The following is a 112,987-nucleotide window of genomic DNA, read 5'->3' on the forward strand; positions in this document are numbered from 1 at the left end:
CCTGACATTAAGTCAAGTGTGCTAAAATATGTTGCTCTACCTAACTGGTCCAATATTGTATCTATTCTAGGGAGAGGAAATTTATCCGGCAGGATTTTTTTATTTAGTTGTCTGAAGTCAACTACTAATCGCCACTTTTTTACTTCCGTCAATCGATTTTTTCGGGACTAAGAGAATGGGCGAATTATAAGCTGAAACTGAATGTTCAATTATATCATTTTTCAGCATTTTGTCGACCTGTTGATTAATTTCATCTGCTTGGGAATGGATTTGTTTGTAATTAGGTATGTATGATGGAATGTTGTCCATTAGTTCTATTGGTTGTTTGTAGAAATTATTTGTTGTGATAGGCTCATTTTCGAGACAAAATATATCTGAAAATTCAGCAATAAGGTTTGTTAAATTTCTTTTTGCTATTTCTGGTACTTGTTCTATATGAACTTTATCTTGAATTATTCTAGTTCTTTCTGGGGTATTATGATTATTTGCCAAGAAAATTTCATAACTTTTTAAAGGTTCTATTTGTGGTCTGATTGTGCCTGTATTAATAAAGGCTGTTGACTCAGTTGTGTTGATAAGCTTGATGTTTGGATCAGTTTTGCTAATTATTGTGTTACCGATAAACACTCCTGGTTTTATTTCTTTAGAAAAAATGACTGAATCTTCTGTTATTGGTTTTAAAGTGAGTTTGCGAATTACCTCACTTCTTGGTGGTATTTCAATAATTCCATTGATGCTGTCATCAACGGGGTGTTCAATTATATCATTTCCGTTACGGAACTGTAACATCCAAGTCGAAAAAAAGGATGTCGCATTGGAATTTACTGATAAAGTCCATTCCTAATACTCCGTCTGCTTGAGTTGGTAGGTCTTTTATAATAAAAAATGTATGCTCGACATTTTTGTCACCAAAATGAATGGTTGCTTGAGTGTATCCCTTTGTTTTCATTGTATCTGTTGTGATACCTATGAGTGTGAGTTCCTTGTTTTTCTTTAACTGGATTTGTTTCTTTAAACTTGAAGCTTTAAAAAAGTGATACCTCAGCTCCGGAGTCAATGACCAATGTTGTGTTTTTCCCGTTAGCTATGTTCAATTTAACCTTTATGAAGTTGTTTGTTTTTATCCCTGTCATCAAAACTACTGTGGGTATTGGTTTTGGTCGTCGTCCAAAAAACGATCCCCTTCCTCTTCTTTTTTCTTGTCGGGTGTGTTGGTTTGAATTTGTGTATGCATAACCCTGCTGTGTGCCGCTTTGAATGCATTTGCGTTTCTGTTTGTCCCGTTGGTCTGGGGGCCAAATCGGGGTTTCGCTTGTGTCGAACGATTTGCGTTCGGTGTAAAGTTTGTGGTGCGACTATTCTGTTCATGTGGCGGGTTTTTTCTTTCATAACTTTTCACTGTATCCAGCATGTCGGTGATACTTGATTTTTTTGTGGAGTTGTAGAAAGGCTGATATGGTCTGTGCTAAGAGTTTGAACGATAACTTATTGGTTGTCAATAATGTTAAGTTGGTATTTTTGTCCTCTAAGCTATTTGTTGAGCAATCAGATGTCTTGTTATGTGAGTCGTCGTTGGTTTTTGATGTGCTCATAACAATGATATTATGAATTAGTGCGTTAGAAATTTTACTAAATTCTAATAGTTTGTTAAAGGTGTATTTGAATTTATTTTTTTCTATCTCTTTTTTGAATCTCTTTAATTGTTTCCTCGGCTTGTATTCTGAGTTGTGTTTTCGTACAGGTCCTTTGATTGGGGTCCTGAATTTTTTTAAAGATATGTTTCAAATTTTCAATTCTATCGCTTATAGTAATCATTCCTGTGTTGTATTGTTTTCATATAATCTTTTTATAGAACTCATTTCCTAGCTTGAAAACTTATTTGATTATGTTCTAAAGTTACAATACCTTAATGGGATATGTCGTGCATTTTGTTGCTACTCATGATGATGATGCTACGCTGAATCTATACCGGTGCTGGGTTTTTAATCGGTATTTGGTAGATAATCGATGTTTGATGTGAAGTTCTACGATGACGTCGTCGATCAGTCGTCGCTCGATGTCTTGTCGGGACACTTGTCTATTCTTGCCTGCCAATCCGGATTGGGCAGTGGGCTCGTCTTGTATTTTCGTCTTCCACGTTGGGAAAGGTTGTTCCATTCAATCGCTGCTTGTGAACCGTAGTTTCGCTTTGCACTTTATTGTCCCATATCAATTGCTCCACGAATCGTATAGATTACCAAAATGAGTTACATTACATAGGCAGTTGTATGTTATTGATTGTATCACGTTTTGCTAGAGTTTTCAATATTTTGAAAATGGTTTTAATTACTTTTTGCATGAGTATAATAGCAAGAAGTATCAGCACAATGTTTAGTTTTAACTCAAGGGGTTATGCTGCTTTGAGTGAACATTTTGTGTTTGAATAATGGTAAGATCATTATCACCATTAACATTAGCTTTAGGGTTTGATGCGTCGTTACCCATTTTAAGGTTACTCTACTTGGTAAATCGATCGCATAAGCGTTACGTTTTTACACATTGGGGTAGGTTCTCACAACACTGTGATGCTCATCAATTTGACATTCCTTTTGCACTACACTAAATGTTGTTTTTTTTTTTTTATTCTGCACTGCACTTGCTTCTGGCTGTTCTTTTATTTATAACATATGGATCATTTGTGCCAGCAGCGTTGTTGAATGTTTCGTTTAAAAAATGCACATTTGACACTTTTGTCTCACGTTCCGTCGAATGCCGGTTATGGTCACAATACTTTTGGTTCGTCACACGACACTTACGTTTTACGTTACCGTTGTACTTATCACATTTTACTTGAAAATAATTTGCTTATACTTCTGCCTGTCGATTGCAGATTAAGGTCACGGTCGCCATGTAATGTGATCGAACGTACGCGGGGCCGTCGTGCACCGTTTTTGCGGGGAGTCAGTCTTTACTGACATGATCTGAGGTGGAACGAACTATTCGAAGCGGACTGATTTGATCGTCCAGGCGATCATGGAAACCCGGAAGGAGTTTCCCTTACTGGAAATGTTGGAGTTTAGAAGCCTTACCTTGGGTAGGGGGACATAACTAAACTCTTGAAATAAGTTGGTACACGAAGTTTTTAGGAAGCGTAACGTCCTATCTTGGCAGTCCGAACGAATCTGACTTGCCACGGTCGGAATTGGTTTTATTTATACTCAATAAGTTTCGTACATTTGGTTTTGGAATGTGTTTTTGTCCTAATTAAAGGTTATTGATATGAGGTGCAATTTATACATTATATTGGAGTGAGGTGTCTGTCAATTTTGTGCTTATGCTGCGCTTTTAGTGTTTTTACAAAGGTTCTGGAAAGTTTCAACTGTTCTAGCCAAATAACGAGTGCGTTCGTCGATCATTGCCTACACTGCGCTTTTAGCAATAAGTTGCTATGCGTTCTCTGTTTGTCCACTTTGCTGCAGTAACGCTTGAATTGCTTATGTTGCGCGTTTCGGTTGTTTTCGATAAATGTCTCAATGGTTTTTTCTATGGATGGTATGGTCTACGTATGTTGCTATGGTGTGGATTGATTTGCTGATGTAATATAATGAATGTGTTGCAATAATGTGATTTGGCTTTCCGAAGTGTGTTACAATGTGTCTATAGCTAATAGTGTGTATTATATTAAGTTCTGTATAGCAGATATGCTACAATGTCATGTTTCTGCGGACCTAATGGTTTAGTCATTATATCTGCAACCATGACAGTCGTAGGGCAATATTCCAAAACAATTTCCTTCTTCTCACAAAGTTCTCTTATAAACCACTCTCGGGTATCGATGTGCTTCGATATCCGACTTATTCTGTCTGTTTTTACAAAGGCAATACAACCTTGGTTATCTTCTTTGATTGTAGTCGCGTTCAATTGATCTTCTCCAAAATATTTAATCAGCTGCCTTACCCACATTGCTTCTTGGCATGCTTCCGAAAGTGAAACATATTCAGCTTCCATAGTTGATAATGTCACACACGATTGACGACGGCTATACCATGATATTGTACCACCTTCAAACGTGAATACAAATCCAGATGTTGAACGTCTACTTTCTGAATCGCCTGCCCAATCGGCATCGGAATATCCGATCAGGCCTTGGTTTTTGAATCCACCGAGATGCAAGAAATACTCTTTTGTTCCATTTAGATAACGAAGTATTCGTTTGGCAGCTATCCAATCTTGTTACGATGGCGATGAAAACTTTCTGCCCAGTATAGCTACTGTCGCCGCAATATCTGGTCTGGTCATAACGGACAGATATAGCAATCCACCCACTAGACTTCGATACATTGTAGCATCTTCGAAATTCTCTGCATTGGCACTTTGTTTCCAGGTATCCAGGGTCCATTGGTGATCTAGCAACTTTAGCTTCTTGCATTCCGTGATCCGTTAGTAATTTTTCTATGAATTGTTTAAGCCGAATTCCATAAACTCCATCGGTACATATCACTTCCATACCTAAAAAGTGACGTATTTCGCCCAAGCAAATTATTTCAAATTTCTTGCTTAAATGATCGTATATCTTCTTGGCCTTTACTTCGTCTGCTGCTGCGATCAGTATGTCGTCCACATAGACTTTTAGGGGCGCCACAAAAGTGGTCCCTAATTTTTTAAAGAGATACGCAACACGCCTTGCGAACTACGTTTTAGTAGAATTCAATTTATTTTTTTCTTTTAAGCCGCGGAACGGTGAGTTCGGGAGAGACGCGAAAATTAGTGTTGTTCGTTCGAGAGTTGCCGGAGAAGAAGTGTGTGTAGCAAGCCACCGGATAATCGAGGCGGTGAAGCGTGCTGTCACTGGTTGTCTCGCTCTAGTTCGCCCGTCGAACATTTTTGGTCGTGGTTCTAGGTGTATGCACCAGATGGAACTCTGGTCGCTACAGGATTCCCCTCCTAGATCGGTGTTATCGGTATCGCAGAGGAATTACTACTCTTCGTTGAGATCTGGTAACACCGGTCGATACGTTTTGATCCTTGCGTAAGATAGGCGGTGGTGGGGCGAAGCTGGTGGTTGCTCTGGCTGGTTGTAGCGACGGCATGGGTGATGTTCGTGTGGCGCGGTTCCGGGCTATCGGCGGTTGGTTTGTTGACGGCAGCTGTATGGTCGAAGGCGACTGTGTGGCCGTTGGCTGCTGATCTGGCAGCGATGACTGGTCGGACGATGGCAGCTGGTCGAGCGTCGACGGTCCGGGCATCGGAGTTGTGAGACGCTGGCTCATCGTCGATTGTTGCGTCGACGGTGGTTGGGCCACCGGAGTAGCGTGTCGTTGGCTCGTCAGCAGTTGGTCGGGTGACGGTTGTTGCGGGGCTGACGAGATTATTCCTTCGGTTGTATATGCTGGCTTTAGGCGGTCGACGGACACAAGCGAGGGGTGTCCGTTTAGTAGGATCTGAAAAGACTTTGAATTTCGAGTAAGTACTTGGTATGGGCCGTAATAAGGTGTGGTTAACGCGGGACGGACGGTGTCATTGCGCACAAACACACGCGAGCATTTGTTCAAGTCGGAGTGCACAAACGATGTTCGGTTGGTGTGCCAGGCGGTGTTTGAAGGTCGAATTTTGCTCATCGCTTCTCGGAGTGTCTTGGCAAAGTCGGACTGGTTGACCAGTGCTGGTTGCGGTTTTTCGACGATAAATTCGGCGGGAATGGTGAGGGTCGTACCGTACACGAGTTCTGCAGGCGACGCATTAATGTCGTTCTTGAATGTAGTGCGTAATCCGAGCAGTATGAGTGGGAGATGTTCGCTCCACTTCGATGTATCTTTACAGCAAATTGCAGCTTTGAGAGTGCGATGCCATCTCTCGATCAACCCGTTTGCCTGCAGGTGATACGCGGTCGTTCGAATGTGTTTTGTTCCAAGGGCTCGCGTCAACTCCTTGAACAGCGTGGACTCGAATTGTCGTCCCTGATCGGTTGTCACGTGAGACGGAACTCCGAATCGTGCAATCCAATGGTACAGCAGTGCTGATACAACCGTAGTCGCGGTGATGTCTGGAATCGGTATAGCTTCCGGCCAGCGAGTATATCGGTCTATGATCGTGAGGCAGTATCGGTTGCCGTTGCTAATTGGAAATGGCCCGATGATATCGATGTTTATATGGCTGAACCTGTCTTGCGTTGCCGGGTACGGTACGAGCGGGCTTTTCGTGTGTCTGCCTATCTTAGCGCGTTGGCATGCCAAGCAGTTTCTGGCGAATTCCTGAGCGTCCCTTTTGATATCCAGCCAAACAAATCGCTCTGTCATTAATTTGGCAGTGGCTCTCGCTCCAGGATGGCTAAGGTCGTGTACGGCGTGTAGAAGCTGATTTCGGAATGATCTTGTGATGTACGGTCGAATTATTCCACCAGGGCAGTCGGCGTATAGCGATTGGGTGCTTCCTGGTATCGGCGTTTTTTGAAGGAAAAGGTCGGTTCGTGTTTTACCGCTGAGTATATTGGCGAGCTCAGGGTCGTTTGTTTGCTCTTCGGCGAGCCGTTCAAAATCGATTGCAGGTGACGCGTTTACAATTTCAACTCGTGAGAGTAGGTCGGCGGTGATGTTTTCTTCTCCCGAGCCTAAAAGATCGTGGCGAATGTCGGTGAAGAATTGCCCAATGAAGTCGAGTTGTCTGGCTCGACGCGGCGAGGAGCTATCAAGAGTCTGGCGAAAAGCGAAAGTTAGAGGTTTGTGGTCCGTGTAGATGCAGAATTCACGACCCTCTAACTGATACCGAAAGTGTCGTACAGCCATATAAATAGCGGTCAACTCGCGGTCGTATGTTGAGTAGTTGAGCTGTGCCTTCTCAAACTTTTTGGAGAAAAATCCTAAGGGCTGGAGTTGGCCGTCGATACGTTGGTGGAGAACGGCTCCAGCGGCGAAGTCGGAAGCTTCTGTCCAGAGTGACAACTCTGCGTTTAAGGCAGGGTGAGCTAAAAGCGCGGCTTGTTGTAGCTGTTCTTTACATCGGTCGAATGCTTCGCTAGATTCGGGCGTCCACTTTAGCGGTGTCTTGTCCTTCTTCTTGTTCCCCGGTGTCATCTCAAGTAGGATGATTTGTGTCGTCAGGGCATGTGGCAAGAAGCGTCGATAATAATTGATCATCGCGAGGAATTTCTTCAGCTCCATTATCGTCGCTGGTTTACTCAACTCGCTGATTGCTCGTACCCGTTCCGGGAGAGGACGTATCCCTTCTGCGTTGACCAAGTGGCCAAGAAAGGCAATTTTTCTTCGGTTGAATTCGCATTTGGCCGGATTGATGGCCAGGTGGTGTTGTTCGAAACGCTGAAATAGCTGGCGCAGGTGTTCGTGGTGTTCTTCTTCTGTCGACGAGGCGACAATCATATCGTCTATGTATGGGAACACGAAGTCGAGACCTCGGAGGACATCGTGAATGAGTCGCTGAAAAGTCTGCGCAGCGTTTCGTAGGCCGAAGGGCATCGTGGTGAACTCGAACAATCCGAAAGGAGTTGTGATCGCCGTCTTCGGTATATCTTCGGGATGTATCGGGATTTGGTGATATGCCTTGTGCAGGTCAACCTTAGAAAATATGGTTTTTCCCTGCAAATGCATAGTAAAATCCTGCAAGAAAGGTAGTGGGTAACGGTCGGGAATTGTTTTCGCGTTGAGGGCCCTGTAGTCGCCACAGGGTCGCCACGACCCGTCTGCTTTTTTCGTCATGTGCAGAGGACTGGCCCAGCTGCTGTTAGATGGTCGGCACACTCCTAGCTGTACGAGAGACTCGAACTCGGCGCGAGCTGCAGCGTATTTTTCGGGGGACAACCTACGCGGACGGGCGAAGGTCGGTTGTCCAGTAGTCTCTATGCGGTGCATGACGTCGGATTGCAGGAGCGTTCCGGGCGCAGTCCGTGCAGTCAACCCAGGGAATTCCCTCAACAGGGTGGCGATTGGCGAGGTCGAATCGCACACCTTTACGGTTGGCTCCCCAGGATGTAGATCAGGAACACCCGGCGTTCGTAAGTTGGTTAAGGCGTCTACTAGGCATTTGTCGCGCAGATCCACTAAAAGGTGAAAATGCTGGAGGAAATCGGCTCCTATTATTGCGGTACCCACATCTGCGATCACGAAGTTCCACAGAAAGGCGCGTCGAAGATCAAGATCCAACGTGTAGAGTGACTCTCCATACACTTGGATAGGCGTGCTGTTAGCGGCAAATAGTTTCATGGTCGATGGTTTGCAAGGAACAGAGCTGTGCTGTCGAGGTATTACGGAGACGTCGGCGCCGGTGTCGATAAGGAAGGGTTGGTTAGTTTTATAGTCTTTGATAATAAGGCGATGACTGGCCGATGATATCGAATCGATTAGAAGCTGGACGTCTCCCGCGTTCCGTCATGCAGAAGTAGTAGGAGTACCGTTATTTTGAGGACGGCTGTTAAACGAGCACGGAGCGCGGCAGTTACGCGCTTGCTGTCCGTATCGGTCGTGGTAGAAACAATAGCCGTTAGTGTTAGGATTAGTAGCCTGGTTCGTGTTGCGATTGCGAGAGCGTGAGCGGGCCCGTGAGCGTTCACGAGCTTGGTTCTGGTTCATTAGAGTTTCTAAGCGTTGACTCAGCTCGGCTACCTGTCGTGAAAGGCGGTTGACCTCCTCATTCCGCACCTCGGCGATGGTTTGGTACGGACCGGAGCGATTGTACAAGGCGAAAGAGTCGACCACTGAATCGGCTACCTTAACTTTCTCGTCGGCGTTTTGAGAGGACGCGATCACGGCGGACTGAACGTAGGGCGGCAGCCGACCGATCCAAAGATCGATCAACATGGAGTCGGTCATTGCACCGTTTGCTGTTCGCCGCATCTCGGCTAGCAGTTGTGAAGGCTTACGGTCGCCGAGGCTCATTTCGGATAGCAAACGGTGTAGGCGGCTTCGCTGAGACTCCTCGAAATGTTGTATGATGGCCTTCTTCGCGGATTCGTAGCGGTCGGTATTTGGTACGCTGTCGAGAATGGGACGCAACTCGGGAAGAATTCGCGTAGGGATCTGTGTCTTCAGGATGTTAAAACGCCTCACATGATGATGCGGAGGAATATTCCAGGCGTCGAACCAGTTCTCCAAGGCGTAGAAGAACGTATGGATGTCAGCAGTATCCAATTCGGGCGGCTTGAGACGCATGGCGTTCACGGTCTCGACTTGGAACTCCGGAAGGTCGGTAGAGGCGTCACGAGCGAGAGGGGTTATATCGATTAAGTATGGACTCCGTGTGGGGATTCCAGCTGCGGGGCTGGCGACCACCGCAGGACTGTCGGCCACTGCAGGGCTGATGGCAACTGCAGGGCTGGCGACCGGCGCTGCACCTTGTTGCGGGCTGCGCTGCATCTTTCCGCGTCGGGGTTAGTAGTGAATAAAAGGGTGGATCTTACCTTAATTGTTCACGTAACCAGGGTGTTGTCGTTGCGGTCGATCGGTATGAAAACGCTTCAGAAGCAGCGTGCGTCGTCTTCCTTCTCGGGTGGAGAAAATGGTGTTTCCTCACTTGCGATGAAATGGTGCACAGCAAATGGCGGCGTCGTTCTTCTTGTCAGCTGGATCCAAGCGGGTTCGCCTTCGAGCAAAAAAATCGTGATGGCGGCGATGTGTCACTACGGCTACAACTGGATAATTTGCGTGCGCAACTCGACGTTGGTGTCTTCCTTCTTAATCGCACCCGTAGATGGAAGCACACACAAACGGAAAATTCCCAGTAGCACGAGGTGTAGAAACAGCTTGCGAGGCGGTGACCGGCGTCAAGGAGACCAGCGGAGGTTGTCGTCGATCCGCTTCCAAGAATTGCGTCGATTGCGTCAGCCGTCGAAAGAAGGATGGAATTTTTTCTGCTGCGCCGATGATGGTGTGTGTGCGCTGGTCGCGCTTCGAGGCGGCGCGCGTGTGTGCGGGTGGTTCTTTTGTTTCGCTGAATGCAGGAACCAGTGTTGTTAACTGTTGACATTTTTCATGACAGTCACCGTAAACAGCCGGTCAAAATAATTTTTGGCTGATGACATTCAATGCTTCCACGACACGACTGTCATTAAACGAAATTCATTCGTGTCGCTACCGTCAGGGCTGATGCAATGACATGAAATGTAAACAATGTAGTCTGAATGTCATTTGACATTTTTTGAACAATACAAATCGATACGATCGGAGGATTATGAAGTATATCGTCGCTGAATATGGGGATTCTAGTGAAATAGCAAAAACTAGTGAAACGAAAGCCTTTGCACCGCACGCTCTGTTGTAGTTTGACATGAATACGGCCGTTTCCAATACGACACAGTTCACGATTCATACAGGTTGGCGAATGTCAAATGAATGTATCTTGAAAATGTCTTCATTTCAAATGACATTTTTTTGACGGGAATGTCAAATGACAGCGAGAGATGGGAATGGGAAGCTTCAAATCGAATGAATGTTTACAATTTTATGTCGATGAACGTCACCGTTCGCAACACTGGCAGGAACGCTCCGTGTAGCTACGGGCGCACTAACACGGCGTTGCTGCGTTTTTTCGTCGGCCCTCACTCAACGTCCTGTGAATGATTAAAGGGCGCTCGTTGCACACTTTACAGGGAAAGGGGGGAGGAGGCCAGCTGCGTCGCCGGTACCTCTAACGCTGGTAGCACTCCCGGTCGTAGGCACACACACACGCGTTGTCTTCTCTGCGTCGATCTCTGCTGCCGGTGGCACGTTTTTACACGTTCAACGCGGTACAAGTTTGCGATGCGTAGTACACACACACACTCACGTACGAATTCGCGGCGTCGGTTGCGGATCACGTCGGGGTCACCAGTTTTAGGGGCGCCACAAAAGTGGTCCCAAATTTTTTAAAGAGATACGCAACACGCCTTGCGAACTACGTTTTGGTAGAATTCAATTTATTTTTTCTTTTAAGCCGCGGAACGGTGAGTTCGGGAGAGACGCGAAAATTAGTGTTGTTCGTTCGAGAGTTGCCGGAGAAGAAGTGTGTGTAGCAAGCCACCGGATAATCGAGGCGGTGAAGCGTGCTGTCACTGGTTGTCTCGCTCTAGTTCGCCCGTCGAACATTTTTGGTCGTGGTTCTAGGTGTATGCACCAGATGGAATTCTGGTCGCTACAGACTAATAAGAAGATATGTTGGCCACCATGAATCGACTTGACAAATAAACATTGATCTGCGAAATAGGATTTGAAACCTAAATTTGTAAGTACTTCATTTAGCGTCTTATGCCAACAACGAGCTGATTGATGTAGTCCATATGTACTACGTTTCAATCGACACACTAGCTCCTCCTGTCCTTGAGCTTCAAATCCAGGTGGTTGATGCATATATGCTTCATCTTCTAATATTCCATTAAGGTATGCTGTTTTGACATCATAATGACGTACTGTTAGCTTTTGCTTCCAAGCAATTACGAGAAAAGTTCGCAAGGTAGTGTGACGGGTAACGGGTGCATACACTTCTTCATAATCCAGTCCATATTGTTGTTTATAGCCTTGCGCGACCAGTCTGGCTTTATGTTTAACTATTTCATCATCTTGATTCTTTTTGATTTTGAAAACCCATTTCGAACCTATTACCGTTTTACCCTTTGGAAATGGTACGAGTTCCCAAGTATTGTTTTGTTTGTGAGAGTTAATTTCTTCCTCCATCGCAATTTTCCAATTTGGTTCTTTCATTGCTTCGCGGTAATTAACTGGTTCTTCTTTCGCGCAAGCTGCTACTCCCATGGCTAAATCAAGGATATAATCGTTTAAATGTTTAGGTAGTTTTACTTTTCTCTTTTCTGGTGGTAACGTTCTTTAGTTGTTTGAATATCAGTTTCAGCATCCGTGAATTCATCATTAGAATCATCCTTAACCGTTTGATCATTACTGGTTTCTGATGGCTCCTCCAACAATGATTCGATATAAACTTCTTCCGAAGTTTCTTCATTATCTTCAATAAAACGAACATCTCGGCTTATAGTGATTTCATCAGTTTCTAAATCAACAAAACGATATCTTTTATGTTCTAAGGAATATCCAACGAACGTTAGTTTTCGGGCTTTATGATCGAGCTTGCTTCGTTTTACATCGGGTATATGTACATACGCTTGACTTCCAAAAAGGCGAATATGGCTCAAATCTGGCTTTCGACCCCACCACAATTCATAAGGTGTTTTAGGAACAGTTCTCGACGGAAGCCGATTTATAAGATAGGTAGCTGTTTGAACGGCTTCTCCCCAGAAACGCTTGTCTATGTTTGCATCCAGCAACATACAGGTAGCCATTTCAGTGATAGTTCTATTTTTACGTTCAGCCACACCATTGGACTGAGGTGAATATGGTGTGGTGTACTGTGGCTTTATACCCTCTTCTTTATAAAATTTACGTAGCTCTGTATTATTAAATTCTCCACCACCATCTGAACGAATAACCCGAGGCTTACGTCCAAAATTGTTTTCTACCCATCGTACATATTCTTTAATATTTTCTACTGCATCAGATTTGTTTTTCATTAAGTATGTAACTGTATATCTACTGCAATCATCAGTAATGTGCATCATGTAACGGTTACCGCTGGGTGTTTCAGTTTTCGATAGCCCCCATACGTCGGTGTGCACTAAATCAAGAATTTTGTTTGATTTTATATCAGAGACGGTTGGAAAAGGAGATCTACATGATTTACCTTTCATGCAACATTCACATGTTATTCTTAAACCACAATCACTCACCCTTATTCCGGTTCCTAGATCTTTTCTATACATTCTCTCAATCGCTGACCAGTCACGATGCCCAAGCCGTCTATGCCATTGATGTTGACAATCTGCTTTGTGTTTTACCAGTAATGCAGTCATCGAGGTTTCTACCTCGTCTAGAAAATATAACCCACCGTTTATAGATCCTGTAGCGACCACTGCACCACCGGCACTCACAATTTGACATCCCTTTTCATTGAATGTCACTTCCAGGTTCTTTAGAGCTAATTTCCCGACAGAAAGAAGATTAGTAGAGAGCCCGGGTATGAATCTAACATCATTCATTTCGATTTGCATTATTTTGCCGGAACCGTCAATGCCCTGTATAATGCCTTTTCCTTCGCCACGAATTTGTGATTTGTTACCGTCGGCCATGGTGATGAATCCACCTTCGTATTCATCTAATGATGTAAAAAATGATCGATTATTGGTCATATGCGCACTAGCGCCACTGTCGATAACCCAGCTATGCGACTTTTCTATTCTGCCCACCGTGAACGCTATTGTTCGCGAGTCGCTTTGTGCTGATTTTGCTCTTCCGGAATTATTACCGGCACTAGTAGATTGCTCTTCATTTTTCTTGATAGCCAAAAACTTCCTACAATTCTGCTTGAAATGGCCTGGTTTCTTGCAGAAATGGCATGTGCGTACCCCACCACCTAATTGATTATTGAATGGCTTACCCTCAGCAGACCGCATAGCCTTTTCAGTTTTAGAAGATTCACCTTCTCGTCTTTCCATTTGACGATTATATTCATCGATAAGTTTAGATATTACTCCTTCAAGAGATATGTCTTCGTCTGAACGACTATCTAACGCTGTAACTAAACCATCATACGAAGCTGGTAAACTGCGCAATAACATGCACACTTTTGTATCTTTATCTAATGCTGTACCTGCAGCTTCGAGGCGGTCGAATAAATCGTCAAAAATGCGCAGGTGATCTTCCACGTTACCTTGTGTTGCCAGGTTTGTCGCACATAATTTCTTCAAAAGAGATACTCGAACAGATCGTGTCGTTTTCTGGTGGTATGTTTTCAATTTGTCATAAACGTCGTGTGCAAACACGGAATTCTTCACCAGTGGTAATTGGCTATCGTCGATTAGTAATATTATTGTGGCCTTTGCTTTTCGGTCTGATGTCTTCCAAAACGGGGTGCGCTCGCTTTCTGGGGGGAATGGGTGATTCTACAACATCCCACAAATTTTCTCGACTCAGAAGCATTTCTATCCGAATACTCCATGTTTGCCAGTTGCTCCCATTTAGCTTATCGATTGTGAATTTTGTCTCACTCATTTTTCACGTCGTAGCAGCACTGATTTTACAATGTGAAAAGAAATCACTATCCGGCTCTTCTCGGCCGAATCTTTCAGCTGAATGTAATACTTTTGTTTTGAGTCAACTTGCTGGGCCCATAACCTGTTGAACGCAGTCAATGTTAACCATTCGCTGAGTAAAATAAAAGAGGACAAACCAATTTGTTCTGCTGCGCAAATCCACGTTTTATTCTTGTCTATTTTATCCACACACGGAAGCTATCAGCGCGGCTCGATGACAGCTAAAACACAGTTCAATGTCTTAGCCATATTATGGCGTGGAAACACCGTTCAGAGGAACAGGGTTTATAAGAACAGGGTTCTTCGGCATAACTTCCAACAAAAACGACATACGTCTCGTTGTAGATCTGAGGGGAGTAAACAAAACCATCATTAGAACACCCTTTAAAATGCCGACTCTTGAGGCAATTCTTTCCCGGCTTAACGAAGCGTCATGGTTTTCAACGATTGACCTCAGTAGCGCTTTTTTCACGTAGAACTTCATGAAAAATCTAAATTACTTGGATGATATCCTAGTTTATGGATCCTCAAAAGAAGAACACGACATGAATCTGAAAATGACTCTTGAAAAGCTACGTTACCATAACGTTCGCTTGAACTCTAATAAGTGTATTTTTGGAACAAGGACCGTAAAGTTTCTAGGATTTAGCTTATCTGGAGACGATTGGAGAGTGGAGGAGGATAAAAAGAAAGCAATTGAGAACTTTCGTAGGCCGGAAACGATAGCTGAGGTTAAGAGCTTCCTGGGTTTAATGAATTTCACGGAAAGATTTATTTTACACAGGGCAGAGAATACCGAGCGCCTTAGGGCACTAGCGAAATCTACCAATTTTTATTGGAGAAGAGAAGAAGAAGAAGAGTTTAACTTTTTAAAATTGGAGGCACTTAAATCAATTACCAAACTAGGTTACTTCGACCAAGAGGACAGAACAGAGCTTTTTGTAGACGCTTCACCTGTGGGACTTGGTGCAGTCCTTGTTCAATTTAATGAAAAAGGGAGCCCTCGTATAATTACTTGTGCTTCAAAATCATTAACGAATACGGAAATGAAATATCCTCAAACTCAAAAAGAAGCGTTAGCAATAGTTTGGGGGGTTGAAAGATTTTCTTACTATCTAATCAACAAATTGTTTACCATAAGAACAGATTCTGAGGCAAATGAATTCATATTCCGAGGCTCTCACCGTTGCGGAAAAAGATCCATTACGCGCGCAGAGACTTGGGCGTTGCGATTACTTCCATATAGGTTTTAGATAAAGAGAATACCAGGAAAATTGAATGTTGCTGATGCACTATCCAGGTTAATTAGTAAATCCCAGAGCGATGAAGCCTTCGATGAAGAAAACGAAAAGCATTTACTGTTTTCTTTGGATACGGGTACTATGACCATTTCATGGGCAGAAATACAAAAGACTTCAGAAATAGATCAGGAGCTAGAGGAAGTTAGGCAATGCATTAATATAAAACAATAAAACAATCTGCTACGAATCAGAAGCAAAACATTTAAGAACGCTTGGTCCAATCGTTTTTAAAAAAGATCAAGTAATTCTTCCTTCATCTCTTCGCAGCAGAGCCTTAGAAGCAGCTCACTGTGGTCATGTGGGAATCGGCGCCTTAAAACGAATTCTTCGAGATTTTTTTTGGTGGCCTAACATTGCTAAAGATGCAACCGATTACGTTAATGCTTGCGAAACGTGCTTATTAATTTCAAGGAGAAATCCACCAATTCCACTTTCTAGTAGAGAGCTGCAAATGGGCCATGGGAAATCTTACAAATAGATTTTTTGAGTTTACCAAAATGTGGGTCTGGAGAATTTCTTATTTGTGTAGATACATACTCTCGGTATCTGCACGTTACGGAAATGAAACACACAGACGCACGAAGCACAAATCAAGCGTTATGTAAATTTTTTTCAGTATGGGGCCTGCCCCTTATTATTCAGAGCGATAATGGACCACCGTTCCAGAGTTCAGAATTTAAAAACTTTTGGGAAGAAAAAGGGGTAAAGGTTAGAAAATCTATCCCTTTAAGCGCGCAATCGAACGGTGTGGTGGAAAGGCAAAATCAGGGTATAATAAAAGCAGTGGCTGCGGCTAGGCAGGAAAACAAGCCTTGGAGTGTGGATTTGTAGGAATTTGTCCATACCCACAATACTCGTAAACACCACTCTCGTTTAGGTGTGACTCCATTCGAGCTGCTCGTTGGCTGGCGCTATCGGGGTACATTTCCATGTCTTTGGGAAGCAAAAGAGCCTCTAGATCGAGTAGCACTACGAGAAAGCGATGCCTTAGCCAAGCTACAAAGCAAGCAGTTCGCAGACAAACACCACGGGGCTAAAGAGAGCGACATTGTAGTAGGAGACACGGTAGTGACAACGATTACGGAGAATAACAAAATAGACCCAACTTTCTCAAGCAAAAGGTTCAAAGTACTTGTAAGAGAAGGAGCAAAAGTAGTAATAATAAGCGAGAATGGAATTAAACTAAATCGGAATGTAAAGGAAGTGAAACGTGCACCTGCTCAAAGCATAAGAGACCAGAGCGATGCAGATGAAACAAATTCAAACGAGGAAGTAATAATGACAGCGCCTTACGAAGTAGAACATAACAAAAGACCAAAACGAGAGATACGGAAGCCTAATAGATATAAGGACGCCATTATATACCAGATAGAATAAATAAGAGTAGATTAGAGGGAAGATGTAGGGATTAGTACTAGGGATTAAATATAAGACAAAACAAATATTAAGGAAAACTAAAACTGAGCGTCCGAAAGAATGAACGGTAGAGAAAGAAATTTATTAAAATGAGATTCGAATAATCCTGCGATATGAAAGTACAAGCTGCGCAATAACGTTCAATTTAAAAAACAAGGGAGCACCCGAAAAGCTGAGAGATGACAGAAGCGAAACCGGAGAGCAAGGCGAAAACATACGGCGACTGAGGAAGCAGAACGACGAAAAACTTCAGTCTTGTGAATGATCTCGAAGAGAGCTGTTGGCTGTGCAAGACGGATTGTAATAAACAATACGGAAACGTAATAAAGAATCACCGTATTAATACACGATAGCGCATATATCCGTTTTATCAAAACATATGTCATTTCGCGTAGCCAACCCTGAGCTATAAACGTCATTTCCATACAATTTCAGATTGCGCCAAGATTGCGCATAAATTTTCAAGATTATATGTCCGAGATATATAAATATTTTTCGACAGATAAATATATCAAACCGATCCGTTTACAGATAAATATATGCGCAATCTGAGATTGCGCATCGTCTATTGCTACAGTCACAAAAATTGAGTGAAAATGAGCGGAATTCACCACAGTTTTAAAAGAAAATTCAGCCAAATCCAAGGTGTATTATTGTTTGAGTTTCGGCAGGAGCCCACAACATTAAGCTGTCAAAATGAACATTTACTGTGTACCTATTTTCGGCAGCATTTAAAGTGAAAAATAACTTGTTTATCGTGATATTAAAGTTCCGAACAAGTTAGAATAAGTTAAATAAGCATAAAATCTTTAATATACACCACTTTTTCATTGTTTTACTCACAAAATCACAAAACCTGCCGAACGATTGGCAGTGGATCAGCCTTCCGGCTGATGCTGCTGAGATTTTGGGTCCCCGATGTTGTCGCGCTATGCAGCGCTTGCTGCTGCTCTCGATCCTCACCGCGATGGCGATAACGCGGCGGTGATGCTGCTGCTGTGCGGCTCCCTGGGACGGCGGCGATGGTGTGACGGCGATGGTATGACGGCGATGATGATGACGATGGTGATGACGATGATGATGATGCCGCGATGATGATGACGATGATGATGATGCCGCGATGATGATAACGATGATGATCCTTGCCCCAGGGCAGCAGCGATGTATTTTTTTCGATGACGGGCGGCAGAGATGAAAATAATCAGGCGGCATGGTTCCTCGCCCTCCTATGATGCTTTGGCTCATCGTGCTTCTTTTATGCTGTGGCTGCAGTCGGGGGCAATTGGCGACGCCCGTTCGACTGCAGCCGGGACGGCATGCTACCTCGTCCCTCTGGACACTGTGGCTGTAGCCGAGGCGCAATTGGCAACGCCTGTTCAACTGCAGCTAGGGCGAAAGCGTTCGCGCCGATGTGGACTGCTGTGTTACAGTCGATGCAACTTGTGCGTTGCCGATCCTGTTGTGCTACCGAGGCGGAATGTTACGTCGCCGTGGTGAGAGGCAGGGCTCGAGCCGCGGCGGAATTTGTGCCTCGCCGATAATGTGCTGAGCTCGAGCCGGGCGGTATTGCTCGTCGCCGATGGATCCTTGCCGTGCTGCTGCTGCAGCTGGGCGGAATGCGTCCTCGCCCGATGAAGCTGGGGCTGCAGCATGGGCGGATGTGACGCCCATCCGAAAATCCAGCAGCAAGGCGGAAAGCAGCCTCGCCTGTGTTGCTGCTGGCGTTGCTGGGGCTGCAGCCCGACGACCTTATTTGTCGCCGAGAGTGTGTGTTCGGCTGCCCCTGTGGTCGCCAATGATGGGACGGCAGCCGGAGGCCTCGGTGTTGGCGGCGGTTGCAACCCAAGCCGTACGCGGTGTCCTGCAAGCACGGGGACCGGTGCCAACGCGATGGCCGCCGCGATGATGCAGAAAAAGTGAGATGGGCCCGATCGCGATGGCGTCCGCGGGTTCTTGTTGGGATCCCCCTTACGCAGGAGGATCCCATCCTCGTAGCCACTGTTATGAACTGCTCTTTGCACTTATTATTTTATTAACAGATATTAAAACTTTACATAATAAATAATAATAAAAACGTACAACACTTAAAATCGCACAATTGCGGTGGGCGCCCAACCGTGCATGGCTCAGGCGCCCAACGGAAGACATGATTGGGCGTGGGGGTACGGATGAAACGGACCTCCCGTTCTTTCGTGTATTGTTTACATTCGTTTATCCGTGTATTTCTTTCATTCGGGTTGTTTATCAACACAGTGTATTTCAAATTTACCGTTACTTTATTGAAAAATAAAATATTCTAAAAATACACTATTTTTCATACAAACCTTATTCAGCGCACGAAAACGGGTATCACGGAGTTCCAGCATTCACCTGTAATTAAATTAAAACATAAAACATAAAATAAGTAAAGAAAGTTATTTGCATTTCGTACAAATAAAGCGTTGAGAATGCAATACATTACCATTATCAACATGTTTGTTGTATTCAACATGTTCAAACAACATGTTGTAGCCGCCTAAAACAAACATGCCTCCAGTTGAAATGATAGTATGACGACGAACGTGCAGGAGTTGCGTCGTCATCGAGGGCTAAGCCAGCTTCATCGTTTTGGCAGCATTCCGTTAACCAGATGTGATTGTCCTTCGTTATGAAGTGTAACTAACCGACCGTACATGATGAGAACGGCTTATCTGAAACTAAAGAAAATGAATAATATCAGTCAAGTGCATTTCATGCTGATCATTCGTGATCGTTTCTTGGATGTGCAAAGGAATAATGGGGACATTTTTACATATTTTTTCATTTGCACGCTTCCTACTCGCACCAGTGTAACTAACACCCAATACTATGCCGTAGATTTGGGCGCGTTTGTTACGTACCTGTGGGCCCGGCAAGTTTTTACACTCTCGGAACGTCACCTCTGTGGCTCAAACATCTGTGCTAGCATTTTCAGAGCGCAAATATCGCCTTGCAATCATAACGCGTCTACCACGTCCATTCGTTCGGCGTACGTTTGCTGCAGGTGGTTGCTGTCCGCTTGGGCTTGCTTCAATATGCTGCGCTTCGTGCGGTGGTGATGATCTTTATGTTACCAAATTACTGCGACTTCCGGACGGTTGTGAGAGCCAGCTGTAATCTTCACAGCACAACTGAAATAGACAATATAAGAGAAAAGATTCAGATTGCGCCAAGATTGCGCATAAATTTTCAAGATTATATGTCCGAGATATATAAATATTTTTCGACAGATAAATATATCAAACCGATCCGTTTACAGATAAATATATGCGCAATCTGAGATTGCGCATCGTCTATTGCTACGGTCACAAAAATTGAGTGAAAATGAGCGGAATTCACCACAGTTTTAAAAGAAAATTCAGCCAAATCCAAGGTGTATTATTGTTTGAGTTTCGGCAGGAGCCCACAACATTAAGCTGTCAAAATGAACATTTACTGTGTACCTATTTTCGGCAGCATTTAAAGTGAAAAATAACTTGTTTATCGTGATATTAAAGTTCCGAACAAGTTAGAATAAGTTAAATAAGCATAAAATCTTTAATATACACCACTTTTTCATTGTTTTACTCACAAAATCACAAAACCTGCCGAACGATTGGCAGTGGATCAGCCTTCCGGCTGATGCTGCTGAGATTTTGGGTCCCCGATGTTGTCGCGCTATGCAGCGCTTGCTGCTGCTCTCGATCCTCACCGCGATGGCGATAACGCGGCGGTGATGCTGCTGCTGTGCGGCTCCCTGGGACGGCGGCGATGGTGTGACGGCGATGGTATGACGGCGATGATGATGACGATGGTGATGACGATGATGATGATGCCGCGATGATGATGACGATGATGATGATGCCGCGATGATGATAACGATGATGATCCTTGCCCCAGGGCAGCAGCGATGTATTTTTTTCGATGACGGGCGGCAGAGATGAAAATAATCAGGCGGCATGGTTCCTCGCCCTCCTATGATGCTTTGGCTCATCGTGCTTCTTTTATGCTGTGGCTGCAGTCGGGGGCAATTGGCGACGCCCGTTCGACTGCAGCCGGGACGGCATGCTACCTCGTCCCTCTGGACACTGTGGCTGTAGCTGAGGCGCAATTGGCAACGCCTGTTCAACTGCAGCCAGGGCGAAAGCGTTCGCGCCGATGTGGACTGCTGTGTTACAGTCGATGCAACTTGTGCGTTGCCGATCCTGTTGTGCTACCGAGGCGGAATGTTACGTCGCCGTGGTGAGAGGCAGGGCTCGAGCCGCGGCGGAATTTGTGCCTCGCCGATAATGTGCTGAGCTCGAGCCGGGCGGTATTGCTCGTCGCCGATGGATCCTTGCCGTGCTGCTGCTGCAGCTGGGCGGAATGCGTCCTCGCCCGATGAAGCTGGGGCTGCAGCATGGGCGGATGTGACGCCCATCCGAAAATCCAGCAGCAAGGCGGAAAGCAGCCTCGCCTGTGTTGCTGCTGGCGTTGCTGGGGCTGCAGCCCGACGACCTTATTTGTCGCCGAGAGTGTGTGTTCGGCTGCCCCTGTGGTCGCCAATGATGGGACGGCAGCCGGAGGCCTCGGTGTTGGCGGCGGTTGCGACCCAAGCCGTACGCGGTGTCCTGCAAGCACGGGGACCGGTGCCAACGCGATGGCCGCCGCGATGATGCAGAAAAAGTGAGATGGGCCCGATCGCGATGGCGTCCGCGGAGTTCTTGTTGGGATCCCCCTTACGCAGGAGGATCCCATCCTCGTAGCCACTGTTATGAACTGCTCTTTGCACTTATTATTTTATTAACAGATATTAAAACTTTACATAATAAATAATAATAAAAACGTACAACACTTAAAATCGCACAATTGCGGTGGGCGCCCAACCGTGCATGGCTCAGGCGCCCAACGGAAGACATGATTGGGCGTGGGGGGGTACGGATGAAACGGACCTCCCGTTCTTTCGTGTATTGTTTACATTCGTTTATCCGTGTATTTCTTTCATTCGGGTTGTTTATCAACACAGTGTATTTCAAATTTACCGTTACTTTATTGAAAAATAAAATATTCTAAAAATACACTATTTTTCATACAAACCTTATTCAGCGCACGAAAACGGGTATCACGGAGTTCCAGCATTCACCTGTAATTAAATTAAAACATAAAACATAAAATAAGTAAAGAAAGTTATTTGCATTTCGTACAAATAAAGCGTTGAGAATGCAATACATTACCATTATCAACATGTTTGTTGTATTCAACATGTTCAAACAACATGTTGTAGCCGCCTAAAACAAACATGCCTCCAGTTGAAATGATAGTATGACGACGAACGTGCAGGAGTTGCGTCGTCATCGAGGGCTAAGCCAGCTTCATCGTTTTGGCAGCATTCCGTTAACCAGATGTGATTGTCCTTCGTTATGAAGTGTAACTAACCGACCGTACATGATGAGAACGGCTTATCTGAAACTAAAGAAAATGAATAATATCAGTCAAGTGCATTTCATGCTGATCATTCGTGATCGTTTCTTGGATGTGCAAAGGAATAATGGGGACATTTTTACATATTTTTTCATTTGCACGCTTCCTACTCGCACCAGTGTAACTAACACCCAATACTATGCCGTAGATTTGGGCGCGTTTGTTACGTACCTGTGGGCCCGGCAAGTTTTACACTCTCGGAACGTCACCTCTGTGGCTCAAACATCTGTGCTAGCATTTTCAGAGCGCAAATATCGCCTTGCAATCATAACGCGTCTACCACGTCCATTCGTTCGGCGTACGTTTGCTGCAGGTGGTTGCTGTCCGCTTGGGCTTGCTTCAATATGCTGCGCTTCGTGCGGTGGTGATGATCTTTATGTTACCAAATTACTGCGACTTCCGGACGGTTGTGAGAGCCAGCTGTAATCTTCACAGCACAACTGAAATAGACAATATAAGAGAAAAATACTGTTAGTGGAGCGCAATCCATGTTAAACATTAATTTAATTAATTAGGTAAGCTAACAGTACGACGATGATCTGGATACCGCCAATCACCGGCTCGTAGATTCGTGAACGCATTCATCATCACTGAAGATTTGGTACCTCCATAACAGTCCGCCTCAGACGACTAAATTATTAGCAGTTGCGATCTGATACACGACGCCTAAACGCGATGAGAAAAAAACACATAAAAAACGTTTTAGATGAAAAAAATAATGTCGGTTTGGCTTAATAAACATTAAAATTAAATGTTTATTTTGCTTTTTCGCACGGCATATTAGCTGAAATGAAAAAATTAACATTACTAACCAGTTTATCATACTGTCTTTATATTACTTTAGCTACTGACTTACTCGGACTGACTTAGGTCAGACATACTTTAACTTTGCTTCAATTTAGCATGGGTCCAAGTTCCAGCCGATATGCATGTTGGTGGCGAGTAACTCGAAAACACCAAGAAAAGGTACATAAAACGCGGGTACGTGAGCTTGGCGACATTCGGTAGCACAAGCAACAGGCACAATATTCGACATCACACCATATCCTATTCCTTCTTCCACAAGTCCTTTAACTCCTCCCACTCATTCATAAGTCTGCTCGAAATGCAGTATAAAAGGGCTAACACTTTGCTAAACAATTTTAGTTCAACTTCAGACTCCAAAGTTAATACATCGTGTCAGTGCCTCGTGAAAAAATGTCTAAAAGTGTCTTTTGTGTAAATTTGAAAATATTAGTGCAATTTCGTACATTTTGCAAAAGTTACACCATGTCGACGCAAGATAAACTAACGTGTCTTTGTTTGGAGGAAGAAGTTGTGGAAGAGTCTCAAGTACCACTTTCTCTACAAGTGATGCCTTCGGCCATTGCGGGTGTGCATTCGTTTCGTCATTCAGATGTGCCAGTCCGTGTTGTTGGACAACTTCCGACGACAAGTGCAGTGCCATCGGTGGTTCCGGTTGCCGTTCCTCGTGCCATCCGTCCTCCCGGCTTGCCGGTCCGTGTTGTTGGACAACTTCCGACGACAAGTGCAGTGCCGACGGTGATTTCGGTTGCCGTTCCTAGTGCCATTCGTCCTCCCGGCATGCCGGTCCGTGTTGTTGGACAACTCACGACAACAAGTGCAGTGCCTTCGGTGGTTTCAGTGGCCGGTCAGCGCGCACGGCTCAGTCAACAAAGAATGCCAGTTCGTGTTGTTGAACAGGTGAAGGTAACGGATGCAGTGTCAGCGCTGGTCTCGAATGCCGGTGATGGTAATCATCATCGGTCAACATTACCTGGTGTTGCTGCACCATTCCGTCCGTTAGGCCAGCAACATCGACAGCAACCGTCAACTAATACTGCTGCGCCATCATTGGTACCGGTTGCTGATGCTCTACCGCAGCAATCAGGCATGAAGATCGGTAGACAACAGGCATTGACGGGATCTGCAGTACCATCGATTGGATCGTTTGCCGAAGTTCATGCTCCGAAGAACCAGCGTGGTATGAAGACCACTGTTGTAAGACAACAATTACCCACCAGTGCTTCTGCATCGGTGATAGCGGCTGCAGGAGGATCTGTTTGTGTTGTGAGCCGTACACCAGCCAAAATGATCAGCGTTAATGTTCAAAAACCATCAACGAGTACTGCTATATCTGAGCAATCTTTTACCGGTGTTCCTAGCCAGATCCGACCGCCAGGCAAGATAGTTGATGGTGGAAACCAAGAGCCATCGACAAGCACCGGTACATCGAACATAAAGACTGAACGAGCAACTGGTAGTGTTGTGATAAATTTGCCTGAAAATATAACCAGGAAAAGTTATCAGAAACCGTCAACGAGTTCTGCTACGTTTTCGGTGTACGAACCTGTGCTGCCTTCGTCGCCAATAATGATGATCACCGACGATGAACACCAGACTGCAGCAGGAGCAAAGCAAACAGTCCTTTCAATTACTTCAACAGAGCATTCTGGAAGCTACTGCCCTCTTTGTCGGATGATGTTAATGAAAATAGATGCACGCAGCGCTCAGATATTGGTGATTTTAAATGAGCAGTCCACAATACTGAATCCTATGAAGGGTATAAGAAGAAATGCGCAGAGTTTGGCCATGGAAAAAATCGGAAATGAACAACAGTTTGATGCTTTTGAAGCAAAAATAGCTGAAGATGATTTTGCATTTTGCAGTTATACTCAAAGGATAGATGCAGATATCAGCAGCCAGGATGCCAACAACAGGATGCATGAGGCTTTAGACGTGTTGTTTGATAGGAATTTTCTTGCACGGTGTAGCTGGGAAGGATCGTCAGGAAAAAAAATAGCTTTTAGTAAATACCGAAATAAAGTGCGCTTATTTAAGTCTATCGCCACAAACCACGTAGGAATAGAAGTAGATATAGAATATGTTAAAGAATATTTAAAAAGAAAACTGACGCATGCACCGGCAAGAGTAAACATGCAGGGAAATGTTAAAACAAGCTGCCATAGAAGGAAGAAATAAAAATATATTTATTTAATTAAATTGCTCTACCTATTCATAGTTGCCGTTACCGCATCGCCGTTTATATATTACATATTATTTATTGATAAAAATATTGCTTTTCCATTTTTATCTATTGTAATGTACTATTGCTACTATATTACAGCTTTTATCTATTCTTTAATAAACTTCGAAGCAGTCCTTGCGTCTGATAGAAAAACAATTTCTAAATCCTGAAATGGTGAAACACCAACGTAATATCTTGAAAATGAAATGAAAGATTGTAAAACACTTTACCAATTCATAATTAACCAAGAACTCAAACCAAATATACAAAAATACATACATTACATTAACATACATTTACATTTAAACATTACATTTAAATTCTTATAAACAATATAACGGCCAACCTTATAAGAGGTAAAGGTAAACATCCTTTTAGGTTAAGTCAAATTTTATTATTTATTTTCACTTCATTAATGTGTCTATAAGAGGTACAAATACATAATTACTATCATCAGTTTTAAATGCAACTAATTTACACTTTATATCTTCTATCAAAAATACCATCTCTTGTGTAGAAAGATCGTTCACTTCAGCTTCATCAATGTCTTCCATCAATGGCGAAGAACAGTATTTATCTGGACTAATTATTTTATCAAATGCCTTCCCGTAAATGTTAATAACAGATCCTTCTTTTGTTGCCCTACAATATTGAACAATGTAATTATCTTTTGTTAGAAACCAATTTGCCTGAGATGTTGGATAAAATGTGGTATTTTAATTTACATACAGTACTACTCCTTTTTTACGTGTTCCAAATAAGGGTATGAGTTATTTCTTGCCGTTCGAGATTTCGAAGATTGTTCCGATATTCTATTTGCAGCCTGAACCAAAACCTGATGACCGTTTCGAAGTGAATTTTTAACATGAAATAATGTACCTTCAAAACGATAAGATGACATATTTTTAAGAACTCCAAATTTGTCCACATCTTCGAAAACATGTACCAAACTATGTACATTGCTAGTCAAACGGTGTTCACCGTAAATGACACCATACTCTACAACAAACTGTTTGAGAAGCCGGTCCGCTTCTGGCCAAAAATGTTTGTAAATTTCCGAAGAAAATGCTCTTATTGCACAAAAATACAACATATAATGTTTGTATTCCATTTCAGTTAATACATTTTTCAACACTATAAAACTGGCGTAATGTAAAAACATGTGATATTCAATGGCTTTCCATAAACCAGTGTCTTCAATTCGACGGAATTTGCGATGATATTCAGGCGGAATTTCCACCTTTTGAAGTAGCGAATTTATGTAATTCAGCGTTTCCGATGACCAACTGCGCCCTATTAGCTTTCCTGATTTCCATCCGACGATTAATGTTCGTGATATTCCAAAGTCTATCAAATGCAATACATCCGCGATAATAATATTTCGAATGATATCGATTGTCTTTAGATGCAGTAGAGGTGTTCTTTCTCGGTGGTGGTCACCATACTTTTCTCCACGAAACTCTTCATCCGTTCTTCTTGGTGCGTCTATCTTCGAAAAATACATCACTCGAGCTTTTTTATTAAATTGTCCTTCGACTGTACATCTCTGGCATCCCAGTTTATGATTGAAATAGGCAACACCTTTTATGTACGCTCGTGCAGGTGCGTCTGCGATAAATGCTCTAATAATTATTTTGATGGTCTTTTGGCTATTTTTATACCATTATCTATCAACTCATTGAGCTCCTCCACGAGTGGACGAAGGTATTCATCTAAACTCTTCGGTTTAGATTGCCCATAAAAATTGCCAACCATCAACACAGGAACTTCTGGCATTTCGTGAATGCTCATCAGTATTAGCCAAAACTGTTTTCGGGTGCTCTTGTGCAACGGTAGTCCATCAATAAAGAAATTTAAAGAAAACTCATTTACTGTTGGTTGTACATCACTGCAAATAGAAAAAATGCATTAGATTTTGTCATTTTTAACAGCCTTGTTAAACAATACGGCCTTTCCGATCTGCTCCTGAATAAAACAATATTATTGTTTACTCACCGGAAATAGTTGTGGAGAACCGATCGTACTCCCGGATACCAAAACTCTCCTCCAGCTATCGGTTCTATTTCCTTTCCACACTGCTTTGTTCTAAGTAGCGTACGCGCATCTTTTGGTAGGTTAAATTCGGTTCGTGCATACAAAATAGCCAATAAACTGTTGAGTGCTTGGTGCGTCTGATATGTTTTTAGAGCCCAGTTTCTAATAACTTCCTCAATTGGCTCATCTTCCTTTGGGGAATCTGGTGCATTTTTCAACATTATCTCGGATACGTCATCGTTGATAATTTCGCAGTCTTCATTGTTGTCAATCTCTTCGATATTTATCCAATCATAGTTGTGTTCTTCTTGATCAATATCTTGAGGACCACATACGAGAAGATCATGCACACAAATGTCCTCTTCATTAATTGCTGATGGGTTGCTGCTCATCCCAAAAGAACTACTTTCGCCAAATAACTCGGCCTCAAGCTTTTTGTTACCGGCTTGAGCAATTTTATAAGAGGAGCCTGTTTCACGCTTTCTTTTCATCATTTTCACACTTAATTTTCACAACACCAATTTCACAAACACAGCACAAGCCACACAAACGTTTCAAACTTTGGATCAATCAATCGGTCGACTGTTTTAATGGAACTGTACCTTTTATTCTATCACAAATCAGGAGGTACGAAATACACATTTGCTTTAGTAGCTTTCAGGTGCAATGCTTGTTTAAGATAAAAAATGTAAAATGGCTGTTGGTTTCATTTTGCAAATCAGTAACAGCCATCGCGTTTTTGCTCCTACCATTTATTGTACTTTAGTGCCCACTGTCAACCGTTTGACGATTGACACAGGTGCTAATTTCAAACGTCTTCCGTCTTATTAGCAGGAACAACGCTAACGATATTCCGGAAAATAAATAATGCTGTTGCATCTTAATAGATATAAATAAAGTACGTTAACAGCAATAACACGATTACACGACGACAATACGACCATAACAAACTCTGGTGTCAATCGTCGCGGTCAAGCAACAGCAACTAAACCCGAGAAAGGCCGGGATAAGCTGTTCCGTAACTAAACTAATGCTCTAATTAATAAATAAACGAATTAATGAATAATTCGATCGACACATGCATTCATATATATATATATATATATATATATATATATATATATATATATATATATATATATATGTCCTCTTCATTAATTGCTGATGGGTTGCTGCTCATCCCAAAAGAACTACTTTCGCCAAATAACTCGGCCTCAAGCTTTTTGTTACCGGCTTGAGCAATTTTATAAGAGGAGCCTGTTTCACGCTTTCTTTTCATCATTTTCACACTTAATTTTCACAACACCAATTTCACAAACACAGCACAAGCCACACAAACGTTTCAAACTTTGGATCAATCAATCGGTCGACTGTTTTAATGGAACTGTACCTTTTATTCTATCACAAATCAGGAGGTACGAAATACACATTTGCTTTAGTAGCTTTCAGGTGCAATGCTTGTTTAAGATAAAAAATGTAAAATGGCTGTTGGTTTCATTTTGCAAATCAGTAACAGCCATCGCGTTTTTGCTCCTACCATTTATTGTACTTTAGTGCCCACTGTCAACCGTTTGACGATTGACACAGGTGCTAATTTCAAACGTCTTCCGTCTTATTAGCAGGAACAACGCTAACGATATTCCGGAAAATAAATAATGCTGTTGCATCTTAATAGATATAAATAAAGTACGTTAACAGCAATAACACGATTACACGACGACAATACGACCATAACAAACTCTGGTGTCAATCGTCGCGGTCAAGCAACAGCAACTAAACCCGAGAAAGGCCGGGATAAGCTGTTCCGTAACTAAACTAATGCTCTAATTAATAAATAAACGAATTAATGAATAATTCGATCGACACATGCATTCATATATATATATATATATAAATATATATATAAATATATATATATATATATATATATATATATAAATATATCTATATATATAAATAAATATATATATATATATATATATATATATATATATATATAGATATATATATATATATATATATATATATATATATATATATATATATATATATATATATATATATATGAATGCATGTGTCGATCGAATTATTCATTAATCTGTTTATTTATTAATTAGAGCATTAGTATACGGTAGCTTATCCCGGCCTTCTTCAGAGTTTGTTATGGTCGTATTGTCGTCGTGTAATCGTGTTATTGCTGTTAACGTACTTTATTTATATCTATTAAGATGCAACAGCATTATTTATTTTCCGGAATATCGTTAGCGTTGTTCCTGCTAATAAGACGGAAGACGTTTGAAATTAGCACCTGTGTCAATCGTCAAACGGTTGACAGTGGGCACTAAAGTACAATAAATGAAACGCGATGGCTGTTACTGATTTGCAAAATGAAACCAACAGCCATTTTACATTTTATCTTAAACAAGCATTGCACCTGAAAGCTACTAAAGCAAATGTGTATTTGCACCTCCTGATTTGTGATAGAATAAAAGGTACAGTTCCATTAAAACAGTCGACCGATTGATTGATCCAAAGTTTGAAACGTTTGGCTTGTGCTGTGTTTGTGAAATTGTGTTGTGAAAATTAAGTGTGAAAATGATGAAAAGAAAGCGTGAAACAGGCTCCTCTTATAAAATTGCTCACAAAAGCTTGAGGCCGAGTTATTTGGCGAAAGTAGTTCTTTGGGATGAGCAGCAACCCATCAGCAATTAATGAAGAGGACATTTGTGTGCATGATCTTCTCGTATGTGGTCCTCAAGATATTGATCAAGAAGAACACAACTATGATTGGATAAATATCGAAGAGATTGACAACAATGAAGACTGCGAAATTATCAACGATGACGTATCCGAGATAATGTTGAAAAATACACCAGATTCCCCAAAGGAAGATGAGCCAATTGAGGAAGTTATTAGAAACTGGGCTCTAAAAACATATCAGACGCACCAAGCACTCAACAGTTTATTGGCTATTTTGTATGCACGAACCGAATTTAACCTACCAAAAGATGCGCGTACGCTACTTAGAACAAAGCAGTGTGGAAAGGAAATAGAACCGATAGCTGGAGGAGAGTTTTGGTATCCGGGAGTACGATCGGTTCTCCACAACTATTTCCGGTGAGTAAACAATAATATTGTTTTATTCAGGAGCAGATCGGAAAGGCCGTATTGTTTAACAAGGCTGTTAAAAATGACAAAATCTAATGCATTTTTTTCTATTTGCAGTGATGTACAACCAACAGTAAATGAGTTTTCTTTAAATTTCTTTATTGATGGACTACCGTTGCACAAGAGCACCCGAAAACAGTTTTGGCTAATACTGATGAGCATTCACGAAATGCCAGAAGTTCCTGTGTTGATGGTTGGCAATTTTTATGGGCAATCTAAACCGAAGAGTTTAGATGAATACCTTCGTCCACTCGTGGAGGAGCTCAATGAGTTGATAGATAATGGTATAAAAATAGCCAAAAAGACCATCAAAATAATTATTAGAGCATTTATCGCAGACGCACCTGCACGAGCGTACATAAAAGGTGTTGCCTATTTCAATCATAAACTGGGATGCCAGAGATGTACAGTCGAAGGACAATTTAATAAAAAAGCTCGAGTGATGTATTTTTCGAAGATAGACGCACCAAGAAGAACGGATGAAGAGTTTCGTGGAGAAAAGTATGGTGACCACCACCGAGAAAGAACACCTCTACTGCATCTAAAGACAATCGATATCATTCGAAATATTATTATCGCGGATGTATTGCATTTGATAGACTTTGGAATATCACGAACATTAATCGTCGGATGGAAATCAGGAAAGCTAATAGGGCGCAGTTGGTCATCGGAAACGCTGAATTACATAAATTCGCTACTTCAAAAGGTGGAAATTCCGCCTGAATATCATCGCAAATTCCGTCGAATTGAAGACACTGGTTTATGGAAAGCCATTGAATATCACATGTTTTTACATTACGCCAGTTTTATAGTGTTGAAAAATGTATTAACTGAAATGGAATACAAACATTATATGTTGTATTTTTGTGCAATAAGAGCATTTTCTTCGGAAATTTACAAACATTTTTGGCCAGAAGCGGACCGGCTTCTCAAACAGTTTGTTGTAGAGTATGGTGTCATTTACGGTGAACACCGTTTGACTAGCAATGTACATAGTTTGGTACATGTTTTCGAAGATGTGGACAAATTTGGAGTTCTTAAAAATATGTCATCTTATCGTTTTGAAGGTACATTATTTCATGTTAAAAATTCACTTCGAAACGGTCATCAGGTTTTGGTTCAGGCTGCAAATAGAATATCGGAACAATCTTCGAAATCTCGAACGGCAAGAAATAACTCATACCCTTATTTGGAACACGTAAAAAAAGGAGTAGTACTGTATGTAAATTAAAATACCACATTTTATCCAACATCTCAGGCAAATTGGTTTCTAACAAAAGATAATTACATTGTTCAATATTGTAGGGCAACAAAAGAAGGATCTGTTATTAACATTTACGGGAAGGCATTTGATAAAATAATTAGTCCAGATAAATACTGTTCTTCGCCATTGATGGAAGACATTGATGAAGCTGAAGTGAACGATCTTTCTACACAAGAGATGGTATTTTGATAGAAGATATAAAGTGTAAATTAGTTGCATTTAAAACTGATGATAGTAATTATGTATTTGTACCTCTTATAGACACATTAATGAAGTGAAAATAAATAATAAAATTTGACTTAACCTAAAAGGATGTTTACCTTTACCTCTTATAAGGTTGGCCGTTATATTGTTTATAAGAATTTAAATGTAATGTTTAAATGTAAATGTATGTTAATGTAATGTAAGCAACAGCAACTAAACCCGAGAAAGGCCGGGATAAGCTGTTCCGTAACTAAACTAATGCTCTAATTAATAAATAAACGAATTAATGAATAATTCGATCGACACATGCATTCATATATATATATATATATATATATATATATATATATATATATATATATATATATATATATATATATATAAATATATCTATATATATATAAATAAATATATATATATATATATATATATATATATATATATATATATATATATATATATATATATATATATATATATATATATATATATATATATATACATATATATATATAATTAAGCGGTGTACATTTATTATTCGGCTTTTTATTCAAAAAGATTAAATGTTACTCCAATGAGTTCTAAACTAAAACTAAAACTCTCACATTAATTCTACCTCGGTTGGCGGTGTATGTTTGTGGGAGCTGTCTGCGTCCGGCTGGTGTCCGATGTCGCGCGACCGTGCTGTCTGCGTTGTCGGCCCGGCTGGTGTCCGATGATGCGCGCCCGTGAAAAATAGAAGAGATGGAATGTGCCGCGCTGCAACATGGTAAAGCATTGTGTCGTGCCACGTGATGGTGTCCAATGCCACATAACTCCTCCAGGGGGTGAAAAAAAAGCGTGTCATGCGTTCAAACTGTCTTCGAGATTATTTTCTCTACGATGGTTTCGTGACGACTTATGTGAGCGAGATTTCCTCTTTTCTATCTGATTTGATATGGCTGAGATGAAACGACTAAAGTAAAAATAGGCAAATATGATAATGGCAATAGATACTGTAGTGGTCACTCCCAGTCCAGTTAAAAAGCTCCAATTCCAAGTAATATTTTTATATTGTTGCAAGTAGATGTGTTCGATGTGTTTGCGATTCGTCAATGTTCTATCATCCAGGGAGGCTAAAGGAGTTTCGACAACTTTTCGATGAATTGCGATGTTGAATACTGTCCCATATACAGCTGGACTCTTGACATGGATTTCTTCTGATGTGAAGCTTTTGTTTCTGAATTGTATGGTGCAATTAGAAAAAGTTAATAAGAAGTTTCCATTCAAATGTCGATCGTTCGGTCCACAATCGGATGTTACCAAATGATCTTTTGCGTTTTCAATAAGAAGTTGATTATCACCTATCATTTTAGCTGTTGTTTCGTTTTCCGGAACTACTACACAATGGCTCTCTTTCCCCATTACTAATGGAGCGATGCAGTTATCAAAAAATCCATGATATCAGAATACTTTTGTACGTATTTCTCTGGATTCTTTGTTGTATATAGCTTCTTTTTCTGTTTCACGAGTTGCCTTGGATAGTCTTTGATTAACGAGTTATTGTGATTCAGTGCTAGTAGTTCTATTACTTTTGACTCCTCCTTTTGCAACTCTGGCCCTTTAAGTATGTAGAGCAGTTTGTTGTTGTTGACTGCTATTTTAGGAGTGACATAAGAAATGATCTCGTCAGGAATATCGCTTTTAACTCCTTGGTCTTCTAATAGCTGTTGTATAATAGCAATTTCGCGTGGTGATAGAAGTTTGCTGCTTGTAATAGACATTTTGGATAACGATATCGCTTCTTGTATATCTTCTAATATCTTGTTAATTGTATCTATATTGATAATTGCCGTCAGCATGTCTAATTCATTAAGAAGAATGTCGTTTCTATTTTCAATCATCTGCTTCATTTCGTTGGTGAGGTTTTTAATTTTCATTCCAAGATTTTCATTTACTAGGAATTGCTGATTATTACTCTCTATCAAATCGGTCATTGTACTGTTGATGATTTGCAGGTCATGTGCATCCGGGCTTCCTCCAATCCATTTCCAAACCGAGCCTATAGCTTCTACGCTTCTTATCAAACGCTTCCTTGGTCTTATGAGATTAAAATTAGAATATAAGTTTCTAACCTTATGCTTTGCAATTATTGATAGAGGACTATTGGTTGGGCGAAAAGCTACTTGAGTTAATAGGTGCATTGTATTTTCAATTTCTGTTATGTTTACCTCATGTATTATATTGATATTACCGATTTGAATTTTGCAATTATGTTTCTCTAGAATTAAAATTGGTTGATCAATCAAACTAGTTATTTTTAATTCTTGGGCTTTAATATGAGCTATCATTAGAATGACCATCAACATAACTATTCTGACGACGTCTTGTCGTGCAGCAGAAAAAAATTTAAATTCAAAATTATTCATTTTTCAATTAATGATTTAATTTGCTATTTCCTGTGATTCCTTCGATTTCCTAACCCTTTTTTTATCAAGTTTCTTTTCCTAATTTAAATGCTTTAAATTTAAATGAGCGACAATGAGTCGTACCACTGCGATCCTTTTTTTTCTTCTTTAGTTTTTTTTTTTGCTAAAAAGAGAATGGAAAAAATAAAAAATTGTGCTCAGCCAGTCGTCTGTTCTTTTTTTTTCTTTTTTTTCTTTTTTTGAGACGTCAAATCCTGTAAATATATAAAAAATATTAGTTTCATGTACAATTATGTTCTTATGCGTTTTATTTTATTTTTATTGCGTTTGACATTTCTTGGTCCAATTTGAATGGTTTTTCATTATTAACCAAACATTTTGATTTTGAAAAGCGTGGATCTAGCTTTTTTCTAGTGTTTTTCTTTATATAAACATCATGTCCTTCATTTACAGCAGGTGCAATTTCTTTTTGTCGTTATTTTTCTTCATTCTATTTGCAGCTAGCTGAAGGTTCTTTTTACATTTTTGAAAATTTTGTCGGCGTTATCGGCTATTTCTGGTGGGTTTATCGTATACCCTGGATTAAAAATAATTTCATTAGGGGTATAAGTGGTGACTGAATGAACAGTATCGTTGTACATTGAGTTCGCTATTTGCACTATTTCAGGAGATGAGTTATTGATGAATTTGTGTTTGTTAGTATTATAAATTTCAATGATAGTACTATGAGTTTTTTTCTATTTGGCCATTTGACTCTGATGAGGAAGCGAATTCTATTACGGTTCCGAAATTAGCTAAAAAGTCTTGGAACTGATGATTTTTCTTGGTGGTCTAAATGTTCTGAAATACTGTGAAAGGGCATTCCGTATATCTGTCATGTTTCTAGATTTAATTTCTATAAGTTGAAGGTGCTTCGAAAATGCACAAATTAAAGAAAGGTAGTAGTGTCTATCCATGCCGAAAATATCCATATGGACTCTGTAAAAGGGACCATTTTCTATTGGCCTTGGTGAAATTTTTTATATTATATGGTTTTCGTTCGTATTTGTGTTGAGTACAAATTGTACATGAATTAATTAATTGCCTGATTCGTTTGATCATGTTTGGGAAAAAGTAAGATCGTTTAATCTGACTTTCGACTTCGGTTATGCCTCTATGGGCTCTATCATGTTCTTTTCTTATGATAATGTCTTGCATTGTTTCGGAAGTTACGTCTTCAACCATATTTTGTGTAATAATGAAATGGCAGTTTGTGTTGCAGAAGCATTCTCTGCAAACTTCTTGAATTAAATTAAGTAAGCATTCTGGAGCTAACACAGCATTTTGCTTTCCATTCGAATGATCTTTCAAAAATGTTGTAACTTTTCTATTATCAAACGAAGTGGAGCATATAGTTGTTCGCTTATAGTTTTGAAAAATTTGTTCCGTGATAACGGAGTCGGAGTCCGTTACTTTAAAAATGATTTGATTTCTGTAACTATTAATAGCTCTTTCTGTAAAATGCATATAATAGTCATCGGATGTGTTTGCTGAATGTGCTGTTTCGGAAGAAGATGAACTGATATTATTTTCCACAGATACTTGATCAACAGAAACAACATTTTCTAGTTGATTGTTGTTAACTTCGACTTTTCTACTAAGTGCGTCTGCCACAACATTTGTCTCTCCTGTCTTATAGATTACGTCGTAGTCGTAATTTTCTAAGTCTAATCGCCAACGTATCAATTTAGCGTTCTTATTTGAGTTTTTAATGTAAATAAGGGGTTTATGATCGGTAACCAAAGTGAATTTGTTACCATACAGGTACGGCTTAAACTTGGTTACTGCCCATATGATGGCTAGTGCCTCTTTTTCTGTTGTGGAGTAATTTGACTCTGTTTTGTTTAGAGTACGGCTTGCGAAAGCTATGGGGTTTTCTGTTTTATCGATTACTTGTGATAAAACTTCGCCTAGGGCATAATTGCTGGCGTCAGTTGTTAATATAAAAGGAAGTTCAAAGTCAGGATAAGATAAGATTTGATCTGAAACTATTATATTTTTTAAATGTTTAAAGGCTTCCTGATATTCTTGATCATTAAGGTTTACTTTTTCATCCTTCTGTAACAATTTGGTGAGGGGTTTTGTTAATTTTGAGTAATCTTTAATAAAACGTCTATAGTACCCTACGAGTCCTAAGAACTGTTTTATTTCTTTTTTGATTGGATGGAAGTTTCCATTCTTGAATTTTTTCTTATTTTTTCTGGATCAGGTTTGATTCCGTCAGGGGCAATAATGTGTCCAAGAAATTCCGTTTCTCTGCGAAGAAATTCACATTTGTCTAATTGTATTTTAAGATTGAAATCACTTAACCTCTTAAGGATTTTTGAAACATTGTTGAGGTGATCTTGAAGATTTTTACCAATTATGATTATATCATCAAGATACACATAGCAGATTGATCCAATATAGTTTGATAAAACATTATTCATCGCACGCTGGAATGTCGCTGGGGCATTTTTCAGGCCAACCGGCATTCTCGTAAATTCAAAATGCCCTAAAGCTGTTGAAAACGCTGTCTTTTTTTGATCGTCGGGGTCCATTTCGATTTGAAGAAAACCTGATTTTAAATCTAAGGTGGTAAAATATGCTGATTTGCCAAGATTATCTAATATTTCTTCTATTTGTGGGATGGGAAATTTATCGTTAATGGTTTTGTCATTGATCTTACGATAGTCAATAACAACGCGCACTTTGCGTTTTCCTGATGCGTCTATCTTTTTTGGAACAACCCAAACTGGCGATGAGTAAGGGCTAATTGAATGTTGTATGATTCCGTTGTCGAACAGTTCCTTGATTTGCTCTTCCACATCTTTTTTAAAAACGTGTGGATACCTATATAATTTTGTGTAAACAGGGTTCTCGTCTGTTGTTAAGATTTTATGTTTTATTAAAGATGTAGATGTAAGTTTCTCTCCAGCCCTCAGTAAAACTGTTTTATTTGCAAGTATTGTTTTGAATAGTTCATCCCTCTCTAGTATTGACAAATGATCTGTGCGGATTATTTCACTAAGCACTTCATTTGTAACGCTACGCTCTGGATGTGATGGGATTGGGGAAATCGTTTCAAAATTATTTACTATTATGTTTAATTTTCCTTTGACATCAGGTATTGTTTTTTCTGTGCTTAAAATTTTTGCTGTCGTTTTATTGTTATTAGCTCTATATAAACCTGGCTCAATAACAACTCCTTTAAGTAAAAATCCAAAGTTTTTGAAACGTTGGTACGAACCAATCGCCATTAACGGATGTTTCCATTTCTAAGTTGTGCGAATATAATTGTTTATCGGGAAAAGATTTTTCATATTTGAGTTTCATGTTTCCGATTTCAAATGTTTCTTCTTTAAAATTTATTATTGCTTGGTTTTTAGCCATTAGTTCGGAACCAATGAGTGCGTCGAAAAAATTATGAAATTTTAACTCATAATAGGTTTGATTTGGAAAATTATCGCCGAGTAAATTAATACGTCCTTTCTCCGTAACGTGCTTACATCCAGCGGTGTTTTTTATTTTGGTTTCCTTTACCTTTCTTGTTTGTGGGAGAATGCCCGGCCGTATTATATTTTTATTTGCTCCAGTATCGATCAAAATGTTTGTGGGATAAGTTTGAGTATTTGATATAATGTAAGGCAAGTAATTTACGTGTTTTTGTTTTCTGGATGAATTAAGCAAAAATTTATGTCTAATTCATCCTCAGACTCAGATTCTTCGTTATCGGAGGGTTTTGTTATTTCAGTATTAAACAGCTGTTTCTTATTTAAAGTAAGTCGACTTTTGGTAGAACCTATTTCCATCGGTTCGGGTGGCAGATTCGTGTCAACTGGTTTACGAGGTTTGTAATCCTGTTGCTGAGGCTGTGTGATTTTTGTATTGTTAAATTTCCTTTCTGTTTGTTTTTTATTATTTCCTTGCCCTGCGGTATGTGAGTTGCCTAAGTATTGTTTTGATTGTGTTAATTGAATATGGGTAAGGTTTCTGTTAGATTCATTTGATGTAAATTTACATATAAATGCATACGCATTTTCGATTGATTTGGGTTCAGCAGCTTGTTCATACCCAAAATAGGGTTTCTGCAGCCCACTGACGTATGAAGCTAGACTATATTCGTCTATAAAGTCGTTTATGGCATCCCAATGAAGATTGTACTTAGGATTTTGTTTTGCCAACGATTTTATATTGTAAACCAGTTCCTTAGTTTTCTGATAATGCGTGTTTGCGTTACCATCCATTTTGTTATGCCAGAGTTGGCAGTTATACGTGGAAAGATCTTGTTTATCTCCTAGAGATGTTATCAAAATTTCTTTCACTTCACTGAACGTTTTTGGGTTACCGTTTGTACAAATTACATCTTTAGCATGCCCCTCTATTTTGTTTATAACAGCTGTCACATAAATTTCAAATATTTGTGGTGACACGAGGTTTTCGAATAAACGAAGAGTTTTTTCTGTTTCTATCCAACTTGCGAGTTGCTTTTTATTGCCATTAAATATGGGCAACATTTTTATGGGATCAGGGATACGGAACGGATCACCTGATATTGTCACTTCACGAGGAATAGGATCACTTCGTTGGTGTGCTATTCCCTGGTTTCCATTTGTACTTTGCCATTGCAACTCCTGCTGCGTTAATCTTGCACTTATGTTTTCGATGGCTTGTATCATACGAGCCATCTGATCATTACCACTCTCTTGAGTAGTTTGAGCTTGAGGTTCCATGTTTAGGTGCTCAAGTGATAACTGCAAATTTGCAATTGGTATGTGCGAATATTCCTCAGATACCGTACTTTCTTCTGATTCGGAACTTGTTTCAGATGTAAAAATTCTTTCCTGAATCAGCTGTTGGGCCTTTTTGAAAGCGTTGTTCTTGATTTTTGGCATAAAGAAAGCCAATTCTAAAGCTCTATCTGGTAGTGGCTCTAGGTACGTGAATGAAAAGAAATTTATAAAACTAGTGTGATGCGTCTATCTGATAGTGCGCACTCACATTAATTTTAAATTCTTTCACCCCCGATTTCTTGTGTTATTATTTAGGTAGTTTTACTGAACACGATTTCACGCACAGAAACTCAACACTAAATACTCACACGGTTTATGTTGAAGTCGTGTTTGGGCGAAGGCCAAGAAAACAATGACGGTGCTCCGTGTGCGTCTTAGCGGGGGGATCCTCAACTCCTCAGCGACGTTGCCGTCCTTGGTGCTTGTGGATGCTCGATGCTCGTAGATCACGATGCACTTTGCGGGATCACTGTTGTACTGTGTTATTAGTTCAGTACTTTCCACTGTTTCTCACTATGACGTCACTTTTCTTTAGTGCCTACCCGGCTGCGCCAATTATGCGGTGTACATTTATTATTCGGCTTTTTATTCAAAAGATTAAATGTTACTCCAATGAGTTCTAAACTAAAACTAAAACTCTCACATTAATTCTACCTCGGTTGGCGGTGTATGTTTGTGGGAGCTGTCTGCGTCCGGCTGGTGTCCGATGTCGCGCGACCGTGCTGTCTGCGTTGTCGGCCCGGCTGGTGTCCGATGATGCGCGCCCGTGAAAAATAGAAGAGATGGAATGTGCCGCGCTGCAACATGGTAAAGCATTGTGTCGTGCCACGTGATGGTGTCCAATGCCACATAACTCCTCCAGGGGGTGAAAAAAAAGCGTGTCCTCATGCGTTTAAACTGTCTTCGAGATTATTTTCTCTACGATGGTTTCGTGACGACTTCTGTGAGCGAGATTTCCTCTTTTCTATCTGATTTGATATGGCTGAGATGAAACGACTAAAGTAAAAATAGGCAAATATGATAATGGCAATAGATACTGTAGTGGACACTCCCAGTCCAGTTAATAAGCTCCAATTCCAAGTAATATTTTTATATTGTTGCAAGTAGATGTGTTCGATGTGTTTGCGATTCGTCAATGTTCTATCATCCAGGGAGGCTAAAGGAGTTTCGACAACTTTTCGATGAATTGCGATGTTGAATACTGTCCCATATACAGCTGGACTCTTGACATGGATTTCTTCTGATGTGAAGCTTTTGTTTCTGAATTGTATGGTGCAATTAGAAAAAGTTAATAAGAAGTTTCCATTCAAATGTCGATCGTTCGGTCCACAATCGGATGTTACCAAATGATCTTTTGCGTTTTCAATAAGAAGTTGATTATCACCTATCATTTTAGCTGTTGTTTCGTTTTCCGGAACTACTACACAATGGCTCTCTTTCCCCATTACTAATGGAGCGATGCAGTTATCAAAAAATCCATGATATCAGAATACTTTTGTACGTATTTCTCTGGATTCTTTGTTGTATATAGTTTCTTTTTCTGTTTCACGAGTTGCCTTGGATAGTCTTTGATTAACGAGTTATTGTGATTCAGTGCTAGTAGTTCTATTACTTTTGACTCCTCCTTTTGCAACTCTGGCACTTTAAGTATGTAGAGCAGTTTGTTGTTGTTGACTGCTATTTTAGGAGTGACATAAGAAATGATCTCGTCAGGAATATCGCTTTTAACTCCTTGGTCTTCTAATAGCTGTTGTATAATAGCAATTTCGCGTGGTGATAGAAGTTTGCTGCTTGTAATAGACATTTTGGATAACGATATCGCTTCTTGTATATCTTCTAATATCTTGTTAATTGTATCTATATTGATAATTGCCGTCAGCATGTCTAATTCATTAAGAAGAATGTCGTTTCTATTTTCAATCATCTGCTTCATTTCGTTGGTGAGGTTTTTAATTTTCATTCCAAGATTTTCATTTACTAGGAATTGCTGATTATTACTCTCTATCAAATCGGTCATTGTACTGTTGATGATTTGCAGGTCATGTGCATCCGGGCTTCCTCCAATCCATTTCCAAACCGAGCCTATAGCTTCTACGCTTCTTATAATATAATATAAGTTTCTAACCTTATGCTTTGCAATTATTGATAGAGGACTATTGGTTGGGCGAAAAGCTACTTGAGTTAATAGGTGCATTGTATTTTCAATTTCTGTTATGTTTACCTCATGTATTATATTGATATTACCGATTTGAATTTTGCAATTATGTTTCTCTAGAATTAAAATTGGTTGATCAATCAAACTAGTTATTTTTAATTCTTGGGCTTTAATATGAGCTATCATTAGAATGACCATCAACATAACTATTCTGACGACGTCTTGTCGTGCAGCAGAAAAAAATTTAAATTCAAAATTATTCATTTTTCAATTAATGATTTAATTTGCTATTTCCTGTGATTCCTTCGATTTCCTAACCCTTTTTTTTATCAAGTTTCTTTTCCTAATTTAAATGCTTTAAATTTAAATGAGCGACAATGAGTCGTACCACTGCGATCCTTTTTTTCTTCTTTAGTTTTTTTTTGCTAAAAGAGAATGGAAAAAATAAAAAATTGTGCTCAGCCAGTCGTCTGTTCTTTTTTTTTTTTCTTTTTTTTCTTTTTTGTGAGACGTCAAATCCTGTAAATATATAAAAAATATTAGTTTCATGTACAATTATGTTCTTATGCGTTTTATTTTATTTTTATTGCGTTTGACATTTCTTGGTCCAATTTGAATGGTTTTTTCATTATTAACCAAACATTTTGATTTTGAAAAGCGTGGATCTAGCTTTTTTCTAGTGTTTTTCTTTATATAAACATCATGTCCTTCATTTACAGCAGGTGCAATTTCTTTTTGTCGTTATTTTTCTTCATTCTATTTGCAGCTAGCTGAAGGTTCTTTTTACATTTTTGAAAATTTTGTCGGCGTTATCGGCTATTTCTGGTGGGTTTATCGTATACCCTGGATTAAAAATAATTTCATTAGGGGTATAAGTGGTGACTGAATGAACAGTATCGTTGTACATTGAGTTCGCTATTTGCACTATTTCAGGAGATGAGTTATTGATGAATTTGTGTTTGTTAGTACAGGCGTCCCCCGAGTTACGACCCCCTCGTGTTACGACGATTCGCAGATACAACGATTTTGATTTTGACAGTTAAAAGTTGTCATTGACAAGAAATTGATGTATTTTTTTTTAATTTCTGGGCTGATAACCGTTATACATACATTTTCAAAGATTCCACAACTACCCTATCTTGAATATCTATATTGTGTACGGTTTTTAAAATATAATTATTACATTATCGAACATTATTTTAAATAAAATACACGATACCATAAAATCCAACTCTTCAACTTCGGTTATAAATGTTATGTTCATAGATATTCGACATACGACTTTTGCGACTTACGCCTTGCTTTGGGACATTTTTTCGGTCCCAAATACAGTCGTATCTCGGGGGACACCTGTATTATAAATTTCAATGATAGTACTATGAGTTTTTTTCTATTTGGCCATTTGACTCTGATGAGGAAGCGAATTCTATTACGGTTCCGAAATTAGCTAAAAAGTCTTGGAACTGAATGCTAGTAAAAGCTGCTTCATGGTCGCAAATGATTTTTCTTGGTGGTCTAAATGTTCTGAAATACTGTGAAAGGGCATTCCGTATATCTGTCATGTTTCTAGATTTAATTTCTTGAAGTTGAAGGTGCTTCGAAAATGCACAAATTAAAGAAAGGTAGTAGTGTCTATCCATGCCGAAAATATCCATATGGACTCTGTAAAAGGGACCATTTTCTATTGGCCTTGGTGAAATTTTTATATTATATGTTTTTATGGTGAAATTTTTATATTATATGGTTTTCGTTCGTATTTGTGTTGAGTACAAATTGTACATGAATTAATTAATTGCCTGATTCGTTTGATCATGTTTGGGAAAAAGTAAGATCGTTTAATCTGACTTTCGACTTCGGTTATGCCTCTATGGGCTCTATCATGTTCTTTTCTTATGATAATGTCTTGCATTGTTTCGGAAGTTACGTCTTCAACCATATTTTGTGTAATAATGAAATGGCAGTTTGTGTTGCAGAAGCATTCTCTGTAAACTTCTTGAATTAAATTAAGTAAGCATTCTGGAGCTAACACAGCATTTTGCTTTCCATTCGAATGATCTTTCAAAAATGTTGTAACTTTTCTATTATCAAACGAAGTGGAGCATATAGTTGTTCGCTTATAGTTTTGAAAAATTTGTTCCGTGATAACGGAGTCGGAGTCCGTTACTTTAAAAATGATTTGATTTCTGTAACTATTAATAGCTCTTTCTGTAAAATGCATATAATAGTCATCGGATGTGTTTGCTGAATGTGCTGTTTCGGAAGAAGATGAACTGATATTATTTTCCACAGATACTTGATCAACAGAAACAACATTTTCTAGTTGATTGTTGTTAACTTCGACTTTTCTACTAAGTGCGTCTGCCACAACATTTGTCTTTCCTGTCTTATAGATTACGTCGTAGTCGTAATTTTCTAAGTCTAATCGCCAACGTATCAATTTAGCGTTCTTATTTGAGTTTTTAATGTAAATAAGGGGTTTATGATCGGTAACCAAAGTGAATTTGTTACCATACAGGTACGGCTTAAACTTGGTTACTGCCCATATGATGGCTAGTGCCTCTTTTTCTGTTGTGGAGTAATTTGATTCTGTTTTGTTTAGAGTACGGCTTGCGAAAGCTATGAGGTTTTCTGTTTTATCGATTACTTGTGATAAAACTTCGCCTAGGGCATAATTGCTGGCGTCAGTTGTTAATATAAAAGGAAGTTCAAAGTCAGGATAAGATAAGATTTGATCTGAAACTATTATATTTTTTAAATGTTTAAAGGCTTCCTGATATTCTTGATCATTAAGGTTTACTTTTTCATCCTTCTGTAACAATTTGGTGAGGGGTTTTGTTAATTTTGAGTAATCTTTAATAAAACGTCTATAATACCCTACGAGTCCTAAGAACTGTTTTATTTCATTTTGATTGGATGGAAGTTTCCATTCTTGAATTTTTTCTTATTTTTTCTGGATCAGGTTTGATTCCGTCAGGGGCAATAATGTGTCCAAGAAATTCCGTTTCTCTGCGAAGAAATTCACATTTGTCTAATTGTATTTTAAGATTGAAATCACTTAACCTCTTAAGGATTTTTGAAACATTGTTGAGGTGATCTTGAAGATTTTTACCAATTATGATTATATCATCAAGATACACATAGCAGATTGATCCAATATAGTTTGATAAAACATTATTCATCGCACGCTGGAATGTCGCTGGGGCATTTTTCAGGCCAAACGGCATTCTCGTAAATTCAAAATGCCCTAAAGCTGTTGAAAAAGCTGTCTTTTTTTGATCGTCGGGGTCCATTTCGATTTGATGAAAACCTGATTTTAAATCTAAGGTGGTAAAATATGCTGATTTGCCAAGATTATCTAATATTTCTTCTATTTGTGGGATGGGAAATTTATCGTTAATGGTTTTGTCATTGATCTTACGATAGTCAATAACAACGCGCACTTTGCGTTTTCCTGATGCCTCTATCTTTTTTGGAACAACCCAAACTGGCGATGAGTAAGGGCTAATTGAATGTTGTATGATTCCGTTGTCGAACAGTTCCTTGATTTGCTCTTCCACATCTTTTTTAAAAACGTGTGGATACCTATATAATTTTGTGTAAACAGGGTTCTCGTCTGTTGTTAAGATTTTATGTTTTATTAAAGATGTAGATGTAAGTTTCTCTCCAGCCCTAAGTAAAACTGTTTTATTTGCAAGTATTGTTTTGAATAGTTCATCCCTCTCTAGTATTGACAAATGATCTGTGCGGATTATTTCACTAAGCACTTCATTTGTAACGCTACGCTCTGGATGTGATGGGATTGGGGAAATCGTTTCAAAATTATTTACTATTATGTTTAATTTTCCTTTGACATCAGGTATTGTTTTTTCTGTGCTTAAAATTTTTGCTGTCGTTTTATTGTTATTAGCTCTATATAAACCTGGCTCAATAACAACTCCTTTAAGCAAAAATCCAAAGTTTTTGAAACGTTGGTACGAACCAATCGCCATTAACGGATGTTTCCATTTCTAAGTTGTGCGAATATAATTGTTTATCGGGAAAATATTTTTCATATTTGAGTTTCATGTTTCCGATTTCAAATGTTTCTTCTTTAAAATTTATTATTGCTTGGTTTTTAGCCATTAGTTCGGAACCAATGAATGCGTCGAAAAAATTATGAAATTTTAACTCATAATAGGTTTGATTTGGAAAATTATCGCCGAGTAAATTAATACGTCCTTTCTCCGTAACGTGCTTACATCCAGCGGTGTTTTTTTATTTTGGTTTCCTTTACCTTTCTTGTTTGTGGGAGAATGCCCGGCCGTATTATATTTTTATTTGCTCCAGTATCGATCAAAATGTTTGTGGGATAAGTTTGAGTATTTGATATAATGTAAGGCAAGTAATTTACGTGTTTTTGTTTTCTGGATGAATTAAGCAAAATTTATGTCTAATTCATCCTCAGACTCAGATTCTTCGTTATCGGAGGGTTTTGTTATTTCAGCATTAAACAGCTGTTTCTTATTTAAAGTAAGTCGACTTTTGGTAGAACCTATTTCCATCGGTTCGGGTGGCAGATGCGTGTCAACTGGTTTACGAGGTTTGTAATCCTGTTGCTGAGGCTGTGTGATTTTTGTATTGTTAAATTTCCTTTCTGTTTGTTTTTTATTATTTCCTTGCCCTGCGGTATGTGAGTTGCCTAAGTATTGTTTTGATTGTGTTAATTGAATATGGGTAAAGTTTCTGTTAGATTCATTTGATGTAAATTTACATATAAATGCATACGCATTTTCGATTGATTTGGGTTCAGCAGCTTGTTCATACCCAAAATAGGGTTTCTGCAGCCCACTGACGTATGCAGCTAGACTATATTCGTCTATAAAGTCGTTTATGGCATCCCAATGAAGATTGTACTTAGGATTTTGTTTTGCCAACGATTTTATATTGTAAACCAGTTCCTTAGTTTTCTGATAATGCGTGTTTGCGTTACCATCCATTTTGTTATGCCAGAGTTGGCAGTTATACGTGGAAAGATCTTGTTTATCTCCTAGAGATGTTATCAAAATTTCTTTCACTTCACTGAACGTTTTTGGGTTACCGTTTGTACAAATTACATCTTTAGCATGCCCCTCTATTTTGTTTATAACAGCTGTCACATAAATTTCAAATATTTGTGGTGACACGAGGTTTTCGAATAAACGAAGAGTTTTTTCTGTTTCTATCCAACTTGCGAGTTGCTTTTTATTGCCATTAAATATGGGCAACATTTTTATGGGATCAGGGATACGGAACGGATCACCTGATATTGTCACTTCACGAGGAATAGGATCACTTCGTTGGTGTGCTATTCCCTGGTTTCCATTTGTACTTTGCCATTGCAACTCCTGCTGCGTTAATCTTGCACTTATGTTTTCGATGGCTTGTATCATACGAGCCATCTGATCATTACCACTCTCTTGAGTAGTTTGAGCTTGAGGTTCCATGTTTAGGTGCTCAAGTGATAACTGCAAATTTGCAATTGGTATGTGCGAATATTCCTCAGATACCGTACTTTCTTCTGTAAAAATTCTTTCCTGAATCAGCTGTTGGGCCTTTTTGAAAGCGTTGTTCTTGATTTTTGGCATAAAGAAAGCCAATCCTAAAGCTCTATCTGGTAGTGGCTCTAGGTACGTGAATGAAAAGAAATTTATAAAACTAGTGTGATGCGTCTATCTGATAGTGCGCACTCACATTAATTTTAAATTCTTTCACCCCCGATTTCTTGTGTTATTATTTAGGTAGTTTTACTGAACACGATTTCACGCACAGAAACTCAACACTAAATACTCACACGGTTTATGTTGAAGTCGTGTTTGGGCGAAGGCCAAGAAAACAATGACGGTGCTCCGTGTGCGTCTTAGCGGGGGGATCCTCAACTCCTCAGCGACGTTGCCGTCCTTGGTGCTTGTGGATGCTCGATGCTCGTAGATCACGATGCACTTTGCGGGATCACTGTTGTACTGTGTTATTAGTTCAGTACTTTCCACTGTTTCTCACTATGACGTCACTTTTCTTTAGTGCCTACCCGGCTGCGCCAATTATGCGGTGTACATTTATTATTCGGCTTTTTATTCAAAAAGATTAAATGTTACTCCAATGAGTTCTAAACTAAAACTAAAACTCTCACATTAATTCTACCTCGGTTGGCGGTGTATGTTTGTGGGAGCTGTCTGCGTCCGGCTGGTGTCCGATGTCGCGCGACCGTGCTGTCTGCGTTGTCGGCCCGGCTGGTGTCCGATGATGCGCGCCCGTGAAAAATAGAAGAGATGGAATGTGCCGCGCTGCAACATGGTAAAGCATTGTGTCGTGCCACGTGATGGTGTCCAATGCCACATAACTCCTCCAGGGGGTGAAAAAAAAGCGTGTCCTCATGCGTTTAAACTGTCTTCGAGATTATTTTCTCTACGATGGTTTCGTGACGACTTCTGTGAGCGAGATTTCCTCTTTTCTATCTGATTTGATATGGCTGAGATGAAACGACTAAAGTAAAAATAGGCAAATATGATAATGGCAATAGATACTGTAGTGGACACTCCCAGTCCAGTTAATAAGCTCCAATTCCAAGTAATATTTTTATATTGTTGCAAGTAGATGTGTTCGATGTGTTTGCGATTCGTCAATGTTCTATCATCCAGGGAGGCTAAAGGAGTTTCGACAACTTTTCGATGAATTGCGATGTTGAAAACTGTCCCATATACAGCTGGACTCTTGACATGGATTTCTTCTGATGTGAAGCTTTTGTTTCTGAATTGTATGGTGCAATTAGAAAAAGTTAATAAGAAGTTTCCATTCAAATGTCGATCGTTCGGTCCACAATCGGATGTTACCAAATGATCTTTTGCGTTTTCAATAAGAAGTTGATTATCACCTATCATTTTAGCTGTTGTTTCGTTTTCCGGAACTACTACACAATGGCTCTCTTTCCCCATTACTAATGGAGCGATGCAGTTATCAAAAAAATCCATGATATCAGAATACTTTTGTACGTATTTCTCTGGATTCTTTGTTGTATATAGTTTCTTTTTCTGTTTCACGAGTTGCCTTGGATAGTCTTTGATTAACGAGTTATTGTGATTCAGTGCTAGTAGTTCTATTACTTTTGACTCCTCCTTTTGCAACTCTGGCACTTTAAGTATGTAGAGCAGTTTGTTGTTGTTGACTGCTATTTTAGGAGTGACATAAGAAATGATCTCGTCAGGAATATCGCTTTTAACTCCTTGGTCTTCTAATAGCTGTTGTATAATAGCAATTTCGCGTGGTGATAGAAGTTTGCTGCTTGTAATAGACATTTTGGATAACGATATCGCTTCTTGTATATCTTCTAATATCTTGTTAATTGTATCTATATTGATAATTGCCGTCAGCATGTCTAATTCATTAAGAAGAATGTCGTTTCTATTTTCAATCATCTGCTTCATTTCGTTGGTGAGGTTTTTAATTTTCATTCCAAGATTTTCATTTACTAGGAATTGCTGATTATTACTCTCTATCAAATCGTTCATTGTACTGTTGATGATTTGCAGGTCATGTGCATCCGGGCTTCCTCCAATCCATTTCCAAACCGAGCCTATAGCTTCTACGCTTCTTATCAAACGCGTCCTTGGTCTTATGAGATTAAAATTAGAATATAAGTTTCTAACCTTATGCTTTGCAATTATTGATAGAGGACTATTGGTTGGGCGAAAAGCTACTTGAGTTAATAGGTGCATTGTATTTTCAATTTCTGTTATGTTTACCTCATGTATTATATTGATATTACCGATTTGAATTTTGCAATTATGTTTCTCTAGAATTAAAATTGGTTGATCAATCAAACTAGTTATTTTTAATTCTTGGGCTTTAATATGAGCTATCATTAGAATGACCATCAACATAACTATTCTGACGACGTCTTGTCGTGCAGCAGAAAAAATTTAAATTCAAAATTATTCATTTTTCAATTAATGATTTAATTTGCTATTTCCTGTGATTCCTTCGATTTCCTAACCCTTTTTTATCAAGTTTCTTTTCCTAATTTAAATGCTTTAAATTTAAATGAGCGACAATGAGTCGTACCACTGCGATCCTTTTTTTTCTTCTTTAGTTTTTTTTTGCTAAAAAGAGAATGGAAAAAATAAAAAATTGTGCTCAGCCAGTCGTCTGTTCTTTTTTTTTTCTTTTTTTTCTTTTTTTGAGACGTCAAATCCTGTAAATATATAAAAAATATTAGTTTCATGTACAATTATGTTCTTATGCGTTTTATTTTATTTTTATTGCGTTTGACATTTCTTGGTCCAATTTGAATGGTTTTTTCATTATTAACCAAACATTTTGATTTTGAAAAGCGTGGATCTAGCTTTTTTCTAGTGTTTTTCTTTACATAAACATCATGTCCTTCATTTACAGCAGGTGCAATTTCTTTTTGTCGTTATTTTTCTTCATTCTATTTGCAGCTAGCTGAAGGTTCTTTTTTACATTTTTGAAAATTTTGTCGGCGTTATCGGCTATTTCTGGTGGGTTTATCGTATACCCTGGATTAAAAATAATTTCATTAGGGGTATAAGTGGTGACTGAATGAACAGTATCGTTGTACATTGAGTTCGCTATTTGCACTATTTCAGGAGATGAGTTATTGATGAATTTGTGTTTGTTAGTATTATAAATTTCAATGATAGTACTATGAGTTTTTTTCTATTTGGCCATTTGACTCTGATGAGGAAGCGAATTCTATTACGGTTCCGAAATTAGCTAAAAAGTCTTGGAACTGAATGCTAGTAAAAGCTGCTTCATGGTCGCAAATGATTTTTCTTGGTGGTCTAAATGTTCTGAAATACTGTGAAAGGGCATTCCGTATATCTGTCATGTTTCTAGATTTAATTTCTATAAGTTGAAGGTGCTTCGAAAATGCACAAATTAAAGAAAGGTAGTAGTGTCTATCCATGCCGAAAATATCCATATGGACTCTGTAAAAGGGACCATTTTCTATTGGCCTTGGTGAAATTTTTATATTATATGGTTTTCGTTCGTATTTGTGTTGAGTACAAATTGTACATGAATTAATTAATTGCCTGATTCGTTTGATCATGTTTGGGAAAAAGTAAGATCGTTTAATCTGACTTTCGACTTCGGTTATGCCTCTATGGGCTCTATCATGTTCTTTTCTTATGATAATGTCTTGCATTGTTTCGGAAGTTACGTCTTCAACCATATTTTGTGTAATAATGAAATGGCAGTTTGTGTTGCAGAAGCATTCTCTGTAAACTTCTTGAATTAAATTAAGTAAGCATTCTGGAGCTAACACAGCATTTTGCTTTCCATTCGAATGATCTTTCAAAAATGTTGTAACTTTTCTATTATCAAACGAAGTGGAGCATATAGTTGTTCGCTTATAGTTTTGAAAAATTTGTTCCGTGATAACGGAGTCGGAGTCCGTTACTTTAAAAATGATTTGATTTCTGTAACTATTAATAGCTCTTTCTGTAAAATGCATATAATAGTCATCGGATGTGTTTGCTGAATGTGCTGTTTCGGAAGAAGATGAACTGATATTATTTTCCACAGATACTTGATCAACAGAAACAACATTTTCTAGTTGATTGTTGTTAACTTCGACTTTTCTACTAAGTGCGTCTGCCACAACATTTGTCTTTCCTGTCTTATAGATTACGTCGTAGTCGTAATTTTCTAAGTCTAATCGCCAACGTATCAATTTAGCGTTCTTATTTGAGTTTTTAATGTAAATAAGGGGTTTATGATCGGTAACTGTTGCGTTAGCAACGTCCGGTGATATTTATATATATTTTTTATCCCGAAATGATTCACTCGCGGCGTTAGTTAGGTTCTCTTAACTTCACTTTATTGAATTCTATTAACGCAGTACGTAACGGTGGTACTGTAAATTTACTATAACAAAGTGGTTAAAAAAATTCCACTGCTTCTGGTTCCGCGGTGATGACGAGAAAAGAGAAAGTGCTTTCCCAAATTTCCCTTTTATGGCTTTTCCACCATTGCAAATTAGCGGGCTTGCGATTTGCTCGATCCTCATCGTTAGTCGAGCAGTCCCACAGTCGAGCAGTAACGTGGGTCAAATGTCACTGCTTGACACTTGCGCTGACATTCGATGTTTTCCTGTGTTAAACAATAACATTCTCCCGCCCAGTCAATTGCCCGGAAGCTCTTGACTCTTCAGTTCGTTATTGTTGTTGTGTCGTGACCATGTGTTTTCGCTTACCATTTCGTGGGTTATTCTTAGTGCTGTCGACTATTGATCTCCAGCGGGTAAGTATTATTTTCCTGTTGTACATCCAACACGGCTATCTTCGTGGCCGGCCGTTCGTAGATTCCGGTGCTTGTAGCTACGGTTGCGCGCCGGACTTGCCCGTCCTTCGACTGGATGACCGCCACTACCCGTCCCTTGGGCCAAGTGTTTCGGGGAAGGTTTGGATCCACGATCACTACAATGTCGCCCTCCTTAATCGGACGAACCTGATGATGCCACTTAACTCTGCGCGTTAAGGTCGGTAAGTAGTATGCTACCCACTTCTTCCAGAAGAGATTAGCCATAACCTCTGATACCTTCCATGTGGTTTTTAGGGTAGCGACGTCTTCACTGAATACTGCTTTGGGTGCCTCTCCGTTAGCTGTCCCTAGCAGAAAGTGGTTCGGGGTTAAAGGAAGCTCGGATTCGCTGTCAAGTGGTACCTGTGTAAGAGGGCGAGAATTAAGCATCGCTTCGATCTCCGTTAATGCAGTCGTTAACACTTCGTCGGTTGGTAGCCGAGACATCCGTATTTCGCTCATCGCCTTCTTGACGGATCGCACTAGTCGTTCCCAGCAGCCTCCAAAGTGTGGTCCACCAGGTGGGATAAATTTCCACGCGAGACGCGGTGTTGTAAACTCCTCCGCTAAACGCTGTTTGTCTATCGCTTCCCAGGCCTCAGCAAGCTCTCGCGATGCACCGACAAAGTTCGTACCGTTGTCGCTGATGAATTCCAAAGGTTGCCCACGCCTAGCGATGAAACGACGTATAGCTAAGATGCATGATGATGTGGTCAGGGAGTGCGCAGCCTCTAGATGGATGCCCCTGGTGGTGAGGCAGGTGAAGAGAACGCCCCAACGTTTTTCGACTCGTCGACCAACTGCTACGGTTACCGGGCCAAAATAGTCGACGCCCGTGAATGAGAACGGCTTCTGATAAGCAGCAAGACGCTCGGAGGGAAGGTTCCCCATCTCTGGAGGCTCTGGCTTGGCATCACGGTTTTTGCAGTGCTGACATGTCCTACGGATACGATTGAATTCGGCTTGCAGTCTCGGTATGTATAGCTTGCTTCGTATCGCATTTATTGCCGCGTGATGGTTTATATGCTGGAACCTACGATGAAAATCTGCTAAAATTAGTGCTGTCACCTAGTGTTGTCGTGGCAGGATCACGGGCCGCTTGGTAGATTCGCTAACCCAAGGACAATTGGTCAGGCGTCCGCGCATTCTCAGTACTCCGTTGTCATCGACCTCGGGGGACAGCTTTGCAAGTATGCTCGTCTTCGGCAACACGGATTTCCATGTGCAACGTTGTTCGCTTGCGTCACGTGCGTCGGTTAATCGTCGTATCTCCTGTGAAAAGGCATCCCTCTGTGCCAATCGAAGAATGGCATATTCTGCTTTTTCAAGCTCGCCTTGTGTTAGCGGTCCTGTTGTTCTAGCCGTTCTCTTAGAAACGATAAAGGAGACAAATCGTAAGACGTACACTACTGACCTTAACAAGCGATTCCAGGATGAAAAACGCTCGAGCTGAATCCATGGCTTCGTGTTTGTGTTATGATGCATCATGTGTAGCCGTAACTCTTCCTTCGTGTCGGTGGGATATTGTTCGGGAACTGGCCACTCACACTCGGGCTTCCACAAGAAGTCCGGTCCGCGAAACCAGCGACTATCGGGATCTGCAGTTGGTACCTTCTGCCACTTCGTTCCATCATCATCTACGTTTAACTTTGTTGATAGCCAGCGCCACTCATGCACAGAAGTCGTCTCCAGGAGTTCGCCTACTCGGAAAGCAACGAACTGACTAAATCGGCGATGATCAGACCGCATCCAGCATATCACGTCACGTGAATCGGTCCAGTAGAAAATGCGTTCGATGGCTATTCGGTGTTGGGCGATAATCGCTGCAGCAAAGCGGGCTCCTATGACTGCGGCCTGCAGTTCTAGGCGCGGGATGGATACAAACTTAATCGGAGCTACGCGAGTTTTGGCACCCACCAGAGAGCATTCGATAATACCCCCATCGTTGAAACGGAAAAACGCCACTGCAGCCATCCCGTTCTCGCTGGCATCGCAGAATACATGAAGCTGTATTTTTGCATTTACCGAAGTGAACTGACGATAGCACCTAGGAACACGTACTTGTGAAATAGTCGGCAATACCGCAACCCAAACGCTCCATTTTTCGGCTAGTCGACCGGACAACACATCATCCCATCCAAGGCCAGCACGCCAAATTTCCTGCATAAGAATTTTTACGTACATGAGAAAATTCGCGATGATTCCCATTGGATCGTAAATCGCCATCACTGTTCGCAGAACGTCGCGTTTTGTTGGCATCCGTCCTCCAGATAGCAGCTGTATGTCGTGTTTGGGGGATAGCTTGAAAGTAAATGTGTCGGTTAACGTATCCCACCACATACCCAAAACCTTTTCGGTGCGATCATCGGAGCACATGTTTATCTTGTCTTCGGGTGATGCCTCGCGTTGTAGGTGAGATGTCACACGATGTGAGTTAGACAGCCAGTTTCGGATTTCGAAACCACCTTCAGCATGGATATGCCGGACTTGTTCAGCTAACGTGATGATTTCTTCGTCAGTTTCAGCGCTGGCCAAAAGATCGTCTACATAATGTTCTTCCTTTATGCATTTTACAGCCCGTGAATATTTGTCAGCAAAACGGTCTGCGTTCAAATTTTTAATGAACTGTGCGGTACTTGGCGAACATGCAGCACCGAAAGTCATAACAGCAACTGCATAGACATCCGGTTCGCTACCTGTAAAGTCGTTCTCGTTCCATAAAATCATCTGGGATCGTTGATCATCTGGTTTCATACGGACTTGGAAAAACATTTCCTTAATATCCCCAACTATGGCCACACGATGCTCACGGAATTTATATAATACGGATAGAAGCCCTGCCAACAGATCTGGTCCATTTAGTAAATATGTGTTGAGGCTAACACCCTGAACCTTCGCCGCTGCGTCGAAAACTACTCGAACCTTGCCTGGTTTGTTCACATTGAAAACCGGGAATATGGGCAGAAACCAATCTCGGGGGCCTTTCATCGACAGTTCTTCAGGCGATAATCGTCGTATATAACCCTGCCTTTCATAGTCCCTCATTTTCTCAATGACTGCCTTAGCTAATACAGAATCTTTCGACATTCTTTTTGCAGGCATTTGTATCTTCTCATAGCCATGTCACGAGAGCATGGCAACTTAACATCGTCAAAACGCCACAGCAATCCGGATTCATAATGCTTTCCGTTGAATTTCGATTCCGCGTTGAGAATCCCCAACGCTCGCTCATCATCCTTTGAACGAAGTGTTTCCAACGGTTTGACGATACCGAGCGATTCGAGCGAAAAAAAGTTTTTTACCGCTGCGTCCAGAGCGGCTTCTGCATCTGCGCCGCAGTTGCATATGTGGATGGTATGTATTGCTTGTATGTTAACACTGTTGGAGTTCTTATTACGTGGGCCATATACGATCCATCCCAATGACGTCTTTGCCGCAACGGGCTCATATTTCCCACCTTCCGCGTAACGAGTCGGTCGAACCAAATGATGGTTGTCGATACCAATGAGCAATCGAGGCCTAGCGTTTTCGTACGCATGAATTGGCAAACCCTGTAGATGTGCGTACTGTTTAGCCAGTTGTGTCACTGCCAGAGTCTGGGCTGGTAGAGAAAGGCTTTGCACCGTGTGCACCTTTGGGATAATATGTACACTGCTGTTTTGCCCGACTCCTGAAATCTCCAAAGGCGACACGCGAATTGAACCCGTTTCGTCGCGTTCCGAGTTACCTGTCCACTTCAGGCACAGAGGATGGAGAGGAGCTTCCAGACCGAGCTCCTCAATTAGGCTATGCTCGATGAATGTACCGGTAGATCCACTGTCAAAAAAGGCAAAGGTCGTGATGGCCTTGTCTCGCCCGTAAACTATTACAGGGATGTATTTTAAAAATACATCACCGGTAACCTCAGAATGCGCGTTCAGTGATGCTGTGGCAACCGCGTACTCGTTTGGTTTTGAATGGCGCTCGGGATTGTGTAATAGTTCGTGGTGCAGATACTCGCAACCATTTTTCCCGCAAGCCTTTTTCCCTTTGCAGCCGTAGGTGTGTATTTTCAGACACTTCCGACAAGCATTCAGTCTGCGTATAGTTGCCCATCGATCATTCACATTTAGTCTGTTGAACTGCTCACACTGCGAAAGGTCAACACAAGTGGCCTCACACAGTAGACAAATTTGACTTCCTTCACTAACCAACCCCGTAGCGTTATGTATGTTCATGTGATGCGTTCTACTCTTATGGTCGAGTTTTCTCTCTGGCCTGAATTCAAGGGATGGCAATGTTATCAGACTAGCTGCCTTAACTTGGGTTTCTATCCACTTGCCAAACTCCGAGAGTGTCGCGGAGCTCGATTGCATACGGTGTCGTGCCCAGTCTAGCCGAAGCGCATGAGGCAACTTTCCTACCAACTCGTGCATTAATGCCACGTTGCACTTATATTCTTCTAGCCCCGAAGCGGTTATAGTGGCACACATATTTCGGACCGCCATCCCAAAATCGATTAGAGTTTCCAAGCGCTCGATTCGTGGTGCAGGCATTTGATGTATGCGGTGGATTAACGAATGCACAATTATCTCCGGGCGACCGTATAACATGCGCAGCGTCTCTATCACACTAGTAAGGTTAGAAGCAAGAAGCAAACATGGTTGAACGGCTTCAAGAGCTTTGCCTTTAAGCGCCCGCTGCAGTCTTAAAGTGTTCTCTTCATCGGAGTACCCACAAGCAGCTGTCGAGGTTTCATATGTGGCGATAAAATGGGCCACTCCTCGGGTTTGCCGGAAAAATACGGTAACTCCTTGCAGCTTGCCTTTCGAGCCAGAAGTTGACTCTGGTTGACATTCATCAACGTGGTTCCGATGCTGTTACGGAACGGGTAAGTATCAACCGCCCCATCAGCAATATTTAAATATTTTTCACTTCTAGGCTGACGCTGCTGACTGACCACTGAATCATTTCCCTGTTGTGCGTTTCCTGGAGGCTCAGTACGCGATGTAGAAGGTGACACATTCGGATGGTATGAACTATGCCCCTCACTATCCCCACGTCTCGACCAATCAACCATTTTATTTGACTCACCTTCGTCGTCAATCATGCTGATGAAGCCATCGCCGATCCTCTTCGATTCAGCCAAGATCAGCTGCTCTTCAAACTCCAGCTCTCGTCTCTCAAGCTCCAGCTTTCGTCGAGTCAAATTTCGCATCCGAAGTTCCAAGGCGGCAACAGCTTCGCTCGACTCCGCAAGCTTATCAGCCATCGTCCTCCCGGGTGTGCCGGTTTGCGATGGCGTCGGCTGATGAACGTTCGAAATGGCTGCCCCAGATGCGCCGACCGCCGTCCGCAGTACGGTTCCCGCAGAAGCGCCATCCTGCGCTTGCGGTCGTAGTTCCATGTCCTCGATGGCCGCTCCAGATGCACCGTCCGCCGCCCGCGGCACGGTTCCTGCAGAAACGCCTCCCTGCGATGGCGCTGGTTGTTGCACGTCCGCAGTGGTCGGTAGGTGCGCTAACCGTGGCACGGTTTCCGAGGATGAGCGATGTAAAGGCCCCAGGTCTGCCACAGTAGAGTTTGCAAGCGGTGTGTACCGCGATGCAGGGGCTTCGCGAACCTCCGAAGTCAACCGTTGCTGCGGTTCCCTCAGCAACAATCCTGCACCTAATGGTGCGTTCGGGGTCGATGATTTTTGAAACATTGTTGAGGTGATCTTGAAGATTTTTACCAATTATGATTATATCATCAAGATACACATAGCAGATTGATCCAATATAGTTTGATAAAACATTATTCATCGCACGCTGGAATGTCGCTGGGGCATTTTTCAGGCCAAACGGCATTCTCGTAAATTCAAAATGCCCTAAAGCTGTTGAAAACGCTGTCTTTTTTGATCGTCGGGGTCCATTTCGATTTGATGAAAACCTGATTTTAAATCTAAGGTGGTAAAATATGCTGATTTGCCAAGATTATCTAATATTTCTTCTATTTGTGGGATGGGAAATTTATCGTTAATGGTTTTGTCATTGATCTTACGATAGTCAATAACAACGCGCACTTTGCGTTTTCCTGATGCGTCTATCTTTTTGGAACAACCCAAACTGGCGATGAGTAAGGGCTAATTGAATGTTGTATGATTCCGTTGTCGAACAGTTCCTTGATTTGCTCTTCCACATCTTTTTTAAAAACGTGTGGATACCTATATAATTTTGTGTAAACAGGGTTCTCGTCTGTTGTTAAGATTTTATGTTTTATTAAAGATGTAGATGTAAGTTTCTCTCCAGCCCTAAGTAAAACTGTTTTATTTGCAAGTATTGTTTTGAATAGTTCATCCCTCTCTAGTATTGACAAATGATCTGTGCGGATTATTTCACTAAGCACTTCATTTGTAACGCTACGCTCTGGATGTGATGGGATTGGGGAAATCGTTTCAAAATTATTTACTATTATGTTTAATTTTCCTTTGACATCAGGTATTGTTTTTCTGTGCTTAAAATTTTTGCTGTCGTTTTATTGTTATTAGCTCTATATAAACCTGGCTCAATAACAACTCCTTTAAGCAAAAATCCAAAATTTTTGAAACGTTGGTACGAACCAATCGCCATTAACGGATGTTTCCATTTCTAAGTTGTGCGAATATAATTGTTTATCGGGAAAATATTTTTCATATTTGAGTTTCATGTTTCCGATTTCAAATGTTTCTTCTTTAAAATTTATTATTGCTTGGTTTTTAGCCATTAGTTCGGAACCAATGAGTGCGTCGAAAAAATTATGAAATTTTAACTCATAATAGGTTTGATTTGGAAAATTATCGCCGAGTAAATTAATACGTCCTTTCTCCGTAACGTGCTTACATCCAGCGGTGTTTTTTTTTATTTTGGTTTCCTTTACCTTTCTTGTTTGTGGGAGAATGCCCGGCCGTATTATATTTTTATTTGCTCCAGTATCGATCAAAATGTTTGTGGGATAAGTTTGAGTATTTGATATAATGTAAGGCAAGTAATTTACGTGTTTTTGTTTTCTGGATGAATTAAGCAAAAATTTATGTCTAATTCATCCTCAGACTCAGATTCTTCGTTATCGGAGGGTTTTGTTATTTCAGCATTAAACAGCTGTTTCTTATTTAAAGTAAGTCGACTTTTGGTAGAACCTATTTCCATCGGTTCGGGTGGCAGATTCGTGTCAACTGGTTTACGAGGTTTGTAATCCTGTTGCTGAGGCTGTGTGATTTTTGTATTGTTAAATTTCCTTTCTGTTTGTTTTTTATTATTTCCTTGCCCTGCGGTATGTGAGTTGCCTAAGTATTGTTTTGATTGTGTTAATTGAATATGGGTAAGGTTTCTGTTAGATTCATTTGATGTAAATTTACATATAAATGCATACGCATTTTCGATTGATTTGGGTTCAGCAGCTTGTTCATACCCAAAATAGGGTTTCTGCAGCCCACTGACGTATGCAGCTAGACTATATTCGTCTATAAAGTCGTTTATGGCATCCCAATGAAGATTGTACTTAGGATTTTGTTTTGCCAACGATTTTATATTGTAAACCAGTTCCTTAGTTTTCTGATAATGCGTGTTTGCGTTACCATCCATTTTGTTATGCCAGAGTTGGCAGTTATACGTGGAAAGATCTTGTTTATCTCCTAGAGATGTTATCAAAATTTCTTTCACTTCACTGAACGTTTTTGGGTTACCGTTTGTACAAATTACATCTTTAGCATGCCCCTCTATTTTGTTTATAACAGCTGTCACATAAATTTCAAATATTTGTGGTGACACGAGGTTTTCGAATAAACGAAGAGTTTTTTCTGTTTCTATCCAACTTGCGAGTTGCTTTTTATTGCCATTAAATATGGGCAACATTTTTATGGGATCAGGGATACGGAACGGATCACCTGATATTGTCACTTCACGAGGAATAGGATCACTTCGTTGGTGTGCTATTCCCTGGTTTCCATTTGTACTTTGCCATTGCAACTCCTGCTGCGTTAATCTTGCACTTATGTTTTCGATGGCTTGTATCATACGAGCCATCTGATCATTACCACTCTCTTGAGTAGTTTGAGCTTGAGGTTCCATGTTTAGGTGCTCAAGTGATAACTGCAAATTTGCAATTGGTATGTGCGAAATTCCTCAGATACCGTACTTTCTTCTGTAAAAATTCTTTCCTGAATCAGCTGTTGGGCCTTTTTGAAAGCGTTGTTCTTGATTTTTGGCATAAAGAAAGCCAATCCTAAAGCTCTATCTGGTAGTGGCTCTAGGTACGTGAATGAAAAGAAATTTATAAAACTAGTGTGATGCGTCTATCTGATAGTGCGCACTCACATTAATTTTAAATTCTTTCACCCCCGATTTCTTGTGTTATTATTTAGGTAGTTTTACTGAACATGATTTCACGCACAGAAACTCAACACTAAATACTCACACGGTTTATGTTGAAGTCGTGTTTGGGCGAAGGCCAAGAAAACAATGACGGTGCTCCGTGTGCGTCTTAGCGGGGGGATCCTCAACTCCTCAGCGACGTTGCCGTCCTTGGTGCTTGTGGATGCTCGATGCTCGTAGATCACGATGCACTTTGCGGGATCACTGTTGTACTGTGTTATTAGTTCAGTACTTTCCACTGTTTCTCACTATGACGTCACTTTTCTTTAGTGCCTACCCGGCTGCGCCAATTATGCGGTGTACATTTATTATTCGGCTTTTTATTCAAAAAGATTAAATGTTACTCCAATGAGTTCTAAACTAAAACTAAAACTCTCACATTAATTCTACCTCGGTTGGCGGTGTATGTTTGTGGGAGCTGTCTGCGTCCGGCTGGTGTCCGATGTCGCGCGACCGTGCTGTCTGCGTTGTCGGCCCGGCTGGTGTCCGATGATGCGCGCCCGTGAAAAATAGAAGAGATGGAATGTGCCGCGCTGCAACATGGTAAAGCATTGTGTCGTGCCACGTGATGGTGTCCAATGCCACATAACTCCTCCAGGGGGGTGAAAAAAAAGCGTGTCCTCATGCGTTTAAACTGTCTTCGAGATTATTTTCTCTACGATGGTTTCGTGACGACTTCTGTGAGCGAGATTTCCTCTTTTCTATCTGATTTGATATGGCTGAGATGAAACGACTAAAGTAAAAATAGGCAAATATGATAATGGCAATAGATACTGTAGTGGACACTCCCAGTCCAGTTAATAAGCTCCAATTCCAAGTAATATTTTTATATTGTTGCAAGTAGATGTGTTCGATGTGTTTGCGATTCGTCAATGTTCTATCATCCAGGGAGGCTAAAGGAGTTTCGACAACTTTTCGATGAATTGCGATGTTGAAAACTGTCCCATATACAGCTGGACTCTTGACATGGATTTCTTCTGATGTGAAGCTTTTGTTTCTGAATTGTATGGTGCAATTAGAAAAAGTTAATAAGAAGTTTCCATTCAAATGTCGATCGTTCGGTCCACAATCGGATGTTACCAAATGATCTTTTGCGTTTTCAATAAGAAGTTGATTATCACCTATCATTTTAGCTGTTGTTTCGTTTTCCGGAACTACTACACAATGGCTCTCTTTCCCCATTACTAATGGAGCGATGCAGTTATCAAAAAAATCCATGATATCAGAATACTTTTGTACGTATTTCTCTGGATTCTTTGTTGTATATAGCTTCTTTTTCTGTTTCACGAGTTGCCTTGGATAGTCTTTGATTAACGAGTTATTGTGATTCAGTGCTAGTAGTTCTATTACTTTTGACTCCTCCTTTTGCAACTCTGGCACTTTAAGTATGTAGAGCAGTTTGTTGTTGTTGACTGCTATTTTAGGAGTGACATAAGAAATGATCTCGTCAGGAATATCGCTTTTAACTCCTTGGTCTTCTAATAGCTGTTGTATAATAGCAATTTCGCGTGGTGATAGAAGTTTGCTGCTTGTAATAGACATTTTGGATAACGATATCGCTTCTTGTATATCTTCTAATATCTTGTTAATTGTATCTATATTGATAATTGCCGTCAGCATGTCTAATTCATTAAGAAGAATGTCGTTTCTATTTTCAATCATCTGCTTCATTTCGTTGGTGAGGTTTTTAATTTTCATTCCAAGATTTTCATTTACTAGGAATTGCTGATTATTACTCTCTATCAAATCGTTCATTGTACTGTTGATGATTTGCAGGTCATGTGCATCCGGGCTTCCTCCAATCCATTTCCAAACCGAGCCTATAGCTTCTACGCTTCTTATCAAACGCGTCCTTGGTCTTATGAGATTAAAATTAGAATATAAGTTTCTAACCTTATGCTTTGCAATTATTGATAGAGGACTATTGGTTGGGCGAAAAGCTACTTGAGTTAATAGGTGCATTGTATTTTCAATTTCTGTTATGTTTACCTCATGTATTATATTGATATTACCGATTTGAATTTTGCAATTATGTTTCTCTAGAATTAAAATTGGTTGATCAATCAAACTAGTTATTTTTAATTCTTGGGCTTTAATATGAGCTATCATTAGAATGACCATCAACATAACTATTCTGACGACGTCTTGTCGTGCAGCAGAAAAAATTTAAATTTAAAATTATTCATTTTTCAATTAATGATTTAATTTGCTATTTCCTGTGATTCCTTCGATTTCCTAACCCTTTTTTTATCAAGTTTCTTTTCCTAATTTAAATGCTTTAAATTTAAATGAGTGACAATGAGTCGTACCACTGCGATCCTTTTTTTTTCTTCTTTAGTTTTTTTTGCTAAAAGAGAATGGAAAAAATAAAAATTGTGCTCAGCCAGTCGTCTGTTCTTTTTTTTTTCTTTTTTTTCTTTTTTTGAGACGTCAAATCCTGTAAATATATAAAAAATATTAGTTTCATGTACAATTATGTTCTTATGCGTTTTATTTTATTTTTATTGCGTTTGACATTTCTTGGTCCAATTTGAATGGTTTTTTCATTATTAACCAAACATTTTGATTTTGAAAAGCGTGGATCTAGCTTTTTTCTAGTGTTTTTCTTTACATAAACATCATGTCCTTCATTTACAGCAGGTGCAATTTCTTTTTGTCGTTATTTTTCTTCATTCTATTTGCAGCTAGCTGAAGGTTCTTTTTACATTTTTGAAAATTTTGTCGGCGTTATCGGCTATTTCTGGTGGGTTTATCGTATACCCTGGATTAAAAATAATTTCATTAGGGGTATAAGTGGTGACTGAATGAACAGTATCGTTGTACATTGAGTTCGCTATTTGCACTATTTCAGGAGATGAGTTATTGATGAATTTGTGTTTGTTAGTATTATAAATTTCAATGATAGTACTATGAGTTTTTTCTATTTGGTCATTTGACTCTGATGAGGAAGCGAATTCTATTACGGTTCCGAAATTAGCTAAAAAGTCTAATTTCTAATTTCTTCAGTTAATTTCTATAAGTTGAAGGTGCTTCGAAAATGCACAAATTAAAGAAAGGTAGTAGTGTCTATCCATGCCGAAAATATCCATATGGACTCTGTAAAAGGGACCATTTTCTATTGGCCTTGGTGAAATTTTTATATTATATGGTTTTCGTTCGTATTTGTGTTGAGTACAAATTGTACATGAATTAATTAATTGCCTGATTCGTTTGATCATGTTTGGGAAAAAGTAAGATCGTTTAATCTGACTTTCGACTTCGGTTATGCCTCTATGGGCTCTATCATGTTCTTTTCTTATGATAATGTCTTGCATTGTTTCGGAAGTTACGTCTTCAACCATATTTTGTGTAATAATGAAATGGCAGTTTGTGTTGCAGAAGCATTCTCTGTAAACTTCTTGAATTAAATTAAGTAAGCATTCTGGAGCTAACACAGCATTTTGCTTTCCATTCGAATGATCTTTCAAAAATGTTGTAACTTTTCTATTATCAAACGAAGTGGAGCATATAGTTGTTCGCTTATAGTTTTGAAAAATTTGTTCCGTGATAACGGAGTCGGAGTCCGTTACTTTAAAAATGATTTGATTTCTGTAACTATTAATAGCTCTTTCTGTAAAATGCATATAATAGTCATCGGATGTGTTTGCTGAATGTGCTGTTTCGGAAGAAGATGAACTGATATTATTTTCCACAGATACTTGATCAACAGAAACAACATTTTCTAGTTGATTGTTGTTAACTTCGACTTTTCTACTAAGTGCGTCTGCCACAACATTTGTCTTTCCTGTCTTATAGATTACGTCGTAGTCGTAATTTTCTAAGTCTAATCGCCAACGTATCAATTTAGCGTTCTTATTTGAGTTTTTAATGTAAATAAGGGGTTTATGATCGGTAACTGTTGCGTTAGCAACGTCCGGTGATATTTATATATATTTTTTTATCCCGAAATGATTCACTCGCGGCGTTAGTTAGGTTCTCTTAACTTCACTTTATTGAATTCTATTAACGCAGTACGTAACGGTGGTACTGTAAATTTACTATAACAAAGTGGTTAAAAAAATTCCACTGCTTCTGGTTCCGCGGTGATGACGAGAAAAGAGAAAGTGCTTTCCCAAATTTCCCTTTTATGGCTTTTCCACCATTGCAAATTCGCGGGCTTGCGATTTGCTCGATCCTCATCGTTAGTCGAGCAGTCCCACAGTCGAGCAGTAACGTGGGTCAAATGTCACTGCTTGACACTTGCGCTGACATTCGATGTTTTCCTGTGTTAAACAATAACATTCTCCCGCCCAGTCAATTGCCCGGAAGCTCTTGACTCTTCAGTTCGTTATTGTTGTTGTGTCGTGACCATGTGTTTTCGCTTACCATTTCGTGGGTTATTCTTAGTGCTGTCGACTATTGATCTCCAGCGGGTAAGTATTATTTTCCTGTTGTACATCCAACACGGCTATCTTCGTGGCCGGCCGTTCGTAGATTCCGGTGCTTGTAGCTACGGTTGCGCGCCGGACTTGCCCGTCCTTCGACTGGATGACCGCCACTACCCGTCCCTTGGGCCAAGTGTTTCGGGGAAGGTTTGGATCCACGATCACTACAATGTCGCCCTCCTTAATCGGACGAACCTGATGATGCCACTTAACTCTGCGCGTTAAGGTCGGTAAGTAGTATGCTACCCACTTCTTCCAGAAGAGATTAGCCATAACCTCTGATACCTTCCATGTGGTTTTTAGGGTAGCGACGTCTTCACTGAATACTGCTTTGGGTGCCTCTCCGTTAGCTGTCCCTAGCAGAAAGTGGTTCGGGGTTAAAGGAAGCTCGGATTCGCTGTCAAGTGGTACACTGGTTGACATAAAAATAGGAACTTTTTTCTGTGACCGAAAGACATAGTTCTTGTCAGAAATATTTGGTAGCCCTGAAAAGGACTGTTTAAGTGGTTGTTGGGAGGAGGTGTTGCGGTGTTCCACTGAGCGAAAACACATTCTAACGGTCAATCTGGTGACCGTTATTCGCTATCACTTCCTGACAGCGTTTGGCCATATCGCCGATGAGATTACGGCATTCGCTTCTGTCTATGCGTCCCCACATAAACTTGCAGCGTGTCCATAGATCATCGGCTGAACGTGCAGGCTGGTTCTTAAGCTGACGCTTGAGAGTTGACCACAGATTTTCAATCGGGTTGAGGTCAGGACTCAACGCAGGCCACGGTAGAACTTGCACATCCTGGTTTGCCAAATAACATTTAACTGTTCGCGATGTGTGCTTAGAGTCGTTATCATGCTGAAAGATGTAATGCTCTTCGTCTCCGAATTGTTGTCGGGCGTATGGCAACATCTCACGACTAAGTATTTTTCTATACCCTTCCGAGTTCAGTGTCCCGTTGATACGGAACAAAGGACCCGTGCCGTGCCAGGAGAAGCAACCCCACACCATTACGTGGCCGCCTCCGTGCTTTAGGGTTTTTATCGTATTTTTCGGATGATACGCCTGATTAGGAAAGCGCCAGACGTATTTAATACCGTCTGAACCATCCACATTGATTCTGGACTCATCCGAAAAAATGATTTTGCTCCACCAAAAGATGGATGCAGCTAAATGTTCTTCGGCAAACCGAATGCGCGCTTCTACGTGGTGCGGCTGCAGCTTACGAACCTTCCTCGGTCTCCGGGCACAGAACCCAGCGGCGTGTAAACGGCGAGACACCGTTTTCGCCGAAACTTGCAAACCAAGCTCCTGCTTGATACGAGAGCAAGTTTTGAAAGGATCCGCCCTGATCATCTCAACAATCCGCGCGTCAACGTCGGCCGTTGTTTTTCGCGGACGACCTGTCGATTTACCCGTAGCCTCGCTACGAATGGCGTTGTCAACAAACGTCCGCGAACGGCCGAACGCCTTGCAGATTGTCTTGATTGGCACGTTCTCACGATACAGCCCCTGAATGTGTTTTCGCTCCTCTGGTGTGCAGTGCTTTCCGCGACCCATGATGATTTTGTGGAATTTTTAAACAGCAACCTTTCACCTTGACCACTGATGGAAGAATGAAGCACAACACGGTTTGGCCCTCCTTTTATACTGCCGCAAAACGCTGCCGGCACTCAAAACTCAGATAAGTAGCGCACCAAAAATGAGAGTATAAAAGGCAAAATTCGGCTATTACAAATTCAGTACGCCTCGAACTGTTGGCGATGACACACCTAGTGTATGCAAAAAAAACACAAAAAAATTTTTTTTTCCTATTTTAATGTCCACCAGTGTACCTGTGTAAGAGGGCGAGAATTAAGCATCGCTTCGATCTCCGTTAATGCAGTCGTTAACACTTCGTCGGTTGGTAGCCGAGACATCCGTATTTCGCTCATCGCCTTCTTGACGGATCGCACTAGTCGTTCCCAGCAGCCTCCAAAGTGTGGTCCACCAGGTGGGATAAATTTCCACGCGAGACGCGGTGTTGTAAACTCCTCCGCTAAACGCTGTTTGTCTATCGCTTCCCAGGCCTCAGCAAGCTCTCGCGATGCACCGACAAAGTTCGTACCGTTGTCGCTGATGAATTCCAAAGGTTGCCCACGCCTAGCGATGAAACGACGTATAGCTAAGATGCATGATGATGTGGTCAGGGAGTGCGCAGCCTCTAGATGGATGCCCCTGGTGGTGAGGCAGGTGAAGAGAACGCCCCAACGTTTTTCGACTCGTCGACCAACTGCTACGGTTACCGGGCCAAAATAGTCGACGCCCGTGAATGAGAACGGCTTCTGATAAGCAGCAAGACGCTCGGAGGGAAGGTTCCCCATCTCTGGAGGCTCTGGCTTGGCATCACGGTTTTTGCAGTGCTGACATGTCCTACGGATACGATTGAATTCGGCTTGCAGTCTCGGTATGTATAGCTTGCTTCGTATCGCATTTATTGCCGCGTGATGGTTTATATGCTGGAACCTACGATGAAAATCTGCTAAAATTAGTGCTGTCACCTGGTGTTGTCGTGGCAGGATCACGGGCCGCTTGGTAGATTCGCTAACCCAAGGACAATTGGTCAGGCGTCCGCGCATTCTCAGTACTCCGTTGTCATCGACCTCGGGGGACAGCTTTGCAAGTATGCTCGTCTTCGGCAACACGGATTTCCATGTGCAACGTTGTTCGCTTGCGTCACGTGCGTCGGTTAATCGTCGTATCTCCTGTGAAAAGGCATCCCTCTGTGCCAATCGAAGAATGGCATATTCTGCTTTTTCAAGCTCGCCTTGTGTTAGCGGTCCTGTTGTTCTAGCCGTTCTCTTAGAAACGATAAAGGAGACAAATCGTAAGACGTACACTACTGACCTTAACAAGCGATTCCAGGATGAAAAACGCTCGAGCTGAATCCATGGCTTCGTGTTTGTGTTATGATGCATCATGTGTAGCCGTAACTCTTCCTTCGTGTCGGTGGGATATTGTTCGGGAACTGGCCACTCACACTCGGGCTTCCACAAGAAGTCCGGTCCGCGAAACCAGCGACTATCGGGATCTGCAGTTGGTACCTTCTGCCACTTCGTTCCATCATCAGCTACGTTTAACTTTGTTGATAGCCAGCGCCACTCATGCACAGAAGTCGTCTCCAGGAGTTCGCCTACTCGGAAAGCAACGAACTGACTAAATCGGCGATGATCAGACCGCATCCAGCATATCACGTCACGTGAATCGGTCCAGTAGAAAATGCGTTCGATGGCTATTCGGTGTTGGGCGATAATCGCTGCAGCAAAGCGGGCTCCTATGACTGCGGCCTGCAGTTCTAGGCGCGGGATGGATACAAACTTAATCGGAGCTACGCGAGTTTTGGCACCCACCAGAGAGCATTCGATAATACCCCCATCGTTGAAACGGAAAAACGCCACTGCAGCCATCCCGTTCTCGCTGGCATCGCAGAATACATGAAGCTGTATTTTTGCATTTACCGAAGTGAACTGACGATAGCACCTAGGAACACGTACTTGTGAAATAGTCGGCAATACCGCAACCCAAACGCTCCATTTTTCGGCTAGTCGACCGGACAACACATCATCCCATCCAAGGCCAGCACGCCAAATTTCCTGCATAAGAATTTTTACGTACATGAGAAAATTCGCGATGATTCCCATTGGATCGTAAATCGCCATCACTGTTCGCAGAACGTCGCGTTTTGTTGGCATCCGTCCTCCAGATAGCAGCTGTATGTCGTGTTTGGGGGATAGCTTGAAAGTAAATGTGTCGGTTAACGTATCCCACCACATACCCAAAACCTTTTCGGTGCGATCATCGGAGCACATGTTTATTTTGTCTTCGGGTGATGCCTCGCGTTGTAGGTGAGATGTCACACGATGTGAGTTAGACAGCCAGTTTGGGATTTCGAAACCACCTTCAGCATGGATATGCCGGACTTGTTCAGCTAACGTGATGATTTCTTCGTCAGTTTCAGCGCTGGCCAAAAGATCGTCTACATAATGTTCTTCCTTTATGCATTTTACAGCCCGTGAATATTTGTCAGCAAAACGGTCTGCGTTCAAATTTTTAATGAACTGTGCGGTACTTGGCGAACATGCAGCACCGAAAGTCATAACAGCAACTGCATAGACATCCGGTTCGCTACCTGTAAAGTCGTTCTCGTTCCATAAAATCATCTGGGATCGTTGATCATCTGGTTTCATACGGACTTGGAAAAACATTTCCTTAATATCCCCAACTATGGCCACACGATGCTCACGGAATTTATATAATACGGATAGAAGCCCTGCCAACAGATCTGGTCCATTTAGTAAATATGTGTTGAGGCTAACACCCTGAACCTTCGCCGCTGCGTCGAAAACTACTCGAACCTTGCCTGGTTTGTTCACATTGAAAACCGGGAATATGGGCAGAAACCAATCTCGGGGGCCTTTCATCGACAGTTCTTCAGGCGATAATCGTCTTATATAACCCTGCCTTTCATAGTCCCTCATTTTCTCAATGACTGCCTTAGCTAATACAGAATCTTTCGACATTCTTTTTTGCAGGCATTTGTATCTTCTCATAGCCATGTCACGAGAGCATGGCAACTTAACATCGTCAAAACGCCACAGCAATCCGGATTCATAATGCTTTCCGTTGAATTTCGATTCCGCGTTGAGAATCCCCAACGCTCGCTCATCATCCTTTGAACGAAGTGTTTCCAACGGTTTGACGATACCGAGCGATTCGAGCGAAAAAAGTTTTTACCGCTGCGTCCAGAGCGGCTTCTGCATCTGCGCCGCAGTTGCATATGTGGATGGTATGTATTGCTTGTATGTTAACACTGTTGGAGTTCTTATTACGTGGGCCATATACGATCCATCCCAATGACGTCTTTGCCGCAACGGGCTCATATTTCCCACCTTCCGCGTAACGAGTCGGTCGAACCAAATGATGGTTGTCGATACCAATGAGCAATCGAGGCCTAGCGTTTTCGTACGCATGAATTGGCAAACCCTGTAGATGTGCGTACTGTTTAGTCAGTTGTGTCACTGCCAGAGTCTGGGCTGGTAGAGAAAGGCTTTGCACCGTGTGCACCTTTGGGATAATATGTACACTGCTGTTTTGCCCGACTCCTGAAATCTCCAAAGGCGACACGCGAATTGAACCCGTTTCGTCGCGTTCCGAGTTACCTGTCCACTTCAGGCACAGAGGATGGGGCTGTCCTTCCAGACCGAGCTCCTCAATTAGGCTATGCTCGATGAATGTACCGGTAGATCCACTGTCAAAAAAGGCAAAGGTCGTGATGGCCTTGTCTCGCCCGTAAACTATTACAGGGATGTATTTTAAAAATACATCACCGGTAACCTCAGAATGCGCGTTCAGTGATGCTGTGGCAACCGCGTACTCGTTTGGTTTTGAATGGCGCTCGGGATTGTGTAATAGTTCGTGGTGCAGATACTCGCAACCATTTTTCCCGCAAGCCTTTTTCCCTTTGCAGCCGTAGGTGTGTATTTTCAGACACTTCCGACAAGCATTCAGTCTGCGTATAGTTGCCCATCGATCATTCACATTTAGTCTGTTGAACTGCTCACACTGCGAAAGGTCAACACAAGTGGCCTCACACAGTAGACAAATTTGACTTCCTTCACTAACCAACCCCGTAGCGTTATGTATGTTCATGTGATGCGTTCTACTCTTATGGTCGAGTTTTCTCTCTGGCCTGAATTCAAGGGATGGCAATGTTATCAGACTAGCTGCCTTAACTTGGGTTTCTATCCACTTGCCAAACTCCGAGAGTGTCGCGGAGCTCGATTGCATACGGTGTCGTGCCCAGTCTAGCCGAAGCGCATGAGGCAACTTTCCTACCAACTCGTGCATTAATGCCACGTTGCACTTATATTCTTCTAGCCCCGAAGCGGTTATAGTGGCACACATATTTCGGACCGCCATCCCAAAATCGATTAGAGTTTCCAAGCGCTCGATTCGTGGTGCAGGCATTTGATGTATGCGGTGGATTAACGAATGCACAATTATCTCCGGGCGACCGTATAACATGCGCAGCGTCTCTATCACACTAGTAAGGTTAGAAGCATGAAGCAAACATGGTTGAACGGCTTCAAGAGCTTTGCCTTTAAGCGCCCGCTGCAGTCTTAAAGTGTTCTCTTCATCGGAGTACCCACAAGCAGCTGTCGAGGTTTCATATGTGGCGATAAAAATGGGCCACTCCTCGGGTTTGCCGGAAAAATACGGTAACTCCTTGCAGCTTGCCTTTCGAGCCAGAAGTTGACTCTGGTTGACATTCATCAACGTGGTTCCGATGCTGTTACGGAACGGGTAAGTATCAACCGCCCCATCAGCAATATTTAAATATTTTTCACTTCTAGGCTGACGCTGCTGACTGACCACTGAATCATTTCCCTGTTGTGCGTTTCCTGGAGGCTCAGTACGCGATGTAGAAGGTGACACATTCGGATGGTATGAACTATGCCCCTCACTATCCCCACGTCTCGACCAATCAACCATTTTATTTGACTCACCTTCGTCGTCAATCATGCTGATGAAGCCATCGCCGATCCTCTTCGATTCAGCCAAGATCAGCTGCTCTTCAAACTCCAGCTCTCGTCTCTCAAGCTCCAGCTTTCGTCGAGTCAAATTTCGCATCCGAAGTTCCAAGGCGGCAACAGCTTCGCTCGACTCCGCAAGCTTATCCGCCATCGTCCTCCCGGGTGTGCCGGTTTGCGATGGCGTCGGCTGATGAACGTTCGAAATGGTTGCCCCAGATGCGCCGACCGCCGTCCGCAGTACGGTTCCCGCAGAAGCGCCATCCTGCGCTTGCGGTCGTAGTTCCATGTCCTCGATGGCCGCTCCAGATGCACCGTCCGCCGCCCGCGGCACGGTTCCTGCAGAAACGCCTCCCTGCGATGGCGCTGGTTGTTGCACGTCCGCAGTGGTCGGTAGGTGCGCTAACCGTGGCACGGTTTCCGAGGATGAGCGATGTAAAGGCCCCAGGTCTGCCACAGTAGAGTTTGCAAGCGGTGTGTACCGCGATGCAGGGGCTTCGCGAACCTCCGAAGTCAACCGTTGCTGCGGTTCCCTCAGCAACAATCCTGCACCTAATGGTGCGTTCGGGGTCGATGATTTTTGAAACATTGTTGAGGTGATCTTGAAGATTTTTACCAATTATGATTATATCATCAAGATACACATAGCAGATTGATCCAATATAGTTTGATAAAACATTATTCATCGCACGCTGGAATGTCGCTGGGGCATTTTTCAGGCCAAACGGCATTCTCGTAAATTCAAAATGCCCTAAAGCTGTTGAAAACGCTGTCTTTTTTTGATCGTCGGGGTCCATTTCGATTTGATGAAAACCTGATTTTAAATCTAAGGTGGTAAAATATGCTGATTTGCCAAGATTATCTAATATTTCTTCTATTTGTGGGATGGGAAATTTATCGTTAATGGTTTTGTCATTGATCTTACGATAGTCAATAACAACGCGCACTTTGCGTTTTCCTGATGCGTCTATCTTTTTGGAACAACCCAAACTGGCGATGAGTAAGGGCTAATTGAATGTTGTATGATTCCGTTGTCGAACAGTTCCTTGATTTGCTCTTCCACATCTTTTTTTAAAAACGTGTGGATACCTATATAATTTTGTGTAAACAGGGTTCTCGTCTGTTGTTAAGATTTTATGTTTTATTAAAGATGTAGATGTAAGTTTCTCTCCAGCCCTAAGTAAAACTGTTTTATTTGCAAGTATTGTTTTGAATAGTTCATCCCTCTCTAGTATTGACAAATGATCTGTGCGGATTATTTCACTAAGCACTTCATTTGTAACGCTACGCTCTGGATGTGATGGGATTGGGGAAATCGTTTCAAAATTATTTACTATTATGTTTAATTTTCCTTTGACATCAGGTATTGTTTTTTCTGTGCTTAAAATTTTTGCTGTCGTTTTATTGTTATTAGCTCTATATAAACCTGGCTCAATAACAACTCCTTTAAGCAAAAATCCAAAATTTTTGAAACGTTGGTACGAACCAATCGCCATTAACGGATGTTTCCATTTCTAAGTTGTGCGAATATAATTGTTTATCGGGAAAATATTTTTCATATTTGAGTTTCATGTTTCCGATTTCAAATGTTTCTTCTTTAAAATTTATTATTGCTTGGTTTTTAGCCATTAGTTCGGAACCAATGAGTGCGTCGAAAAAATTATGAAATTTTAACTCATAATAGGTTTGATTTGGAAAATTATCGCCGAGTAAATTAATACGTCCTTTCTCCGTAACGTGCTTACATCCAGCGGTGTTTTTTTTTATTTTGGTTTCCTTTACCTTTCTTGTTTGTGGGAGAATGCCCGGCCGTATTATATTTTTATTTGCTCCAGTATCGATCAAAATGTTTGTGGGATAAGTTTGAGTATTTGATATAATGTAAGGCAAGTAATTTACGTGTTTTTGTTTTCTGGATGAATTAAGCAAAAATTTATGTCTAATTCATCCTCAGACTCAGATTCTTCGTTATCGGAGGGTTTTGTTATTTCAGCATTAAACAGCTGTTTCTTATTTAAAGTAAGTCGACTTTTGGTAGAACCTATTTCCATCGGTTCGGGTGGCAGATTCGTGTCAACTGGTTTACGAGGTTTGTAATCCTGTTGCTGAGGCTGTGTGATTTTTGTATTGTTAAATTTCCTTTCTGTTTGTTTTTTATTATTTCCTTGCCCTGCGGTATGTGAGTTGCCTAAGTATTGTTTTGATTGTGTTAATTGAATATGGGTAAGGTTTCTGTTAGATTCATTTGATGTAAATTTACATATAAATGCATACGCATTTTCGATTGATTTGGGTTCAGCAGCTTGTTCATACCCAAAATAGGGTTTCTGCAGCCCACTGACGTATGCAGCTAGACTATATTCGTCTATAAAGTCGTTTATGGCATCCCAATGAAGATTGTACTTAGGATTTTGTTTTGCCAACGATTTTATATTGTAAACCAGTTCCTTAGTTTTCTGATAATGCGTGTTTGCGTTACCATCCATTTTGTTATGCCAGAGTTGGCAGTTATACGTGGAAAGATCTTGTTTATCTCCTAGAGATGTTATCAAAATTTCTTTCACTTCACTGAACGTTTTTGGGTTACCGTTTGTACAAATTACATCTTTAGCATGCCCCTCTATTTTGTTTATAACAGCTGTCACATAAATTTCAAATATTTGTGGTGACACGAGGTTTTCGAATAAACGAAGAGTTTTTTCTGTTTCTATCCAACTTGCGAGTTGCTTTTTATTGCCATTAAATATGGGCAACATTTTTATGGGATCAGGGATACGGAACGGATCACCTGATATTGTCACTTCACGAGGAATAGGATCACTTCGTTGGTGTGCTATTCCCTGGTTTCCATTTGTACTTTGCCATTGCAACTCCTGCTGCGTTAATCTTGCACTTATGTTTTCGATGGCTTGTATCATACGAGCCATCTGATCATTACCACTCTCTTGAGTAGTTTGAGCTTGAGGTTCCATGTTTAGGTGCTCAAGTGATAACTGCAAATTCTGCAATTGGTATGTGCGAAATTCCTCAGATACCGTACTTTCTTCTGTAAAAATTCTTTCCTGAATCAGCTGTTGGGCCTTTTTGAAAGCGTTGTTCTTGATTTTTGGCATAAAGAAAGCCAATCCTAAAGCTCTATCTGGTAGTGGCTCTAGGTACGTGAATGAAAAGAAATTTATAAAACTAGTGTGATGCGTCTATCTGATAGTGCGCACTCACATTAATTTTAAATTCTTTCACCCCCGATTTCTTGTGTTATTATTTAGGTAGTTTTACTGAACACGATTTCACGCACAGAAACTCAACACTAAATACTCACACGGTTTATGTTGAAGTCGTGTTTGGGCGAAGGCCAAGAAAACAATAACGGTGCTCCGTGTGCGTCTTAGCGGGGGGATCCTCAACTCCTCAGCGACGTTGCCGTCCTTGGTGCTTGTGGATGCTCGATGCTCGTAGATCACGATGCACTTTGCGGGTCATTAGTTCAGTACTTTCCACTGTTTCTCACTATGACGTCACTTTTCTTTAGTGCCTACCCGGCTGCGCCAATTATGCGGTGTACATTTATTATTCGGCTTTTTATTCAAAAAGATTAAATGTTACTCCAATGAGTTCTAAACTAAAACTAAAACTCTCACATTAATTCTACCTCGGTTGGCGGTGTATGTTTGTGGGAGCTGTCTGCGTCCGGCTGGTGTCCGATGTCGCGCGACCGTGCTGTCTGCGTTGTCGGCCCGGCTGGTGTCCGATGATGCGCGCCCGTGAAAAATAGAAGAGATGGAATGTGCCGCGCTGCAACATGGTAAAGCATTGTGTCGTGCCACGTGATGGTGTCCAATGCCACATAACTCCTCCAGGGGGTGAAAAAAAGCGTGTCCTCATGCGTTTATACTGTCTTCGAGATTATTTTCTCTACGATGGTTTCGTGACGACTTCTGTGAGCGAGATTTCCTCTTTTCTATCTGATTTGATATGGCTGAGATGAAACGACTAAAGTAAAAATAGGCAAATATGATAATGGCAATAGATACTGTAGTGGACACTCCCAGTCCAGTTAATAAGCTCCAATTCCAAGTAATATTTTTATATTGTTGCAAGTAGATGTGTTCGATGTGTTTGCGATTCGTCAATGTTCTATCATCCAGGGAGGCTAAAGGAGTTTCGACAACTTTTCGATGAATTGCGATGTTGAATACTGTCCCATATACAGCTGGACTCTTGACATGGATTTCTTCTGATGTGAAGCTTTTGTTTCTGAATTGTATGGTGCAATTAGAAAAAGTTAATAAGAAGTTTCCATTCAAATGTCGATCGTTCGGTCCACAATCGGATGTTACCAAATGATCTTTTGCGTTTTCAATAAGAAGTTGATTATCACCTATCATTTTAGCTGTTGTTTCGTTTTCCGGAACTACTACACAATGGCTCTCTTTCCCCATTACTAATGGAGCGATGCAGTTATCAAAAAAATCCATGATATCAGAATACTTTTGTACGTATTTCTCTGGGTTCTTTGTTGTATATAGTTTCTTTTTCTGTTTCACGAGTTGCCTTGGATAGGCTTTGATTAACGAGTTATTGTGATTCAGTGCTAGTAGTTCTATTACTTTTGACTCCTCCTTTTGCAACTCTGGCACTTTAAGTATGTAGAGCAGTTTGTTGTTGTTGACTGCTATTTTAGGAGTGACATAAGAAATGATCTCGTCAGGAATATCGCTTTTAACTCCTTGGTCTTCTAATAGCTGTTGTATAATAGCAATTTCGCGTGGTGATAGAAGTTTGCTGCTTGTAATAGACATTTTGGATAACGATATCGCTTCTTGTATATCTTCTAATATCTTGTTAATTGTATCTATATTGATAATTGCCGTCAGCATGTCTAATTCATTAAGAAGAATGTCGTTTCTATTTTCAATCATCTGCTTCATTTCGTTGGTGAGGTTTTTAATTTTCATTCCAAGATTTTCATTTACTAGGAATTGCTGATTATTACTCTCTATCAAATCGTTCATTGTACTGTTGATGATTTGCAGGTCATGTGCATCCGGGCTTCCTCCAATCCATTTCCAAACCGAGCCTATAGCTTCTACGCTTCTTATCAAACGCTTCCTTGGTCTTATGAGATTAAAATTAGAATATAAGTTTCTAACCTTATGCTTTGCAATTATTGATAGAGGACTATTGGTTGGGCGAAAAGCTACTTGAGTTAATAGGTGCATTGTATTTTCAATTTCTGTTATGTTTACCTCATGTATTATATTGATATTACCGATTTGAATTTTGCAATTATGTTTCTCTAGAATTAAAATTGGTTGATCAATCAAACTAGTTATTTTTAATTCTTGGGCTTTAATATGAGCTATCATTAGAATGACCATCAACATAACTATTCTGACGACGTCTTGTCGTGCAGCAGAAAAAATTTAAATTCAAAATTATTCATTTTTCAATTAATGATTTAATTTGCTATTTCCTGTGATTCCTTCGATTTCCTAACCCTTTTTTATCAAGTTTCTTTTCCTAATTTAAATGCTTTAAATTTAAATGAGCGACAATGAGTCGTACCACTGCGATCCTTTTTTTCTTCTTTAGTTTTTTTTTGCTAAAGAGAATGGAAAAAATAAAAAATTGTGCTCAGCCAGTCGCCTGTTCTTTTTTTTCTTTTTTTTCTTTTTTGAGACGTCAAATCCTGTAAATATATAAAAAATATTAGTTTCATGTACAATTATGTTCTTATGCGTTTTATTTTATTTTTATTGCGTTTGACATTTCTTGGTCCAATTTGAATGGTTTTTTCATTATTAACCAAACATTTTGATTTTGAAAAGCGTGGATCTAGCTTTTTTCTAGTGTTTTTCTTTACATAAACATCATGTCCTTCATTTACAGCAGGTGCAATTTCTTTTTTGTCGTTATTTTTCTTCATTCTATTTGCAGCTAGCTGAAGGTTCTTTTTTACATTTTTGAAAATTTTGTCGGCGTTATCGGCTATTTCTGGTGGGTTTATCGTATACCCTGGATTAAAAATAATTTCATTAGGGGTATAAGTGGTGACTGAATGAACAGTATCGTTGTACATTGAGTTCGCTATTTGCACTATTTCAGGAGATGAGTTATTGATGAATTTGTGTTTGTTAGTATTATAAATTTCAATGATAGTACTATGAGTTTTTTCTATTTGGCCATTTGACTCTGATGAGGAAGCGAATTCTATTACGGTTCCGAAATTAGCTAAAAAGTCTTGGAACTGAATGCTAGTAAAAGCTGCTTCATGGTCGCAAATGATTTTTCTTGGTGGTCTAAATGTTCTGAAATACTGTGAAAGGGCATTCCGTATATCTGTCATGTTTCTAGATTTAATTTCTATAAGTTGAAGGTGCTTCGAAAATGCACAAATTAAAGAAAGGTAGTAGTGTCTATCCATGCCGAAAATATCCATATGGACTCTGTAAAAGGGACCATTTTCTATTGGCCTTGGTGAAATTTTTATATTATATGGTTTTCGTTCGTATTTGTGTTGAGTACAAATTGTACATGAATTAATTAATTGCCTGATTCGTTTGATCATGTTTGGGAAAAAGTAAGATCGTTTAATCTGACTTTCGACTTCGGTTATGCCTCTATGGGCTCTATCATGTTCTTTTCTTATGATAATGTCTTGCATTGTTTCGGAAGTTACGTCTTCAACCATATTTTGTGTAATAATGAAATGGCAGTTTGTGTTGCAGAAGCATTCTCTGTAAACTTCTTGAATTAAATTAAGTAAGCATTCTGGAGCTAACACAGCATTTTGCTTTCCATTCGAATGATCTTTCAAAAATGTTGTAACTTTTCTATTATCAAACGAAGTGGAGCATATAGTTGTTCGCTTATAGTTTTGAAAAATTTGTTCCGTGATAACGGAGTCGGAGTCCGTTACTTTAAAAATGATTTGATTTCTGTAACTATTAATAGCTCTTTCTGTAAAATGCATATAATAGTCATCGGATGTGTTTGCTGAATGTGCTGTTTCGGAAGAAGATGAACTGATATTATTTTCCACAGATACTTGATCAACAGAAACAACATTTTCTAGTTGATTGTTGTTAACTTCGACTTTTCTACTAAGTGCGTCTGCCACAACATTTGTCTTTCCTGTCTTATAGATTACGTCGTAGTCGTAATTTTCTAAGTCTAATCGCCAACGTATCAATTTAGCGTTCTTATTTGAGTTTTTAATGTAAATAAGGGGTTTATGATCGGTAACCAAAGTGAATTTGTTACCATACAGGTACGGCTTAAACTTGGTTACTGCCCATATGATGGCTAGTGCCTCTTTTTCTGTTGTGGAGTAATTTGACTCTGTTTTGTTTAGAGTACGGCTTGCGAAAGCTATGGGGTTTTCTGTTTTATCGATTACTTGTGATAAAACTTCGCCTAGGGCATAATTGCTGGCGTCAGTTGTTAATATAAAAGGAAGTTCAAAGTCAGGATAAGATAAGATTTGATCTGAAACTATTATATTTTTTAAATGTTTAAAGGCTTCCTGATATTCTTGATCATTAAGGTTTACTTTTTCATCCTTCTGTAACAATTTGGTGAGGGGTTTTGTTAATTTTGAGTAATCTTTAATAAAACGTCTATAATACCCTACGAGTCCTAAGAACTGTTTTATTTCTTTTTGATTGGATGGAAGTTTCCATTCTTGAATTTTTTCTTATTTTTTCTGGATCAGGTTTGATTCCGTCAGGGGCAATAATGTGTCCAAGAAATTCCGTTTCTCTGCGAAGAAATTCACATTTGTCTAATTGTATTTTAAGATTGAAATCACTTAACCTCTTAAGGATTTTTGAAACATTGTTGAGGTGATCTTGAAGATTTTTACCAATTATGATTATATCATCAAGATACACATAGCAGATTGATCCAATATAGTTTGATAAAACATTATTCATCGCACGCTGGAATGTCGCTGGGGCATTTTTCAGGCCAAACGGCATTCTCGTAAATTCAAAATGCCCTAAAGCTGTTGAAAACGCTGTCTTTTTTGATCGTCGGGGTCCATTTCGATTTGATGAAAACCTGATTTTAAATCTAAGGTGGTAAAATATGCTGATTTGCCAAGATTATCTAATATTTCTTCTATTTGTGGGATGGGAAATTTATCGTTAATGGTTTTGTCATTGATCTTACGATAGTCAATAACAACGCGCACTTTGCGTTTTCCTGATGCGTCTATCTTTTTGGAACAACCCAAACTGGCGATGAGTAAGGGCTAATTGAATGTTGTATGATTCCGTTGTCGAACAGTTCCTTGATTTGCTCTTCCACATCTTTTTTTAAAAACGTGTGGATACCTATATAATTTTGTGTAAACAGGGTTCTCGTCTGTTGTTAAGATTTTATGTTTTATTAAAGATGTAGATGTAAGTTTCTCTCCAGCCCTAAGTAAAACTGTTTTATTTGCAAGTATTGTTTTGAATAGTTCATCCCTCTCTAGTATTGACAAATGATCTGTGCGGATTATTTCACTAAGCACTTCATTTGTAACGCTACGCTCTGGATGTGATGGGATTGGGGAAATCGTTTCAAAATTATTTACTATTATGTTTAATTTTCCTTTGACATCAGGTATTGTTTTTTCTGTGCTTAAAATTTTTGCTGTCGTTTTATTGTTATTAGCTCTATATAAACCTGGCTCAATAACAACTCCTTTAAGCAAAAATCCAAAATTTTTGAAACGTTGGTACGAACCAATCGCCATTAACGGATGTTTCCATTTCTAAGTTGTGCGAATATAATTGTTTATCGGGAAAATATTTTTCATATTTGAGTTTCATGTTTCCGATTTCAAATGTTTCTTCTTTAAAATTTATTATTGCTTGGTTTTTAGCCATTAGTTCGGAACCAATGAGTGCGTCGAAAAAATTATGAAATTTTAACTCATAATAGGTTTGATTTGGAAAATTATCGCCGAGTAAATTAATACGTCCTTTCTCCGTAACGTGCTTACATCCAGCGGTGTTTTTTTTTATTTTGGTTTCCTTTACCTTTCTTGTTTGTGGGAGAATGCCCGGCCGTATTATATTTTTATTTGCTCCAGTATCGATCAAAATGTTTGTGGGATAAGTTTGAGTATTTGATATAATGTAAGGCAAGTAATTTACGTGTTTTTGTTTTCTGGATGAATTAAGCAAAATTTATGTCTAATTCATCCTCAGACTCAGATTCTTCGTTATCGGAGGGTTTTGTTATTTCAGCATTAAACAGCTGTTTCTTATTTAAAGTAAGTCGACTTTTGGTAGAACCTATTTCCATCGGTTCGGGTGGCAGATTCGTGTCAACTGGTTTACGAGGTTTGTAATCCTGTTGCTGAGGCTGTGTGATTTTTGTATTGTTAAATTTCCTTTCTGTTTGTTTTTTATTATTTCCTTGCCCTGCGGTATGTGAGTTGCCTAAGTATTGTTTTGATTGTGTTAATTGAATATGGGTAAGGTTTCTGTTAGATTCATTTGATGTAAATTTACATATAAATGCATACGCATTTTCGATTGATTTGGGTTCAGCAGCTTGTTCATACCCAAAATAGGGTTTCTGCAGCCCACTGACGTATGCAGCTAGACTATATTCGTCTATAAAGTCGTTTATGGCATCCCAATGAAGATTGTACTTAGGATTTTGTTTTGCCAACGATTTTATATTGTAAACCAGTTCCTTAGTTTTCTGATAATGCGTGTTTGCGTTACCATCCATTTTGTTATGCCAGAGTTGGCAGTTATACGTGGAAAGATCTTGTTTATCTCCTAGAGATGTTATCAAAATTTCTTTCACTTCACTGAACGTTTTTGGGTTACCGTTTGTACAAATTACATCTTTAGCATGCCCCTCTATTTTGTTTATAACAGCTGTCACATAAATTTCAAATATTTGTGGTGACACGAGGTTTTCGAATAAACGAAGAGTTTTTTCTGTTTCTATCCAACTTGCGAGTTGCTTTTTATTGCCATTAAATATGGGCAACATTTTTATGGGATCAGGGATACGGAACGGATCACCTGATATTGTCACTTCACGAGGAATAGGATCACTTCGTTGGTGTGCTATTCCCTGGTTTCCATTTGTACTTTGCCATTGCAACTCCTGCTGCGTTAATCTTGCACTTATGTTTTCGATGGCTTGTATCATACGAGCCATCTGATCATTACCACTCTCTTGAGTAGTTTGAGCTTGAGGTTCCATGTTTAGGTGCTCAAGTGATAACTGCAAATTTGCAATTGGTATGTGCGAAATTCCTCAGATACCGTACTTTCTTCTGTAAAAATTCTTTCCTGAATCAGCTGTTGGGCCTTTTTGAAAGCGTTGTTCTTGATTTTTGGCATAAAGAAAGCCAATCCTAAAGCTCTATCTGGTAGTGGCTCTAGGTACGTGAATGAAAAGAAATTTATAAAACTAGTGTGATGCGTCTATCTGATAGTGCGCACTCACATTAATTTTAAATTCTTTCACCCCCGATTTCTTGTGTTATTATTTAGGTAGTTTTACTGAACACGATTTCACGCACAGAAACTCAACACTAAATACTCACACGGTTTATGTTGAAGTCGTGTTTGGGCGAAGGCCAAGAAAACAATGACGGTGCTCCGTGTGCGTCTTAGCGGGGGGATCCTCAACTCCTCAGCGACGTGCTTGTGGATGCTCGATGCTCGTAGATCACGATGCACTTTGCGGGATCACTGTTGTACTGTGTTATTAGTTCAGTACTTTCCACTGTTTCTCACTATGACGTCACTTTTCTTTAGTGCCTACCCGGCTGCGCCAATTATGCGGTGTACATTTATTATTCGGCTTTTTATTCAAAAAGATTAAATGTTACTCCAATGAGTTCTAAACTAAAACTAAAACTCTCACATTAATTCTACCTCGGTTGGCGGTGTATGTTTGTGGGAGCTGTCTGCGTCCGGCTGGTGTCCGATGTCGCGCGACCGTGCTGTCTGCGTTGTCGGCCCGGCTGGTGTCCGATGATGCGCGCCCGTGAAAAATAGAAGAGATGGAATGTGCCGCGCTGCAACATGGTAAAGCATTGTGTCGTGCCACGTGATGGTGTCCAATGCCACATAACTCCTCCAGGGGGTGAAAAAAAAGCGTGTCCTCATGCGTTTAAACTGTCTTCGAGATTATTTTCTCTACGATGGTTTCGTGACGACTTCTGTGAGCGAGATTTCCTCTTTTCTATCTGATTTGATATGGCTGAGATGAAACGACTAAAGTAAAAATAGGCAAATATGATAATGGCAATAGATACTGTAGTGGACACTCCCAGTCCAGTTAATAAGCTCCAATTCCAAGTAATATTTTTATATTGTTGCAAGTAGATGTGTTCGATGTGTTTGCGATTCGTCAATGTTCTATCATCCAGGGAGGCTAAAGGAGTTTCGACAACTTTTCGATGAATTGCGATGTTGAAAACTGTCCCATATACAGCTGGACTCTTGACATGGATTTCTTCTGATGTGAAGCTTTTGTTTCTGAATTGTATGGTGCAATTAGAAAAAGTTAATAAGAAGTTTCCATTCAAATGTCGATCGTTCGGTCCACAATCGGATGTTACCAAATGATCTTTTGCGTTTTCAATAAGAAGTTGATTATCACCTATCATTTTAGCTGTTGTTTCGTTTTCCGGAACTACTACACAATGGCTCTCTTTCCCCATTACTAATGGAGCGATGCAGTTATCAAAAAATCCATGATATCAGAATACTTTTGTACGTATTTCTCTGGATTCTTTGTTGTATATAGCTTCTTTTTCTGTTTCACGAGTTGCCTTGGATAGTCTTTGATTAACGAGTTATTGTGATTCAGTGCTAGTAGTTCTATTACTTTTGACTCCTCCTTTTGCAACTCTGGCACTTTAAGTATGTAGAGCAGTTTGTTGTTGTTGACTGCTATTTTAGGAGTGACATAAGAAATGATCTCGTCAGGAATATCGCTTTTAACTCCTTGGTCTTCTAATAGCTGTTGTATAATAGCAATTTCGCGTGGTGATAGAAGTTTGCTGCTTGTAATAGACATTTTGGATAACGATATCGCTTCTTGTATATCTTCTAATATCTTGTTAATTGTATCTATATTGATAATTGCCGTCAGCATGTCTAATTCATTAAGAAGAATGTCGTTTCTATTTTCAATCATCTGCTTCATTTCGTTGGTGAGGTTTTTAATTTTCATTCCAAGATTTTCATTTACTAGGAATTGCTGATTATTACTCTCTATCAAATCGTTCATTGTACTGTTGATGATTTGCAGGTCATGTGCATCCGGGCTTCCTCCAATCCATTTCCAAACCGAGCCTATAGCTTCTACGCTTCTTATCAAACGCGTCCTTGGTCTTATGAGATTAAAATTAGAATATAAGTTTCTAACCTTATGCTTTGCAATTATTGATAGAGGACTATTGGTTGGGCGAAAAGCTACTTGAGTTAATAGGTGCATTGTATTTTCAATTTCTGTTATGTTTACCTCATGTATTATATTGATATTACCGATTTGAATTTTGCAATTATGTTTCTCTAGAATTAAAATTGGTTGATCAATCAAACTAGTTATTTTTAATTCTTGGGCTTTAATATGAGCTATCATTAGAATGACCATCAACATAACTATTCTGACGACGTCTTGTCGTGCAGCAGAAAAAATTTAAATTCAAAATTATTCATTTTTCAATTAATGATTTAATTTGCTATTTCCTGTGATTCCTTCGATTTCCTAACCCTTTTTTTATCAAGTTTCTTTTCCTAATTTAAATGCTTTAAATTTAAATGAGCGACAATGAGTCGTACCACTGCGATCCTTTTTTTCTTCTTTAGTTTTTTTTGCTAAAAGAGAATGGAAAAAATAAAAATTGTGCTCAGCCAGTCGTCTGTTCTTTTTTTTTTCTTTTTTTTCTTTTTTTGAGACGTCAAATCCTGTAAATATATAAAAAATATTAGTTTCATGTACAATTATGTTCTTATGCGTTTTATTTTATTTTTATTGCGTTTGACATTTCTTGGTCCAATTTGAATGGTTTTTTCATTATTAACCAAACATTTTGATTTTGAAAAGCGTGGATCTAGCTTTTTTCTAGTGTTTTTCTTTACATAAACATCATGTCCTTCATTTACAGCAGGTGCAATTTCTTTTTTGTCGTTATTTTTCTTCATTCTATTTGCAGCTAGCTGAAGGTTCTTTTTTACATTTTTGAACATTTTGTCGGCGTTATCGGCTATTTCTGGTGGGTTTATCGTATACCCTGGATTAAAAATAATTTCATTAGGGGTATAAGTGGTGACTGAATGAACAGTATCGTTGTACATTGAGTTCGCTATTTGCACTATTTCAGGAGATGAGTTATTGATGAATTTGTGTTTGTTAGTATTATAAATTTCAATGATAGTACTATGAGTTTTTTCTATTTGGCCATTTGACTCTGATGAGGAAGCGAATTCTATTACGGTTCCGAAATTAGCTAAAAAGTCTTGGAACTGAATGCTAGTAAAAGCTGCTTCATGGTCGCAAATGATTTTTCTTGGTGGTCTAAATGTTCTGAAATACTGTGAAAGGGCATTCCGTATATCTGTCATGTTTCTAGATTTAATTTCTATAAGTTGAAGGTGCTTCGAAAATGCACAAATTAAAGAAAGGTAGTAGTGTCTATCCATGCCGAAAATATCCATATGGACTCTGTAAAAGGGACCATTTTCTATTGGCCTTGGTGAAATTTTTATATTATATGGTTTTCGTTCGTATTTGTGTTGAGTACAAATTGTACATGAATTAATTAATTGCCTGATTCGTTTGATCATGTTTGGGAAAAAGTAAGATCGTTTAATCTGACTTTCGACTTCGGTTATGCCTCTATGGGCTCTATCATGTTCTTTTCTTATGATAATGTCTTGCATTGTTTCGGAAGTTACGTCTTCAACCATATTTTGTGTAATAATGAAATGGCAGTTTGTGTTGCAGAAGCATTCTCTGTAAACTTCTTGAATTAAATTAAGTAAGCATTCTGGAGCTAACACAGCATTTTGCTTTCCATTCGAATGATCTTTCAAAAATGTTGTAACTTTTCTATTATCAAACGAAGTGGAGCATATAGTTGTTCGCTTATAGTTTTGAAAAATTTGTTCCGTGATAACGGAGTCGGAGTCCGTTACTTTAAAAATGATTTGATTTCTGTAACTATTAATAGCTCTTTCTGTAAAATGCATATAATAGTCATCGGATGTGTTTGCTGAATGTGCTGTTTCGGAAGAAGATGAACTGATATTATTTTCCACAGATACTTGATCAACAGAAACAACATTTTCTAGTTGATTGTTGTTAACTTCGACTTTTCTACTAAGTGCGTCTGCCACAACATTTGTCTTTCCTGTCTTATAGATTACGTCGTAGTCGTAATTTTCTAAGTCTAATCGCCAACGTATCAATTTAGCGTTCTTATTTGAGTTTTTAATGTAAATAAGGGGTTTATGATCGGTAACTGTTGCGTTAGCAACGTCCGGTGATATTTATATATATTTTTTATCCCGAAATGATTCACTCGCGGCGTTAGTTAGGTTCTCTTAACTTCACTTTATTGAATTCTATTAACGCAGTACGTAACGGTGGTACTGTAAATTTACTATAACAAAGTGGTTAAAAAAATTCCACTGCTTCTGGTTCCGCGATGATGACGAGAAAAGAGAAAGTGCTTTCCCAAATTTCCCTTTTATGGCTTTTTCCACCATTGCAAATTCGCGGGCTTGCGATTTGCTCGATCCTCATCGTTAGTCGAGCAGTCCCACAGTCGCAGTAACGTGGGTCAAATGTCACTGCTTGACACTTGCGCTGACATTCGATGTTTTCCTGTGTTAAACAATAACATTCTCCCGCCCAGTCAATTGCCCGGAAGCTCTTGACTCTTCAGTTCGTTATTGTTGTTGTGTCGTGACCATGTGTTTTCGCTTACCATTTCGTGGGTTATTCTTAGTGCTGTCGACTATTGATCTCCAGCGGGTAAGTATTATTTTCCTGTTGTACATCCAACACGGCTATCTTCGTGGCCGGCCGTTCGTAGATTCCGGTGCTTGTAGCTACGGTTGCGCGCCGGACTTGCCCGTCCTTCGACTGGATGACCGCCACTACCCGTCCCTTGGGCCAAGTGTTTCGGGGAAGGTTTGGATCCACGATCACTACAATGTCGCCCTCCTTAATCGGACGAACCTGATGATGCCACTTAACTCTGCGCGTTAAGGTCGGTAAGTAGTATGCTACCCACTTCTTCCAGAAGAGATTAGCCATAACCTCTGATACCTTCCATGTGGTTTTTAGGGTAGCGACGTCTTCACTGAATACTGCTTTGGGTGCCTCTCCGTTAGCTGTCCCTAGCAGAAAGTGGTTCGGGGTTAAAGGAAGCTCGGATTCGCTGTCAAGTGGTACCTGTGTAAGAGGGCGAGAATTAAGCATCGCTTCGATCTCCGTTAATGCAGTCGTTAACACTTCGTCGGTTGGTAGCCGAGACATCCGTATTTCGCTCATCGCCTTCTTGACGGATCGCACTAGTCGTTCCCAGCAGCCTCCAAAGTGTGGTCCACCAGGTGGGATAAATTTCCACGCGAGACGCGGTGTTGTAAACTCCTCCGCTAAACGCTGTTTGTCTATCGCTTCCCAGGCCTCAGCAAGCTCTCGCGATGCACCGACAAAGTTCGTACCGTTGTCGCTGATGAATTCCAAAGGTTGCCCACGCCTAGCGATGAAACGACGTATAGCTAAGATGCATGATGATGTGGTCAGGGAGTGCGCAGCCTCTAGATGGATGCCCCTGGTGGTGAGGCAGGTGAAGAGAACGCCCCAACGTTTTTCGACTCGTCGACCAACTGCTACGGTTACCGGGCCAAAATAGTCGACGCCCGTGAATGAGAACGGCTTCTGATAAGCAGCAAGACGCTCGGAGGGAAGGTTCCCCATCTCTGGAGGCTCTGGCTTGGCATCACGGTTTTTGCAGTGCTGACATGTCCTACGGATACGATTGAATTCGGCTTGCAGTCTCGGTATGTATAGCTTGCTTCGTATCGCATTTATTGCCGCGTGATGGTTTACAGGGTTTCTATCGATTTATTGGTTGGTTCCCATCAATTTTTGGTGGGTTCCCATGTTTGTTTGGTGCGTTCCCACGATTTTTTGGTCGTTTCCCAGAATTTTTTGGTGCAATTGTATTGATGTCCAATCGGAAAATACCAATAAATTATGGGAACGAACCAAAAATCTATGGGATACGACCAAAAAATCGTGAGAACGCACCAAAAAATCATGGGAACTGACCAAAAAATCGTGGGAAACCCTGTATATGCTGGAACCTACGATGAAAATCTGCTAAAATTAGTGCTGTCACCTGGTGTTGTCGTGGCAGGATCACGGGCCGCTTGGTAGATTCGCTAACCCAAGGACAATTGGTCAGGCGTCCGCGCATTCTCAGTACTCCGTTGTCATCGACCTCGGGGGACAGCTTTGCAAGTATGCTCGTCTTCGGCAACACGGATTTCCATGTGCAACGTTGTTCGCTTGCGTCACGTGCGTCGGTTAATCGTCGTATCTCCTGTGAAAAGGCATCCCTCTGTGCCAATCGAAGAATGGCATATTCTGCTTTTTCAAGCTCGCCTTGTGTTAGCGGTCCTGTTGTTCTAGCCGTTCTCTTAGAAACGATAAAGGAGACAAATCGTAAGACGTACACTACTGACCTTAACAAGCGATTCCAGGATGAAAAACGCTCGAGCTGAATCCATGGCTTCGTGTTTGTGTTATGATGCATCATGTGTAGCCGTAACTCTTCCTTCGTGTCGGTGGGATATTGTTCGGGAACTGGCCACTCACACTCGGGCTTCCACAAGAAGTCCGGTCCGCGAAACCAGCGACTATCGGGATCTGCAGTTGGTACCTTCTGCCACTTCGTTCCATCATCAGCTACGTTTAACTTTGTTGATAGCCAGCGCCACTCATGCACAGAAGTCGTCTCCAGGAGTTCGCCTACTCGGAAAGCAACGAACTGACTAAATCGGCGATGATCAGACCGCATCCAGCATATCACGTCACGTGAATCGGTCCAGTAGAAAATGCGTTCGATGGCTATTCGGTGTTGGGCGATAATCGCTGCAGCAAAGCGGGCTCCTATGACTGCGGCCTGCAGTTCTAGGCGCGGGATGGATACAAACTTAATCGGAGCTACGCGAGTTTTGGCACCCACCAGAGAGCATTCGATAATACCCCCATCGTTGAAACGGAAAAACGCCACTGCAGCCATCCCGTTCTCGCTGGCATCGCAGAATACATGAAGCTGTATTTTTGCATTTACCGAAGTGAACTGACGATAGCACCTAGGAACACGTACTTGTGAAATAGTCGGCAATACCGCAACCCAAACGCTCCATTTTTCGGCTAGTCGACCGGACAACACATCATCCCATCCAAGGCCAGCACGCCAAATTTCCTGCATAAGAATTTTTACGTACATGAGAAAATTCGCGATGATTCCCATTGGATCGTAAATCGCCATCACTGTTCGCAGAACGTCGCGTTTTGTTGGCATCCGTCCTCCAGATAGCAGCTGTATGTCGTGTTTGGGGGATAGCTTGAAAGTAAATGTGTCGGTTAACGTATCCCACCACATACCCAAAACCTTTTCGGTGCGATCATCGGAGCACATGTTTATCTTGTCTTCGGGTGATGCCTCGCGTTGTAGGTGAGATGTCACACGATGTGAGTTAGACAGCCAGTTTCGGATTTCGAAACCACCTTCAGCATGGATATGCCGGACTTGTTCAGCTAACGTGATGATTTCTTCGTCAGTTTCAGCGCTGGCCAAAAGATCGTCTACATAATGTTCTTCCTTTATGCATTTTACAGCCCGTGAATATTTGTCAGCAAAACGGTCTGCGTTCAAATTTTTAATGAACTGTGCGGTACTTGGCGAACATGCAGCACCGAAAGTCATAACAGCAACTGCATAGACATCCGGTTCGCTACCTGTAAAGTCGTTCTCGTTCCATAAAATCATCTGGGATCGTTGATCATCTGGTTTCATACGGACTTGGAAAAACATTTCCTTAATATCCCCAACTATGGCCACACGATGCTCACGGAATTTATATAATACGGATAGAAGCCCTGCCAACAGATCTGGTCCATTTAGTAAATATGTGTTGAGGCTAACACCCTGAACCTTCGCCGCTGCGTCGAAAACTACTCGAACCTTGCCTGGTTTGTTCACATTGAAAACCGGGAATATGGGCAGAAACCAATCTCGGGGGCCTTTCATCGACAGTTCTTCAGGCGATAATCGTCGTATATGACCCTGCCTTTCATAGTCCCTCATTTTCTCAATGACTGCCTTAGCTAATACAGAATCTTTCGACATTCTTTTTTGCAGGCATTTGTATCTTCTCATAGCCATGTCACGAGAGCATGGCAACTTAACATCGTCAAAACGCCACAGCAATCCGGATTCATAATGCTTTCCGTTGAATTTCGATTCCGCGTTGAGAATCCCCAACGCTCGCTCATCATCCTTTGAACGAAGTGTTTCCAACGGTTTGACGATACCGAGCGATTCGAGCAAAAAAAGTTTTTTACCGCTGCGTCCAGAGCGGCTTCTGCATCTGCGCCGCAGTTGCATATGTGGATGGTATGTATTGCTTGTATGTTAACACTGTTGGAGTTCTTATTACGTGGGCCATATACGATCCATCCCAATGACGTCTTTGCCGCAACGGGCTCATATTTCCCACCTTCCGCGTAACGAGTCGGTCGAACCAAATGATGGTTGTCGATACCAATGAGCAATCGAGGCCTAGCGTTTTCGTACGCATGAATTGGCAAACCCTGTAGATGTGCGTACTGTTTAGTCAGTTGTGTCACTGCCAGAGTCTGGGCTGGTAGAGAAAGGCTTTGCACCGTGTGCACCTTTGGGATAATATGTACACTGCTGTTTTGCCCGACTCCTGAAATCTCCAAAGGCGACACGCGAATTGAACCCGTTTCGTCGCGTTCCGAGTTACCTGTCCACTTCAGGCACAGAGGATGGGGCTGTCCTTCCAGACCGAGCTCCTCAATTAGGCTATGCTCGATGAATGTACCGGTAGATCCACTGTCAAAAAAGGCAAAGGTCGTGATGGCCTTGTCTCGCCCGTAAACTATTACAGGGATGTATTTTAAAAATACATCACCGGTAACCTCAGAATGCGCGTTCAGTGATGCTGTGGCAACCGCGTACTCGTTTGGTTTTGAATGGCGCTCGGGATTGTGTAATAGTTCGTGGTGCAGATACTCGCAACCATTTTTCCCGCAAGCCTTTTTCCCTTTGCAGCCGTAGGTGTGTATTTTCAGACACTTCCGACAAGCATTCAGTCTGCGTATAGTTGCCCATCGATCATTCACATTTAGTCTGTTGAACTGCTCACACTGCGAAAGGTCAACACAAGTGGCCTCACACAGTAGACAAATTTGACTTCCTTCACTAACCAACCCCGTAGCGTTATGTATGTTCATGTGATGCGTTCTACTCTTATGGTCGAGTTTTCTCTCTGGCCTGAATTCAAGGGATGGCAATGTTATCAGACTAGCTGCCTTAACTTGGGTTTCTATCCACTTGCCAAACTCCGAGAGTGTCGCGGAGCTCGATTGCATACGGTGTCGTGCCCAGTCTAGCCGAAGCGCATGAGGCAACTTTCCTACCAACTCGTGCATTAATGCCACGTTGCACTTATATTCTTCTAGCCCCGAAGCGGTTATAGTGGCACACATATTTCGGACCGCCATCCCAAAATCGATTAGAGTTTCCAAGCGCTCGATTCGTGGTGCAGGCATTTGATGTATGCGGTGGATTAACGAATGCACAATTATCTCCGGGCGACCGTATAACATGCGCAGCGTCTCTATCACACTAGTAAGGTTAGAAGCATGAAGCAAACATGGTTGAACGGCTTCAAGAGCTTTGCCTTTAAGCGCCCGCTGCAGTCTTAAAGTGTTCTCTTCATCGGAGTACCCACAAGCAGCTGTCGAGGTTTCATATGTGGCGATAAAAATGGGCCACTCCTCGGGTTTGCCGGAAAAATACGGTAACTCCTTGCAGCTTGCCTTTCGAGCCAGAAGTTGACTCTGGTTGACATTCATCAACGTGGTTCCGATGCTGTTACGGAACGGGTAAGTATCAACCGCCCCATCAGCAATATTTAAATATTTTTCACTTCTAGGCTGACGCTGCTGACTGACCACTGAATCATTTCCCTGTTGTGCGTTTCCTGGAGGCTCAGTACGCGATGTAGAAGGTGACACATTCGGATGGTATGAACTATGCCCCTCACTATCCCCACGTCTCGACCAATCAACCATTTTATTTGACTCACCTTCGTCGTCAATCATGCTGATGAAGCCATCGCCGATCCTCTTCGATTCAGCCAAGATCAGCTGCTCTTCAAACTCCAGCTCTCGTCTCTCAAGCTCCAGCTTTCGTCGAGTCAAATTTCGCATCCGAAGTTCCAAGGCGGCAACAGCTTCGCTCGACTCCGCAAGCTTATCCGCCATCGTCCTCCCGGGTGTGCCGGTTTGCGATGGCGTCGGCTGATGAACGTTCGAAATGGCTGCCCCAGATGCGCCGACCGCCGTCCGCAGTACGGTTCCCGCAGAAGCGCCATCCTGCGCTTGCGGTCGTAGTTCCATGTCCTCGATGGCCGCTCCAGATGCACCGTCCGCCGCCCGCGGCACGGTTCCTGCAGAAACGCCTCCCTGCGATGGCGCTGGTTGTTGCACGTCCGCAGTGGTCGGTAGGTGCGCTAACCGTGGCACGGTTTCCGAGGATGAGCGATGTAAAGGCCCCAGGTCTGCCACAGTAGAGTTTGCAAGCGGTGTGTACCGCGATGCAGGGGCTTCGCGAACCTCCGAAGTCAACCGTTGCTGCGGTTCCCTCAGCAACAATCCTGCACCTAATGGTGCGTTCGGGGTCGATGATTTTTGAAACATTGTTGAGGTGATCTTGAAGATTTTTACCAATTATGATTATATCATCAAGATACACATAGCAGATTGATCCAATATAGTTTGATAAAACATTATTCATCGCACGCTGGAATGTCGCTGGGGCATTTTTCAGGCCAAACGGCATTCTCGTAAATTCAAAATGCCCTAAAGCTGTTGAAAACGCTGTCTTTTTTTGATCGTCGGGGTCCATTTCGATTTGATGAAAATCTGATTTTAAATCTAAGGTGGTAAAATATGCTGATTTGCCAAGATTATCTAATATTTCTTCTATTTGTGGGATGGGAAATTTATCGTTAATGGTTTTGTCATTGATCTTACGATAGTCAATAACAACGCGCACTTTGCGTTTTCCTGATGCGTCTATCTTTTTGGAACAACCCAAACTGGCGATGAGTAAGGGCTAATTGAATGTTGTATGATTCCGTTGTCGAACAGTTCCTTGATTTGCTCTTCCACATCTTTTTTTAAAAACGTGTGGATACCTATATAATTTTGTGTAAACAGGGTTCTCGTCTGTTGTTAAGATTTTATGTTTTATTAAAGATGTAGATGTAAGTTTCTCTCCAGCCCTAAGTAAAACTGTTTTATTTGCAAGTATTGTTTTGAATAGTTCATCCCTCTCTAGTATTGACAAATGATCTGTGCGGATTATTTCACTAAGCACTTCATTTGTAACGCTACGCTCTGGATGTGATGGGATTGGGGAAATCGTTTCAAAATTATTTACTATTATGTTTAATTTTCCTTTGACATCAGGTATTGTTTTTTCTGTGCTTAAAATTTTTGCTGTCGTTTTATTGTTATTAGCTCTATATAAACCTGGCTCAATAACAACTCCTTTAAGCAAAAATCCAAAATTTTTGAAACGTTGGTACGAACCAATCGCCATTAACGGATGTTTCCATTTCTAAGTTGTGCGAATATAATTGTTTATCGGGAAAATATTTTTCATATTTGAGTTTCATGTTTCCGATTTCAAATGTTTCTTCTTTAAAATTTATTATTGCTTGGTTTTTAGCCATTAGTTCGGAACCAATGAGTGCGTCGAAAAAATTATGAAATTTTAACTCATAATAGGTTTGATTTGGAAAATTATCGCCGAGTAAATTAATACGTCCTTTCTCCGTAACGTGCTTACATCCAGCGGTGTTTTTTTATTTTGGTTTCCTTTACCTTTCTTGTTTGTGGGAGAATGCCCGGCCGTATTATATTTTTATTTGCTCCAGTATCGATCAAAATGTTTGTGGGATAAGTTTGAGTATTTGATATAATGTAAGGCAAGTAATTTACGTGTTTTTGTTTTCTGGATGAATTAAGCAAAAATTTATGTCTAATTCATCCTCAGACTCAGATTCTTCGTTATCGGAGGGTTTTGTTATTTCAGTATTAAACAGCTGTTTCTTATTTAAAGTAAGTCGACTTTTGGTAGAACCTATTTCCATCGGTTCGGGTGGCAGATTCGTGTCAACTGGTTTACGAGGTTTGTAATCCTGTTGCTGAGGCTGTGTGATTTTTGTATTGTTAAATTTCCTTTCTGTTTGTTTTTTATTATTTCCTTGCCCTGCGGTATGTGAGTTGCCTAAGTATTGTTTTGATTGTGTTAATTGAATATGGGTAAGGTTTCTGTTAGATTCATTTGATGTAAATTTACATATAAATGCATACGCATTTTCGATTGATTTGGGTTCAGCAGCTTGTTCATACCCAAAATAGGGTTTCTGCAGCCCACTGACGTATGCAGCTAGACTATATTCGTCTATAAAGTCGTTTATGGCATCCCAATGAAGATTGTACTTAGGATTTTGTTTTGCCAACGATTTTATATTGTAAACCAGTTCCTTAGTTTTCTGATAATGCGTGTTTGCGTTACCATCCATTTTGTTATGCCAGAGTTGGCAGTTATACGTGGAAAGATCTTGTTTATCTCCTAGAGATGTTATCAAAATTTCTTTCACTTCACTGAACGTTTTTGGGTTACCGTTTGTACAAATTACATCTTTAGCATGCCCCTCTATTTTGTTTATAACAGCTGTCACATAAATTTCAAATATTTGTGGTGACACGAGGTTTTCGAATAAACGAAGAGTTTTTTCTGTTTCTATCCAACTTGCGAGTTGCTTTTTATTGCCATTAAATATGGGCAACATTTTTATGGGATCAGGGATACGGAACGGATCACCTGATATTGTCACTTCACGAGGAATAGGATCACTTCGTTGGTGTGCTATTCCCTGGTTTCCATTTGTACTTTGCCATTGCAACTCCTGCTGCGTTAATCTTGCACTTATGTTTTCGATGGCTTGTATCATACGAGCCATCTGATCATTACCACTCTCTTGAGTAGTTTGAGCTTGAGGTTCCATGTTTAGGTGCTCAAGTGATAACTGCAAATTTGCAATTGGTATGTGCGAAATTCCTCAGATACCGTACTTTCTTCTGTAAAAATTCTTTCCTGAATCAGCTGTTGGGCCTTTTTGAAAGCGTTGTTCTTGATTTTTGGCATAAAGAAAGCCAATCCTAAAGCTCTATCTGGTAGTGGCTCTAGGTACGTGAATGAAAAGAAATTTATAAAACTAGTGTGATGCGTCTATCTGATAGTGCGCACTCACATTAATTTTAAATTCTTTCACCCCCGATTTCTTGTGTTATTATTTAGGTAGTTTTACTGAACACGATTTCACGCACAGAAACTCAACACTAAATACTCACACGGTTTATGTTGAAGTCGTGTTTGGGCGAAGGCCAAGAAAACAATGACGGTGCTCCGTGTGCGTCTTAGCGGGGGATCCTCAACTCCTCAGCGACGTTGCCGTCCTTGGTGCTTGTGGATGCTCGATGCTCGTAGATCACGATGCACTTTGCGGGATCACTGTTGTACTGTGTTATTAGTTCAGTACTTTCCACTGTTTCTCACTATGACGTCACTTTTCTTTAGTGCCTACCCGGCTGCGCCAATTATGCGGTGTACATTTATTATTCGGCTTTTTATTCAAAAAGATTAAATGTTACTCCAATGAGTTCTAAACTAAAACTAAAACTCTCACATTAATTCTACCTCGGTTGGCGGTGTATGTTTGTGGGAGCTGTCTGCGTCCGGCTGGTGTCCGATGTCGCGCGACCGTGCTGTCTGCGTTGTCGGCCCGGCTGGTGTCCGATGATGCGCGCCCGTGAAAAATAGAAGAGATGGAATGTGCCGCGCTGCAACATGGTAAAGCATTGTGTCGTGCCACGTGATGGTGTCCAATGCCACATAACTCCTCCAGGGGGTGAAAAAAAGCGTGTCCTCATGCGTTTAAACTGTCTTCGAGATTATTTTCTCTACGATGGTTTCGTGACGACTTCTGTGAGCGAGATTTCCTCTTTTCTATCTGATTTGATATGGCTGAGATGAAACGACTAAAGTAAAAATAGGCAAATATGATAATGGCAATAGATACTGTAGTGGACACTCCCAGTCCAGTTAATAAGCTCCAATTCCAAGTAATATTTTTATATTGTTGCAAGTAGATGTGTTCGATTTGTTTGCGATTCGTCAATGTTCTATCATCCAGGGAGGCTAAAGGAGTTTCGACAACTTTTCGATGAATTGCGATGTTGAATACTGTCCCATATACAGCTGGACTCTTGACATGGATTTCTTCTGATGTGAAGCTTTTGTTTCTGAATTGTATGGTGCAATTAGAAAAAGTTAATAAGAAGTTTCCATTCAAATGTCGATCGTTCGGTCCACAATCGGATGTTACCAAATGATCTTTTGCGTTTTCAATAAGAAGTTGATTATCACCTATCATTTTAGCTGTTGTTTCGTTTTCCGGAACTACTACACAATGGCTCTCTTTCCCCATTACTAATGGAGCGATGCAGTTATCAAAAAATCCATGATATCAGAATACTTTTGTACGTATTTCTCTGGGTTCTTTGTTGTATATAGTTTCTTTTTCTGTTTCACGAGTTGCCTTGGATAGGCTTTGATTAACGAGTTATTGTGATTCAGTGCTAGTAGTTCTATTACTTTTGACTCCTCCTTTTGCAACTCTGGCACTTTAAGTATGTAGAGCAGTTTGTTGTTGTTGACTGCTATTTTAGGAGTGACATAAGAAATGATCTCGTCAGGAATATCGCTTTTAACTCCTTGGTCTTCTAATAGCTGTTGTATAATAGCAATTTCGCGTGGTGATAGAAGTTTGCTGCTTGTAATAGACATTTTGGATAACGATATCGCTTCTTGTATATCTTCTAATATCTTGTTAATTGTATCTATATTGATAATTGCCGTCAGCATGTCTAATTCATTAAGAAGAATGTCGTTTCTATTTTCAATCATCTGCTTCATTTCGTTGGTGAGGTTTTTAATTTTCATTCCAAGATTTTCATTTACTAGGAATTGCTGATTATTACTCTCTATCAAATCGTTCATTGTACTGTTGATGATTTGCAGGTCATGTGCATCCGGGCTTCCTCCAATCCATTTCCAAACCGAGCCTATAGCTTCTACGCTTCTTATCAAACGCTTCCTTGGTCTTATGAGATTAAAATTAGAATATAAGTTTCTAACCTTATGCTTTGCAATTATTGATAGAGGACTATTGGTTGGGCGAAAAGCTACTTGAGTTAATAGGTGCATTGTATTTTCAATTTCTGTTATGTTTACCTCATGTATTATATTGATATTACCGATTTGAATTTTGCAATTATGTTTCTCTAGAATTAAAATTGGTTGATCAATCAAACTAGTTATTTTTAATTCTTGGGCTTTAATATGAGCTATCATTAGAATGACCATCAACATAACTATTCTGACGACGTCTTGTCGTGCAGCAGAAAAAATTTAAATTCAAAATTATTCATTTTTCAATTAATGATTTAATTTGCTATTTCCTGTGATTCCTTCGATTTCCTAACCCTTTTTTATCAAGTTTCTTTTCCTAATTTAAATGCTTTAAATTTAAATGAGCGACAATGAGTCGTACCACTGCGATCCTTTTTTTCTTCTTTAGTTTTTTTTTTTGCTAAAAAGAGAATGGAAAAAATAAAAAATTGTGCTCAGCCAGTCGTCTGTTCTTTTTTTTTTTTTTTTTTTTTTGAGACGTCAAATCCTGTAAATATATAAAAAATATTAGTTTCATGTACAATTATGTTCTTATGCGTTTTATTTTATTTTTATTGCGTTTGACATTTCTTGGTCCAATTTGAATGGTTTTTCATTATTAACCAAACATTTTGATTTTGAAAAGCGTGGATCTAGCTTTTTTCTAGTGTTTTTCTTTATATAAACATCATGTCCTTCATTTACAGCAGGTGCAATTTCTTTTTTGTCGTTATTTTTCTTCATTCTATTTGCAGCTAGCTGAAGGTTCTTTTTTACATTTTTGAAAATTTTGTCGGCGTTATCGGCTATTTCTGGTGGGTTTATCGTATACCCTGGATTAAAAATAATTTCATTAGGGGTATAAGTGGTGACTGAATGAACAGTATCGTTGTACATTGAGTTCGCTATTTGCACTATTTCAGGAGATGAGTTATTGATGAATTTGTGTTTGTTAGTATTATAAATTTCAATGATAGTACTATGAGTTTTTTCTATTTGGCCATTTGACTCTGATGAGGAAGCGAATTCTATTACGGTTCCGAAATTAGCTAAAAGTCTTGGAACTGAATGCTAGTAAAAGCTGCTTCATGGTCGCAAATGATTTTTCTTGGTGGTCTAAATGTTCTGAAATACTGTGAAAGGGCATTCCGTATATCTGTCATGTTTCTAGATTTAATTTCTATAAGTTGAAGGTGCTTCGAAAATGCACAAATTAAAGAAAGGTAGTAGTGTCTATCCATGCCGAAAATATCCATATGGACTCTGTAAAAGGGACCATTTTCTATTGGCCTTGGTGAAATTTTTATATTATATGGTTTTCGTTCGTATTTGTGTTGAGTACAAATTGTACATGAATTAATTAATTGCCTGATTCGTTTGATCATGTTTGGGAAAAAGTAAGATCGTTTAATCTGACTTTCGACTTCGGTTATGCCTCTATGGGCTCTATCATGTTCTTTTCTTATGATAATGTCTTGCATTGTTTCGGAAGTTACGTCTTCAACCATATTTTGTGTAATAATGAAATGGCAGTTTGTGTTGCAGAAGCATTCTCTGTAAACTTCTTGAATTAAATTAAGTAAGCATTCTGGAGCTAACACAGCATTTTGCTTTCCATTCGAATGATCTTTCAAAAATGTTGTAACTTTTCTATTATCAAACGAAGTGGAGCATATAGTTGTTCGCTTATAGTTTTGAAAAATTTGTTCCGTGATAACGGAGTCGGAGTCCGTTACTTTAAAAATGATTTGATTTCTGTAACTATTAATAGCTCTTTCTGTAAAATGCATATAATAGTCATCGGATGTGTTTGCTGAATGTGCTGTTTCGGAAGAAGATGAACTGATATTATTTTCCACAGATACTTGATCAACAGAAACAACATTTTCTAGTTGATTGTTGTTAACTTCGACTTTTCTACTAAGTGCGTCTGCCACAACATTTGTCTTTCCTGTCTTATAGATTACGTCGTAGTCGTAATTTTCTAAATCTAATCGCCAACGTATCAATTTAGCGTTCTTATTTGAGTTTTTAATGTAAATAAGGGGTTTATGATCGGTAACCAAAGTGAATTTGTTACCATACAGGTACGGCTTAAACTTGGTTACTGCCCATATGATGGCTAGTGCCTCTTTTTCTGTTGTGGAGTAATTTGACTCTGTTTTGTTTAGAGTACGGCTTGCGAAAGCTATGGGGTTTTCTGTTTTATCGATTACTTGTGATAAAACTTCGCCTAGGGCATAATTGCTGGCGTCAGTTGTTAATATAAAAGGAAGTTCAAAGTCAGGATAAGATAAGATTTGATCTGAAACTATTATATTTTTTAAATGTTTAAAGGCTTCCTGATATTCTTGATCATTAAGGTTTACTTTTTCATCCTTCTGTAACAATTTGGTGAGGGGTTTTGTTAATTTTGAGTAATCTTTAATAAAACGTCTATAATACCCTACGAGTCCTAAGAACTGTTTTATTTCTTTTTGATTGGATGGAAGTTTCCATTCTTGAATTTTTCTTATTTTTTCTGGATCAGGTTTGATTCCGTCAGGGGCAATAATGTGTCCAAGAAATTCCGTTTCTCTGCGAAGAAATTCACATTTGTCTAATTGTATTTTAAGATTGAAATCACTTAACCTCTTAAGGATTTTTGAAACATTGTTGAGGTGATCTTGAAGATTTTTACCAATTATGATTATATCATCAAGATACACATAGCAGATTGATCCAATATAGTTTGATAAAACATTATTCATCGCACGCTGGAATGTCGCTGGGGCATTTTTCAGGCCAAACGGCATTCTCGTAAATTCAAAATGCCCTAAAGCTGTTGAAAACGCTGTCTTTTTTGATCGTCGGGGTCCATTTCGATTTGATGAAAACCTGATTTTAAATCTAAGGTGGTAAAATATGCTGATTTGCCAAGATTATCTAATATTTCTTCTATTTGTGGGATGGGAAATTTATCGTTAATGGTTTTGTCATTGATCTTACGATAGTCAATAACAACGCGCACTTTGCGTTTTCCTGATGCGTCTATCTTTTTTGGAACAACCCAAACTGGCGATGAGTAAGGGCTAATTGAATGTTGTATGATTCCGTTGTCGAACAGTTCCTTGATTTGCTCTTCCACATCTTTTTTAAAAACGTGTGGATACCTATATAATTTTGTGTAAACAGGGTTCTCGTCTGTTGTTAAGATTTTATGTTTTATTAAAGATGTATATGTAAGTTTCTCTCCAGCCCTAAGTAAAGCTGTTTTATTTGCAAGTATTGTTTTGAATAGTTCATCCCTCTCTAGTATTGACAAATGATCTGTGCGGATTATTTCACTAAGCACTTCATTTGTAACGCTACGTTCTGGATGTGATGGGATTGGGGAAATCGTTTCAAAATTATTTACTATTATGTTTAATTTTCCTTTGACATCAGGTATTGTTTTTTTCTGTGCTTAAAATTTTTGCTGTCGTTTTATTGTTATTAGCTCTATATAAACCTGGCTCAATAACAACTCCTTTAAGCAAAAATCCAAAGTTTTTGAAACGTTGGTACGAACCAATCGCCATTAACGGATGTTTCCATTTCTAAGTTGTGCGAATATAATTGTTTATCGGGAAAATATTTTTCATATTTGAGTTTCATGTTTCCGATTTCAAATGTTTCTTCTTTAAAATTTATTATTGCTTGGTTTTTAGCCATTAGTTCGGAACCAATGAGTGCGTCGAAAAAATTATGAAATTTTAACTCATAATAGGTTTGATTTGGAAAATTATCGCCGAGTAAATTAATACGTCCTTTCTCCGTAACGTGCTTACATCCAGCGGTGTTTTTTATTTTGGTTTCCTTTACCTTTCTTGTTTGTGGGAGAATGCCCGGCCGTATTATATTTTTATTTGCTCCAGTATCGATCAAAATGTTTGTGGGATAAGTTTGAGTATTTGATATAATGTAAGGCAAGTAATTTACGTGTTTTTGTTTTCTGGATGAATTAAGCAAAAATTTATGTCTAATTCATCCTCAGACTCAGATTCTTCGTTATCGGAGGGTTTTGTTATTTCAGTATTAAACAGCTGTTTCTTATTTAAAGTAAGTCGACTTTTGGTAGAACCTATTTCCATCGGTTCGGGTGGCAGATTCGTGTCAACTGGTTTACGAGGTTTGTAATCCTGTTGCTGAGGCTGTGTGATTTTTGTATTGTTAAATTTCCTTTCTGTTTGTTTTTTATTATTTCCTTGCCCTGCGGTATGTGAGTTGCCTAAGTATTGTTTTGATTGTGTTAATTGAATATGGGTAAGGTTTCTGTTAGATTCATTTGATGTAAATTTACATATAAATGCATACGCATTTTCGATTGATTTGGGTTCAGCAGCTTGTTCATACCCAAAATAGGGTTTCTGCAGCCCACTGACGTATGCAGCTAGACTATATTCGTCTATAAAGTCGTTTATGGCATCCCAATGAAGATTGTACTTAGGATTTTGTTTTGCCAACGATTTTATATTGTAAACCAGTTCCTTAGTTTTCTGATAATGCGTGTTTGCGTTACCATCCATTTTGTTATGCCAGAGTTGGCAGTTATACGTGGAAAGATCTTGTTTATCTCCTAGAGATGTTATCAAAATTTCTTTCACTTCACTGAACGTTTTTGGGTTACCGTTTGTACAAATTACATCTTTAGCATGCCCCTCTATTTTGTTTATAACAGCTGTCACATAAATTTCAAATATTTGTGGTGACACGAGGTTTTCGAATAAACGAAGAGTTTTTTCTGTTTCTATCCAACTTGCGAGTTGCTTTTTATTGCCATTAAATATGGGCAACATTTTTATGGGATCAGGGATACGGAACGGATCACCTGATATTGTCACTTCACGAGGAATAGGATCACTTCGTTGGTGTGCTATTCCCTGGTTTCCATTTGTACTTTGCCATTGCAACTCCTGCTGCGTTAATCTTGCACTTATGTTTTCGATGGCTTGTATCATACGAGCCATCTGATCATTACCACTCTCTTGAGTAGTTTGAGCTTGAGGTTCCATGTTTAGGTGCTCAAGTGATAACTGCAAATTTGCAATTGGTATGTGCGAAATTCCTCAGATACCGTACTTTCTTCTGTAAAAATTCTTTCCTGAATCAGCTGTTGGGCCTTTTTGAAAGCGTTGTTCTTGATTTTTGGCATAAAGAAAGCCAATCCTAAAGCTCTATCTGGTAGTGGCTCTAGGTACGTGAATGAAAAGAAATTTATAAAACTAGTGTGATGCGTCTATCTGATAGTGCGCACTCACATTAATTTTAAATTCTTTCACCCCGATTTCTTGTGTTATTATTTAGGTAGTTTTACTGAACACGATTTCACGCACAGAAACTCAACACTAAATACTCACACGGTTTATGTTGAAGTCGTGTTTGGGCGAAGGCCAAGAAAACAATGACGGTGCTCCGTGTGCGTCTTAGCGGGGGATCCTCAACTCCTCAGCGACGTTGCCGTCCTTGGTGCTTGTGGATGCTCGATGCTCGTAGATCACGATGCACTTTGCGGGATCACTGTTGTACTGTGTTATTAGTTCAGTACTTTCCACTGTTTCTCACTATGACGTCACTTTTCTTTAGTGCCTACCCGGCTGCGCCAATTATGCGGTGTACATTTATTATTCGGCTTTTTATTCAAAAGATTAAATGTTACTCCAATGAGTTCTAAACTAAAACTAAAACTCTCACATTAATTCTACCTCGGTTGGCGGTGTATGTTTGTGGGAGCTGTCTGCGTCCGGCTGGTGTCCGATGTCGCGCGACCGTGCTGTCTGCGTTGTCGGCCCGGCTGGTGTCCGATGATGCGCGCCCGTGAAAAATAGAAGAGATGGAATGTGCCGCGCTGCAACATGGTAAAGCATTGTGTCGTGCCACGTGATGGTGTCCAATGCCACATAACTCCTCCAAGGGGTGAAAAAAAAGCGTGTCCTCATGCGTTTATACTGTCTTCGAGATTATTTTCTCTACGATGGTTTCGTGACGACTTCTGTGAGCGAGATTTCCTCTTTTCTATCTGATTTGATATGGCTGAGATGAAACGACTAAAGTAAAAATAGGCAAATATGATAATGGCAATAGATACTGTAGTGGACACTCCCAGTCCAGTTAATAAGCTCCAATTCCAAGTAATATTTTTATATTGTTGCAAGTAGATGTGTTCGATGTGTTTGCGATTCGTCAATGTTCTATCATCCAGGGAGGCTAAAGGAGTTTCGACAACTTTTCGATGAATTGCAATGTTGAATACTGTCCCATATACAGCTGGACTCTTGACATGGATTTCTTCTGATGTGAAGCTTTTGTTTCTGAATTGTATGGTGCAATTAGAAAAAGTTAATAAGAAGTTTCCATTCAAATGTCGATCGTTCGGTCCACAATCGGATGTTACCAAATGATCTTTTGCGTTTTCAATAAGAAGTTGATTATCACCTATCATTTTAGCTGTTGTTTCGTTTTCCGGAACTATTACACAATGGCTCTATTTCCCCATTACTAATGGAGCGATGCAGTTATCAAAAAAATCCATGATATCAGAATACTTTTGTACGTATTTCTCTGGGTTCTTTGTTGTATATAGTTTCTTTTTCTGTTTCACGAGTTGCCTTGGATAGTCTTTGATTAACGAGTTATTGTGATTCAGTGCTAGTAGTTCTATTACTTTTGACTCCTCCTTTTGCAACTCTGGCACTTTAAGTATGTAGAGCAGTTTGTTGTTGTTGACTGCTATTTTAGGAGTGACATAAGAAATGATCTCGTCAGGAATATCGCTTTTAACTCCTTGGTCTTCTAATAGCTGTTGTATAATAGCAATTTCGCGTGGTGATAGAAGTTTGCTGCTTGTAATAGACATTTTGGATAACGATATCGCTTCTTGTATATCTTCTAATATCTTGTTAATTGTATCTATATTGATAATTGCCGTCAGCATGTCTAATTCATTAAGAAGAATGTCGTTTCTATTTTCAATCATCTGCTTCATTTCGTTGGTGAGGTTTTTAATTTTCATTCCAAGATTTTCATTTACTAGGAATTGCTGATTATTACTCTCTATCAAATCGTTCATTGTACTGTTGATGATTTGCAGGTCATGTGCATCCGGGCTTCCTCCAATCCATTTCCAAACCGAGCCTATAGCTTCTACGCTTCTTATCAAACGCTTCCTTGGTCTTATGAGATTAAAATTAGAATATAAGTTTCTAACCTTATGCTTTGCAATTATTGATAGAGGACTATTGGTTGGGCGAAAAGCTACTTGAGTTAATAGGTGCATTGTATTTTCAATTTCTGTTATGTTTACCTCATGTATTATATTGATATTACCGATTTGAATTTTGCAATTATGTTTCTCTAGAATTAAAATTGGTTGATCAATCAAACTAGTTATTTTTAATTCTTGGGCTTTAATATGAGCTATCATTAGAATGACCATCAACATAACTATTCTGACGACGTCTTGTCGTGCAGCAGAAAAAAATTTAAATTCAAAATTATTCATTTTTCAATTAATGATTTAATTTGCTATTTCCTGTGATTCCTTCGATTTCCTAACCCTTTTTATCAAGTTTCTTTTCCTAATTTAAATGCTTTAAATTTAAATGAGCGACAATGAGTCGTACCACTGCGATCCTTTTTTTCTTCTTTAGTTTTTTTTGCTAAAAGAGAATGGAAAAAATAAAAAATTGTGCTCAGCCAGTCGTCTGTTCTTTTTTTTTCTTTTTTTTTCTTTTTTTGAGACGTCAAATCCTGTAAATATATAAAAATATTAGTTTCATGTACAATTATGTTCTTATGCGTTTTATTTTATTTTTATTGCGTTTGACATTTCTTGGCCCAATTTGAATGGTTTTTCATTATTAACCAAACATTTTGATTTTTGAAAAGCGTGGATCTAGCTTTTTTCTAGTGTTTTTCTTTATATAAACATCATGTCCTTCATTTACAGCAGGTGCAATTTCTTTTTTGTCGTTATTTTTCTTCATTCTATTTGCAGCTAGCTGAAGGTTCTTTTTTACATTTTTGAAAATTTTGTCGGCGTTATCGGCTATTTCTGGTGGGTTTATCGTATACCCTGGATTAAAAATAATTTCATTAGGGGTATAAGTGGTGACTGAATGAACAGTATCGTTGTACATTGAGTTCGCTATTTGCACTATTTCAGGAGATGAGTTATTGATGAATTTGTGTTTGTTAGTATTATAAATTTCAATGATAGTACTATGAGTTTTTTCTATTTGGCCATTTGACTCTGATGAGGAAGCGAATTCTATTACGGTTCCGAAATTAGCTAAAAAGTCTTGGAACTGAATGCTAGTAAAAGCTGCTTCATGGTCGCAAATGATTTTTCTTGGTGGTCTAAATGTTCTGAAATACTGTGAAAGGGCATTCCGTATATCTGTCATGTTTCTAGATTTAATTTCTATAAGTTGAAGGTGCTTCGAAAATGCACAAATTAAAGAAAGGTAGTAGTGTCTATCCATGCCGAAAATATCCATATGGACTCTGTAAAAGGGACCATTTTCTATTGGCCTTGGTGAAATTTTTATATTATATGGTTTTCGTTCGTATTTGTGTTGAGTACAAATTGTACATGAATTAATTAATTGCCTGATTCGTTTGATCATGTTTGGGAAAAAGTAAGATCGTTTAATCTGACTTTCGACTTCGGTTATGCCTCTATGGGCTCTATCATGTTCTTTTCTTATGATAATGTCTTGCATTGTTTCGGAAGTTACGTCTTCAACCATATTTTGTGTAATAATGAAATGGCAGTTTGTGTTGCAGAAGCATTCTCTGTAAACTTCTTGAATTAAATTAAGTAAGCATTCTGGAGCTAACACAGCATTTTGCTTTCCATTCGAATGATCTTTCAAAAATGTTGTAACTTTTCTATTATCAAACGAAGTGGAGCATATAGTTGTTCGCTTATAGTTTTGAAAAATTTGTTCCGTGATAACGGAGTCGGAGTCCGTTACTTTAAAAATGATTTGATTTCTGTAACTATTAATAGCTCTTTCTGTAAAATGCATATAATAGTCATCGGATGTGTTTGCTGAATGTGCTGTTTCGGAAGAAGATGAACTGATATTATTTTCCACAGATACTTGATCAACAGAAACAACATTTTCTAGTTGATTGTTGTTAACTTCGACTTTTCTACTAAGTGCGTCTGCCACAACATTTGTCTTTCCTGTCTTATAGATTACGTCGTAGTCGTAATTTTCTAAGTCTAATCGCCAACGTATCAATTTAGCGTTCTTATTTGAGTTTTTAATGTAAATAAGGGGTTTATGATCGGTAACCAAAGTGAATTTGTTACCATACAGGTACGGCTTAAACTTGGTTACTGCCCATATGATGGCTAGTGCCTCTTTTTCTGTTGTGGAGTAATTTGACTCTGTTTTGTTTAGAGTACGGCTTGCGAAAGCTATGGGGTTTTCTGTTTTATCGATTACTTGTGATAAAACTTCGCCTAGGGCATAATTGCTGGCGTCAGTTGTTAATATAAAAGGAAGTTCAAAGTCAGGATAAGATAAGATTTGATCTGAAACTATTATATTTTTTAAATGTTTAAAGGCTTCCTGATATTCTTGATCATTAAGGTTTACTTTTTCATCCTTCTGTAACAATTTGGTGAGGGGTTTTGTTAATTTTGAGTAATCTTTAATAAAACGTCTATAATACCCTACGAGTCCTAAGAACTGTTTTATTTCTTTTTGATTGGATGGAAGTTTCCATTCTTGAATTTTTCTTATTTTTTTCTGGATCAGGTTTGATTCCGTCAGGGGCAATAATGTGTCCAAGAAATTCCGTTTCTCTGCGAAGAAATTCACATTTGTCTAATTGTATTTTAAGATTGAAATCACTTAACCTCTTAAGGATTTTTGAAACATTGTTGAGGTGATCTTGAAGATTTTTACCAATTATGATTATATCATCAAGATACACATAGCAGATTGATCCAATATAGTTTGATAAAACATTATTCATCGCACGCTGGAATGTCGCTGGGGCATTTTTCAGGCCAAACGGCATTCTCGTAAATTCAAAATGCCCTAAAGCTGTTGAAAACGCTGTCTTTTTTTGATCGTCGGGGTCCATTTCGATTTGATGAAAACCTGATTTTAAATCTAAGGTGGTAAAATATGCTGATTTGCCAAGATTATCTAATATTTCTTCTATTTGTGGGATGGGAAATTTATCGTTAATGGTTTTGTCATTGATCTTACGATAGTCAATAACAACGCGCACTTTGCGTTTTCCTGATGCGTCTATCTTTTTGGAACAACCCAAACTGGCGATGAGTAAGGGCTAATTGAATGTTGTATGATTCCGTTGTCGAACAGTTCCTTGATTTGCTCTTCCACATCTTTTTTTAAAAACGTGTGGATACCTATATAATTTTGTGTAAACAGGGTTCTCGTCTGTTGTTAAGATTTTATGTTTTATTAAAGATGTATATGTAAGTTTCTCTCCAGCCCTAAGTAAAGCTGTTTTATTTGCAAGTATTGTTTTGAATAGTTCATCCCTCTCTAGTATTGACAAATGATCTGTGCGGATTATTTCACTAAGCACTTCATTTGTAACGCTACGTTCTGGATGTGATGGGATTGGGGAAATCGTTTCAAAATTATTTACTATTATGTTTAATTTTCCTTTGACATCAGGTATTGTTTTTTCTGTGCTTAAAATTTTTGCTGTCGTTTTATTGTTATTAGCTCTATATAAACCTGGCTCAATAACAACTCCTTTAAGCAAAAATCCAAAGTTTTTGAAACGTTGGTACGAACCAATCGCCATTAACGGATGTTTCCATTTCTAAGTTGTGCGAATATAATTGTTTATCGGGAAAATATTTTTCATATTTGAGTTTCATGTTTCCGATTTCAAATGTTTCTTCTTTAAAATTTATTATTGCTTGGTTTTTAGCCATTAGTTCGGAACCAATGAGTGCGTCGAAAAAATTATGAAATTTTAACTCATAATAGGTTTGATTTGGAAAATTATCGCCGAGTAAATTAATACGTCCTTTCTCCGTAACGTGCTTACATCCAGCGGTGTTTTTTATTTTGGTTTCCTTTACCTTTCTTGTTTGTGGGAGAATGCCCGGCCGTATTATATTTTTATTTGCTCCAGTATCGATCAAAATGTTTGTGGGATAAGTTTGAGTATTTGATATAATGTAAGGCAAGTAATTTACGTGTTTTTGTTTTCTGGATGAATTAAGCAAAAATTTATGTCTAATTCATCCTCAGACTCAGATTCTTCGTTATCGGAGGGTTTTGTTATTTCAGTATTAAACAGCTGTTTCTTATTTAAAGTAAGTCGACTTTTGGTAGAACCTATTTCCATCGGTTCGGGTGGCAGATTCGTGTCAACTGGTTTACGAGGTTTGTAATCCTGTTGCTGAGGCTGTGTGATTTTTGTATTGTTAAATTTCCTTTCTGTTTGTTTTTTATTATTTCCTTGCCCTGCGGTATGTGAGTTGCCTAAGTATTGTTTTGATTGTGTTAATTGAATATGGGTAAGGTTTCTGTTAGATTCATTTGATGTAAATTTACATATAAATGCATACGCATTTTCGATTGATTTGGGTTCAGCAGCTTGTTCATACCCAAAATAGGGTTTCTGCAGCCCACTGACGTATGCAGCTAGACTATATTCGTCTATAAAGTCGTTTATGGCATCCCAATGAAGATTGTACTTAGGATTTTGTTTTGCCAACGATTTTATATTGTAAACCAGTTCCTTAGTTTTCTGATAATGCGTGTTTGCGTTACCATCCATTTTGTTATGCCAGAGTTGGCAGTTATACGTGGAAAGATCTTGTTTATCTCCTAGAGATGTTATCAAAATTTCTTTCACTTCACTGAACGTTTTTGGGTTACCGTTTGTACAAATTACATCTTTAGCATGCCCCTCTATTTTGTTTATAACAGCTGTCACATAAATTTCAAATATTTGTGGTGACACGAGGTTTTCGAATAAACGAAGAGTTTTTTCTGTTTCTATCCAACTTGCGAGTTGCTTTTTATTGCCATTAAATATGGGCAACATTTTTATGGGATCAGGGATACGGAACGGATCACCTGATATTGTCACTTCACGAGGAATAGGATCACTTCGTTGGTGTGCTATTCCCTGGTTTCCATTTGTACTTTGCCATTGCAACTCCTGCTGCGTTAATCTTGCACTTATGTTTTCGATGGCTTGTATCATACGAGCCATCTGATCATTACCACTCTCTTGAGTAGTTTGAGCTTGAGGTTCCATGTTTAGGTGCTCAAGTGATAACTGCAAATTTGCAATTGGTATGTGCGAAATTCCTCAGATACCGTACTTTCTTCTGTAAAAATTCTTTCCTGAATCAGCTGTTGGGCCTTTTTGAAAGCGTTGTTCTTGATTTTTGGCATAAAGAAAGCCAATCCTAAAGCTCTATCTGGTAGTGGCTCTAGGTACGTGAATGAAAAGAAATTTATAAAACTAGTGTGATGCGTCTATCTGATAGTGCGCACTCACATTAATTTTAAATTCTTTCACCCCCGATTTCTTGTGTTATTATTTAGGTAGTTTTACTGAACACGATTTCACGCACAGAAACTCAACACTAAATACTCACACGGTTTATGTTGAAGTCGTGTTTGGGCGAAGGCCAAGAAAACAATGACGGTGCTCCGTGTGCGTCTTAGCGGGGGGATCCTCAACTCCTCAGCGACGTTGCCGTCCTTGGTGCTTGTGGATGCTCGATGCTCGTAGATCACGATGCACTTTGCGGGATCACTGTTGTACTGTGTTATTAGTTCAGTACTTTCCACTGTTTCTCACTATGACGTCACTTTTCTTTAGTGCCTACCCGGCTGCGCCAATTATGCGGTGTACATTTATTATTCGGCTTTTTATTCAAAAAGATTAAATGTTACTCCAATGAGTTCTAAACTAAAACTAAAACTCTCACATTAATTCTACCTCGGTTGGCGGTGTATGTTTGTGGGAGCTGTCTGCGTCCGGCTGGTGTCCGATGTCGCGCGACCGTGCTGTCTGCGTTGTCGGCCCGGCTGGTGTCCGATGATGCGCGCCCGTGAAAAATAGAAGAGATGGAATGTGCCGCGCTGCAACATGGTAAAGCATTGTGTCGTGCCACGTGATGGTGTCCAATGCCACATAACTCCTCCAAGGGGTGAAAAAAAAGCGTGTCCTCATGCGTTTATACTGTCTTCGAGATTATTTTCTCTACGATGGTTTCGTGACGACTTCTGTGAGCGAGATTTCCTCTTTTCTATCTGATTTGATATGGCTGAGATGAAACGACTAAAGTAAAAATAGGCAAATATGATAATGGCAATAGATACTGTAGTGGACACTCCCAGTCCAGTTAATAAGCTCCAATTCCAAGTAATATTTTTATATTGTTGCAAGTAGATGTGTTCGATGTGTTTGCGATTCGTCAATGTTCTATCATCCAGGGAGGCTAAAGGAGTTTCGACAACTTTTCGATGAATTGCGATGTTGAATACTGTCCCATATACAGCTGGACTCTTGACATGGATTTCTTCTGATGTGAAGCTTTTGTTTCTGAATTGTATGGTGCAATTAGAAAAAGTTAATAAGAAGTTTCCATTCAAATGTCGATCGTTCGGTCCACAATCGGATGTTACCAAATGATCTTTTGCGTTTTCAATAAGAAGTTGATTATCACCTATCATTTTAGCTGTTGTTTCGTTTTCCGGAACTATTACACAATGGCTCTATTTCCCCATTACTAATGGAGCGATGCAGTTATCAAAAAAATCCATGATATCAGAATACTTTTGTACGTATTTCTCTGGGTTCTTTGTTGTATATAGTTTCTTTTTCTGTTTCACGAGTTGCCTTGGATAGTCTTTGATTAACGAGTTATTGTGATTCAGTGCTAGTAGTTCTATTACTTTTGACTCCTCCTTTTGCAACTCTGGCACTTTAAGTATGTAGAGCAGTTTGTTGTTGTTGACTGCTATTTTAGGAGTGACATAAGAAATGATCTCGTCAGGAATATCGCTTTTAACTCCTTGGTCTTCTAATAGCTGTTGTATAATAGCAATTTCGCGTGGTGATAGAAGTTTGCTGCTTGTAATAGACATTTTGGATAACGATATCGCTTCTTGTATATCTTCTAATATCTTGTTAATTGTATCTATATTGATAATTGCCGTCAGCATGTCTAATTCATTAAGAAGAATGTCGTTTCTATTTTCAATCATCTGCTTCATTTCGTTGGTGAGGTTTTTAATTTTCATTCCAAGATTTTCATTTACTAGGAATTGCTGATTATTACTCTCTATCAAATCGTTCATTGTACTGTTGATGATTTGCAGGTCATGTGCATCCGGGCTTCCTCCAATCCATTTCCAAACCGAGCCTATAGCTTCTACGCTTCTTATCAAACGCTTCCTTGGTCTTATGAGATTAAAATTAGAATATAAGTTTCTAACCTTATGCTTTGCAATTATTGATAGAGGACTATTGGTTGGGCGAAAAGCTACTTGAGTTAATAGGTGCATTGTATTTTCAATTTCTGTTATGTTTACCTCATGTATTATATTGATATTACCGATTTGAATTTTGCAATTATGTTTCTCTAGAATTAAAATTGGTTGATCAATCAAACTAGTTATTTTTAATTCTTGGGCTTTAATATGAGCTATCATTAGAATGACCATCAACATAACTATTCTGACGACGTCTTGTCGTGCAGCAGAAAAAAATTTAAATTCAAAATTATTCATTTTTCAATTAATGATTTAATTTGCTATTTCCTGTGATTCCTTCGATTTCCTAACCCTTTTTTATCAAGTTTCTTTTCCTAATTTAAATGCTTTAAATTTAAATGAGCGACAATGAGTCGTACCACTGCGATCCTTTTTTTTCTTCTTTAGTTTTTTTTTTGCTAAAAAGAGAATGGAAAAAATAAAAAATTGTGCTCAGCCAGTCGTCTGTTCTTTTTTTTTTCTTTTTTTTTTCTTTTTTTGAGACGTCAAATCCTGTAAATATATAAAAAATATTAGTTTCATGTACAATTATGTTCTTATGCGTTTTATTTTATTTTTATTGCGTTTGACATTTCTTGGCCCAATTTGAATGGTTTTTTCATTATTAACCAAACATTTTGATTTTGAAAAGCGTGGATCTAGCTTTTTTCTAGTGTTTTTCTTTATATAAACATCATGTCCTTCATTTACAGCAGGTGCAATTTCTTTTTTTGTCGTTATTTTTCTTCATTCTATTTGCAGCTAGCTGAAGGTTCTTTTTTTACATTTTTGAAAATTTTGTCGGCGTTATCGGCTATTTCTGGTGGGTTTATCGTATACCCTGGATTAAAAATAATTTCATTAGGGGTATAAGTGGTGACTGAATGAACAGTATCGTTGTACATTGAGTTCGCTATTTGCACTATTTCAGGAGATGAGTTATTGATGAATTTGTGTTTGTTAGTATTATAAATTTCAATGATAGTACTATGAGTTTTTTCTATTTGGCCATTTGACTCTGATGAGGAAGCGAATTCTATTACGGTTCCGAAATTAGCTAAAAAGTCTTGGAACTGAATGCTAGTAAAAGCTGCTTCATGGTCGCAAATGATTTTTCTTGGTGGTTATCCGTGTAAAAAAATATTCGACCGCATGTCCTCGGCGCGGAACAGTGTGTTCGAGAAATGTGCCGCAGATTCAGCATTGCATCCGATGAATTCAGGTATCATCAACGTTTTCAAGCATCATACCGCAATCTTGGCTTTGGCTAAGACAGATTCGGGAAGAGGTCCCGCGGTCTTGAGATAAAGTGTGAAACCCTGTAAGGAAGGTGACTTAGTGGCTATACGTTACTCTGATACGACCGATAGCGGTAATAAGAAGCTCAACCCTAAATTCAGGGGACCTTACGTCATCCATAAAGTGTTGCCTCATGCTAGGTACGTGGAACGCGATGTAGAAGGATGTCAACTCACACAACTACCCTTCAATGGGGTTCTAGAAGCGAATAAGTTGCGACGTTGGACCGAGTCCAGTGATTAGGAAATTGAGGGCAGTTTATTGTTCAGGATAGCCGAGCTGTAACGTCCGGACTAATATCGCCCACTGTGCATTCAACCCGATCCCCGAACGCATTTGACAGGCGAAATATCTGACGGATAAAGCATCACAGCAACCAGCTGATGTGCAATGTAAACAAATAACGTCCAAAAAAATCGTATTTAAATCCATTAATTAACTTCAATATCGAGTACAGTCTGTTCCCGAGTTGCGCGGTTCTCGACTTACGCGGAATCGGAGATACGCGGATTTCTAAATTTGACAGATCAAATGTCAAATCAGTCCAATTTGCTTCA

At 39.9% G+C, this 112,987-nt stretch overlaps 5 protein-coding genes and 4 long non-coding RNA genes across 9 annotated transcripts; 3 read left to right on the top strand and 6 right to left on the bottom strand.

Annotated features, from left to right (window-relative positions):
• Positions 1-8,357: 8,357 nt before the first annotated feature.
• On the bottom strand, positions 8,358-9,341 carry LOC120893217. Its single transcript, XM_040294981.1, has one exon. It carries the CDS (start codon positions 9,339-9,341, stop codon positions 8,358-8,360), a length of 984 nt encoding a protein of 327 aa, XP_040150915.1.
• A 9,683-nt stretch (positions 9,342-19,024) lies between these two features.
• LOC120898058 lies at positions 19,025-21,348 on the bottom strand. Its single transcript, XR_005738615.1, has 4 exons — positions 20,366-21,348; positions 19,656-19,925; positions 19,238-19,472; positions 19,025-19,146 (listed from the first exon to the last, which is right to left on the bottom strand). It is a non-coding gene; the product is annotated as an uncharacterized LOC120898058 (long non-coding RNA).
• A 179-nt stretch (positions 21,349-21,527) lies between these two features.
• On the bottom strand, positions 21,528-22,420 carry LOC120898062. Its single transcript, XR_005738618.1, has 3 exons — positions 22,405-22,420; positions 21,987-22,221; positions 21,528-21,895 (listed from the first exon to the last, which is right to left on the bottom strand). It is a non-coding gene; the product is annotated as an uncharacterized LOC120898062 (long non-coding RNA).
• A 4,470-nt stretch (positions 22,421-26,890) lies between these two features.
• On the bottom strand, positions 26,891-28,294 carry LOC120893223. The gene is made up of 2 exons (XM_040294994.1): positions 27,257-28,294; positions 26,891-27,149 (listed from the first exon to the last, which is right to left on the bottom strand). Exons 1-2 carry the CDS (start codon positions 27,787-27,789, stop codon positions 26,891-26,893), a joined length of 792 nt encoding a protein of 263 aa, XP_040150928.1. The 5' UTR covers positions 27,790-28,294.
• Positions 28,295-30,187: 1,893 nt separating this feature from the next.
• On the top strand, positions 30,188-31,869 carry LOC120898051. The gene is made up of 2 exons (XM_040303389.1): positions 30,188-30,412; positions 30,521-31,869. The coding sequence occupies exon 2, from the start codon at positions 30,618-30,620 to the stop codon at positions 31,692-31,694; it is 1,077 nt and encodes a 358-aa protein (XP_040159323.1). The 5' UTR covers positions 30,188-30,412; positions 30,521-30,617; the 3' UTR covers positions 31,695-31,869.
• Positions 31,870-51,330: 19,461 nt separating this feature from the next.
• On the bottom strand, positions 51,331-68,895 carry LOC120898046. The gene is made up of 2 exons (XM_040303379.1): positions 66,261-68,895; positions 51,331-52,003 (listed from the first exon to the last, which is right to left on the bottom strand). Exons 1-2 carry the CDS (start codon positions 68,883-68,885, stop codon positions 51,551-51,553), a joined length of 3,078 nt encoding a protein of 1,025 aa, XP_040159313.1. The 5' UTR covers positions 68,886-68,895; the 3' UTR covers positions 51,331-51,550.
• LOC120898059 lies at positions 51,995-56,249 on the top strand. The gene is made up of 4 exons (XR_005738616.1): positions 51,995-52,161; positions 52,236-52,614; positions 54,739-54,994; positions 56,086-56,249. It is a non-coding gene; the product is annotated as an uncharacterized LOC120898059 (long non-coding RNA).
• LOC120898060 lies at positions 66,305-69,176 on the top strand. The gene is made up of 3 exons (XR_005738617.1): positions 66,305-66,418; positions 66,493-66,871; positions 68,997-69,176. It is a non-coding gene; the product is annotated as an uncharacterized LOC120898060 (long non-coding RNA).
• A 17,743-nt stretch (positions 69,177-86,919) lies between these two features.
• Positions 86,920-89,454, bottom strand: LOC120898047. The gene is made up of 2 exons (XM_040303380.1): positions 87,382-89,454; positions 86,920-87,006 (listed from the first exon to the last, which is right to left on the bottom strand). Exons 1-2 carry the CDS (start codon positions 89,434-89,436, stop codon positions 86,980-86,982), a joined length of 2,082 nt encoding a protein of 693 aa, XP_040159314.1. The 5' UTR covers positions 89,437-89,454; the 3' UTR covers positions 86,920-86,979.
• Between the last annotated feature and the right edge of the window lie 23,533 nt (positions 89,455-112,987).

Source organism: Anopheles arabiensis, chromosome 2 (assembly GCF_016920715.1).
Source record: "Anopheles arabiensis isolate DONGOLA chromosome 2, AaraD3, whole genome shotgun sequence".
Lineage (NCBI taxonomy): Eukaryota > Metazoa > Arthropoda > Insecta > Diptera > Culicidae > Anopheles > Anopheles arabiensis.

Coding starts and splice junctions, on each gene's coding strand:
- LOC120893217 (XM_040294981.1), bottom strand. CDS start 9,341: ATGCAGCGCAGCCCGCAACAAGGTGCAGCGCCGGTCGCCAGCCCTGCA.
- LOC120893223 (XM_040294994.1), bottom strand. CDS start 27,789: ATGATGAAAAGAAAGCGTGAAACAGGCTCCTCTTATAAAATTGCTCAA. Junction 27,150..27,256: donor GTTCTCCACAACTATTTCCG/GTGAGTAAACAA, acceptor TTCTATTTGCAG/TGATGTACAACCAACAGTAA.
- LOC120898051 (XM_040303389.1), top strand. CDS start 30,618: ATGAGCATTCACGAAATGCCAGAAGTTCCTGTGTTGATGGTTGGCAAT.
- LOC120898046 (XM_040303379.1), bottom strand. CDS start 68,885: ATGAAAGGCCCCCGAGATTGGTTTCTGCCCATATTCCCGGTTTTCAAT. Junction 52,004..66,260: donor ATTCTCGCCCTCTTACACAG/GTACACTGGTGG, acceptor CCTCTTACACAG/GTACCACTTGACAGCGAATC.
- LOC120898047 (XM_040303380.1), bottom strand. CDS start 89,436: ATGGCTATGAGAAGATACAAATGCCTGCAAAAAAGAATGTCGAAAGAT. Junction 87,007..87,381: donor TCCTGCCACGACAACACCAG/GTGACAGCACTA, acceptor TCGTATCCGTAG/GACATGTCAGCACTGCAAAA.